This window comes from Bos indicus, chromosome 2 (genome assembly GCF_029378745.1).
Source record: "Bos indicus isolate NIAB-ARS_2022 breed Sahiwal x Tharparkar chromosome 2, NIAB-ARS_B.indTharparkar_mat_pri_1.0, whole genome shotgun sequence".
Lineage (NCBI taxonomy): Eukaryota > Metazoa > Chordata > Mammalia > Artiodactyla > Bovidae > Bos > Bos indicus.
The window spans coordinates 128,787,891-128,928,382 of NC_091761.1; the positions used below are offsets into that span (position 1 = coordinate 128,787,891).

Sequence of the window (140,492 nt, forward strand, 5' to 3'; positions counted from 1 at the left end):
ATCTTAGAAGCCCAGGCATAATTAGTAGGCTTGACGAGCCTCCAGATGGGAATTCAGCCAGAAGGTGAGAGAAAGAATGACATGGGGAGACCAAGCTTCGGTGAAAAAGGCCCGCACTTTATTTTCCAAACTAGTTTTTAATACCTTAAGTTGTGCATAAAGGATAATGGGGGAAGGTCAGTAGTCCTTGATCCTTACCAAAGCCAGGCTTTCAAACATATCATATGCAAAAGTTTAGGTGATTTACATCATCTTCTGGCCAGGGGGCCTGTTAACATTTTATGACCCTTTCTTCAGAAAACTTGTTTTTCTCTAAAGGTGATTATTCTAAAGTCAGGCACCACCCTCTGAAAGCATTAGATAAAGTTGCATTCCTATAGGGCAAAGGTGTGGTGGGCTATAACAAGAAAAGAATTAACTCAAGGGTCCAAGGTCACAAACATTAAAGCTACTACTTACATTCCTATACACCAATTATATTAATCAATACACTGCCAGGGACACAGTGGTAAGGGATATGGAAACTTAGCAGCAAACATTGGCCCAACAAGTGAAAAACCCTTCACCAATACAATTTCTAATCAATCTTCTAACTGCTCAAAGGAATCCATATTTAGACAGTTTAGAACATCTCATGCCTCTCACGGTTGGGAGGCTGTGAACAATCACATGTGGCCGGAAGAACCTGTTCAGGCTGGCTAGAGGACTTCCAAAGGAGTATATAGGTTGAAACACTCTTGTCACGCCCAGGAACTTTATTAACTGGAGCTGTAAGTTAACTTTTTCAGAGAGAGGTGGTGGGGGACAGCCACCCATAAAGTCAGAGGTGTAGGTGAGAGCACAAATCAGTAAAGTAGGCAGACTCTGGTTTTGGGGGTAGGTGCTCGAGAATTTCCAGGGGGACTCCTGAAGCTCGATCCCACCTTTGCGTATGCCGAGCCTCCTTGCTCATGACCTTTGCCATGGGTGGAGTTCCTCACACTGGCTCCCGGCAGACTGGGAGGCCTGGTGTGCTGTGATTCATGGGGTTGCAAAGAGTCGGACACGACTGAGCGACTGAACTGAACTGAACTGAATAGGCAAATTTAGCCTTGGAATATGGAATGAAGCAGGGCAAAGGCTAATAGAGTTTTGCCAAGAGAGTGCACTGGTTGTAGCAAACACCTTCTTCCAACAACACAAGAGAAGAATACACATAGACATCACCAGATGGTCAACACCGAAATCAGATTGATTATATTCTTTGCAGCCAAAGATGGAGAAGCTCTATACAGTCAGCAAAAACAAGACCGGGAGCTGACTGTGGCTCAGATCATGAACTCCTTATTGCCAAATTCAGACTTAAATTGAAGAGAGTGGGAAAAACCACTAGACCATTCAGGTATGACCTAAATCAAATCCCTTATGATTATACAGTGGAAGTGAGAAATAGATTTCAGGGACTATATCTGATAGAGTGCTTCATGAACTATGGACGGAGGTTCATGACATTGTACAAGAGACAGGGATCAAGACCATCCCCATGGAAAAGAAATGCAAAAAAGCAAAATAGCTATCTGGGAAGGCCTTACAAATAGCTGTGAAAAGAAGAGAAGCAAAAAGCAAAGGAGAAAAGGAAAGATAGAAGCATCTGAGTACAGAGTTCCAAAGAATAGCAAGGAGAGATAAGAAAGCCTTCCTCAGCGATCAATGCAAAGAAATAGAGGAAAACAACAGAATGGGAAAGACTAGAGATCTCTTCAAGAAAATTAGAGATACCAAGGGAACATTTCATGCAAAGATGGGCTCGATAAAGGACAAGAATAGTATGGACCTAACAGAAGCAGAAGATATTAAGAAGAGGTGGCAAGAATGCACAGAAGAACTGTACAAAAAAATTCTTCACGAGCCAGATAATCACGATGGTGTGATCACTCACCTAGAGCCAGACATCCTGGAATGTGAAGTCAAGTGGGCCTTAGAAAGCATCACTACGAACAAAGCTAGTGGAGGTGATGGAATTCCAGTTGAGCTATTTCAAATCCTGAAAGATGATACTGTGAATGTGCTGCACTCAATATGCCAGCAAATTTGGAAAACTCAGCAGTGGCCACAGGACTGGAAAAGGTCAGTTTTCATTCCAATCCCAAAGAAAGGCAATGCCAAAGAATGCTCAAACTACACCACAATTGCACTCCTCTCACACGCTAGTAAAGTAATGCTCAAAATTCTCCAAGCCAGGCTTCAGCAATACGTGAACCATGAACTTCAGATGTTCAAGCTGGTCTTAGAAAAGGCAGAGGAACCAGAGATCAAATTGCCAACATCCTCTGGATCAAGGAAAAAGCAAGAGAGTTCCAGAAAAACATCTATTTCTGCTTTATTGACTATGCCAAAGCCTTTGACTGTGTGGATCACAATCAACTGTGGAAAATTCTGAAAGAGATGGGAATACCAGACCACCTGACCTGCCTCTTGAGAAACCTATATGCAGGTCAGGAAGCGACAGTTAGAACTGGACATGGAACAACAGACTGGTTCCAAATAGGAAAAGGAGTTCGTCAAGGCTGTATATTGTCACCCTGTTTATTTAACTTCTATGCAGAGTACATCATGAGAAACGCTGGGCTGGAAGAAGCACAAGCTGGAATCAAGATTGCTGGGAGAAATATCAGTAACCTCAGATATACAGATGACACCACCCTTATGGCAAAAAGTGAAGAGGAACTCAAAAGCCTCTTGATGAAAGTGAAAGTGGAGAGTGAAAAAGTTGGCTTAAAGCTCAACATTCAGAAAACGAAGATCATGGCATCTGTTCATGGGAAATAGATGGGAAACAGTGGAAACAGTGTCAGACTTTATTTTTTTAGGCTCCAAAATCACTGCAGATGGTGAATGCAGCCATGATATTAAAAGATGCTTACTCCTTGGAAGGAAAGTTATGACCAACCTAGATAGCATATTCAAAAGCAGAGACATTACTTTGCCAATAAACATCTGTCTAGTCAAGGCTACGGTTTTTCCAGTAGTCATGTATGGATGTGAGAGTTGGACTGTTAAAAAAGCTGAGCACGGAAGAATTGATGCTTTTGAATTGTGGTGTTGGAGAAGACTCTTGAGACTCCCTTGGACTGCAAGGAGATCCAACCAGTCCTTCCTTAAGGAGATCAGTCCTGGGTGTTCATCGGAAGGACTGATGCTAAAGCTGAAACTCCAATACTTTGGCTACCTCATGCAAAGAGTTGACTCACTGGAAAAGACCCTGATGCTGGGAGGGATTGGGGTCAGGAGGAGAAGGGGATGACAGAGGATGAAATGGCTGGATGGCATCACCGACTCGATGGACGTGAGTTTGAGTGAACTCCAGGAGTTGGTGATGGACAAAGAGGCCTGGCGTGCTCTGATTCATGGGGTCGCAAAGAGTCGGACCCGACTAAGTGACTGAACTGAACTAATGTGACTCCTTAAACTTGGGACATGCCATTCTTTATTCATTGGTGGGTTCTTATCTCATTTTAGCCAAAAAAATGCCCAAGTGCCTGGCATAAATTGATAGTAAATATTTGTTTAATGAATAAAGCTAGAGTTTAAAAATCATTGAATTAAATGCACTTCCACATTTTCTTTCTCTCTCCTTTCACAATCACACCCTATTTCTGCTTTAAGTAAAGAAAAGAAAGAAAGAAAGTGGAGTTGCTCAGTCATGTCCAACTCTTTGCGACCCCATGGACTGTAGCCTATCAGGCTCCTCCGTCCATGGGAATTTCCAGGCAAGAGTGCTGGAGTGGATTGCCATTTCCTTCTCTAGGGGATCTTCCCGACCCAGGAATCAAACCCAGGTCTCCCACATTACAGGCAGATGTTTTACCATTTGAGCCACCAGGGAAGCCCCAGTAAATAGAGTTTATGGAGGGGGAGAGCAAGGGAGAAAGGGGACCCCAGATATCACTGAGAACTCATTGTTTAGATGAGGAAATGGGCCCAGGCAGTGGACAAGACCTGCCCAAGGGGACCCAAGAAGGTGGTGTCTAATGCAAGAAACCTAGGTTTCCCAGCTTCCAGGTTTTCCAGACTGTTACAATGCCTCTCACCTGCATCTGCAGATTTATGTTTTGGCTATGAGGCTAAGGAGGAATAAAGGTCATGGTGTCCTATTTTATATTCCCCAAGATGAGCTCTGTAGCATCAAAGACCATTACTCACACTGATCACTAGAAGACATGTACAAATGTTTTGTTGTTGTTTTGTTTAAGTGTCTGGGCTTGCTGTTGTGGACAATATTACAACATAACCTTGCAAAGGAAGTAACAGAAGATAAAATGGCTGTTCACTAAGCAACAGCCATTCTGTTTATCACTCCTAGAATGAGGAAGTGCTTGCTTCTGTCAACAGAGGCTTTGACAGGCTCTCTTGCACCTCCTGGGGTACAAGAGAGAAGCAGCATTTGAGAGACACAAGTTCTGCATCTGCAGACCTGGGTTCTGGTCCCACTGCTGATCCAAACTAGTTGTATGATCTTGGACAACTCCAATCCCCTCTCTGGGTCTCAGTTTCCTCTTCCATAAAATGGGAAGAAGAGAAAATAACAGGATGGTGTCAAAGATCTCCAGAATTCCTTCCAACTCCAACCTGAAGCAGTTCTCTCACTGATACGGAGGTACCAAGTGTGCAGTGGGGTGGTCATCAGACTTCGCACACCTCATGACCTCACTGCCTACCTGAACATGCACAGCATCTACCAGTTGTAGAATCTAGTGACCTTCTGGTCAGACAAGGTTCACAGAGGCACCACTTAGGCCTGAGGCTCTCAATTTTCTCACTCTGTTACTCTAAAAATATTCCTTTGATTCCGCCTGTGCATAGGTCTTGTTTTTCTAAGTAGATGTCAAGCTCTTTGAATAGCCTCAAAAGTCCCAAAGCAAGTTCAAGACATGTGCGGGTGTGTTAGTCGCTCAGTCGTGTTCGGCTCTTTGCGACCCCATGGACTGTACCCCACCAGTCTCCTCCATACATGGGATTTTCCAGGCAAGAATACTAAAGAGGGTTGCCATTTCCTGCTCCAGGAGACCTCCCCCACCCCAGAATCGAATCCCAGTCTCCCGCATTGCAGGCAGACTCTTTACCATCTGAGCCACCAGGGAAGGCCCTTCAATACATACTAGACAAATATTAGGCAAAATAGTCACACCTGTGGGATTGCAGAGTCGGACACGACTGAGCAACTGAACACACACATAGAAGAAAAAGTCAGGAGGCAGGAATACCACGTGGAAGAACATTGTCACAGCGCTGGCAGAGACGAGGGGCAGAAGGATGATGGGAGGAAGCATTATAAGGGCAGAGATGGGACGACCTGTTCTTCTTTCAGTGTCCACTTTCCTCCCACCTCTCCCCTGATAACGCTTTCTCCCATCTTCCTTCGGCTCCTTCATTTTTGCCAGGGCTGTGACAATGCTCTTCCTGCCTCATGACTTTCTCTTCCTAGTGTGTGTTCAGTCACTCAGTCATATCTGACTCTTTGCCATCCCAGGGACTCCAGCCATTTCCTCCTTCGGGGGATCTTCCCCACCCAGGGATCAAACCCGCATCTCTTGCATCTCCTGCATTGGCCTGCGAATTCTTTTTATACTACTACATCAGCTGGAAAGCCCTTTCTCTTCTATAATACAACTCAAAAAGTCCCTTATCCCTTTTTACTTAACCTATATACAGAGTACATCATGCAAAATGCCAGGCCAGATGAAGCACAAGCTGAAATCAAGATTGCCAGGAGAAATATCAATAACCTCAGATATGCAGATGACACCACCCTTACGGCAGAAAGCAAAGAGGAATTAAAGAGCCTCTTGATGAACGTGAAAGAGGAGAGTGAAAAAACTGGCTTAAAACTCAACATTCAAAAAACTAAGATCAAGGCATCGGGTCCCATCACTTCATGGCAAATAGATGGGGAAACAATAGAAACAGCAATACACTTTATTTTCTTGGGCTCCAAAATCACTGCGGACAGTGACTGCAGCCATAAAATTAAGATGCTTGCTCCTTGGAAGAAAAGCTATGAGAAACCTAGACAGCATATTAAAAACCAGAGACATTACTTTTCCAGTAGTCATGTATGGATTTGAGAGTTGGACCATAAAGAAGGCTGAGCACCAAAGAATTGATGTTTTCCAACTGTGGTGTTGGAAAAGACTCTTGAGAGTCCCTTGGACTGCAAGGAGACCCAACCACTCCATCCTAAAGGAGATCAGTCCTGGGTGTTCATCGGAAGGACTGACGTTGAAGCTGAAACTACAATACTTTGGCCACCTGATGCGAAGAACTGACTTATTGTAAAAGACCCTGATGCTGGGAAAGATTGAAGGCGGGAGAAGGGGACAACAGAGGAGATGGTTGGATGGCATCACCGACTCACTGGACATGAATCTGAGTAAGCTCTGGGAGTTGGTGATGGACAGGGAGGCCTGGAGTGCTGCAGTCCATGGGGTCACAAAGAGTCGGACACGACTGAGCGACTGAACGGCAACAACAAATAGCTCCCAACAGTAAGGTCAACGTGGACCACTCTCAGTTCTCTGCACACACCGTACCTTTAACACACACACCTCGCCCACGATTTCACCCGGCAGTGAATTCTCTTCTGAAGTGTTCAGTCAGTGGTCACTGAGAGCCATCAACGCCTCCCTGCCTCTTTATCCCCTTGAGCGCCAGAGCGGTGACAGGGACTGCCCGCCCACCGGGAGGAAAGACTCCCGGTAGCCAAGCAGCCCGGGTTTCCCCACCCCCTTTTCCCTTCCGAGCCAATCAGGAGCTATGGTGGGCGTGGCCGCTCGCCCCGCACCTGCGCGTTAAGAGGAGGGCGGCGAGGCACCGAGGCGGCTGTGCCTGCCGCATCCCGTGATGAGGTCGTGGGTGGTCGGCGCCCGGCTGCTGCTTTTGCTGCAGCTGGTGCTGGTGCTCGGAGCGGTGCGGCTCCCTCCCTGCACCGACCCTCGGCACTGCACCGACCCTCCGCGCTATACCCCGGACTGGCCTAGTCTGGACTCCCGGCCGCTGCCGGCCTGGTTCGATGAAGCCAAATTCGGGGTGTTCGTGCACTGGGGCGTGTTTTCGGTGCCCGCCTGGGGCAGCGAGTGGTTCTGGTGGCACTGGCAGGGCGAGAAGCTGCCACAGTACGAGAGCTTCATGAAAGAGAACTACCCGCCGGATTTCAGCTACGCCGACTTCGGGCCAAGGTTCACGGCGCGCTTCTTCAACCCCGACAGCTGGGCTGACCTCTTCAAGGCCGCTGGGGCCAAGTGAGTGACGCCGCCGCGGGAGCGGGCGAGGGCTGACCCTTGAGCGCCGGGAGGGCCTTAAGCTGGTGGGAATCGGGCGGGGTGGGGGCGGGGAGGAGGCGAGGAGATTTGCCGGATCACACAGGTGTCCCTGTGACCTCAGATGTCGGGGGTACTCTGTTTTGCCTCCCGAAGGATGCAGAATTGTATGTGTCACGCCAGATCTTAAGCTTGAGGATTAGAAGGAAATAAAGGTTTCAGGTTGGTGGTGGCCTTGGAAAGCCCTTGGTGGACTTGGAAAGACCTGAATATGGGGAGGATTGAGCTAAGTGATGCCTAAAGTCAGTCCCCTGCGGGTTAGCAAGACAATCAAGGTTCCAGGATTTTAACGAAAGGTCGGGAGTCTGATCCTAGTTCAACTGTGAACTTGAACAAGGCCTTTTACCTCCCTACCGCCTCCTTCCATGGCTGTACCCTGGAATTGTGTACTTCCTTTCAGCTTTAATATGTCCCAGAGGGAAGGAAGTTCTGATGCCCAGTGTATTTGGGCAACAATATAGACTCTGTGTCATCTGCTCTGCTCAATGCCTTGCATGTAGAGAGTGCTCATGAAATTGTTTTGAGCACTGTTGCAGCTTGCATGTGAATGGTTCAGAGAACTGAAAATGTAAAGCTTGGATGGGAGGAGGCAAGGACTCCCAAGTCTGTTGAAGGCTGGGGCCGGTCCTGAAGGAGTCATCCTTGAAGGCAGGATGTTGCAGGTATTAAGGCAAGGAATGGTGACCCTCAGCTTCAAGGATGAGCTTGGTGGCTGAGCGAGCAGTGGTTTGGATGAGAGTAAGAGAAGACTCAACACATGGACATCACCAGATGGTCAACACCGAAATCAGATTGATTATATTCTTTGCAGCCAAAGATGGAGAAGCTCTATACAGTCAGCAAAAACAAGACCGGGAGCTGACTGTGGCTCAGATCATGAACTCCTTATTGCCAAATTCAGACTTAAATTGAAGAGAGTGGGAAAAACCACTAGACCATTCAGGTATGACCTAAATCAAATCCCTTATGATTATACAGTGGAAGTGAGAAATAGATTTCAGGGACTAGATCTGATAGAGTGCTTCATGAACTATGGACGGAGGTTCATGACATTGTACAAGAGACAGGGATCAAGACCATCCCCATGGAAAAGAAATGCAAAAAAGCAAAATAGCTATCTGGGAAGGCCTTACAAATAGCTGTGAAAAGAAGAGAAGCAAAAAGCAAAGGAGAAAAGGAAAGATAGAAGCATCTGAGTACAGAGTTCCAAAGAATAGCAAGGAGAGATAAGAAAGCCTTCCTCAGCGATCAATGCAAAGAAATAGAGGAAAACAACAGAATGGGAAAGACTAGAGATCTCTTCAAGAAAATTAGAGATACCAAGGGAACATTTCATGCAAAGATGGGCTCGATAAAGGACAAGAATAGTATGGACCTAACAGAAGCAGAAGATATTAAGAAGAGGTGGCAAGAATGCACAGAAGAACTGTACAAAAAAATTCTTCACGAGCCAGATAATCACGATGGTGTGATCACTCACCTAGAGCCAGACATCCTGGAATGTGAAGTCAAGTGGGCCTTAGAAAGCATCACTACGAACAAAGCTAGTGGAGGTGATGGAATTCCAGTTGAGCTATTTCAAATCCTGAAAGATGATACTGTGAATGTGCTGCACTCAATATGCCAGCAAATTTGGAAAACTCAGCAGTGGCCACAGGACTGGAAAAGGTCAGTTTTCATTCCAATCCCAAAGAAAGGCAATGCCAAAGAATGCTCAAACTACACCACAATTGCACTCCTCTCACACGCTAGTAAAGTAATGCTCAAAATTCTCCAAGCCAGGCTTCAGCAATACGTGAACCATGAACTTCAGATGTTCAAGCTGGTCTTAGAAAAGGCAGAGGAACCAGAGATCAAATTGCCAACATCCTCTGGATCAAGGAAAAAGCAAGAGAGTTCCAGAAAAACATCTATTTCTGCTTTATTGACTATGCCAAAGCCTTTGACTGTGTGGATCACAATCAACTGTGGAAAATTCTGAAAGAGATGGGAATACCAGACCACCTGACCTGCCTCTTGAGAAACCTATATGCAGGTCAGGAAGCGACAGTTAGAACTGGACATGGAACAACAGACTGGTTCCAAATAGGAAAAGGAGTTCGTCAAGGCTGTATATTGTCACCCTGTTTATTTAACTTCTATGCAGAGTACATCATGAGAAACGCTGGGCTGGAAGAAGCACAAGCTGGAATCAAGATTGCTGGGAGAAATATCAATAACCTCAGATATGCAGATGACACCACCCTTATGGCAGAAAGAGAAGAAGTACTAAAAAGCCTCTTGATGAAAGTGAAAGAGGAGAGTGAAAAAGTTGGCTTAAAGCTCAACATTCAGAAAACGAAGATCATGGCATCCGGTCCCATCACTTCACAGGAAATAGATGGGGAAACAGTGGAAACAGTGTCAGACTTTATTTTTCTGGGCTCCAAAATCACTGCAGATGGTGACTGCAGCCATGATATTAAAAGACACTTACTCCTTGGAAGGAAAGTTATGACCAACCTAGGTAGCATATTCAAAAGCAGAGATATTACTTTGCCAATAAAGGTCCGTCTAGTCAAGGCTATGGTTTTTCCTGTGGTTATGTATGGATGTGAGAGTTGGACTGTGAAGAAAGCTGAGCACCGAAGAATTGATGCTTTTGAACTGTGGTGTTGGAGAAGACTCTTGAGAGTCTTGAGAGTCCCTTGGACTGCAAGGAGATGCAGCCCGTCCTTCCTAAAGGAGATCAGTCCTGGGTGTTCATCAGAAGGACTGATGCTGAAGCTGAAACTCCAATACTTGCGTCACCTTATGCGAAGAGTTGACTCACTGGAAAAGATCCTGATGCTGGGAGGGATTGGGGTCAGGAGGAGAAGGGGACGACAGAGGATGAGATCACTGGATGGCATCACTGACTCAATGGACATGAGTTTGAGTGAACTCCAAAAGTTGGTGATGGACAAGGAGGCCTGGTGTGCTGCGATTCTTGGGGTCACAAAGAGTCGGACACGACTGAGCTGAACTGAAGAATGAAGGCAGGTAGGTTTTCTAGCCTCTGGCTTAGGGCAGTCTTCCACCGTTGTCTTGTTTCAGATGACTTCCAGCTTTTAGTTTTTCTTGGACTTTAAGTCCTCATGTACTAAAGAGAAATTACAACTGATATTTAGTGTTGCAATTAAAGGCATGGGAATATCAGATCAGATCAGTCGCTCAGTTGTGTCTGACTCTTTGCAACCCCATGAATCGCAGCACACCAGGCCTCCCTGTCCATCACCAGCTTCTGGAGTTCACCCAGACTCACGTCCATCGAGTCAATGATGCCATCCAGCCATCTCATCCTCTGTCTTCTCCTTCTCCTCTTGCCCCCAATCCCTCCCAGCATCAGAGTCTTTTCCAATGAGTCAACTCTTCGCATGAGGTGGCCAAAGTACTGGAGTTTCAGCTTTAGCATCATTCCTTCCAAAGAAATCCCAGGGCTGATCTCCTTCAGAATGGACTGGTTGGATCTCCTTGCAGTCCAGGGACTCTCAAGAGTCTTCTCCAACACCACAGTTCAAAAGAATCAATTCTTTGGCACTCAGCCTTCTTCACAGTCCAACTCTCACATCCATACCTGACCACAGGAAAAACCATAGCCTTGACTAGACGAACCTTTGTTGGCCAAGTAATGTCTCTGCTTTTGAATATGCTGTCTAGGTTGGTCATAACTTTCCTTCCAAGGAGTAAGCGTTTTTTAATTTCATAGCTGCAATCACCATCTGCAGTGATTTTGGAGCCCAGAAAAATAAAGTCTGACACTGTTTCCACTGTTTCCCCATCTATTTCCCATGAAGTGATGGGACCGGATGCCATGATCTTCGTTTTCTGAATGTTGAGCTTTAAGCCAACTTTTTCACTCTCCACTTTCACTTTCATCAAGAGGCTTTTTAGTACTTCTTCTCTTTCTGCCATAAGGGTGGTGTCATCTGCATATCTGAGGTTATTGATATTTCTCCCGGCAGAGGAGGAGTTCACTGTCTTTCAGAAGCCTTAGAAATCCATAATTTTCAAATGAAGAAGTTAAAATCTGGGAGACAGTCCTTTGTCCAGGACAAGTGCCCTTACTGTGGACAAGATGACTGGCCCAGATAGAGGAAGGGAACTAATGTCCTAGACTCCAGATCCCATGACACTAAGATGAAGGTTCTTTCCAGCACACCAGGGGTCTGTAACCATGACCAGAGGGATGGGTCCTCTGCCGGTTTTTTTGTAAGTTTCTTGAGCAGGATTTTTACATTTTCAAAAACCTGTTTTTAAAAAGTAGAAGAAGAATATAGCACAGAGAGGACTGTGGTCCACAGAGCCTGAAATACTGTCTAGCCCTTAAAATCCTGAGCTCCCCACATCAGCCGGGGATTAAATTATCACGTTGGGCACCAACTGTTTTTCTGCCTTAAAAGTAAATGAAATGTTGAGTGATTTGGTTATTATTTCAACACTTGCCTTTTCTCCCCTTTTTCTTTTGCCTTTTGTCATCTCTGTAAATTGATATGGGCTTTATAAAGATCTTATTTTTCTGTCATCTGCTCTTTTTGTGGAGATTTCTTTCTCCTTTAGGGCAAAGGCTTGTTTTTTTTTTTTGTTTGTTTTTTAATGCTTAACATTAATACACAGAAGAGCTCAAGAACTGGAGAGCCAGTGCATACATATTTTCCCTTACCTATTCCTTTCTTCCTTCTTTCCTTCCTAGTCTCCTGTTTGTCTGGGAACTAAGGACTGTGGCTTCCTCAAATTTGCTTTCATTCCTGGAACAATACCCAAGGGGTGTTGTGACTGAAGCAATTCCCTGGATATCACTAATATAGTCACTCATACAAGTTCAGTTGACCCTTGAACAACACAGGTTTGAACTTCATGGGTCCACTTATATGCAAGTTTTTTCCAATAAATATATTGGAAAAATTTTGGGAGATTTGTTATAATTTGAAAAAACTCACAGAAATATCAAAAATTAAGAAAAGAGTATGTCACGAATGCATGAAATATATAGATACTAGTTTATTTTACCATTTTTGTGTGTCTGCTCAGTCACTCAGTCATGTCTGACTCTTTGTGACCCCATGGACTATAGCCCACCAGGCTCTTCTGTCTCTTAGGTCTCCTGCATTGGCAGGTGGGTTCTTTACCGATAGCGCCACCTGGGAAGCCCATATTAAATCATAAAATGCATTAAATTAATCACAGTACATACTGTAGCTCTGTCATAATTTTGTAGCCACCTCCTATTGGTGTCCTGTTGGTGAGCTCAACTGTCGTGTCCACTTAAAACACCAAGTGATGCTTATCTTCACATGAACACTCATCCCTCTGATAAATTACCTATCACAGTAAAAAGTATCTCTCATGTCCTCAAGTATCTTTCATCTTGTTTAGTGCAATATCATAAACCTTGAATAACACCATGACACCCATACAGAGCTCCCCAGTGATGCCAGAAGTGCTCCCAAGAAGCGGAGAAAATTAACATTACAAGAAAAAGTTGAATTGCTTGATATGTATTGTAGATTGAGGTCTGCAGCTGCAGTTGCCCACTGCCCTTCCAACATAAATGAATCCAGTGTAAAAAAAAAAAAAAAAAAGCTGTCATTGCAACTATGCCATAAGGTGTGAAAAACCGTGCACTTATTGCAAAATATCTTTTTATCTCTTATTGAAAATGCAGCTTTGATGTGCGTACTGGATTGCTATAAGAAAGGTATACATAAAGACACTAAAGTGATTCAAGAAAAAGTGAAGTCGTCACATGACAACATAAAAGGAGGGTGAAGGATCTAAAGCTGGAGAATTTAATGCCAACAAAGGATGGTTTGATAATTTTCTCGAGAGGTTTGGCTTTTTAAATGTCAAGATAACAGGGGAAGCAGTTACTACCAACCAGGAGATGAGTTCCCAGAGGCCATTGAGAAAATCATTGAGGAGAAAGGGTTTCTGTCTATCAGCTTTTGCTTTTTTTTCCCTTTTGTTTTTTGGTGGCCCCAGGTGGCATGCGAGATCTTAGTTGGCCAACCAGGGATCGAACCTGTGCCCCCTGCAGTAGAAGTGCAGAGTCTTAACCACTTTACCGCCAGGGAAACCCCTGAACAAGTTTTTAATACAGATTAAAGTGGGCCATCCAATGGAGGAGAAATGCCTCCAAGAACATTTATTAGTGAGGAAGAGAAGTAAGCACCAGGATTTAAGTCAGGAAGGGACTTCCTAACTCTACTGTTTGGTGCAAATGCGATCAGGTTTGTGATTAAGACTGTCCTTTTCTATAAACCTACTAATCAATGAGCCTTGAAGGGAAAAGATGACACAAACTGCCAGTCTTTTGGTTGTAAAACAAGTAGGCCTGGACAACGAAAACCCTTTTTCTGGATTGGTTCCATCAGTGCTTTGTCCCTGAAGTCAGGAAGTACCTTGCCAGTAAGAAACTGCCTTTTAAAGTTCTTTTAATATTGGACAATGCCCTGGCCACCCAGAACCCCAAGAGTTCAACAGCAAAGACATTGAAGTGGTCTACCCCAAACACAACATTTCTAATTCAACCTGTCGATCTAAGGGTCATAAGGATCTTTTCTTTTTGTATTGATTGATTGAGTGATTTGGTTGCATGGGGTCTTAGTCGTAGTGGATGGACTCTCCAGCTGTGGCATGCAGGCTTTGTTGCTCCAGGGCATGTGGGATCTTAGTTCCTTGACTAGGGATGGAACCTGCATCCCCTGCATTGCACAGCAGATGCTTAACCACTGGACCACCAGGGAAATCCCCATGGTGGACTTTAAGAATCTTTAAGGCTCATTACACATGGTACTTGATGGAAAGGGTTGTCAGCACAATGGAAGAGAACCCCGATATAGACAGCATTGTGAAAGTCTGGAAGGATTACACCATTGAAGATGCCATTGTTGTTATAGAAAGAACCATCAAGCCCAAAACAATAAAATTCCTGCCAGAGAAAACTGTGTCCAGATGTTGTGCATGTCTTCACAGGATTTACAACAGAGCCAAGTAAGGAGATCATGAAAGAGATATGGGGGGTGGGGGGAGAGAAGGAGGGGAGAGGTGCAGGGTTTCAAGATAGGGATCTTGGAAAAATTCAGGAGCTGGTGTCCTCACACTTGAGGAACTAACATAAGTCAGTTTGATGGAGATAAGTGCTTCTGAACAAGTGCCAGACAATGAGGAAGAAGACATAGAAGAAGCAGTGCCAGAAAACACATTGACATTAGACAGTCTGGCAGAAGGATTCTGATTATTCAGGACAGCTTTTGACTTCTTTTACCATATTGACCCTTCTATGACATGATATGAAACTAAAGCAAACCGTGGAAGGATTGGTATCGTATTTGTCATTGTTTTGTCATGAAGTCGTGTCCAGCTCTTTTGCAACCCCATGGACTGTAGCCCAAGCTTCTCTGTCCATGGAATTCTCCAGGCAAGAGTACTGGAGTGGGTTGCCATTTCCTTCTCCAGGGGATCTACCTGACCCAGAGATTGAACTTGCATCTCCTGCACTGGTAAGTGAGTTCTAACAGTCAGACAGAAATATATGAGATATTTCCATAACGTTACCCTGAATGCCCGCCTCTCCTGCCTCCTGTCCACCTCCTCCTCCTTTTCCACCTCTGCCACCCCTGAGATGGCAAGACCAACCCCTCCCCTTCCTCCTCAGGTACTCGTCGTGAACACCTTTATGGTAATCCACTTCCACTTAATGAACAGTAAATCCTTATGCCATACAGTTAATAAACCTATCTGTTGTGTAAGTGTATAAGTGTCTTCATGAGATCTGAGAACTGAATGGCAAGAACTGTATGAAACGTTTTGGGTCATCATCATTGCAGTCACTGCCTAAGTGTTCATCTGTAGACCATCACACGCAAGATTGGCATGGAAGTAAATAGCCAATCCTTACATAAGCAGAAAGTAAGCGATACTTCTTATAAAATTAATAATATCTTTCCTTACTTTTTTAAAACTTTGCTTTCAAATAATTATATTACCATACAGTATGGCATCTGGTCCCATCACTTCATGGGAAATAGATGGGGAAACAGTGGAAACAGTGTCAGACTATTTTTTTAGGCTCCAAAATCACTGCAGATGGTGACTGCAGCCATGAAATTAAAAGACGCTTACTCCTTGGAAGGAAAGTTATGACCAACCTAGATAGCATATTAAAAAGCAGAGACATTACTTTGCCAACAAAGGTCCGTCTAGTCAAGGCTATGGTTTTTCCTGTGGTCATGGATGGATGTGGGAGTTGGACTCTGAAGAAGGCTGAGTGCCGAAGAATTGATGCCTTTGAACTGTGGTGTTGGAGAAGACTCTTGAGAGTCCCTTGGACTGCAAGGAGATCCAACCAGTCCATTCTGAAGGAGATCAGCCCTGGGATTTCTTTGGAAGGAATGATGCTAAAGCTGAAACTCCAGTACTTTGGCCACCTCATGTGAAGAGTTGACTCACTGGAAAAGACTCTGATGCTGGGAGGGATTGGGGGCAGGAGGAGAAGGGGACGACAGAGGATGAGATGGCTGGATGGCATCACTGACTCGATGGACGTGAGTCTGGGTGAACTCCAGAAGTTGGTGATGGACAGGGAGGCCTGGCGTGCTGCGATTCATGGGGTTGCAAAGAGTCGGACACGACTGAGCAACTGCACTGAACTGATGCACCACCTTCCAGTCCCCTCTCATAATTAAATAACTATGTATCAGACTGTTAGGGAAATTAAAATGGAGGTACTCTTGTTCAGCCTTCAGAAGCAAGACAGCAGGCCTCTGACCGACTTCTAACCTTGCATGGACCCTGCCTGGATGACATGTCTGCCTGTAAGCATACCAGTTGTTACCAGCAAATCAGGCAGCACCTTAGATAAGAGAGGATCTTGGAATTTCCTGAGCCCCTGGAGGTCTGGAAAATCTTGTGATTCACAAGGTGAAACAGCATTGTAAAAGTTAAAGGAAAACCAGAGCTGTGTGCAAATTGATGATGATATCAGTTTGTGTCCTGGAGTTATAAGCAGGAGCCCCCAAATCTGCAATTTGAAGTCTCATGGTGGGGTAGACCCACTTGCCTGGGACCCTTTTCCCAACTGGGACTTCAGATTGCTGTTACTTGGGACTTTCCATCTCTGTTCAAGTCTGGATATAGGTTGGTGGCCCATTTTGGTGATATGCACACTGTTACTTCTGTTATTTCTGTTTCTTTTCTTTTAACGACTGTATGTTGTAATTAAGTTATCTATTAAATATTGAAATTGGTTATTATGTATGTAACCAGCTGTTTCTTTTGTTAACAAATCCTTCAAACCTAAAACAAAATTAAAACCTTCAGCAAAACTCAACGGATGTATGAGACAGGGTGCTCAGGGCTGGTGCACTGGGTTGACCCTGAGGGATGGGATGGGGAGGGAGGTGGGAGGGGGCTTCAGGATGGGGAACACATGTACACCCATGGCTGATTCAGGTCAATGTGTGGCAAAAACCACTATAATATTGCAAAGTAATTAGCCTCCAATTAAATTAAAAAAACAAACTCAACCTATCATCACATTCAAGTGACTTTTTAAAAAATGTAACAATGTTTCCAATCCCATATTTTGAATATGAGTATAATACCATATGCCATAAAAATGTTATAATGATTCATTCATCAGTTGTAAGCTAGGCTATCATGAAGCAATCATATTGATTGCGCTAGGCTACTACAAAGCAGTCATGTTGCTGTTTCTTCAGTATCAATGAATGAATCATTAGAACTACAAATAAATATGAATTGCTTTTTCACATTAGCTTTCCAGCTTTGATATTTAGTGTTAGGAATAACTATAATGTCTACAGTGTTTTGTATCATGTAAGACAGTATCGCTGTGGATACTGACAGGTGGTTCATCTTGTAAACAGACAATGTAAACTTATGGTATCAATAAATACAGTACATATGCCCAATCTCCAACTAACACATCTTAAAGCAACTGTACTCCAATAAAGTAAACAAATAAATGCAGTGCAGTACTATAATGTATTTTCTCTTCCTTATGATTTTCTTAAGAGCATGTTCTTTTCTCTAGCCTACATCATTGTACAAATACAGTATATTATACATATAGCATACAAAATGGGTGTTAATCGACCATTTATGTTATTGGTAAGCTTTCCAGTCAAGAGTAGGCTATTAGTAGTTTAGGGCGAAGTCAAGAGTTACACATGGATTTTCTTCTGCAACAGGGGTCAGCAGACACCTGCTAACCACCCCCTAACCACCATGTTGTTCAAGGGTCAACTGTACATTTCCTGTTGAGTTCCTGTAGTTGAGTTCCCTCAACCATTTTAAAAGCCTCAGGTGTGCCAGGTAAGTTGGTGCTCGTGGCCCACTGCCCACTTCCTTTGCTCACGTGGTTTCAATGTTCACAGGTATGTAGTCCTGACGACAAAGCATCACGAAGGCTACACAAACTGGCCAAGCCCTGTGTCTTGGAATTGGAACTCTAAGGATGTGGGGCCCCATCGTGATTTGGTTGGTGAGTTGGGAACAGCCATCCGGAAGAGGTGCGTGTCCATAGACAGTCACCCCATCTTCACTTTTGATCTAACCACCCAGTATCCCGTGCCTTCTCTTCTCTGCTGTGTTTTCTAAGTTTGCATTTAACCAGTACATGAGAGGGCGTCTGGCCCTGAATTGGCAGTGTTTGAACCTTGGCAGTTTTCATGTGACCCAAAGCATCAGAGAAGTGCACAGCCCTCTCTGGTTAGGTGAAGGATACGCAGCAGAGACCATGACGCTTCACTTGTGCTCTTCAAAGGATTCTTTCTGGGAAGCCTTCCAACCTAGGGCCTTTTCCAGTGTCTGGTGGAGGCCAGGGTTGTGTCTCATCTTTGTGTCCTCCTTAGCTGTCAACCCAGAGCTTTGTAGGATTCATGGAAGGTTTAGATGAGTGGTAAATCAGGAGAGAGCTGAAGAGGGCAGTTAAAGCAACAAAAAGGAAGGTAAGGCATCACTCGTGATTCTAGGTAGTATTTCTAATATCTGCCACTTAAGATGTAACTTTCCAAGGTCAAAGGGCTGGGAAGGGGCAGAAGTGGGATTTGAACCCAGGTGCTCTGATTTTGGACCCTACTGTTCTGAGTATATTTGCCTGTAAGGAGGAAAAGTGGTATTTGTGTCATGCCCACTCAGCTCTGTTGTGATTTGGCAAACTTGATGTCCTATTTAAGGGGTAGACCAGCTACTTATTTGTATAAATACAGTTTGATTGGAATACAGTTGTGTTCATTCACTTACGCATTGATTCTGGCTACTTTCAAGCTCTAATTGCAGAGTCAGAGTAGAGATAGCAAGGCCTACAAAGCCTCAGATATTATCCGGTCAAAAGCATTTGCTGACATATGTCACCTGTGAAACATTCAGTTCCCCAATACTGTGCTCTGCTAATAGTCCTGCTGTAAAAGTCTGAGACGTTGATTAGATCTGGACTCTAAGAGCCTTGATTTTCACCTTCTCTGCTTCTAGTCACTGAATCACATGATGAAATTCTTAACTTCAGTTCTTTCTGCTTTGTCTATGCCACTGCAAATGTTATCCTTCCTTCTTGTATTACAGCATTTCCAAAACACTCACTCTTCTTAATTCACAACAAGTTTTATTGTGTATGAAAATAGGTAAGTTTAACCATATTTTGTTTCAGGTATATTAAGAACTATTAGTAAATCTTATATGAAACAATAAATTAACTTCAACTGCACAGAAAATGGTACTAACGGTTCTTTCTGAGTGATGAGATTTTGGATATTCTTGGTATTTGTCTCCATTTTCCAGTATCTCTTCAATATCTATTATGATCAACAGAAAACATTTTTAATAGGACTATATGTTATTGAGATAATTGACTTAAAAGACAGAAAATGGTTTAAATAACGTTTTGGTGTTAAGATAATTTATGCATAAAGATAATTTGTTATCTGCTAAGTCGCTTCAGTTATGTCCAACTCTTTGTGACCCCATGGACTGTAGCCTGCTGGGCTCCTCTATCCATGGAATTCTCCAGGCAAGAGTACTAGAGTGGATTGCCATGTCCTCCTCCAGGGGATCTTCCTGACCCAGGGATGGAACCTGTCTCTCTTGTGTCTCCTGCGTTGGTAGATGAGTACTTTACCACTGGTGCCACCTGGGAAGCCCAATTTGTTATTTGTATCATCAAAAACAAAGGAAGCCAATCATTTTGCTTAAATGAATGATAAGAGATAATTTAAGGAACTGGCTGTAGGTCCTGACCCCTGTATGCCCTAATGGTAAATTTCACTGAGATGTGAAAATGCTGGCAACTGATTTTTCTTAAAATATTTTTTCTTTGCTTAATGACAGTTGCTGTCCTGTTTTTCTGTTTCAGGAACATACGCTATGGACTGTATCACTCACTTTTAGAATGGTTCCATCCTCTCTACCTACGTGATAAGAAAAATGGCTTTAAAACCCAGTACTTCGTCAATGCAAAAACAATGCCAGAGCTCTATGACCTTGTTAACAGGTACAAAACAAAAGTTGTTTTAGCCTTATGACTTTCATCAATGACATCTGAGCTGCTTATACTGTTGAGGGGAAAGGGGTAGGGGTGGGATATGAAAAAACTCTAGAAGACATCAAAATAGTAATGAGTAATCGTTGTGTTAAGACAAAGTATACTTTTTCTTTTTGCTTTTCAAAACTTCCATAGTATGGTCATGCTGATTTTATAAACTGAAACAGAACTGAGGATGGTAGTAAGTCAAACCTCAGTTAACTCCTTCCATACCACTTTCTTTGTCAGGAGCTTGGAGAAGGGCAGCATGGTCTAATGGACCCTACAGAGGGTTTGACATCTGGCAAATTTGTATTTGAATCCTGCCTCTTGTTACCCTCAAGCATTTTCTTGGCTGTGCCATGCAAGCTTGTGAAAAAGCTGGCTTAAAACTCAACATTCACAAAACTAAGATCATGTCATCTGTTCCCATCATTTCATGGCATATAGATGGGGAAAAAAATGAAAATAGTGACAGACTTTATTTTCTTGGGCTCCAAAATCACTGTGGGTGGTGACTGCAGCCATGAAATTAAAAGACATTTGCTCCTTGGAAGAAAAATTATGACACACCTAAACAGCATATTAAAAAGCAGAGACATTACTTTGCCAACAAAAGTCCATCTAGTCAAAGCTATGGTTTTTCCAGTAGTCATGTATGGATGTGAGAGTTGGACTGTAAAGAAGGCGTGCCACAAAGACAGAAATATAGATCAATGGAACAAAATAGAAAGCCCAGAGATAAATCCACGCACGTATGGACACCTTATCTTTGACAAAGGAGGCAAGAATATACAATGGATTAAAGACAATCTCTTTAACAAGTGGTGCTGGGAAAACTGGTCAACCACTTGTAAAAGAATGAAACTAGAACACTTTCTAACACCATACACAAAAATAAACTCAAAATGGATTAAAGATCTAAACATAAGACCAGAAACTATAAAACTCCTAGAGGAGAACATAGGCAAAACACTCTCTGACATACATCACAGCAGGATCCTCTATGACCCACCTCCCAGAATATCGGAAATAAAAGCAAAAATAAACAAATGGGACCTAATTAACCTTAAAAGCTTCTGCACGTCAAAGGAAACTCTCAGCAAGGTGAAAAGACAGCCTTCAGAATGGGAGAAAATAATAGCAAATGAAGCAACTGACAAACAACTAATCTCAAAAATATACAAGCAACTCCTCCAGCTCAACTCCAGAAAAATAAATGACCCAATCAAAAAATGGGCCAAAGAACTAAATAGACATTTCTCCAAAGAAGACATACAGATGGCTAACAAACACATGAAAAGATGCTCAACATCACTCATTATCAGAGAAATGCAAATCAAGACCACTATGAGGTACCATTTCACACCAGTCAGAATGGCTGCGATCCAAAAGTCTACAAATAATAAATGTTGGAGAGGGTGTGGAGGAAAGGGAACCCTCTTACACTGTTGGTGGGAATGCAAACTAGTACAGCCACTATGGAGAACAGTGTGGAGATTCCTTAAAAAACTGGAAATAGAACTGCCTTATGATCCAGCAATCCCACTGCTGGGCATACACACTGGGGAAACCAGAAGGGAAAGAGACACGTGTACCCCAATGTTCATCGCAGCACTGTTTATAATAGCCAGGACATGGAAGCAACCTAGATGCCCATCAGCAGATGAATGGATAAGAAAGCTGTGGTACATATACACAATGGAGTATTACTCAGCCATTAAAAAGAATACATTTGAATCAGTTCTAATGAGGTGGATGAAACTGGAGCCTATTATACAGAGTGAAGTAAGCCAGAAGGAAAAACACCAATACAGTATACTAACGCATATATATGGAATTTAGAAAGATGATAACAATAACCCTGTGTACGAGACAGCAAAAGAGACACCGATGTATAGATCAGTCTTATGGACTCTGTGGGAGAGGGAGAGGGTGGGAAGATTTGGGAGAATGGCATTGAAACATGTAAAATATCATGTATGGAACGAGATGCCAGTCCAGGTTCAATGCATGATACTGGATGCTTGGGGCTAGTGCACTGGGACGACCCAGAGGGATGGTATGGGGAGGGAGGAGGGAGGAGGGTTCAGGATGGGGAGCACATGTATACCTGTGATGGATTCATTTTGATATTTGGCAAAACTAATACAATTATGTAAAGTTTAAAAAAAAAAAAAAAAAAAAGGCGTGCCAAAGAATTGATGCCTTCAAATTGTGGTGCTGGACAAGACTCTTGAGAGTGCTTTGGACAGCAAGGAGATCAAACCAGTCAATCCTAAAGGAAATCAACCCTGAATATTCATTGGAAGGACAGATGCTGAAGCTCCAATACTTTGGCCACCTGCTGCAAAGAGATGACTCATTGGAAGACCCTGATGCTGGGAAAGATTGAGGGCAAAAGGAAAACGGGGCGACAGAGGGTGGGATGGTTGGATGGCATCACCAGCTCAATAGACATGAGTTTGAGCAAACTCCAGGAGACAGTGAAGGACAGGGAAGCCTGGTGTGCTGCAGTCCATGGAGTCGTAAAGAATCAGACATGACTTAGCCACTGAACAACATCAATGACCACAACAGCAGTGCAGCTGGTGGGATCTTAGTTCTCTGACCAGGGATCAAGGGATCAAACCCAGGCCTTCAGTAGTGAGAGCGCAGAGTCCTAACCACTGGGCCGCCAGGGAACTCCCTTAGAAGCCTTAAACAGGTTACTCATCTGAGCCTCAGATTGTCACTCTGTAAAGTGACAAGAATGCCTTCTAAGTAGGGCTCAGCATAACATATGAAGTTTCTATCACTATGCCTGGTACAGAATAATAGAGGCATTATTATTCTTAATTATCCTTAAAAATGATGACTTTTACTTTGGGGTTTGTCACTGGTCTTCACCATGTTTTATTCTGCGTTTGCCCTTCTTGCTCCTGGGGGCACTTAGGAGGATGGTGGACCTTTAAAGATTAAGAGGCAGCCGTCTGTGCTTGGACACTCACTGTAGACCAAAAGACGAAAAAACTTGCACCCAGATGACTGCTGCAAGGAAACAGGACGGTTGTTAAGAAACCAACCAGCAAAGCTTCAAGTCAGAAATCCAGTTCTTTTTTTCTTACTGAGTGTATAACCTCGAACAAACCCGTGATCTTTCTATAGCTCAGTTTCTTTACCTGTTTATACATCACAGGGTGTTGTGAAAATGAATGAAGTTAACGAGTATAAAGTGCCTACTACGATTTTTCCTATACAGTAAAACACACACCATCTGTGTTTCTCTCGCCTCTTAGGCAGCCTTTTTCCTGGACTCGACGTGCTGACCTAAGTGTTTACGGAGTACAGCACAGGATTCACTAACAGGCAGATTTACATATGGGTTCCAGCTCCTATTACTTACCAGCTTTGCACCTAAAACAAAGTTACTGAGCAATACATTCTTGGCTTTCTTAAGTGGGACTAATACTGCTTACCTTAGAGGTATAAATACATACACTCATAAGGCTCAGAGTAGTAATATGAGAAAGATGCAACTGTGGCTCAAGTGAATTCAATAGATTTTTATGATCAAAGCTCTGGGTAGTTGTCCCCCAAAATGCATTTGATGGAACAGTTCAAGCTCTTGCTGCTGCTGCTGCTGCTGCTAAGTCGCTTCAGTCGTGTCCGACTCTGTGCGACCCCATAGACGGCAGCCCACCAGGCTTCCCAGTCCCTGGGATTCTCCAGGCAAGAACACTGGAGTGGGTTGCCATTTCCTTCTCCGATGCATGAAAGTGAAAAGTGAAAGTGAAGTCGCTCAGTCATGTCCGACTCCTAGCGACCCCATGGACTGCAGCCCACCAGGCTCCTCCGTCCATGGGATTTTCCAGGCAAGAGTGCTGGAGTGGAGTGCCATTGCCTTCTCCGGTTCGAGCTCTTAACACATCTTAAAAGCAGAAACAATAATCCTGTAGTTCTGGAGCACCACTCTTTTCGTTGGGATCAGTTTCTGGAAGGAAACCAAATTGTATACACACTGAATAAAGCTTTACGTTTTAATCTAAGACATTTTAAAAAAAGATTGGGAAGAAATATACCAAAATGCTGTATATTAAATGGTGGTTGTGTTAGCTCACAGGTGTGTGTGTGGTCATTTTCATCCTTTAGTTTTCCACTTTCTCTGTACCATGGTACTTTCAAAATAGGAGGAAATTAATTTTTAAATATATGTGGCAAAGATAGGTCTGTCAGACTTGACTGTGACTGGATTCAGATGATAAACTTTGTTGTAATTGTGTGTCTCTTAGGTATAAACCTGACTTGATTTGGTCTGATGGAGAGTGGGAATGTCCTGACACTTACTGGAACTCTACAGATTTTCTTGCTTGGCTCTACAATGATAGCCCAGTTAAGGTATGTGATTATATGACTTCTCCCTTATTTATCTGTTATGATAAAACACAGTGTGAGGAGCCAAGATCTGGAGTAATAACCGTAATGACAACAGTGACAATAATAAATACTAATCTCAGGACTTCCCTGGGGTTCAGTGCTTAAGTCTGCCTTCACCTTCCAGTGCAAGGGATCAGCTTTGATCCCTGGTCAGACAGCTAAGATCCCACATGTCTTGGGCCTAAAAAGCCAACACATAAAACCAGAAACAATATTGTAACAAATTCAATAAGGACTTTAAGTGTAAGCAAATAAACAAATACCAGGATCGATATGGGTGCGGTAGGGACGAGGGAGCTTAATGGATGTGAAAGGTTTCTCCTTTCATTCTTTTTTGCCCCTTCCTTTTTCTTTCTTTAAGCTTTTTTTCCTTAAAGCTTTCTTTTCTCCTTTAATTCTTGATTTTTACAAGCTAGTTTTCAAGCTTCTTAAATTTAAGTCGTAGGATAGAAATAGTATAAAGAAGCCCCAGACCACCATTAGAGAAAATAAACTGTTAAGCAAACAGACATTGTAAATAAGAAAACCACCCAAAAAATTAATATATAAAACTTATTAAATGATAGGAATAAAATGTGAGAATCTATGACCTCAGCTACTCTATGTTGACTGTGTAGTTTAACTCATATAGGGAAATTTCTTTTCCCTGAGATCCAAATTCTAAGGAAGTTGGAAACTTCGCCTGCCTTGAGCTGTCCCTCAAAAGCAACCTACTACACTGCACAATAGCTGCCCGTTTATAGTTCACATTTCAAGACACGAAGTAGCAGAAGTCTCAATCTTCACCGTAGAAAATTTCAAAAATCTTACAGATTCTAGCTTTGTTGTGCATTTTAAAGAAAAATCTGTGCTCACTTCAGCAGCACATATACTAAAATTGGAACTATACAGAGAAGATTAGCATGGCCCCTTCGCAAGGATGACACGCAAATTCGTGAAGCGTTCCATATTTAAAAAAAAAAGAAAAATCTAAGACCAGTTTGAACTGAGCTATCTGGGTAGGTTCATAAACCTCTTAGGATGTCACTGGCTGCTACTGCTGCTAAGTCGCTTCAGTCGTGTCCGACTCTGTGTGACCCCATAGACGGCAGCCCACGTCCCTGGGATTCTCCAGGCAAGAACACTGGAATGGGTTGCCATTTCCTTCTCCAATGCATGAAAGTGAAAGTGAAGTCACTTAGTCGTGTCCGACTCTTAGCGACCCCATGGACTGCAGCCTACCAGGCTCCTCTGTCCATGGGATTTTCCAGGCAAGCGTACTGGAGTGGGTGTCACTGGCTAACTATTACTAAATTCAGAAAAGGGGAAGAAAGATCCTATGTGACAATTGGAAGCAAATTCACATTGGTGTTTTGGAACTTTCGGGCTGCGTGGGGACCTCTAGTGGCGAGGCCTGGTGGTTCTTCCCCGGTGGTTCCCCGGCTGGGGTGGCTTAGATGCGGATCCTCAGGTGGGACACTGCAGACCATATTCTACCCACTCTTGTCCTGCGTGCTTTCTCATGCGTTAGGAAAGAGGGTTGTCATGTACTCATATTAGGAAATGACTTTTAGGAGAAGCAGACCCTGATCCTTACCCCTCTGCTGTCTGTAATTCCCACTCCTGACCTCTCTGCAGGTCTTCTCTGGGAGGTCACACCTTCCCCACCACCCTGTCTAAAATCGCAGCATGCCTCCATCAACGCTGTCTTTCCTCATCTTATCTTTCTCTTAACCACTTACCTGGCCCAACATATTTCAGATACCACTTACCTCGTTGCTATCTGTCTCCCTCACTGAAGCATCACCTTTGTGAGGGCAAGAATTTGGGTCTATTCACTCCTACATCCCCAACTCCAGCAACAGTCCTTGGCCCAGTTAGACACAGAGTAAGTACTGGTGGAATGTAAACTAAATCTGGCTCCTGGAAATTTATATTCTTTCTGAAAGAAGCAAGAAACACTCCTGAACTGGTGTTTAGGTGAATTCTGTGACGCTGATGTGATGTCACATCATAATCGTCCATGTATATGTCTCCTCAGCTAGTCGCTGCTGGATCTCTGAGGGCAAGAGCTGTGACTTGTTTACTCTGGATACCCCAGTATGAGCCTCATAGTAGTATTAAATGTTGACATTAAGTTATTCTATGTAAAGATTTTTTGAAGTTCAGCAAAACCTTAAGGGAAGGAAAAGAATGTTTGATTACTGACTTTGCCTTACTTAGGTAAAGAAAGTCAGGGTTATATAGTGAAAAGCATCCTGGGCTGGATTCATAGTCCCAGCTTTCAGAAACTCTGCCTGGGAATGTGATCTCGGCAGGTCTCCTCTTCTACATTTCTCTTCCGATAGAGTAAGTGGTTTACTAGATAATCTAAACAGGCCCTTCCAGTTCTGACACTACATATTGCTAGACTGGGGTTAACTGCAAATAACGTTTGGAGTTGGATATTTCTTTGTTGTGAAGGGACAGTTCTCTGTGTTGTAAGATGTTTATGATTTTTTTTTTTTGCCCACACCATGCGACCATGCGGGATCTTAGTTCCCAGTCCTGGGATCAGACCCCCACCCACTAGCAGTGTAAGCAGGGATTCTTAACCGCTGGATGGCCAGGGGATTCCCTTGTAATGGGTTTAGAAGAATCCTTGGTCTCCGCCCACTAGGAGGCAGTGGCACCACCCCGAGTTGTGACCAAGAAACGTCTCTAGATTTTGCCCTTTGTCTCCTCCAGTTGAGAACCACTGTGCTCGACTGAGTCTGCTCCTTGCTTCCAAACAGGCACCTGACTTATCAAACTGAGTTAGATAGTTTTACCCCCGATGATCTCAGTGCTCCTTCCTCCTTTAGGATGAGGTCGTAGTGAATGACCGATGGGGTCAGAACTGCTCCTGTCATCATGGAGGATACTATAACTGTAAAGATAAATTCCAGCCAGAGACCTTGCCAGATCACAAGTGGGAGATGTGCACCTCCATAGACCAGCGGTCCTGGGGCTACCGTCGAGACATGGAGATGGCTGACATCACAAACGAATCCACGATCATTTCGGTAAGAGGTAGTTATTTGTTAACTGCAGTCCCAGGCTGCCTTCTGGCTAAGAGCGGTGGAAGCACTCTGGATAGACTTATGGGCCGGGAGAACCCGTTCGGGTTATTGAACATACTCATAACACTTGTCCTAAGGAGACAGGTCTAATTACTGAAGAGTTCTGTACAGAGGTGTTCTCCCCAGGATTATTTTCAGATTGACATTGGGCTGTTTCAATTCCTGGCAACCATAAAGGAACAATTCAGCAGATTTGGGGATTTTCCTTAACCATGAAAACGTTTCTGAATGTAATAGGGATTAATGCTTACAGGGTTGATGAAAAGACAAGTTATGCAGTATCACAACTATATAGAATTAACTGCACGAGAAAAAGACCAGAAGGAAACCTCAAAAGTTAATGGTGTGGTGTCTTTGGGGTACTCTAACAGAACCTCCTTTTTAAAATTTTCTGTATGTAGCCTTAATTTTTCTGGACTGCCTTGAAGTGCTACTGTGTGGGGTCACAGGAAACACACACACACACACACACGCATCCCACCCCAGAAATCTTAAAGACTATATCTCTTTACAGAATGTTTTCCTGAAGGGGCAACATACACATTTATATAGCTCAGGGTATCCTGAAATTCATCAGATCTCTTCCACACCTCCCTGCCCCACCGCCCCACCCCGAGTCTCCATAGCACCTGCTCTAAATCTCTCATCTCTAATCTCTGTATTCTCTCTGGCTGGCTCCACAGAATCCTTTCAAGGCCAAGTGCTTTGTTTTCAGCTCCCTGGCTGACACTCTGTGCCTCTGATATATGACACTTCCGTCTACATATGGCACTATGGCAGGTGCCAGCTCACGGGTAAGAGCCCATGATCACTCCCTGGAATCTGAGTTAATATATCTCTCAACTGTGTAGCAGAATTTTTCAATTTTCTCATGTAAGCCTATCCTGCTATGAAAATGACAAAAATATATTGTCTTTTCCAAAAGATAGAGGATATTCACAAAACACAGGGAGAACAGCCTAGATTCTTCTTCTTCCCTCCATCTGTGTGTTTTAAGCATTCAGCCAGGCTTGGCATTCAGAACTAGAATTTCCCTGTTTTCTGCTCCTGCCAGGAACTGGTTCAGACAGTAAGTTTGGGAGGCAACTATCTTCTCAACGTCGGACCAACCAAAGACGGACTGATCGTTCCCATCTTCCAAGAAAGGCTACTTGCTGTTGGGAAGTGGCTGAGCATCAATGGAGAGGCTATCTATGCCTCCAAACCATGGAGAGTACAATCTGAGAAGAACTCTGTATGGTGAGTCTAGTCTTCTGTTACAGGTGGGAACATCCTGAGCTGGCAACCCCTTGGGTCCACAGTGGTTACAAGCCAGGCCACGGACTCATCTGGAGGAAACACAAGAGCTGTTCTGTGATGTTAAATGTGCGCCCAGGTTTATGTTTTAGGCCCCAGGGTATCTTTGACTAGTGAGGGAGGTGGGTAGGCTTGGTGAAGAAAGGAGCTACGAAGTATCAATTTGCTCAACCCCTAAAAACAGTCATAGCTAATATTTGTACAGCACCCACATGTGGTAGACTCCATCCTAAATTCTTTCTCCTCATTTAGTGCCCTCAACAATCTCACTGGGTGGATAATGTCACCATCCCTAGGTTACAAGGAGAAAGCAGGTCCAGGGGAGTAATCATCCGCCCAGAGTTACGAAGCTACTAAGCGAAGAAGGCATGATTCACACTTGGCATTGTGGATCTAGTTATTTGATCTCAGGCTTCAGGAATTTTTTAAATTTTCAACTGCAAAATGGGGTGATGATACTTAACTTCCTGGAGTGTGAGGATTAAATAAACTAACCTATGTAAAGCACCCAGCAGAGTGCCAGGTACATACTAACTGCTCAGTGAAAGACCTCTGCAAATGTTATATCACAGAGCTGGGGGCTTTGCATCAGGAGAAACACGTTCATGGTTCTGTTTTGGATGAGTTTCTATTTAGTGATTTTTTTCACCCTCTGCTATAAGGATGGGCTTCCCTGGTGGCTCAGATGGTAAAGAATCTGCCCACATTGAGGGAGACCCAGGTTCAATCCCTGAGTTGGGAAGATCCCCAGGAGAAGGGAATGGCTACCCACTCAAGTATTCTTGCCTGAAGAATTCCATAGACAGAGGAGTCTGGCAGGCTACAGTGTATGCGGTCTCAAAGAGCTGCACACACCAAGTGACTAGCACTTTCACTTTCTCTAAGCATAGTGAAACCTCAGAACAACAGATTTGTCTTGGGAATTTCCCTGGCGGTCCAGAGGATAGAGCTAGACGCTTTCACTGCCATGGGCCTTGGTTTGATCCCTGATCGGGGAACTAAAGATCCCAAAAACCAAGTGGGATGACCAAAAATTTTAAATTTTAAAAAGGAATTAAAATTCATCTTCATTGCACATCTTGCCCATGTTATACCCTCAGACGTTTTCATATGGATTTAAAGATAAAGAAATATATGAATAATGAGGAAGATGGCTTCAGTATGTGTCACTAATATAAGAGTTAAAAAAAATGTTTTAGGAAAACTTAGAACCCCATACAGAGAAGAAAGGGAAGATACCACCCAGAAAGAGTCTTCCAGGGCTACATAATTCCCACAGAGCTTAACCGTGCTGCTGTGCTTAGTCGCTCAGTCACATCCGACTCTGCGACCCCATGAACTGTAGCCCGCCAGGCTCCTCTGTCCATGGGGTTCTCCAGACAAGAATTCTGGAGTGGGTTGCCATGCTCTCCTCCAGGGGATCTTCCCAGCCCAGGGATCGAACCCAGGCCTCCTGCACTGCAGGCACATTCTTTGCTGTCTCAGCCACCAGGGAAGCCCAAACCTAAATTGGTATCAAGTTACTTGCTCGTGGCAGTGACAGACTGAAGGTCTCGCAATTGGTGGGTAATTGACGGGGGAATGTATAAGGTCATGTGGCAGGATAATAAGCCGGGCATCTTTGACAACGACGTTTCTTTTTTCCCAGGTATACGTCTAAAGGATTAGCTGTTTATGCCATTTTACTGCACTGGCCAGAATATGGAATCTTAAGCCTTATATCCCCTATAGCTACTTCAACCACAAAGGTAAAGAGCCTCCATCAGTCCTGTTGGAGATGTAGCTCTTTGTAAAGGAATTGGCGAGCCTTCTCTGACCCTTCCTTCCTTCCCCAGATCTCTCCTGTTTCCCTTCTGGGCTGTCTTCCCCGCCCTGGCCCAGTGTAGTTGTTTGCCACCATATTCAGGCCATATTCTGTGCTCATCAATGCATTCGTGTTTTTCCCATTCCCTTTTGCTCTCTGCAGGTAACAATGCTGGGAATCCAAAAGGATCTGAAGTGGTCCCTAAATCCCTCAGGTAAAGGTCTCCTCGTGTTCCTGCCCCAGTTACCACCCGCTGCTCTTCCAACTGAGTTTGCTTGGACCATAAAGCTGACAGGAGTGAAGTGATCATTGGAGTTCAAGAAGAAAGGGACACCGCCGGCACTTTGATTTTCCTCTTATATCGCCATCATTATAATAAACGACTCTTCTCTACTCAGAAATCTCTTTTCCAACACATTTTAATAAATGGAACGGATTACATTACACTGATGTCTCACGGGATCAAAGATCTGAGATCCAGTGCTAGCATCTCTCTCTGATCAATAGAAGAGACTGAACAGTTAAGCTCACCCATTCCTACTATTGGGAATTATCTGCAATGGAAACTTCCTCCATCCTCTGTTTCATAACCTGACTGCTTACTCAGATGACTTCAAGAATAAGCCAAATCGTCCCATTGCCTATGGGAGGTGCTGAAAAGGATTTGGCAGACTCGACTATATGCTATTTATTTAGCATCGGCTGTCGCCAGCTACCCCCATCTGCCCCCAAGAGCAGGAGAGCCTCGAGGGGAAGGAAAATGCTTCCAAGGCTGCTAATAGTAAGCTTTTTAGAAGTTTGCAAAGCAAGCTAAGAGCTCTGACATTCAGTCTGTTTACAGGGATTCTATGAAGAAAATGAATGTGATTCTGCCTTGCTTTAATACAGTCAAATAAATAAATTTGTATGTCAAATCATTTTCTACTAAAAAGCACGTTGTAGCTTTCTTCTTCCAGTTTCTATATGGACTGCTTATAGCCTTATGTTTCTGTTTAAAAAGAAAAAAGAAAAGTAGAAGTTGAGTACCTGCCAAGTCTCCTTAATGCTGAGCAAGAAAGTAATCCCTTTGGTTCTTCTGTTCCTCACTTCTAGTCCCATTCTCTTGAGTTGGCCAGGTGGCATCAGTGGTAAAGAACCCACCTGCCAATGCAGGAGACGTAACAGACGCAGGTGTGACCCTTGGGTTGGGAAGATGCCCTGGAGAAGGGATTGGCTACCCACTCCAGTATTTTTGGACTTCCCTAGTGACTCAGATGGTAAAGAATCCGCCTACAGTGCGGGAGACCTGGGCTTGATCCCTGAGTTGCAAAGATCCTCTGAAGGAGAGCATGGCAACCCACTCCAGTATTCTTGTCTGAAGAATCCCATGGACAGAGGAGCCTGGCGGGCTATAGTCCATGGGGTCACAAAGAGTCAGACATGACGGAACAACTAAACGCAGCCCAGCACAGCACTTAACACGTGCATGCATCCACTCAGTCTCTCTAATTGTTAGAGATCTAATAAAGTTTTCTCCTTTTTATTTACAAGATGTATTTGGAAATCCTTAACCTACATTTACATAAAATTTGTTTTTCTCAAGCACATATGAAACATTTACAGATGTGAATACCAAAGAAGCAATGTCATAAGGATTATATCATATGTCTGTAACATAATTAAAGGACCATAAAAACTTGAAGGAAAAACTAATATGTTAAGAAATTTTAAAACACTTTTAAATACTTATTTATTATTGAAAGCACAAGAAAATTAGAAAGCACTTAGAATAATAATGGAAATGCTATGCATTGAAACTTGTGAAATGTAGCTTTTAAGAAAAATTGCTTTAGAGAGGGTTCCAGGAAGATGGCAAAGAGGAAGCACCAAGAATCTCTTCCCCCATCTAGAAAACAATTGTACTGGCAGAATCTGTCTGATGTAACTATTTTGAAACTCTGGAGGCTACTGAAGGCTTGCAACTTCCAGAAGAATACCTGGATGGTAAATTATGGTTAATTCTGGTCAGTTTCAGCTACCCATCCCTCATCCCTAATCATTGAGTACACAGCTGTGCATGTGTTCCTGGAACAACTTGCATATAGTCTATGAGTTCAAGGTGGGCAAAAGGACTCTGTTGTCCAAATGTCAGGGATTTGTGCTCTTTGGGTGGAGGGGGGTGCGATTTGTGCTCTTGAATGCTGCTTTTGATCACAGAGGTACAGGCGATAGGTGGACAAACCATTGTTGTGCCTTCCCCATTGTTGCAAACCCCTCCTCCAATAGCTGAAGTAACTTACAAGGGACTTAAAGGGCTGGTGCTCATTCCCCACCCCCAGTTTCATTTTTTCCCCCTTCTGGGAGCTAGACATTAAAGGTTAGGAAATCCAACAACTGCTTATATGGGAGATATTAGAAAGTGACCATGTCTGCCCGTGGAAAGAGTCAGAAAAGGCCTGAGAAGACCTTAAGTTTACACCTTTGACTTATCCTTGGCACAGAGACAACCTACAACAATCAAAAAGGGGGAAAAGGCAATGAACAAAAACAGTAACAACAACAACAAAATAGCAAACCAGGGGAAGGAGAAGAATCTGGATTTCCAGAGTTGCCACATTATTAGATTCAAATGTCCAGTTTTCAACAACAACAAAAATCACGAGACATACAAAGAAACATGAAGGTATGACCTATTCAAAAGAAAAAAAGTAAATCAACAGAAACTTGCTGGAAAAGACCTGATGGCAGATATACCAGACAAAGACTTAAAAAGAACTGTTTTTAAAATGCTCAAATCACTAAAGGAAAATGCAGAGAAAGTAAAGAAAACGAATATATCAATAAAAGGAACATGTAACAAAAATTCTGGAGCTGAAAAGTAAAATACTGAAATGAAAATTTCACTAAAGGAATTCAACGGCAGATTTGATCAGGCAGAAGAAAGAACAGCAATGGAACAGGGGAAATTATTGAGTCTGAGGAACAGAAACAAAAAAGATAGAAAAAAAATACCATCTATTTGGCCATGAATTAGTCTCAATAGATTTTTTAAATATATATTTTTCAGAGTATCTTCTATGACCATGACTAAATGAAGTTGTGAGGCTTCCCAGGTGGCTCAGTGATAAAGAATCTGTTGGCCAATGCAGGAGCCACAGGAGACTCGGGTTTGTTCCCTGGGAGGGGAAGATTCCCTGAAGGAGGAAATGGCAACCAACCCCAGTATTCTTGCCTGGAAAATTCCATGGACAGAGGAGCCTGGTGGGCCACAGTCCATAGGGTCGCAAAGAGTCGGACACGACTGAGTGACTAAGCATGCATGCAAATGAAGTTCAATATCAGTAACAGAAAAAACTGGAAAATTCACAAAATTGTGGAAATTAAACAATGTAACTCTATCAAAGAGATCACAAAGAAAATTAGAAAATACTTAGACATGAATGAAAACAAAAACAACATACCAAAACTTACAGGACCCAGAAAACGCAGTGCTGAGTAGGAAATTTATTGGTATAAACACATTGCGAAAAAGGAATAAGAAAGATTTCAAATCAACAACCTAACTGTAGAACAGAAGGAACTAGAAAAACAACAAACTAAAACCAGTTAGCAGAAAGAAGGAAACAAAGATTAGAGCAGAGATAAAAAATACAAAAACAATAGAGAAAATCAACAAAACCAAACATTGATTCTTTTTAAAGAAATCGAAATAATAAGCTTGTAGCCAAGTGTACTAAGAATTGGTGAAGACCCAAATTACTAAAATTAGAAATGAAAGTGGGGACATTACTACCAATTCCACAGAAGAATTATAAGAACTATGAACAACTGTATACCAGCAAATAGGATAACCTAGATGAATGTGGACAAATTCCTAGAACCACAAAATCTACCAAGACTAAATAACGAAGAAATAGAAAAATATGAATACCATATGAACCTTTACGTTGTAAACCAGGAGTGAGATGGGGTGCCAAGTATCACTGTTAATATTCAGTGTTGTTTGGGTTGGAAGGTCCTGATAGATGCAGTAAAACAAGTTAAGAAAAAAACAAAAAATGGAGATCTAAGAGTCAGAAAAAATGAAACCACACAATCATTGTTCTTGGATGATGTGATTGTTCACATAGAAAACTTCAAAGAATATATACAAATAAATCATTAGAATTAGGTAAATTCCCTGGTGATCCCTGGGAATTTAAATCCTAATCCTAAATTCTCTGGATTAGGACTTGTCGCTTTTACTCCGGGGACCCAGGTTCTACCCCTGATAGGGGAACTAAGATCCCACAAGCTGTGTTCAGTTCAGTTCAGTCGCTCAGTTGTGTCCAACTCTTTGCGAACTCGTGGACCGCAGCACACCAGGCCTCCCTGTCCATCACCAACTCCCGGAGTTTACTCAAACTCATATCCATTGAGTTGGTGATGGCATCCAACCATCTCATCCTCTGTCGTCCCCTTCTCCTCCCGCCTTCAATCTTTCCCAGCATTGGGGTCTTTTCCAATGAGTCAGTTCTTCGCATCAGGTGGCCAAATTACTGGAGTTTCAGCATCAGCATCAGTCCTTCCAATGAATATTCAGGACTGATTTCCTTTAGGATGGACTGGTTGGATCTCCTTGCAGTCCAAGGGACTCTCAAGAGTCTTCTCCAATACCACAGTTCAAAAGCATCAATTCTTCGCCACTCAGCTTTCTTTATAGTTCCACTCTCACATCCATACGTGACTACTGGATTTTTCCAGTTTGGGGTTTTCCATAGCTTTGACTAGACAGACCTCTGTTGGCAAAGTAACGTCTCTGCTTTTTAATATGCTGTCTAAGTTGGTCATAACTTTCCTTCCAAGGAGCAAGCATCTTTTAATTTCATGGCTGCAGTCACCATCTGCAGTGATTTTGGAGCCCAAAAAAATAGTCTCTCACTGTTTCCCATCTATTTTCCATGAAGTGGTGGGACCAGATGCCATGATTTTAGTTTTTTGAATGTTGAGTTTTAAGTCAACTTTTTCACTCTCTTCTTTCACTTTCATCAAGAGGCTCTTTATTTCTTCTTTACTTTCTGCCATAAGGGTGGTGTCATCTGCATGTCTGAGATTATTAATATTTCTCCCGGCAGTCTTGATTCCAGCTTGTGCTTCATCCAGCCCAGCATTTCTCATGATGTACTCTGCATAGAAGTTAAATAAGCAGGGTGACAATATACAGCTTTGATGTACCCCTTTCCTGATTTGGAACCAAGCTGTGGGATGTGGCCGAAAAAAAAGTTATTAGAATGAATAAGACACTTTAGTAGATCATTGGTTCCATCAGTAAAAAACAATTGCACATCTACAGTACAAAAACTAGAAAACAGTGAAAAATATCTGTTTACCTTAACAGATATAAAGTATTACCTAAAACAAAATTTACAAAAGTTGTGCAAGAGACTGAACAGCCGAAGCTCCAACTTTGGGCTCTTAAGTTTTCAACCACCATTTTCCCAGGAAGATGATGGAGGGGCAACAGGATGGCTCCAGGTGGCCTCTGGCACCTTTTGGACTCTTTGGCACCATGGTCTCCCTGACGGTATGGAAGGTCCCCAGTAAACCATGATGGGAGACTCTGAGAACAGATCCAATTCCTAGCAAAGTCACCGCCACAGGTGTGTCCTCGACTTGTAAATTTTCCAGTAGATACTGAACCTCTGGAATGCTTGGGGGAGCATGATTCCAGGATGATTCTAATGAAGATGAATAGATCCAAATTCTTAAAAATTTCATCCCAAAGAAGGGTTCCAACTCTGTCTTCAGGATTGCATGCAATGTGATGAGTAAATCCGAGATGTTGGACTTGATTCCAGGATCGTTCCAATGGAGACCAGAAGATCCAACTCCACACCAACTTGAGCTCCAGACTGTGTCTCCAACTCTAGATCACATCTCCCCCTCACCCCGCCATTTTTTTTTTTAATATGTTCTGGATCTTAATTGCAGCATGCAGGATCTCTTTTTTTTTTTTTTGCAGCATATGTGATCTTTACAGAATGTGGGATCTAGTTCCCTGGCCAAGAATCAAACCAGGCCCCCTGCATTGGGAACTTGGAGTCTTAGCCACTGGACTAAAGTCTGGAGTAAGTCCACGCTGTAGGACAGGATTCCAGATTTCAGAAATGGTTACAACAGAGATGAGTAGATCCAACTTCTTACAAAATAGAGATCTGAGGTGTGCTGTTTCCTTTCAGTGGAAGAGCTCAGGGGAGTGTCACAGGCCAGGATGGTTTGCTGTGCAGCCACATGGATGGACCCCCTTACAAAATAGAGGCTCAAGGTGTGTCCCCAACTCTTAAACCTTCCAGATTGTGTCAGATGTCCTTAATAAGACCACTATGGAGGATCTTTCTCAGTGGAAAGGAGTAAGTTGAACTCCTTGGGTCTGTCTTAAATTCAAACATCTCAAATAATTCAGTGCTGAGATGACCAGGCCAGGCCAGGACAGTTTGCAGCAAAGAATGAATTGAACCCCTTACAAGATTGTGGCCCAAGGCATGTCTGGAGGCCAGTTCCTTTGGGAGGCCAGTTCTTCCCATCTGCCATCTGGTCCTAAACTGACAAATTATTTTTTCACTGTGTTCATCTTAGAAAGCTGATAAAAGTGACTCCCATAGCCTGTTAATGGGCTGGGAATATTCTGATGGTAGGTAATCCTGCCATGGTGGCCACCAAGGGACATGTGGTGCAGCTGATCAAGGAACTAAGATCCCACATGCTGCACAACAAAAAATAATAAATAATTTATATACTTGGAAGCATACAATATTTTTCCTTTGGTATCTTATTTGTTTCACTTAGCATAATATTCACAAGATTTATCCATGTTGTAGCATGTATCAAAATTTTATTCCTTTTTAAGTTTAAATAATCTAGACTGTAAAGAATCCGTCTGCAATATGGGAGCCCTGGGTTAGGAAGATCCTCCAGAGGAGGGCATGGCAACTCAATCCAATATTCTTGCCTAGAAAATCTCCATGGAGGGAGGAGCCTGACAGGCTACAGTCCATGGGGTCGCAAAAAGTCATACACGACTGAGCAACTAAGCAGAGCAGAGAGAACATTCTATTGGGCTTCCCAGGTAGCTCAGTGGTAAAGAGCCCGCCTGCCAATGCTGGAGATGGAAGAGATGCAGCTTGATCCCTGGGTCGGGAAGATCCCCTGGAGGAGGGCATGGCAACCCACTCCAGTATTCTTGTCTGGAGAATCCCATGGACAGGGGAACCTGGCAGGCTACAGTCCACAGGGTCGCAAAGAGTCAGACCCGGCTGAAGCTACTTAGCACTCATTCAGCACACACAACGTTCTATTATACGTATATACCACATTTTCTTTATCCATCCATCAGGTTTTATCTGTTTATTCTTGGCTGCACTGGGTCTTCGTTGCTGTGTGCAGGCTTTCTCTGGTTGCAGCAAGTGGGGCCTGCTCTCTAGTTGCGGTGTGTGGACTTCTCATCGTGGTGGTTTCTCCTTTTGAGGAGCACAGGCTTCAGTGCTCATGCCTTCAGTAGTCGTGGCGCACTGGCTTACCCACCCGCAGCATTTGGAATCTTCCCAGACCGGGGAGAGAACCTGCATTGGCAGGTGGACTCTTAACCACTGGACCACCGTGGAGGTCCTATCCATCCATCAGTTGATGGACATTTGAATTGTTTACACCTTCACAATATTGTAAATAACTTTGCTAAGAACATTGATGAACAGGTTTTCTCTCTGAGTTCCTACTCTTCAATTCTCTTGGGTATATACCTAAGATTGGAATTACTGGATCATACGTTCATTTTATATTTTACTTTTGAGGAACTGCCAAACTGTCTCCCATAGAAGCTGCACCTTTTATAGTACATTGCCACTAGTCATGGCAATGAAGGTTCCAATTTCTCCACATCCCTGCCAACATTTATTATCTGTCCATTTTATGACAGCCATCCTAGTGGATGTAAGGATTCTTTTATTTTCAAGCTACTTTTAAAAGCTATAATAGTCTAGGGAACCCATTTCAACAAAGTTTTCAGATTTATTGTCCATAAACTTGTACATTACAGCATGCAATGTCTTTCACTCTGTCCTCTTGTTTTATTCATGCTTTTTGTTGTGTGACCAATGTGGTCACATAATGTTGTCAGTTTTATTGGTCTCAAAGAGCCAGTATTCTTTTCTTGTTTTTTTAATTGGATGATCCTCTCTCAACTGTAATATTTTTCCTACGTCATTCAAATTTCTACCTTCTATTTTGTCCTTCATTCTACTTAAGAGTTTTCCAGTTGTTCTTTTTCTACATCTTGAATAAAAATAAGATTCTTCCTCACTCACTTCCCACAAACACTCCTTCTAGAACCCTGGTTGAAATGAGGCTTTTTGAAATATGGCTTAATAGAACAAAATCCATAAGAGATTTGACAGTACAGCATGGTATTGCCTTGTGGCTTATGTACCATAAATAAGGAATCTATAGAAACTTCTATATATAAAACAGATGATAAGTACCTACTGTACAGCACAGGGAACTCAATACTCTGCAGTGACCTATATGGGAAAAGAATCTAAAAAAAGAGTTGGTAGATGTATCTATATTACTGATTCACTTTGCTGTATACCTGAAACTAACGCAGCATTGTAAATCAACTGTACGCCAACAAAATGTATAAAAGTTTAAAAAGTGATAAAAAATAAAATGGTTCCAACTGCTAGTGACCCTAGACAGATTCTCATACATTTGCTAGTATTACTCTTAGGGTAAATAGTTAATGCTAACCATGTACCTGGTATTATGTATTCCACAGTGAATAATAGCCAGTTAAAGTCTTTGATCCATTTTGAGTTAATTTCTGTATATGGCGTCAGGAAAGAAGTCAACTTCATTTTTTTGCATGTGGTTATCCAACCTTCTCAGCAAAATTTGTTGAAAAGACTCTTTCCCTATTGAATGGTTTTGGCATTCTTGTTGAAAATTTTCTATCATATACGCAAGGGCTAATTTCTGAGCTTTCTAACCCCTTCCATTGGTCTGTATGTCATTTATGCCAGTATTACATTGTTTGAATTAATACAGGAAGTTTTGAAATCAGGAATTGTGAGTCTTTCAACTTAGTTCTTTTAAAGAACGTGTTGGCTATTCTGGGTCCTTGAGATCCCTTACAAATTGTTGTTATTGTTGTTCAGTCTCTCAGTCATGTCTGACTCTTTGCAACCCCATGGACTACAACACGCCAGGCTTCCCTGTCCTTCACTGTCTCCCAGAGTTTGCTCAAACTTATTCTAATAAATCAATAATGCCATACAACCATCTCATCCTCTGTCATCCCCTCCTCCTTCTGCCCTCAATCTTTCCCAGCATCACAATCTTTTCCAATGAGTCGGGTCTTCCCATCAGATAGCCAAAATATTGGAGCTTCAGCTTCAGCATTAGTCCTTCCAATGAATATTCAGTGTTAATTTCCTTTAGTATTGACTGGTTTGATCTCCTTGCTGTCCAAGGAGATTAAGAATTGTAGGATTTTTTTTTTTTCTGTTTCTGCCAAAATCATCACTGGGATTTAAATAGGGTGAATCTGTGTTCACCTTTGGGTAGTATTAACACCATGACAATATTAAATCTAATTCATGAACACAGATATCTTTTCATTTATTTATGTCTTCTTCAATTTCAGCAATGGTTTGTAGTTTTCAGTGTACAGGTCTTGAAAGTCATATTTATTTTATGAAAGTCATATTTATTTTATGAAAGTCATTTATTTTATGAAAGTCATATTTATTTTATGAAAGTCATATTTATTTTATGAAAGTCATTTATTTTATGAAAGTCGTATTTATTTTATGAAAGTCATATTTATTTTATGACTTTCAAGACCTGTACACTGAAAACTACAAACCATTGCTGAAATTGAAGAAGACATAAATAAATGAAAAGATATCTGTTTTCATGAATTAGAAGATTTAATATTGTCATGGTGTTAATACTACCCAAAGGTGATACACGGATTCACCCTATTTAAATCCCAGTGATGATTTTGGCAGAAATAGAAAAAAAAAAAAAAATCCTACAATTCTTAATCTCCTTGGACAGCAAGGAGATCAAACCAGTCAATACTAAAGGAAATTAACACTGAATATTCATTGGAAGGACTAATCAAGTGGGCCTTAGAAAGCATCACTACGAACAAAGCTAGTGGAGGTGATGGAATTCCAGTTGAACTATTCCAAATCCTGAAAAATGATGCTGTGAAAGTGCTGCACTCAATATGCCAGCAAGTTGGAAAACTCAGTAGTGGCCACAGGACTGGAAAAGGGCAGTTTTCATTCCAATCCCAAAGAAAGGCAATTCCAAAGAATGCTCAAACTACCGCACAATTGCACTCATCTCACACGCTAGTAAAGTAATGCTCAAAATTCTCCAAGCCAGGCTTCAGCAATATGTGAACTGTGAACTTCCTGATGTTCAAGCTGGTTTTAGAAAAGGCAGAGGAACCAGAGATCAAATTGCCAACATCCGCTGGATCATAGAAAAAGCAAGAGAGTTCCCGAAAAACATCTATTTCTGCTTTATTGACTATGCCAAAGCCTTTGACTGTGTGGATCACAATCAACTGTGGAAAATTCTGAAAGAGATGGGAATACCAGACCACCTGATCTGCCTCTTGAGAAATTTGTATGCAGGTCAGGAAGCAACAATTAGAACTGGACATGGAACAACAGACTGGTTCCAAATAGGAAAAGGAGTTTGTCAAGGCTGTATATTGTCACCCTGTTTATTTAACTTATATGCAGAGTACATCATGAGAAACGCTGGACTGGAAGAAACACAAACTGGAATCAAGATTTCCAGGAGAAATATCAATAACCTCATATATGCAGATGACACCACCCTTATGGCAGAAAGTGAAGAGGAACTCAAAAGCCTCTTGATGAAAGTGAAAGAGGAGAGTGAAAAAGTTGGCTTAAAGCTCAACATTCAGAAAACGAAGATCATGGCATCCGGTCCCATCACTTCATGGGAAATAGATGGGGAAACAGTGGAAACAGTGTCAGACTTTATTTTTGGGGGCTCCAAAATCACTGCAGATGGTGACTGCAGCCATGAAATTAAAAGACGCTTACTCCTTGGAAGGAAAGTTATGATCAACCTAGATAGCATATTCAAAAGCAGAGACATTACTTTGCCAACAAAAGTTCGTCTAGTCAAGGCTATGGTTTTTCCAGTGGTCATGGATGGATGTGAGAGTTGGACTGTGAAGAAGGCTGAGCACCAAAGAATTGATGCTTTTGAACTGTGGTGTTGGAGAAGACTCTTGAGAGTCCCTTGGACTGCAAGGAGATCCAACCAGTCCATTCTGAAGGAGATCAGCCCTGGGATTTCTTTGGAAGGACTGATGCTAAAGCTGAAACTCCAGTACTTTGGCCACCTCATTCGAAGAGTTGATTCATTGGAAAAGACCCTGATGCTGGGAGGGATTGGGGGCAGGAGGAGAAGGGGACGACAGAGGATGAGATGGCCGGATGGCATCACTGACTCGATGGACGTGAGTCTCAGTGGACTCCCGGAGTTGGTGATGGACAGGGAGGCCTGGCGTGCTGCAATTCATGGGGTCGCAAAGAGTCGGACACGACTGAGCGACTGATCTGATCTGATCTGATCTGACTTTGGGGTCTCAGACAGTAAAGAATCTGCCTGCAATGCAGGAGACCTAGGTTTGATCCCTGGGTGGGGAAGATCCCCTGGAGAAGGGAATGACTACCCACTCCAGTATTCTTGACTGGAGAATTCCATGGATAGGGAAGCCTGGCAGGCTACAGTCCTTAGGGTTGAAAAGAGTCAGACAGGACTGAGTGACTAACACTTTTCACTCTCAGCCTCTAGCTGCAGGCTTGAGGATTCTGGCAGTTCTCTAACTGCTATGATGGAGGAAATTTGGGGGGCTGTGGAAGCATAACTAAACACTTATCATGCCTTGTTTTCTCCTTAGCTAAAATCTGAGTCCCTTGAAAACAAGGACAGTGCCTTCTCTGCCTCCCCCAAGAATGCCAGTCAGTGAGCGTTCTTACCCAGCCAGGAGCCTCAGTGCCTGTTTGCACAATGTGTATCTTCCTGCTTAAAATCCTTCCAATGCGTTGCTATTAAGATAGCTGTTATTAAGGAGTTAGCCAAAGCCCTGTGGTATAGTCCCTGCCAGTATCTCCCATCTGAGTAGGAAGACCTCTTCTTTCTGCCTGCTCTCTAGTCATTCTGGCCTTTTTTTCATCTTTCTAAAACAATGTTTTCAAACATTTCTAATTGCAGCGTACAGTAAGAAATGTATTTTACAGTGAAACCAAGTTTGTTTTGTAATGACAAACAGAGGCTCTGTAAAGCATTACTTAGCTTTCCTGCTTATACAAGGCACTCTGATATTTTGTTTCTTTTAAAAAGTACCGACTAAATTGATATTATTTTGAAAAACACCGCTCTTACGCATTCAATTTCTTTGCTTCGGGGCCTTTGCGTACACTGTGCTCTCTCTGAAAAGTTTTTCCTGTATCCTCTTTACCTGGGTAGAGTTTACTTATTCTTCAAGGTATGTAATCAAAGGATGCTTCTCTCTCCGGAGTCGACCGCCTGCATTTAAGTCCTTAAGACTGTGATGAATGAGTTAATACATGCAAATATCTCAGAACAGCGCATGGCAAAATAGTAATGCTTGGTCTCATTATTGCAGAAGGTGCGTGTGATTGTTCACATCTGTCTTTCCACACCTCCCAGATTACAAAAACTCATTAAGTCAGAGACTGTGGTGAATTTTTGTTCATCTTTATAGAGTCCTCACTTGCCCTTCGCACACAAAAAGCGCTCATAAATGAGGGCTAAGGAAACTGCCGAGAAGGAATAGAAACGTCGACAGGCTGGGGGCGGAGCCACCGCATGGCGTCACTACGGCGCTCCAGAGGCCCCGCCCCGTGGGCGGGGCTACGCCCACCTAGCCGTCAGTGTCACGTGGGACTCCGCTGAAGCGGCCGCATTGGAAGCTGGGCGGAGATGGCGACAGTGAAGAAGGTGCTCCCGCGGAGGCTGGTGGGCTTGGCGACCCTCCGGGCTGTAAGTGCCCCGTCACGTCCAGGGCCGGTCTTGAAGGCACCGTGAGGGTCAGGGTCTAGGACTTGGCCCCTAGCGGCTGCTCCCGTAGAGGCAGAGCCTAGGACTTCCCTGGTGGTTCAGCGGGTTAAGACTCCGCGCTGCCAGTGCGGGGTGCAAGGGTTTGATCCCTGGTGGGGCAACTGAGATCCCACGGGCAGTTCTGGGCAACCAAATGATTAAAAAAAAAAATCGATACCATTTCTCTGAGAGGCAAAGCCGGACAGCTCTTTAGGCCAGAGTTGGGAGGTCTTTGAAGTCTTGGACACCACTCTCTGACTCGCCCAGATGCCTTGAGAGGCATGGGAAACTGACCCTCAGAGAAGGGGAGCGACTCTCCCGGGTCGTGGAGACTTGGAACGCCATCCTAGGCGTCCTGCTTCCCTGGCTAGGGCTCTTCTTGCGGACCCTGGCATTTTTCTATCATAGGGCTTCAGACTTCTTGAAGTTCCTCCTTAATGAAAGTCATGAATACTCAAGAATACCCTGCCAGTTCGAGTGGAAAAAGCCAGGACATCCCCCTCTGTTGTTCTCCATTTCTAGTTCTTGTTGCGTTTGGGGACACTTGGTCCCAGCTAGATGAGCAGGACTTGGATCGCGTGTTGCTGGATGTGATTCCCCTGGAGTTGTACTTTGGGCTAGTTCGATCCTGATGTTCCGCCTTCTCTCCCATGCTCAGTGAGTGGAGGGAAAGTGTAGGAGGCCTAACTGGGTAAAGAGTTGAATACATTGTGTTGGTTAAAGCTCAAGCTGTGATGCCCCAGCGGTTCTGAAGCTACTTTTTAGGTTGAGTGACAAATCTCTAAATTCCAGTCATATTGACCTTTAACATGGAAAAAAAGAAAATCCTCAGGGTTGGTTTGGAGGTTCAGGAAAATGGAACTAAAGCATTTGACATTTTTCTAGCTCTTAGTAAGTGATAGGTCAGTTGTTGCTTTAGAGTTTAGAAGGAGTTAAAACTGTGTGCTGCTGCTACTGCTAAGTCACTTCAGTCGTGTCCGACTCTGTGTGACCCCATAGACGGCAGCCCACCAGGCTCCCCCGTCCCTGGGATTCTCCAGGCAAGAACACTGGAGTGGGTTGCCATTTCCTTCTCCAATGCATGAAAGTGAAAAGTGAAAGTGAAGTCACTCAGTCATGCCCGACCCTCAGCGACCCCATGGACTTCAGCCCACCAGGCTCCTCCGTCCATGGGATTTTCCAGGCAAGAGTACTGGAGTGGGGTGCCATTGCCTTCTCCGTAAAACTGTGTAGTGGTAAAAATTACATTGTCTTGGCAGTGGGGAAGTGGGTAGGGGGCTCTCAAAAAGCCACTTCAGTGTCTACTGGACCACCCTCCCCCGCCAGTTGCTCATTGCAAATAAATCCGTGAAGTCCAACTTGAAAAGTTAAGAAAATTAAATGAGATGGTGAATGTCAGTGTTTGAAAAAACTCCTCTTGCAATGAGATGGTAGTGGTAGGCATTCCATGGAGTTACTAGCATAGACTTGATATGAGAACCAGACAGTTAAGTGCAAACTTCCTCACTTCTAGCTGTGTGATTTGGGGTCCTTCTGAGGTCATTTCTTCCCCTGTGGAGTCGGGAGAGTAATACATGATAGTCCCTCATCGTATTGAAGCGACTTAGCAGCAGCAGCAGCATCATAGCATCATATAAGGACTAAAGGAAGTGCTGATGGCTGCAGCGCTGGCCTTTAGCCAGTGTTAGCTGTTGACATAGGTACCATAGCTCAGGAGGCTGTGGCTCAGGATTTGTGTGGTTAGAGGGGATTATTTCTATGCAGAACTGTACAAAGGGAATTAACTAGGTGTTTAACCCAGGCAACCCAGAGTAGCTCAAACTGTAAAGGATGTGCCTGCAATGCGGGAGACCTGGGTTTGGTCCCTGGGTTGGGAAGATCCCCTGAAGAGCAACCCATTCCGCTATTCTTGCCTGGAGAACTCCATGGACAGAGGAGCCTGGTGAGCTACAGTCCATGGGGTCACAAAGAGTCAGATACAGCTGAGCAATAGCACTTAACCCAGGCAAGAGAAAACGGGGGGGACCAGAGGGTGGCAGAGATAATGTGGCCTAGGGGTTAAGAGCGTGCATTCTAGATCCACACTGCTGGGTTCAGATATGGGCTCAGTAACTAGCTAACCATGTGACCTTGGGAAAATTACTTAATCTTCTTGAACTTCATATCTCTCATAGTAAAATGGGGACTTTAACAGTTCCTACCTAATAAGGTGTTGAGAGGATCGTATGGGTTAATATGTAAAAGGCTCTTTTATGTGCCTAAAAAATAGTAGATGCTTCATAAATGTGAATTGTTTTGTTAGTATATGAAGAGTTGTTATGAAGAAGTGTGTTATAGAATCAAGTTGATTCTGTTCTCATAAAAGGAACTTGAAACAATTCTTTCAACAACATTTACCAGTTATTTATTGAGTCCCTGTTAGGTCTCAGGGCCTCAGGGAAATATAACAATTAATAAAACAGAGTTCCTGCCTCTTGGAGCTTACATTCCAGTGGGATCCTTTTAGGGTAATGTACCAGCAGAAGCTGAACATCCCAACTGGAGGGAGATTCAGTTTGCAGGGACCTTCCAACCTAGCCTGTTGACTTCATGAAATTCAGTGGCTCATCACCTTAGCCTCTAGGAAGCTTTGTTGGCTAAAACCAAGGCCAGTTTGGGCAAGTTAAGTTCCGGCTGTTTGATAGCCAGGAATATTTCCTTCCTTAAGGGTTTTGGGAATGGGGATCCTTAGCAGATTGCTAGGGTCTTCCCTCATAGCTCAGTCAGTAAAGAATCTGCCTGCAATGCAGGAGACCTGGGTTCAATTCCTGGGTCAGGAAGATCCTCTAGAGAAGGAAATGGCAACCGACTCCAGTACTCTTGCCTGAAGAATCCCATGGACTGAGAAGCCAGGTGGGCTACAGTCCGTGGGGTCGCAAGAGTTTGGGCACAACTTAGCAACTAAGCCTCCACCACTAAGTAGATTGCCGGTACCCCTGCCCCTTGCCCTCCTGCAGTGTGTTCATCCAGATTAAATCTGGTGAAATGAAATTAATTTCAACAGTAATAAGTAGTACTAAGAACAATAGAGGAAAGGGAGAAAAAAGCCTTGTATTACTTGGTGGTGAGGAGGGGAAGATTTTCTATAGAAGACTATATATAGGGCAGACTTTATACAGAGGCGACTCCAGGCCGTTGTTTTAATATCTTCAAATGCTGAAGGTTTCATCTCCTCTCAGACTCACTCCCCTTGTCACCACCCACCCTGTAATCATAACAGAGCAGAGCCTCTTCCATCCCTGCCACCCCACATAGTCCAAGACGACTCCTCTCCACACTTGGCAGTTGTCCTCCTCTGGGGCAGCTGTGCCCCGGGTGTGTGTGCTAAGTCACTTCAGTCGTGGCCGACTCCGTGCGACCCTGTGGACTGTAGCTCACCAGGCTCCTCTGTCCACGGGATTCTCCAGGCAAGAGTACTGGAGTGGGCTGCCGTTTCCTTCTCCAGCAGATTTTCCTGACCCAGGGATCGAACCACGTCTTTTAGGTCTCCTGCATTGATTGGCAGGGTTCTTAACCACGGGAAGGGTTCAGTACCACCTGGGAAGGTTCAAGTTAAACTAGGCTTTAGGAGAAATCAGTTCTGTTTGGGGACTTCTAAGTTTGAGAAGTACAAATAGGTTTGTTTAAAGAACAGTCTAAATGCCCAGTTGCCAGGTGGTTGGAAATGAGTCTGGATTTCAGGGGAGTTGCAAATGGTCCATACTGCAAGCATGAATCTCTTACTCTGTTCTTAAGTGAAATGTTCTTTTTGTTCTTGATTCTAAAACAGAGCAAATATGGATTAAAGGGTGAGAAATACTGCTTCTAGTCTCAGTATTGAGGATGGATACATTCTTTCTGATTTGTCCCCATGGAGAACTGTGACACTCTCTTCCTGTTACTTTTTGTTCCCTCTTTTAAACCACAGGTCAGCACCTCATCTGTGGGTACGTTCCCAAAGCAAGTGAAAATTGTGGAAGTTGGTCCTCGAGACGGACTACAAAATGAAAAGGTAAACGTGGAAATCAACCAAAAGATATTTCACAGGTACTGAGCGCTCCATGTCACTGATGCCGAGCTGTGCCTGACTTTGGGCCCGTCTGGGAGGCCAGGCAGGCACCTGTGACAGTTCAGCCCCAAGTGTTGTGATCCTGGGTCCCTCTCAAGGGCCTGTGGGGCGGGGTGGATGGTGAGAGCTGCAGGAGTGAGGGGGAAAGGTGAGGGCGTGCCTCATCCAGCAGCGACACGTCAGGGGATTCGGCCAGAGGAAGTTATGAAGGTCACATGCCAAGATTTAGCTTGGGAATGTCCCTTACAACCCTGGTGTAAGAGCAGGACAGTTGCAAATAACCAACATGTTCAGTATGAGGAAAAGTAGATCAAATACATTAATGACTTCATAAAATGTAATACTGTGAAGCTGTTAATGATATAGGAGTATATTAAGTGATGTAAGCAGATTATACAATACTGTATATATAATTACATACGTATTTATATATTAATATACATTTAATCTTATATATAAACAAAAAAGTTTGTATATGTGTGGAAGCATCTTCCGAGAAAAGGATCTTAGAACAGTGCTGTGTGATAGAACTTTCTATGAAGATGGAAATGTTGTAGATTTGAGCTGTCCCATACAGTAGCCACTAGATACATGTGGCTGTTAAGCACTTGAATTGTGGCTTGTATGGCTGGGGAATTGAATTTTTAAAATGTAGTTTCAGTTAGTTTAAATTTAAATAACCACATATGGCTCATGTGTAATGTACTGGACTGCACAGATCTAAAAAGTTACCTACCAGGGTATTAAGAGTGTTATCTCTGGCAGGTGTTAGGGTGGTTTTCTTTTGTTTGGGGTGTGTTTTTCTGAAATAATCATGTGTTAATTATTTTTTAAATTAAAAAAAAAACCTTAAAATCTTAAAACATGCTTGCTGCTGCTGCTAAGTCGCTTCAGTCGTGTCCGACTCTGTGCAACCCCATAGACGGCAGCCCACCAGGCTCCCCCGTCCCTGGGATTCTCCAGGCAAGAACACTGGAGTGGGTTGCCATTTCCTTCTCCAATGCATGAAACTGAAAAGTGAACGTGAAGACACTCAGTCATGTCCGACTCTTAGCGACCCCATGGACTGCAGCCCACCAGGCTCCTCTGTCCGTGGGATTTTCCTGGCAAGAGTACTGGAGCATGCTTAGTCTACCTTTAATAATGAATGTTGGTTGTAAAAGACAGTTGTAAGGTCTCTGAGGGCAGGATCGTGTCTGTTCTGCTCACCACTGTATCTGTAGCTCCTAGCACATTCCTTGGAGCAGGGTGAGCCCTTCAATGGATTAAATTAAAACAGAGGGAGAGAAATTGGGGGTGGAAGAGGCTGGTGAGAAGGATTTGGGAGTTTTAGGATTTTGGACCCAATCTTGTAAGGACTAGGCAGCCAGGGGAAGCTTTTGAGCAGGAGGGTGAGATAATAGAGACTGTGTTTTAGAAGGATTCCTGTGTGGGATGAATTGGTAGAGGAAGATCATGGCGTAATAGACATGGGATGATAGTAGATTTGGAAATAGGAATCCACAGAGGCTGGTGAGCAGCCAGACAGGGTGTGGCGGGGGGAGAAAGAAGTAGTGGAGCATGTGAGGATGAGATCCTGTGCCACCTGAGACGGAAGGAGGAAGGTGTGGCCTGTTGGAGGCCATGTCTCATAGGATCCAGAGGGTTAGTCATCTCCGCCCTTTCAGGCCATGGCTCACTGGTCTCAATCTGTTTTTGATGGGGTCATAAAGTAACAGAGCTTTAGTTTAAAAGCCCGTATGACGGGCAAATACTGTTTCCATTGTAAGTATTAACTCCTTTTCAAGTGAGAAACTGCTTTCACTGCAAAATGCTCTCTGTGGAACTGGAAGACAAGCCTGTACTGCACCTATTGGCAGGATTACATGTGAATTCAGGTTAGTGTCTGACAGTGGAGACAGTGAAGCGGGTGCTGTAGAAAAAGCTTTGAACTGACTGCATTCTGAGACCATTTCGTGACTCACTTGGCCAGCCTGTCTTTTTCTGGTGTTTTCTCTTTGCATTACAGAATATTGTACCTACTCCAGTGAAAATCAAGCTAATAGACATGCTTTCCGAAGCAGGACTCCCTGTGGTAGAAGCCACCAGCTTCGTGTCTCCCAAATGGGTTCCACAGGTGAGCCCCGGCCTGCAGGCACATCTCAGATGCATTGGAAGTAAGTGGAGGTCAGGATGTAGGTTTCCAGGTCCTCACTTTTGTGAGCTCTCAGTGCTTCATAGTAACATGTACAGCAAAGGAGGGTGACTTGGGAGGAAGACTCGGTCTTGGCTGTGCCCTGCCTTGCCTGGTGAGGCCTTCCCCTCCCCAGGTTCAAGGTGATGTCTCTGGCTCTAGAAGCCTAGAATCTCTAGGCCTGTCTAGAGATGTGGCTTCTGTGTTTGTCGAAAGGGGAAGCTGGACAGCTCCTGCATCACAGAGACAGCCAAATGGGAAGAAAGATCCTGGTCCAGCTGAGTGTTAGGTGACAGGGAGCTGAGCCCAGGGTCGGACTCAGAGCACGTTCTCAACCAGTGGCTAGAAGTATCATTGCTGCTGGTGCGGCTCATGTAGAGTCGACAGTGTTAGCCACATGGAGAAACTGGGGTTCTCACCCATGCTAGGGAGCCTTCTGGCTCATCAGCCGTCAAACAAGTAGTGAAAGCCTTGGGGAGACTCAGCTCTGCAAAAGGCCTCTTTTCTCCAAGGGTCCTGGAGAACAGAGATTTTGTGCTAAAAAGGCTTTCTCTACCTGAGCTCTCTGCCGCCTTGGTGGTGAATTGGCAATGTCTCCTTTGGCTCCCAGATGGCTGACCATGCTGAAGTCTTGAAAGGCATCCAGAAATTTCCTGGCGTCAACTACCCAGTCCTGACCCCAAACTTCAAAGGCTTCCAGGCAGCGGTAAGAGACTCATTTTTGGTTGGGGAGTGCCCCTGAAAAGAGATGGATGGCATGGGCCCCTGTCTTGTCCCTGAGCCTCAGTCTCTGTCCCAGGATTCTGTCCGAACGACTTGTCTCCAGCGGTGGTGGGCATCGTCAGACAGACCCGGGGAGGGGGTCCTGGCCCCGCCACTCTCAGCTCTCTGATTTGACAAGCTGTTAAACCTCTTTGAGCCTCAGGTTCTGCCCATGAAATAAGGTTAATGGTAGTACCTACCATTGTGAGGATTTCAGAGGACAGGATGCACATAAATTGCTTAGTAAGAGCCTGGTAGAAGGTGAGTACTTAATAAATGTTCACTCCTGTTCCTGTCGCCCATCTCCTCTTGAGAGGTAAGCAAGCTGTCCACAAATTTAGAGGTAGTTGCTAGTATCTAACTTTTTTATCATTTCAGATGAGAATTTCTTTGGAGATGTTGATTCTGAATTTAGGCCACAAGGGACTTCCGGGGTGGTGCCGGCAGCAGCACTGTGGGTCCTTGGGGGAAGGCCAAGGCTTCTTTGTTTGGGGATATGATTCACTGTATTAATTTCCTACGGCTGCCATTACACGATACCAAACACTCGGTGAAAGGTGAAAGAGAACAGAAACGTTCTCTCTCCCAGTCAGCAGGCTGCAAGTCCGCACAGGGTGGCAGCAGGTTCCTTCGGAGGGCCCTGAGAGGGCGGCGTTCCCGCCTCTCGGCCGGTTTCCGGCGATGATTAGCAGTCCTCAGCGTTCCTCAGCCTGTGGGCGCATCACTTCAGGGTCCACCTCTACCTTTGCCGGCCTTTCCTCTATCTTCACACGAGCGCCTTCTTATTTCGGAGTGGAGACCAATGTGACCTCATCTTAACCCTATACATCTATCTACAGTGATCCTGCTATCAAACAGGGTCACATTCTGAGGTTCTGGGGGTTGTTGTTGTTGTTCAGTCACCCAGTCGTGTCCAACTCTTTGTGACCCCATGGACTGCAGCACATCAGGCCTCCCTGTCCCTCACCATCTCCTGAAGTTTGTCCAAGTTCATGTCCATTGCATCAGTGATGCCATCCAGCTGTCTCATCCTCTGACGCCCTGTTCTTCTGCCCTCAGTCTTTCCCAGCATCAGGGACTTTTCCAGTGAGTCTGCTGTTCGCATCAAATGACTAAAATCCTGGAGCTTCAGCTTCCACATCAGTCCTTCCAGTGACTATTAAGATTGACTAGTTTGATCTCCTTGCTGTCCAGGGGACTTGCAGGAGTCTCCTCCAGCACCACAGTTTGAAGGCATCAATTCTTTGGCGTTCTGCCTTCTTACAGTCCAGCTCTCACAACTGTACATGACCACTGGGAAGACCATAGCCTTGACTATACGGACCTCTGTTGGCAGAATAATGTCTCTGCTTTTGAACATACTGTCTAGGCCTGTCATGGCTTTCCTGCCAAGAAGCAATCATCTTCTGACTTAATGGCTGCAGTCACCATCTGCAGTGACTTTAGAGCCCAAGAAGAGGAAATCCGTCACTACTTCCACCTTTTCCCCTTCTATTTGCCATGCAGTCATGGGGCTGGATGCCATGATCTTATTTTTTTTAATTTAGTTTTAGGCCGGCTCTTTCACTCTCCTTCATGCTCATCAAAAGGCTCTTTAGTTCCTTTTCGCTTTCTGCCATTAGAGTGGTATCATCCGCAGATCTGAGGTTATTGGTGTTTCTCCCGCCTATCTTAAGACTTTAAGCATGACCTTCCTCACATGGGAGATGAGTTCAATTGTCCAGTGGTTAACACATTCTTTTAGTACTACCCTTTTTGGGAATTGGGTTGAGGATTGACCTTTTCCAGGATAGTACTGGGGGTAGGAGGGACACAGTTCAACTTATAGTAGTACTCATATGTCATAAAATTCACTCTGGGTGGGTATTCCATCAAGAGAAAATCGCTGAAAGGAATTCACCTGGCTGTTGGCAGGTTGCTGCCGGAGCCAAGGAAGTGGCCATCTTTGGAGCCGCCTCTGAACTCTTCACCAAGAAGAACATCAACTGCTCCATAGATGAGAGTTTGCAGCGGTTTGATGAAATCTTGAAGGCAGCTCGGGCAGCCGGTATCTCTGTGCGGGGGTGAGTCTGGCTACGCTGGTGCTGCCTCCTTTCCTCAGAGCATTCTGGAACAGGGCCAGCCTCTGACTCCAGCGACCTCCCTCACAGGCTCCTTATCCTGGGTGCAGGGAGCCAGAGCTCCACACCCAGACGTCTTTTCCCAAGTAAAACAGGGTCAGAAGAAATCCTGGCAAGTGCTTTCTCCAAACCTGATTTTTGGATCCTTTCACCCCACGAATCTAGCAGGACAGGGTCCTAAACAGGGCTTGTGGAGGTCAGCGTAACCCTGGCTCCACCACCAGCTCGTCACACGTCCCTGAGGAATCCCCTCGGCCTTTGAGGTGTCTCCAGCATCACATCTTTAATGGCAGCAGTGCCAGGTGTTGTCCACATATTATCTGAAGGTAGCCTCTCAGGCACCCAGCACGGAGGGCACTCTCCCCGCTTCCAGGTGATGAAACTGAGGCTCCAGAAGGATGAAGAGTCTGCTGTAAAGTCACAACCGACTGCAGCCAGAATACGCATCCGATCACATCGCCGCCTGGTTGAACGTCTGCCAGTGCTCGTCAACTGCAGACTTCAGCGGGTTTACAGCCCCTGCGCAGCTCAGCCCCTGCCGCTCTCTGCAGCTCACGTCTCCCCTCTGGCCCCGTCTCCTCTGCACACTGCATTCAGCCAGTGGAAACCTCTTTCCGTCTGTCACACGGGCCAGTTCTCTCCTGCCCCTGGGCCTTTGCATGTGCTTTCCGTAGACTCAGACCACCCTTCCTTCTACATCCTACTTGCCAGGGCTCACTCCTGCTCACCTTCAGATCCTCTCCTGGTGCCAGTTTCTCCAAGAAGCTTGCTTCTCTTCCCTCAGGTGGAGTTGGCGCCCCTTCTCTGGGCTCCCAGAGTCCCCTGGACATCCTCTGACATAGCACTTACCGCTTGTTACATTCTCCGCTGCCTCCCACCTCCCACTAGACTCTGTGTTCTGTGAAGGCAGAGCCCACATCTCCGTCGGTCCCTGGCATGTGCTGTCTCCCGTCTCTGGGCCTAGCACATAGTAGGTGCTCAGAAACCGATGGGCAGATGGATGGATGGGAAAGCAAGGACGTGTCAGGTCTGCCTGACTCCCAAGTCTGTGCTCTTTCCTCAGGATTTCTTTTAGCTTTTCCATGCTCAGCAGTGATTGGAGAGTAAGGAGAATGAAGATGGCAAAATACACTGAGTTGTTTGAGTCTGAAATTATTTATCCAGCAAACATTTATTCTGCCTCTTAATATGCAGCATCATTTGTTAGACTCTAAAAGATTTAATGGAGCCTCTGCCTCAGTGGGATGAGTGGGCTCAGAAAGCATCTAAACTCAAGATCCAGACTCCTCACCACAGCTCAACGAGCCCCCATGATCAGGATGGTGGCCGCCTCTCCAGCCCCCTGTTGTAGCCCTTTGCCCCTTGCTCCCCACACCTGTTTTTCTGTCCTTTGTTGTATGTTTTGAGCACACCTCCTCTTTCATCGGACTTCCCTGGTGGCTCAGTGGTGGAGAATCTGCCTGCCAGTGCAGGAGCTGCAGGTTCAATCTCTGGGTCAGGAAGATCCCCTGGAGAAGGAAATGACCACCCACTCCAGTATTCTTGCCTGGAGAATCCCAAGGACAGAGGAACCTGGCAGGCTACAGTCCATGGGGTCGCAAAGAGTCAGACATAACTGAGCGACTGAACAGCTCTTCCACCTTGGGGCCTCTGCACTGGTCCTTTGCCTGGAATGTGGCTGTCCCCGCCACCTCAGTCAAGTGTCACATCCTCACAAGATCTACCTGGGCCATCCTAGCTGCGGTTGGCCTCCGGTGCTCCTGCCACACTTCCCTTGTCTCTCCTTCACAGCACATCACTTTCTGAGATTACCTCCTTTCCCTACTAGATCTGATTTATCATCTGTCTCCCTAACTTGAAACCTTAAGCTCTGTGGCGGTGGGGACCTGCTTGGCCTTGCTCACTGCCCTTCTCCAGTGCCTGGCGCACTGTGGGCAGCTCAGTAAACCTCAGTCGAATAAATGAGTGTATGCGCCCCCTGGCAGCCCGCCAGTGCCACTGACCCCTCGGGCCTCAGGCCAGCCCAGCTTTCTTGTGCCCGCTTCAGTTTCATGTACCCTTCCTTGGTTCTTTCCTGAGGGGAGCCCCACCCGGGCCCACGTTCTGCTCTCCTCACCCCGTGCAGTCAGCTGGCTGCTCATAGAGCTCCTCCTCCTCCGTGGCTGGTCTCTGGTTGCCTCTCCTGAGACCTGGGCATCATTGGCCTCCTCACCCACAGGCCTGTTGGCTTCTTCCCTTCCCTGCGTGGCGCTGCACTGCCCACTCCTGGCGCTGAGCGGCACTGCCATCGTCTGGCTCACCAGCATGGAATTAGCCTTTGCCCCGGGCCCTCAGCCTCCTGCCCGGCCTCAGGTTTGGGTGGGGCTGACCAGGGCGATGTGTCAAACAGCCAACCTGCCCCAGCCCTGTTAGCCAGAGAGCCCAGGTGCACTGACACCATTCCTGTTTTCCCACAGGTACGTCTCCTGTGTGCTTGGATGTCCCTACGAAGGGAAGATCTCCCCGGCTAAAGTCGCTGAGGTCTGTGTGTGTGTGTGTCCGGCAGGGGAGGGCCGGGTTCACGAGGTTTGGCTTCCATGCCGGTCCCTGAGTGTGCAGGTTACTCTCGCCACCCTTTCCTGGTGGGTCACTGATTTCATTTGTTAACTCAGCTCCTTCCTTAAGACCCTGTGAGAGCACAGCCCTGCACTCACCCCAGTGGGGGGCCACTCCTAGCCTGGCAAGGAGTCTCTGAAGCCCCTGCCCTCTACCCCAGAGCAGAAGCCTCTGACTCAGTTCCCAGGCTGGTCAGTGAAAGGTGATGACTGAGGTGAGGATCCTCTGCAGAGGGCTCCCTTCTTGTGCTTGGGGAGACATCCTGGAATGCGAAGTCAAGTGGGCCTTAGAAAGCACTGCTACGAACAAAGCTAGTGGAGGTGATGGAATTCCAGTTGAGCTATTTCAAATCTTAAAAGATGATGCTGTGAAAGTGCTGCACTCAGTACGTCAGCAAATTTGGAAAACTCAGCAGTGGCCACAGGACAGGAAAAGGTCAATTTTCATTCCAATCCCAAAGAAAGGCAATGCCAAAGAATGTTCAAACTACTGCACAATTGCACTCATCTCACACACTAGCAAAGTAATGCTCAAAATTCTCCAAGCCAGGCTTCAACAGTACACAAACTGTGAACTTCCAGATGTTCAAGCTGGTTTTAGAAAAGGCAGAGGAACCAGAGATCAAATTGCCAACATCTGTTGGATCATTGAAAAAACAAGAGAGTTCCAGAAAAACATCTACTTCTGTTTTATTGACTATGCCAAAGCTTTGTGTAGATCACCACAAACTGTGGGAAATTCTTCAAGAGATGGGAATTCCAGACCACCTGACCTGCCTCCTGAGAAATCTGTATGCAGGTCAAGAAGCAACAGTTATAACTGGACATGGAACAACAGACTGGTTCCAAATTGGGAAAGGAGTACATCAAGGCTATATATTGACACCCTGCTTATTTAACTTATATGCAGAGTACCTCATGCGAAATGCTGGGCTGGATGAAGCACAAGCTGGAATCAAGATTTCCAGGAAAAATATTAATAACCTCAGATATGCAGATGATACCACCCTTATGGCAGAAAGCTAAGATGAACTAAAGAGCCTCTTGATGAAAGTGGAAGAGGAGAGTGAAAAAGTTGGCTTAAAACTCAACATTCAGAAAACTAAGATCATGGCATTCAGTCCCATCACTTCATGGCAAATAGATGGGGAAACAATGGAAACAGTGAGAGACTTTATTTTGGGGGCTCCAAAATCACTGCAGATGGTGACTGCAGCCATGAAATTAAAAGATGCTTGCTCCTTGGAAGAAAAGTTATGACCAACCTAGATGGCATATTAAGAAGCAGAGACATTACTTTGCCAATAAAAGTCCATCTAGTCAAAGCTATGGTTTTTCCAGTAGTCATGTATGGATGTGAGAGTTGAACTATAAAGAAAGCTGAGTGCCAAAAAATTGATGCTTTTGAACTGTGGTGTTGGAGAAGACTCTTCAGAGTCCCTTGGACTGCAAGGAGATCCAACTAGTCCATCCTAAAGGAAATCGGTCCTGAATATTCATTGGAAGGACTGATGTTGAAGCTGCAACTCCAGTACTTTGGCCACCTGATGTGAAGAACTGACTCAATGGAAAAGACCCTGCTGCTGGGAAAGACTGAAGGTGGGAGGAGAAGAAGATGACAGAGGATGAGATGGTTGGATGGCATCACCAACTTGATGGACATGAGTTTGAGCAAGCTCTGGGAGTTGGTGATGGACAGGGAAGCCTGGCATCTTGCAGTCCATGGTGTCACAAAGAGTCAGGACACGACTGAGCAATTGAACTGAGAAGAACACAGGGCAGGAAATGAGTTCGAGCAGCCCAAGAGCTTGTGTCATTTTGTCCTCAAAGCCACCCTGCAGGAAATTCCTTGGTTAGAACTCTATGCTCTCAATGCCATGGGCCCAGGGTTCGATCCCTGGTTGGGGAACTAAGATCCTGCATGTGGCACAGAGCGGCCAAAACAAAACAAACAGATCACCCTGCACTTCTGGAGTTCTTGTTATTCCAATTTACGGTTAAGGAAACTGACACTGACTGACTTGCATGCAGGTTGCATGTGGAGAAAGCAGGTCTCAGCCCATGTCTGTCTGCCTCCAGTGCCCTCCTGCTCTTCCTGCACGCCAGGTAGCAGCCAGAAACGAGTGGTGGCTAACAGGAGCCACTGCTTCCTGAGAGTGGCCGCTGCAGTCCAGACCTTAGCCTCCTATTCCCCCAGTCCTCCCCAAAGGCTCGTCCTCATTTTTCAGGAGCAGAGATTGAAGCTCAGGAAAGTGAGGTCCGCTGCCAAGGTTCCCCAGCCAGTGAGCAGCAGGACTGGGGCATTACTTCAGCATCATGTCACTCCGCCACCCGCCGCCTTTGCTGCATCCTCTCCCGCCCACTGGCTGCCACGGGCTCCTTGTCACCCTGCCTGCGTGGGCAGTGGAGGAGGGGCCCACCATTTCCTTCATCCCACAGACCACTGTTGAGTATCGAGTATCGTTTCCGTCCTTGGCCCTGCCACATCCTTCCTCCCCCTTCTCCCCAGAGCAGTGGAGGGCAGCATCTCATGGAGCAGATCCCGCTCTGGTTCTGCCATGATCTTAGCAGTTTATGGACGGGCTTCTGAATTTTTCATAGCCAGGTCCTTCTCTTAAAAATAGAGAACTAGCACTTCAGACCCCTGACTTCACACATCTGCTTACCAAGGATAGAGCCACGTGAAGGGAATCTGTTCTCCTGATTCCCGCCCCAGGTCTGACACCGTGGGTGAAGGTGGTAAGGGAAGGATCAGCTGGAGTCTGAGACCCTCGGAGGAAAGCCGCAGGGGTTAGAGCCCGGGGCCTGCACCGATGGCCAGCGCTGCTCCTCACGTCTGTCTCCCAGTGAGCAGAGTGAGGAATCAGTCCCACTCACAGAGTTAGTTGTAAGGAGTCTCTGGTCCAAGAGGAGCTTGGTGCCTCGGACATGGAGGTGTTCTGCGGAGGCCAAGGACCCCGGCTTGAGGAATCCGGGTCCTCCAAGAGCCTGCTTGTCTCCCCAGGTCACCAAGAAGCTGTACTCCATGGGCTGCTACGAGATCTCCCTGGGGGACACCATCGGCGTGGGCACCCCTGGGGCCATGAAGGACATGCTGTCTGCTGTCCTGCAGGAGGTGCCAGTGACAGCCCTGGCCGTCCACTGCCATGACACCTACGGCCAGGCCCTGGCCAACACCTTGACGGCCCTGCAGGTAATCAGGGCATGTCCTCGGATAGAGGCACACGTCCATTCTCCCACAGGGCAGGGCAGCAGGACAGCTGTGTTTCGTTTATTCTTTGAGCAAGCCTTCACTGTGTGCCCACACCTGTGTGCCAGGCCCCGGGCTGGCCACGGTGGACACAGACATGCCACCCTGCCCTGAAAGTGCCTGCATCTGTCTGTCAGGAAAGACAGTGGAGAGTTAGGTGACAATCCTAACGCACTGTGACAATGTCATGGGGACTGAGGATGGTCCCCATCCCAGCTGGGGGTGGGGGAGGGCAGAGAGGATTCGCCAGAGAAGGCCTCAGCGAGGCTTGAAGGACATGAAGCTGAGCAGTTGAAAAAGGGAAGCAGAAAGGTGACCAGGCAGCACTGCATTGTAAACAAGACTAAGGCGGGCTCAGGAGGACTGGGGTGCGCTGGCCCCACCACGGCATGCAGGGCTGTGAGTGCGAATGCGTGCACCAGTGAGGGGTGGGGGGGATCCTTTGATGCTCTTTGCCCAAAGACTGGACCAAGACCTCAGACTGAGTTTCTCTTGAGGTTAGCTTCTTGTGGGTTGGCCCAGAACAAGGGTCCAATGGCCCAAGAGTCCCTTAGAAAGTTCTGCGTGTCTGACCACAGGCTGCCTTGCTGCAGGAAGTCTAGTGTAGTGTTTAGGTTAGTAGAGCAACCCTGCGCCGTCTTTTTTTACCCATTTTTATCTCTCACGTTACCTCCTTGAGGCTCATGTCTTTAATCCAAATGATTCTATGACTTTCTGGGTCTTATTTTCTCAGAGTTGAGGCTTAAGGAGAGAGAAAATGAAACAGTCATCTCGGAAAGTGGGAGCAACTGATCGAGAGAAGTGGGATCAATCCAGAGAAGCGACCTTGGGGTCAGAGGCCTGACGTGGGGTGCAGGAGAGGGGGTGGTAAACGAGTACAGGAAAACAACGGGGGTCTGAAACCTCAGCAGTTGGGAGGAGTTACTTTAGGTGAGCCATCAGGAAGGGCGTCTCTGAGGAGGTGGCTTTTAGGCTGAGAAGGAGAAGTTGAGGAGCCAACCATGAAAGGAAGGAGGAAAGATTCCTGGCAGAGGAAACTGTAGTAAAAAAGACTCACACTGTTTTAGGAACCAAAAAGAGGAACAGTTTCTTTCAGTGGGATTTTCATAAACTGAAGGAATGAATAATTTGAGTGGAATTTCAGGCAGCCACTGAGAGGGAGTTGGTAGGCTCAGACCCCCCACAGTGACAGCCATATTCCACCATCCTTGTTTTCAGATGGGAGTGAGTGTCATGGACTCTTCCGTGGCAGGACTGGGAGGCTGTCCCTATGCACAGGGGGCGTCGGGAAACTTGGCCACCGAGGACCTGGTCTACATGCTGGCCGGCCTGGGCATTCACACGGTAAGCCCGCCTGCCCCCTGGTGGTGACGGCCCCGAGCTGACCGGAGCTCTGCCTGAAGCCGGAGCTGCTGGGTTTGTTCTGGGTTTTTGTGGTGGCGTTGGTGCAGTTAGGAGGAGAAGGGCGCCACGGGACTAAGGCTTTTCTGTCATATGATTTGAGATAACAGAGCGTGGTCGATGGGGGCTATGAGAAGGCCAGGCCCTTGGCGCGGGTTTGAGAGTTCCATCTGAGGCGGCACCAAGAGCCCTGGAAGGGGCAAGGCCATGGCCTGAAATGAGTCGGTTCTCTCTGGACCTTTGTTTTCTCCTCTGGAAAAAATGAGGGCAATAGAACTGCACGCCCTCCCCTCCCGCTCCCTGGGCTCTGCCAGAGTCAGTGAGGGCCCGCAGCGTGGGCTGGAAACACTATAGCATCTGTGCTTTGAGATCAGACAGACTGGGTTTAAAACCTAGTCCTGCCACTCAGGCTGTGTGACCTGACAGATGACTTCAGCACTTTGGGCCTTAAGAAATGGGAATAAATAATAGCACTTATCTCATAGGATAAGAAAGAAAATGTAGCCCAGAGCTAAGCAAATAGTACACAGCAGTAAATAGGAGCTTGTTGTTAATATAAAGAGGTTTCAGTGTGGCCTTTTTAGCTGGTGTTTCTACCCCTGCTGCTCTGCCTTCGTTACCCTGACTTCATACGCAGCGTTTCACCACTGTGGGCCCAGCCTGTGCTAGACCCTGGAGTACCGAACAGGACTACTGGCTCCCTTCTGGGGTGCGGCACCTCAAACCATGTCACACACTGAGGGCAGTCAGAGGGGAACCCCATGTGCCAGGAGGACACCACCTCACAGACAGCCGGCAGTTGTTTTAGGGGAACAAGAGCATGATTGTCTTCACCTTCACTTTCTCAGCAGCAGTTTTCTGTCCAGTCGGATGTTTCCCTGGGTGTTGAAGGCAGGTTGTGACTTAACGCATCCTCTGACTTGTTTCTCAAAGGGTGTGAACCTCCAGAAGCTCCTAGAAGCTGGGGCCTTCATCTGTCAAGCCCTGAACAGAAGAACCAACTCCAAAGTGGCTCAGGCTACCTGTAAACTGTGAGCCACTGGGTCCCTGAGCCCTGGGGACCGTGTGGGAATAGGGACAGCTGTGGATGAATCATGGATGGGCACGTGGAAATGGGAATGCAGTTAACCGGAGCAGGCACTTCACTGTCAGCTCTGCACGTGGGTCTCTCCTGGAAGGAAGGAGGTGGACAGGAGTTGCCTGGCTGCAGGCCCTCCCTGCCTGACCTGAGTATGAGTGAGAGGTTTGGGTAGCTGGAGGTCTCCTTCCACCTGGACCCAAAGGCCCAGGAGTTGAAAGCCTGAGGGCTCTTGGGAACCCAATTCTCTGGCCTGGGTTGATCCTCAAGTCTCATCTCTGGGTGAAACCTGCCAGCTGGCCACTCTCCACAACTTGCTGCTGTCATATTCTTGAGGGCCATCGCTCTGACTTTGTAGGGCAAAGGGGCCTGGAGGAATTTTTCCCTCAGCTGGCAGAGGGCACTTGGTGAAGGGGTGAGGGCTGAGCAGCTGTGGTGGCCACCTGCCAACTCCAGCACCTCTGCAAAACCTCCACTTTGAACATGATTGTTGAAAACAGATGACATAATTAAAGGTTTAATGACAACCATTCCAGTGTTCTCTTGTGCAGGTGTGTGTATACATGAGACGGAGCGGAAAGCATCTTTACATTTCCTCTGAGAGGAAAATGGAGGCTTCAGTTTATTAACCTCTGAGTTTTCTCTCTCCTCCTCCTCAGAATTGGGGAAATCGGTGGTAATGACTTACTCAGCACTGACCAGGGAACCCTGGAGAGGTTGTTTTTGAGGCTGTTGGCTCTGTGACCAGGACTGTTTGTGGCACAAGGTCCTCTGGGCCAGGGCAGGCGGAGCTCTAGGCGCCCTGGGGACCAGGGGACCAGTCAGCATCCCTGGTGGACTCCAGCAGGCCCAGGGCACTCCAGGCTGTGGGACGCCCATGTGCCTTTCTTCCTCTGCTCCGGTTTCCTCATTCAGTATGTGTGTATGTTAGTGGCTCTGCTGCTGCTGCTGCTGCTAAGTCACTTCAGTCGTGTCCGACTCTGTGCGACCTCAGAGATGGCAGCCCACCAGGCTCCCCCGCCCCTGGGATTCTCCAGGCAAGAACACTGGAGTGGGTTGCCATTTCCTTCTCCAATGCATATAAGTGAAAAGTGAAAGGGAAGTCGCTCAGTCGTGTCCAACTCTTAGCGACCCCATGGACTGCAGCCCACCAGGCTCCTCCATCCATGGGATTTTCCAGGCAAGAGTACTGGACTGGGATGCCATTGCCTTCTCCTAATGTTAGTGGCTCAGTCGTGTCCAGTCGTGTCCAACTCTGCAACCCCACGGACTGCAGGCCACCAGGTTCCTCTGTCCATCAAAGAATACTGGAGTGGGTTGCCATATCCTTTTCCAGGAGAGTCTTCCCGACCCAGGGATGGAAATGGGGTCTCCTGAATTGCAGGCAGATTCTTTACCATCTGAGCCACCAGGGAAGCTCCTCATTCAGTATGTCACACCTTTATACCCACCATTCCTTAGCCCTCCCTTTATTTTAGAGAAACAGAACACTATTTTCTAGCCTACTATGGTAGGCAAGGTACAAACCGTTCCGCGAGGTTGGGGGCCACGGTGTGCGTGAAGGCTGAGCGCAGTCGGCGCTGTAATTCGTGTTTTAGTCTCAGGGCTCCCTCCAGCCCTTTGGCGGGGTTTTTAAACTAGATTTTCCAGAACGGCAGCCTATGAGAGACCCCGACCCACTGTTTTCCATCGGCGCCGCCCCTCCTGCCTCTCCCTTAAAGGGAGCCATCTACTTCACGCCAGGCTTACTAACAAAAGGTGGGAAACCTGGGGCGAGCGTGGAGCTGCGGTCTTCCGCGCCGCGCCCGGCTGTGGCTCCCACTGCAGGATGGCTGCCGGGCACCGCCGACGAGCCGCATCTCCCGAGGCGCAGCGCCTGCTTCCAGGGATCGGGACGGGGGAGCACGCCAGGTCTCGAGGGCCCGGGTGCCGACCGCGCCTTCCTCCGCCCACCGCCCGGGCACCGGTCACTACCGTCCTCTGCGGACTGTGCCGCGCAAGCGTCCTGGAGCCGCGGCGCTCTTGGTCCACCCGGCTCCCCGTACTGCCGGCTCCCGACCGACACGTTTCTTGGGGGCGTGACGGGGGTCGGGTCCAGGGCGGAGCGTCGGCTCTTAAAGGGACCGGTCACGGAGCACGGGAGGCGGCGCCGTTCGAGACTGCGCGGGGCGCGTGGTGCGGAGCAGGTTTGGGAAGCTGGTGAGGGGTGGGGCCGAGCGGGTTTGCGAGGGGCCGGGTGGTCCGCTGGGAGCGAGGGGGGAGTCTCGGGGGTCCGGGCTGCGTTCTGGGCAGAGTTCCGCCTACGCGGGCTCGCGCCCGCGGCTCCTAGCTCTCGCTGCCTTGGCCGGGGCGGCTAGGATTCATTCATTCCCGGCCGGGGGCCTCCTAGTTCTGCCCCCATTCAGCCACCGCCCGAATCCCCGGCCTGAGACTCTAGGGCACTCGAGCGCCCAAGGCCCTGCGCCCCCTCCCTTCCATTTTACGGATGGGGAAGACTGAGGCGACAGCTGACCATAGATCACCCCCGCGTGTCGGAGGGAGAGCAACCTCATTGGCCTTCCTGCCTCCCTGGAGGCCCCCGCCACCATTTTCGGGGGGCTTGCACACTGCTGGGTGCTCGGTGGGGCGGGGGCGGGGGCGGCTTCAAAGCCTAGGGCAAAGTCCGGCGGGAACCAGTGGGGGCAGGGGGCGAACTGCTCGGGGAGGGGCGGGACTAGGTCCAGATTCTAAACCCGCCGTCACTGGCTATGTGACTTACGCGTTACTTAACCTCTCTGACCTTAGTATCCTTCTCTGTAAACTAGCAGTAATAACACCTGCCTCTTTAGGACGTTGGAGGAATTCAGGGAGATAATGCAAAAGTGCCCAATACAGAGCCTGGCACGTAGCGGGATGAGTTCAGTCTAGTGGGTTAGGAGCTGTATGAACCCAGAACAGGATTAAGGCTGCTTGGAGGAAGGCGGCTGCGGGCCAGGCGGCCCCAGTGAAAGGCCTCACTGTCTGGACTTCCTCCCCTGCCAATCCCCCCCCCACCCCGCCCACCGTCTCTGCCCGCAGTTTGTTCAGGGCGGCGGTGCACACCTGGCAGTGAAATCTGGGGCCAAAGCCACGTCTACACCACCGTGTTGAGTGCCGCCTACAATTAGGCGGGATTCTTACCGCCAGGCCAGGAGTGGCATCCGCACTGGCTAAACCAGCCTGACCGACCTGGGGGTGGGGCCCACTCCAGGACTACAGTGCTGCAACCCCAGAGCTGGGCTCAGCCGCCGGGCAGAGGACCTACCCTGAGGCCATCTGCTGTATTTCCTGCCTCTCCCAGTTGACCTTTGTGGGAGAGGGTGCTTGGGGGGGGGGAGGGGGGCGTTGGGCAGGGAAAGCTGCTTACCCCAGGAGGTGTTAGTCACTGAACCAAGGAGCCAGTTTGTACCCAGTGGTGGCAGAGGGACTGGGGAGGTCTGGGTCTGAGCAGACAGACCTCTTCCTGGGCTCTTGCGAGTCCACTGCTGCTACCTCGATTCCTTCTGTCCAGAATTGTCCCATCTCCAGACGCCTCAGGGGAGCAATGTGGAGACTCGGGTTCCACCTTCCCAACCCCCAGTTAGGGCTGGAAGTTATGGCGCCTGTGCGTCCATCTCCACCTGTACCACAGGACGGACCTTTAGAATCTCGTCTGACCCGTACACGACCACATACTCATACAGCTATAAACTCCCTGTTACAGAGACGGAAACTAGGGCCAGGAGAGAACTGGTCTCCGAGGCCTAAGGCCAGAAAGTGATGCTCTCTGACCTTGGACCAGGGCTGACTCCAGACCCACCCTATTAACTAGGACACACCAGTCTCGGACGCCAGTTTCCAGGTTGAAGGAGGCTCTGAGCAGACAGCATCGGCCACTTCTGAGTCTCTCTCCTGAGCCAGGCATAATGGCAGAGAAGGTGCTGGTAACAGGTGGGGCTGGCTACATTGGCAGCCACACCGTCCTGGAGCTGCTGGAGGCGGGCTATTCGCCCATGGTCATTGACAACTTTCATAACGCCATTCGTGGTAAGTGGGGCAATGGGAGGGGGCCTGGGGCTCCAGGGCGGATGGAAGGGAAACCCTGGTTTCTAAATCCACCTCCAAGGGGTGTATGCCTGGCCAGTCCCTTGGGAACCCAGCTCCCCATCGCCTCTGATTTTGATGGCCTCCGTGTGCCCAACCAGGAGGGGGCTCCATGCCTGAGAGCCTGCGGCGGGTTCAGGATCTGACAGGCCGCTCTGTGGAGTTTGAGGAGATGGACATCTTGGACCAGGCAGCTCTACAACGTCTCTTTAAGAAGGTGGGCGCTTGGCAGGAAGGCAAGCAGTGAGCATTTCCAAGGGCCGGGCCTGTAAGCCACATCTGATCCCAGCTTTGCCACCCTGCAGCACAGCTTCATGGCAGTCATCCACTTTGCGGGGCTCAAGGCTGTGGGTGAGTCAGTGCAGAAGCCCCTGGATTATTACAGAGTCAACCTGACAGGAACCATCCAGCTTCTGGAGGTGAGACCTGGGCCAGGGCCAGACCCCGGGAGGGCCCGGGGCCAGGCAGGCAGTACCAAACACGGTAGCAGAGTCCAAGCTGGCTCACACACTGGACACGTCTTCAGCTCTCAGCCACAGTCTCCCCTTCTGTAAACGGGAACTTACACCTCAGCCCCCTCCACGTGTGGGGCAGGCAGGGGCCACTGACACCTCTCCTCTGTGGGCAGATCATGAGGGCCCATGGGGTGAAGAACCTGGTGTTCAGCAGCTCGGCCACCGTGTACGGGAACCCCCAATACCTGCCCCTGGACGAGGCCCACCCCACAGGTGGCTGTACCAACCCCTATGGCAAGTCCAAGTTCTTCATCGAGGAAATGATCCGGGACCTGTGCCAGGCAGACAAGGTAAGGGCCCCTTTTGCCTCAGCCTGGGCCCCACTCTTGGGCCCCTCACAGCCTGCCCCCTGAGCCCGAGGATGGGGTCCTGAGCCACCCTCCCTGAGGCCAAAGCTGGGGCTCAGGAAGCAGTGGTGACTTCAGGCCTTTTGGGGAGGGCTGGATCCCCTGCTCCTTTCTAAGGACAGAGAACGAGCAAGGTGGGGAGGTGGGGGAGGCAGCTCTGGATTCAGGTGGGCCATACAGCTTGCACCCCAATCCCGTCTGCCTGACTTGCATCCCACAGGCCTGGAATGCAGTGCTGCTGCGGTATTTCAACCCCATAGGCGCCCATGCCTCAGGCTGTATCGGCGAGGATCCGCAGGGCATCCCCAATAACCTCATGCCCTACGTCTCCCAGGTAAGGGAGAAGGGAAAGGAAGTGGGTGGGCTCCAGGGGTGAGGGCCAGGGAAGGGCTAACCTGACCTCCACCCCAGGTGGCAATTGGGCGACGGGAGGTACTGAATGTCTTTGGCAACGACTATGACACGGAGGATGGCACAGGTGAGTCCAGGAGCCGGAGGAGCCATGAGGGAGGCTGAGGTGGGACAGAGACTGTAATGGACCCCTCCCTGCAACCACTTCCTCCTCTGCAGGCGTCCGGGATTACATCCACGTCGTGGATCTGGCCAAAGGCCACATCGCAGCCTTGAGGAAGCTGAAGGAGCAGTGTGGCTGCCGGGTAGGGGAGAAGGGAAAAGTGGGGGAGACGAGACAGAGGCCAGGACCGATGGGGCCCAGAGGGAAGTCCGTCCACCCCCACCACAATCTCTGCCCTCCTTTCCTGGGCAGATCTACAACCTGGGCACGGGCACAGGCTATTCGGTGCTACAGATGGTCCAGGCCATGGAGAAGGCCTCTGGGAAGAAGGTAGGCTGGCAGCCCACCCTGCCCCACCCCCAGCCCCTCACACTGACATACCTGATGGGCACCTGAGTCCCGCTGTCTACTCGAGCCTGCCTGAGGCCTTGACGCCTGAGAGCGAGACCCTGCTCCACGCCTCCATTTCTGGAGGGCTGGTCAGCAACTTGGTGGCTTATGCCAGGGCTGGTTCAGCTAGGCTACACCCGCCCCCTCTCCTGCAGATCCCGTACAAGGTGGTGGCCCGGCGTGAAGGCGATGTGGCTGCCTGTTATGCCAACCCCAGCCTAGCCCTCAAGGAGCTGGGCTGGTCAGCAGCCCTAGGGCTGGACAGGATGTGTGAGTGCTCGCCCTAATCCCCGACCCTGGGTGCTTACCTGACCGCCGGGAGAGACTCGGGGGCCAGGAAAGGGCTACTGGGGTCCGGGCTGGCCCATCCTGGGCTGCCCAAGACGCTGCGGGCCCTGCACTCAGTGTGGCCCCTGAGTACGGACCTCGTCCCGTTCCAGGTGAAGATCTATGGCGCTGGCAGAAGCAGAATCCTTCAGGCTTTGGCACGCAGGCCTGAGACCCTGGCCTCCCACGGACCAGAAAAGGGAGAGAAGCAACTGCCTGCTCTCTAGCCTCTGGCAGGAACCCGGGGGCCCCAGAGGCTCCGCTACCTCGGACCCCAGCTGGGTCCACTGAGCCCGCCAGGCACAAGGCCAAGGTCTCCACTGACCAGGTATTGGGTCTATGTGCCACAGGGGCCAGGAACCCATGCAGACCACCAAGGCTGAGCGGTGTCAGCAGAGCCTTAAGACACGCCGAAGCCCCTCCTCCCAGGCGCTAATTTATACTGCTATGAAGGAGCATCCCAAAGTATTTAAAATAAACAGTTTTCTTACACTGGAGCAGATACTTGCACGTGGTCACACTCTACCCCTTGGATAGAATCGCCCAGGCCTGAGAGTTGAAGCAGTTTCTTTAATTTTATCGGAATCCAGGACACGACCAGAAAAACACCCGAAACTACATGGAGACAGAAGACGAGACACAAGACTCCTCCCAGCTCCCCAGACCTAGCGTGGGGACAACGTGGGGTGAAGCGGCTGGGGCAGACCTTGAGCCCCAGTCCAGCCCGGCAGGCTCCAGGCCCGCAGGTGGCAGAGGGTAATGGGGAGGCAGGGCCCAGCCCCCACATCAGAACGGCTGAGGGGAGGCCCCCTCGAAAGACTTGGCCCCGTCACCCACACTCCTGCGCAGGGGCAGGGAGCCCACAGCGGCCAGGGGTTGGGTCATGGACACATTCATGATTGAGAAGCAGCTAAAGTGGAGGCAGGAGACACACGATTATCTGGGCAGAATCAGTTGGGGAGAGGTGGAAGGAGGTGGGGCCTGGGAGGGCCCCATGGGCCAAACCCTGAGGTCACCGGAGGGGGCCCAAAGCGGGGCTAGTGAGTGAGGTCCTGAGTGAGTGGGTCAGCGGCTGGGTCCCTTTCTCCCGCTGCCTACAGCCCCTCCAATACTGCTGCCCGGGGGGTGGCCCCCACCTCCAGGGAAATGGGATAAGAAAGCAGCCCAGCCCCTGCAGCAGACAGCCAGGGGTCTGAAGCCAGGAAGGAGGGCCTGGCCAGGCTTTGGCCTGTCTGCCCCAGAGGCCTGTGAGAAGAGGGGATGGGTCCAGGAGGGTGAGAAAGGGGCTCGACCGGCTCAGATCCAAGATGGTGCCACGCGTGCCAAGTCCCCCCGCCCCGTGAGCGGGGGGACTGTGCTGGGGGACAGCAACTCTGGTTAGACAGGAGGCAGCAGCTTCTCGAGAAACTCCTTCACAGCTGCCATCTCCTGGGGGTGAGGAGGACTATGAGATGCGCCTGGCCAGAGGGAGATGGGCAGGGAGAGGAAGGAGCCCCTGCACACTGACCTGGGGACAGGAGCTGTGCATGACCCCTGGGTACGTCTTGAACTGGACCCTGGCAGGTGTGACAACGGACCGCAGCTTCTCGGCTGTCAGGGCCCCAAACCGTACAGGAACCATGGGGTCCAGCTCCCCATGGCACTGAAGGATGGTCAGGTCCTTGGCACTGCCGTTGGCTGCCTGTGGGCCAGACAGGAGGGCAAAATCCGGGGCTTGGGCACGATCCCCTCCCCAGCCCCAAGGAGACAGAGGGCAGGAACAGGGTCGTGGAGACACTCACCTGGGGGAAGGCCCGATGCAGAGGTAGCCAACAGCTCAATGCCACGATGCCAGCTAGAGGGTGGGGGCAGGTGAGGGCTGTGTAGAGGGACAGAGCTCCACCCTGGAGAAAGAAGAGAATGAGGGGTCACGAAGGGCACAGCTCAGCACCCATCATTCACCCCTGCCCTCTCTCTCCCCTCACCTGTGAAAAGCCTCCCAGGACGATCCGATTGGCAGGGATCCCGTTCTTCATCTCATGCTCAATCAAGGCCTTGACTGGGGGGAGGGGCATAACCAGGTCGGGGGAAAGCTGCTGGAGGGACTCCAGGAAGGGAACCAGACAAGAGGTTCTGCCCAGCACTTTCCTGGGGGGCCAAGGGGGAGAGGGAAGATGCCGAGGAGGGGCTGGGGCCTTACTGTTCTCTGCTGCTTTCTTGATGCCAGCCTCATCTTCTGGTGCGTCTGGACTCAGCCCCATCAGGTCAAACCTGGAGTAGAGGAGTTGGCAGCCACTGGGAGACCTAGGCTGGCCCCGGGCAGCTCCCTTGGCTCCTGTTCCCCTCCCCAAGCTCACCAGGAGGGCATCACCATCTTCATGTTGAGTGTCACAGGGATCCGAGGCCTGCGGAGGGGCAGCAAGGAGGACCGTCACGTGCAGGAAGGATGAGGCAGCCACAGCAGACAGCCCGGGAGGGGGCAGGGCAGCCCCTGGGGAACCCTCCCAGCGGGCAGGGCCTGTGTTTAAGGTGTTGCCAGGCAACCTGCCACGTAGGGCTGAAAGCTGTGGTTGGGGCATCAGCAGTAGCGATGGAGAAGCAGAGCCCAGCACTCGGTGTGACAGGGTTCCAGCTCAGTGGGTAAGTACTTGGGGAAGGGGAGCAGGGGGATCCTGGTCCTAGGAGTCTCGGGTCTAGGAGGCCCTGGGTTGGGGGCTGGGGCTGGACCCCGTTCCTGGGGGGTTCCACAGGAATGAAGGCTGAAAAGGGCCTTTTGGACCGCTCTGGGCCCCAGGCCCCAGCATGCAGCTGGCAGCAGAGAAGAGGCCTGGGACCACAGGACCACCCCCCTTCCTTCACCCCTCCCATGCTGCGGTGACACTCACGCATGGGGACAGATGTACTTGACGTGAGGGAGCCGGATGGTGGAGAGGGCGTCAGCCCAGCTGTGCCTGTAGGAGGGAAGGGAGAAAAGGCACCGATGTGGAGAGGGAAGGAGGAGGGCGCGGGCCTCCCCAGAAACACCCCCTCCCCAGCTCACTCACCCTGTGTCTCCAAGTCCATGTAAAAAAATAACCTGGAAGAGTTGGAGATGGGGAAGAGGGCAGTCATCATCCTGCCATCGCTCTCACTCTGCCCTCCAACCTCTGGTCACCCCTCTGTCACCCCCAAGGATCTGGGAGGGGGGGCACTGAGGGAGCAGCCCCCTGTCTCGCGGGGCTACTCCCCTCTCATCACTGCCACCTCCATTCTCCCCACACCCACTCCAGCCAGTTCCCAGGCGGCCTGGGGGCTGCGTGGGGTAGGAGAGGACCCTTACCGCAGCTGTTTCCCGCTCAGCTCCAGACACAGTGGCAGCGTCGGTGAGCAGGGGCACAGACATGGTGTTACCACACATACACTGCAGGGCTCCACGGCTGGGGCCTGTGCAAATGCCGGGCAGTGGTCAAGGGCAAGGCCAGGCAGCAGAGAGCATCCTGACCCAGGAGCAGAAACACAAACCAGGGCCATGAGCCCCTCAAGCGCCCTAGATGCTAGCTCCTGGACACAAAGGAAAGGCAGGCAGAAAAGTCCTGGGGCCAAGCGGGGAGAAAGTGTGCCTTCATTCCAGGGCAGAACAGCAGAGGCAGCCACCCCGGCAGCCCTAGGTCTGGCCCCCCACACAGCCTGAGCTTGGGCTGGAGGTGGGCAGAGGCTGGGCTCAGGAGCCTTGGTGGGAGGGGAGCCAGGGTCTCCCTGCAGCCTTCTCCCCACCCGACAGCCCTCAGCAGGTGACTGCCTCCTCTCCCTACTCTACAGCCATCTCCCTTCTCTAGAGAGCCCTGGATCCCCTTCTCCCAGCCCTACTGGGAAATGAAGGGGAGAAAAATGCCAGGGAAGGAGGCTTCGGGCCCCTACCCTCAACCCCACACACGATTTTGTCCAACCCCCTCCCATCCAGTCCTCCTCAACCATCTGAGAGCCCCTGGGGCTGCCCGTGTCCCCAGGAGGCACACGAACTCTGATCCACCGCCCACCCGCTAAATGACGCCCTCCATGCCCCTCCTGAAAGAGGCTACCTGCTGCTGCCCACCACTCCCAAACAGGTCCCCCCCACCCAGCTCGACCACGCTCCGGGATTCCCAAACACACAAAAGAATGTCAAGCTGGCGGGCTCCTCCCCATCCTTAGCATCCTCCAAACTCCCGGGAAGCTTCTGCTACCGGAGCCTAAGTGCCTACCCTTCCCGCCTGTGTCCACCCCTCCCACCCTACCAAAGGGCTTCCACCTTCCCCCTCGGACCTCCGAGTGCCCCTCTTCACAGGAGGATCCCTCCTCACCTCTGACCCCGGGGTCCCTCTGCCCACACAGGAATTCATCTTTTGCCCCAAGCTGGGATTCCCTTCCTTCCCCCCAACTGAGCAACTTCCAGCCCTCACCCTAGGTCGTTCCTCTCAGAGTGGTGCCTTCCCCCCTCGCAACCCCCGCGACCTGGGGTCTTCCACCCCACTAAAAACTTCCACCCTGATTCAGAGTCTCCCACTCCCCACAGTGGGAACTTCTGTTCTGACCGAGGGTCGCCCGCCTCACAGTGACATTCTGTATCCTGATCCCGGACCCACTTCTGCCCACACAGGGGCGTTCCACTTTTGACCCTGGAGAACACCCCCACCCCGCCCCACAGTGGGATTCTCCAATTTCCGACCCTGAAGCCCCTCTCGGCATACCCAGACCCCACCTTCTTCCCCGTCTCTACCCCGAAACTCCCCAAGACCGGCCGGCGCCTCTTCGCACCTCACTCCCCACCCCCATCCCTCACAATTGCGGTTGCCCCTCCTCTCTCGCCAGGACCCTCGTGGTGAAGCCGAGGCCACCCCAGTGCCCTTCCCCCGCCTGCTGGCCCCGGACCAGGGTACCTCCACTCCCTGGGGGGTTTCAAGACCTCTCGGGCGATTTTCTCCTCTTTCTCCGGCACAGACACACACACTCTTCCCCTCCTCGGCCGCCCCCGCCGGAACTTCCGTTCGAGTCCCGGGAACCCTGCCATCGCGCTGCCGGAAGTAGCCTGGCCAGCGCTACGGATCCCGGAAGTGGGCGTCAGGGTTTCTTCGGATGAGGGCTGCCATGTTGGGTACGGTGGGACGACTCCCCGTGATTAGGCCACGGAGTTTCCTCAGGGTCTAGACGACGCACCCGTGATTCCCACTTGCTACCACCACCCATGCGTCGGTCTCCTGAAGGAAACCTTCCTGAAGGAGAGGCATTCTTCCTGAGGCTAGAGGCATTCTCAAGCGTTGTTTCCCGCCTTCCCATCCATTATGGTCTTGGGGTACGCACCACTGGTCCTATTCCAGGATCATGGAGTCATACACTCCAGCTGACAAGACCCTTTGAGACTGTCTGGTCTTCCGGTCTTACTTTTAAAGATAAGAAAACAGGCTCAGGGGAGGGAAGTAAACAGCAATCTCAGGATTACTCTAATGCTGCCTCTGCACCTGCTTCCTGAGCTATAAAACGGCGGTAATAACCACCCTGCTTGCTTCGCAGCTTTGCTAAGGCTCAAATGAGGTCGTGTGGAAATGCTTTATAGTGTAAAATCACAGTGTGAGGACTTAATGACTCTAAAAAGGACCCTGGGAAAAGAAGGAACACTGGCATCAGCAGTGTCCGGGGCAACTGGTGAGGAATCGGAAGTGTTATCTTAGCTCTGTCCTCGGCAAGCTATGGCATGCAGACGGTGCACAAAATACTACCGTCGGGAGGCTCCAGTTGTTAACAAAAAGGGTTTCAGTTAGGGACCGCTGCGGTCGCTCTTTGCTCCTTGTTGCACCGGTAAAATGCAACGGGACTCAGGGCCCACATAAAGGCTGGAAGGGGTGGGAAGCTGAGTTGAAGGACCACGTCCCTGACAGCCTGTGGACATCCGCACACAGGAAATGAGTCAGCCCTCAGCAGCTCAGGACTCACTTGCCCAGTGTAACCTATGCTGATTTGTCTTTGAACTGAAAGAAAATAGTATCTGAAAGCTCAGCAAAGCACTTTTTCCCAAGATGGGCTTTGGCTTTAAGCGCTCAGCAGGTCAGAGGTGGCCCTGAACAGGAAAACTTTTGGTCCAGAGGTCCACAGCAGACCAAGGACCCAGGACTGGAAGGGGAATGAGTGGATGAAGACAACACACCTGCCCCTCTCCCAGACTCCTGGCTGGGTCTGCTTGTGGAAAAATAAGCAATTCCTCCTGCACCCCAATCACTTCAGACACTGTGGCAACTGGAGCAAACTCTTCAAGTCAGTTCAGTTCAGTCTCTCAGTCGTGTCAGACTCTTTGCGACCCCATGAATCGCAGCACACCAGGCCTCCCTGTCCATCACCAACTCCTGGAGTTCACTCAGACTCAGTCCAACAAGTCAGTGATGCCATCCAGCCATCTCATCCTCTGTCGTCCCCTTCTCCTCCTGACCCCAATCCTTCCCAGCATCAGAGTCTTTTCCAATGAGTCAACTCTTTGCATGAGGTGGCCAAAGTACTGGAGTTTCAGCTTTAGCATCATTCCTTCCAAAAAAAATCCCAGGGCTGATCTCCTTTAGAATGGACTGGTTGGATCTCCTTGCAGTCCAAGGGACTCTCGAGAGTCTTCTCCAACACCACAGTTCAAAAGCATCAATTCTTCGGCGCTCAGCCTTCTTCACAGTCCAACTCCCACATCCATACATGATCACTGGAAAAACCATAGCCTTGACTCTCCAAAGGGAAGCTCAAATTCAGAGGCCTTGCCCCAGAGGCTACCTATGACCAGTGCTTTAATAAGTGGGATTAATGAAGGGCTAGTCTGCTCTAACGTTTCTATCTTTATTTTCCCCCATTCCAAATTAAACAGTCATTCTTTTTTATCTCCAAATGACCCAAGTGACATAGAAAGCCTGTGGCAGAGTGAGTACTATCCTTAGTGCATCAAGAATAATGTTTGCATTCTGGTTGATTTCAGACTGCATATTTAGAAATTCTGAGGATTGACAGGCGTGGTGGTGGCAGACTTTCCCCAGGACAGGCTGGAGAAACAGGCTAACAACTGTGTGGGCTGATTCAGAGGAATTGTCTCAAAAGGATCAAATTCAACACTAATTCCCATTATCAAGTGTTTCTATTTTCTGCAAGGGAGAAAATACCATTTCAAATCTCTTTTAAGATACTTAAGTCCAACTGGTGTACTGACTTTCAAAACTTAAGTCCAAAGTCTTGGGTCTACCTTCAGACTGTATCTGCTACTCACTGAATTTCCTCACTGTTTCTTCTGATGAACTCGAGAATCTGTTCTCCCTTATTTTTGTAAACTTCACCCCACAAGTTACTTCCTTACATGAGCAAGGAAATGTAAGGGTTTTAACCTCAGCTTCTTTACAAAATGTGGGTTAGTGGGTGTAGGAGTGTTTTTACCCTACTATACAGAATGCGGCCTGACCTTTCCTAGAGACACTAATCTAGTGTTGATACAATTGTGGCACTTATGATCTACCTAGTCCAAAATAACAAAGAGATTTCAAAATTTCATACAGTTCTCAACAAAGGCTTCATAATTACTACTAAGATCACAAACGAATATACAAACATTAAGTCTGGCAAGGATTTATTAGGAAGCTTATTAGTCACAGTGAATAAAAAGCCATGAACAGAAGAACTGAGATCTCCAAATTCTGCCATTGGGCTTACAACACTAGTTAAAAGCTGATAAACATTAAGGATGTCCCAAAGAGAAGCACATCAAAGTCCCAATCTTACCCTGACCAGGATACCCACACAGAAACAATGCTCTCCTCAGACTGCTTACCTGGGCAACAGGAAAAAAAGACCCTCCCAAGCTATTAAGCAACATCAGGAGATTTCTGCTCTTCAAGCTATAATACGGGACACTGGTGCATGACAGACAACTCCAAGCTGGGCAACTTGACAAGAATGTTGAAAGATGACAGGGAGAAGGAGCAAGCAAGGACAAGTATTTCTAGCTGGAGACCCTCCTGATGGTTAATACAAACACAATGCTTAGGCTTCAGAAAGTTTACTGCAGCCCAGGAATAGTTTCCATTTTAAAAACAAGTCACACAATAATCCTGCCACAAAGCAACAAGACACTTGGGATCCCATGGCCACATAAACTGGGAAGGCAGGCATTATCCACGGCCGCCAGGTACTGACCAGCCCAAGACCCAATTTCTAGGGGCCCTAGAGAACCACGATTGTTCCTTGGCACCCACACAACCCTTCCTGGGGGTGCGGTGTCTTCCATAGGCCAGGTTTTTGCAGCAAGCCCCAGAGACAAAGCTTGGTAGAGGCTGTGGCAGCCAACTCTCTTTGGAGCCCCATCTCTCTTTGTCCTTCCCAACAGGATGTCATACTTCTTCACCAACACAACACCTCTGTGGGAGTCGTGGCCAGCCCTTAGGAAATAAAGTGTGTCTGTGGGGTAACCTGATGGACCTTGTGGTCAGCTGGGTTGGCTGATGCTTCATAATTGCAGATGGTCACCTCATGTCGGCGAAGCTGCAAGAAAATTAAGAGGCTGGGTCAGCTGGCCACTTCCCAGACCATACACTGGAGTAGTCCTTATTCAGGTTCATTTCTAGACATCATCCTCTAATTTCATCCCCGTTCTGATGTTTTTTATCCTGAGAACTCTGCACTGTGTGCTCAGCTGCGTCTGACTCTTTGAGACCCTATGAACTGCATCATCCCACCAGGCTCCTCTGTCCATGGGATTTCCCAGGCAGAATACTGGAGTGGGTTGCCATTTCCTCCTCCAGGGGATCTTCCCGACTCAAGGACTGAACTCACGTCTCCTGAAGCTCCTACATTGGCAGGTGGATTCTTTACCACTGAGTCACCTGGGAAGCCCGTGAGAAGCCTGGATAAGATCAAATCACTGATTCACCCTGTAACTTAGAAGATTCATTTCTCCACTATAATGGAGGCACCATTAGAAGAAGAACGTGTCTATCTTGTTTATCGCCCTATCTCTGTTGCCTGGAACAAGAAAAGTTATTAACAATGTTAAATCAAGGAAAGAATTTTAAGGTGAAAAACCAAATTGATATCAACTGTTTTATTTCAACTCCCTTAAAATTCCTATAGCCTGTCAAATGAGATAGTTTACAGTGATGAAACCATGAAATATTATAGACTCAAAAAAATCAATGTCTCACTTGCTCTTTTTCCTTTCCTTCAAGCTCCTACTAACACAGCCTATAGCTACAAACACATATGTGCACATCATGGAAGGGCAAGAACATTTCCAACCCCATCTTACCTCAGTCCATTCTCCTCTCAGGCCAATATAAAAGACCTTTGTGGTATCGGCTCCAAAGTTTTTTGAAATATGAATTGAGAGATGATAGACATTTGAAAAACGAGAAATTCTAGAGGATGAAGGAGTAGAGAAAGAAGACAACAATTAGAGGTCAGTGAGCCTGCTCACCACCATGTTAAAAATGTCAATTCCAGCTCCATCTTGTGGTAAAACCCAGGCAAATGTCAGAGAATAATCTTGGGGTCTTACGTCTCATTCTTCTCCTCTGGACAAGCAATTAATACAGTGAACATTTACTGAAATCGGCCAGATCTGGTCCAAGGCAATAGGGACGAAAAATAATCAATACTGCCCCCACTGTGCGGTTACACAGGGATTTGAAAGCAAGCTCAAAAAAGAAATCAGTGAAGAGATATGTGGTCATATGTAACTTGGCTGCTGTAAGCCCACTATGCAAAGAGCAATTCTGAAAACATTTTTCCTAAGACCACCCTAGGAGCTCATTCAGATCTGTCAATTGATTCCAGGTTAACAAGTCTGTGGCTTGCACTGAAACTCTGCCAAAATTTGACCAAGCCTAGGATCAGGACTCTCCACCATTTTAACTTGTTTCTGATGCTAAGACAGCAGAAGACCAGCCAAAACCAAATCGCAAGCCCAGTAAGCACTAATGCACCGATGCTCCCTGCAAACAAGGGAGTACCTGCTATTCTCAGGAGAAGCCAGAGGGTGGAAAAGAGGCCCAGTGCTTACTTTGTAGCATACTCTAATTCCCCTGTAAGATCCCGGTTCAGACTAAAGGTCTGATCTGGCTCCCTGTCTGTATCATCAAAGGACATCTGTGGAATGTTCTTGTACCTGAGAAAGGAAAGGGGAGAAAAATCAAGAAATATGCATTATCACATTTTTCAGGTTCTCAAAACTTCCTACTGACTCCCCTCAGTTCTATCAAAAGGAGATAAAATTTTAGAAATGACATTTTACTGGCATTTATACACAAATATCTTTAACCCAGCAAGAAAAGAGCTGAGAACTGCAACACAAGCCAATAACATCTTTGAGTGGGTTAAGATCACATGAGAAGCAAAACACAAAGAGACAGCTCAAACTGGTCACAGGCAGCAAATGCATGGAGAAAATAAGCAACTCAGCACATTCGGACCAAGCTGAGGATGTTAAATAAAACAGCTTACTCATGGGGAAAAAAATACTTTGGCAGAAACATATTAAACACAGTTAAGAGATAAGATCAGGTAACCCAACATTCAGTCTTTCCTCTCTGTCCAAAATTATCCTATATACCGAGTCACCTTACAATTCTTAAAAAAAAAAAATACAACCAGGGGATTTCCATTCTGAAAAGGGTATAAAAGGCCATCAACTCACAAGGGGCTTTGGAAAGTCAAGTAAAACTGCTAATGAGGAAAAAAATTTTTTTTCAAAGACATATCTAAGGAAGACCAGTCTCCTCTGTAACTCACAAATTCTAAAAGACTGAGCCATACACCTCAATCTCTAGAGTGAACACACCCACATGGGATGGGTCTAGATATCAGCTACAGCAAAACGCATGCAATATAAGAAAGCAAATGTTTGCTTCAAAGTGTTTCTAAGAATGATGCACAGCATAGTACTACTACCAACAGTAAACATTTATAAGCAGCATTATGGGAGGCAGTGCTCTGAAGCCAGACTTCCCAAGTTTAAAGCCTGAGTCACTGACCAGCTGTGTAATTTTGGGCAAGTGATTTAACCTCTCTCTTAGTTCCTCATCTGTAAAATGGGATTAGTGATAGTGCATATCCCATACAGCTGACGTGGATGTTAAACTGAACCAGTTTTAAGAGACACGTTAAAAATTTCTACTACTGAAAATTTCAAACATACACAAAAATAGAGAGAAAAATATAATGAACCTTCATATACTTATTACTAAGTTTCAATAACCAACATTAAGCCAATTTTGCCTATCGCCCCCATTTTGTGTGCGCTTGATCCTTTTTTGAGGGGAGGAGTAAACTGTCAAATGATTGTTTTTTGGTGGGGCTTTTTTGTTATTGTTTTTTCCAACTTATTTATTTTTGGCTTCACTAAGTGGCACGTGGGAATCTTAGTTCCCTGACCAGGGATCAAACCCATGTCCCATGCAGTGGAAGTACCGATTCTTAACCACTGGACCACCAAGAAAATCCCTATGCTTGATATTTTAAAGCAATCCCAAACATATCATTTCACTCGTAAGTATTTTTGTATATATCTTTATAGAGTAAGGACTTCTTAAAAAACCTATGATCATTTCAGTTCAGTTCAGTCGCTCAGTTGTGTCCGACTCTTTGCGACCCCATGAATCGCAGCACACCAGGCCTCCCTGTCCATCACCAACTCCCGGAGTTCACTCAGACTCACGTCCATTGAGTCAGTGATGCCATCCAGCCATCTCATCCTCTGTCGTCCCCTTCTCCTCCTGACCCCAATCCCTCCCAGAATCAGAGTCTTTTCCAATGAGTCAACTCTTCGCATGAGATGGCCAAAGTACTGGAGTTTCAGCTTTAGCATCATTCCTACCAAAGAACACCCAGGACTGATCTCCTTTAGAATGGACTGGTTGGATCTCCTTGCAGTCCAAGGGACTCTCGAGAGTCTTCTCCAACACCACAGTTCAAAAGCATCAATTCTCTGGCGCTCAGCTTTCTTCACATCCAACTCTCACATCCATACATGACTACTGGAAAAACCACAGCCTTGACTAGACGGATCTTTTTTTGGCAAAGTAATGTCTCTGCTTTTTAATATGCTATCTAGGTCGGTCATAACTTTCCTTCCAGGAGTAAGCGTCTTTTAATTTCATGGCTGCAATCACCATCTGCAGTGATTACTATTTTACAATTAACAGTTTAACAATTAGCAATAATTCTTTAATATATCTAACAACTAGTCTGTGTTCAAATTTCACTGATTTAAGTCTGAATTTAACTTTTCTAGATGTGTCAATGACATGTCATAGTTGAACAGATGCTATGTATTTCTTTATCATTGGTTCACAAAATAATGGTGCATTTTATAATCAATGATATCTTAGATTTAATAAAGTACAAAGTGCTTAGAATGGAGGGCTATGTAAGTATTTGCACCTGGGGTGCAAGACTGGGGACATACTAGGGAATTCCCTGGTGGTCCAGTGGTTAGGATTCTGCGCTTTCACTGCCAAAGGCCTGGGTTCAATCCCAGATCTGGGAACTAAGATCCCATAAGCTGTGCGATGGAGCCCCCAAAATACCCCCCAACATACACCAGAAACAAAACTGGGCACATACTACCTTCCAGATTTCTTCTAAGCTCTTCATATGTTACAGCTCATTTCTCTCCACAATCTTAAGAGGTTCCAACTATTATTACCATTTTACATGTGAAAAAATGGAGATATAGAAAACTATACTGCCCAAAGACATGCAGCTAGCAAGTGGCACAGCCAGAATCTGAACTCCAGTTTATCCCAGAGCCCACTCTTAACCAGAATGCAGCACGGATGTCTAGTCTTGTCCAGCCAATCCATCTCCCAAGTAAATGAGTCTCAAAAAGCATCAACTCAAATCCACTTCATTTCCTTAAAATCATTAAATATGTGGGTTTGCTTTCCAATTCATGTTTCTAACATTCAAAAATAAGGTCCAGTTCTTAAATCTTTCACTTAAATTGATCGATTTTTCAGAAGAACTTCTTATGTAAAGTTCTTCTGATTTCTGTTTCTCCAGCACAAGTGGTGTCCCCCTTCTTCTAGAAAGGCTGCACTGAAATAAGGCAGCTTGTCAGAAAGGGAGTACTAGCTCTGGTATCAACTGATTCAGTGTTATAACGAGGTACATGTGTGTGTATACTTCATTTGCTCAGTCCTGTCCGACTCTTTGTGACACCATGGACTGTGTCCCACCAGGCTCCTCTGTCGATGGAATTTTCCAATCAAGAATCTGGAGTGGGTTGCCATTTGCTACTCTAGGGGGATCCTCCCAACCCAGGGATTAAATCAATGCGTCTGCTGCACTGGCAGGCAGATTCTTTACCACTATGCCACGTGGGAAGCTGCTACAAGAGTTATATTGAACTTTGCTAACTAAAGGCCACGCAAACTCAGCTGGAGTTATTCCATCTCAACAAAACACACAGAAAGATTGTAATTGTCTAAAACAGTAAGGGAAAACGTTGAGGCTAACCCCAAGAGTAGAGTCCTTAAAAATAATTTGAGATCTGCAGCTGGGTTATTAAGAAAATTGCAAAGTCATCAACAGCTGGCATTTAGAGGATGCTCTCTGAATGAATGGTGCCACAAGTACTTTGAAAAGAGACAAGCTGCTGGTCCAAAAGATACCTAATCTAAAAATGTCGTTAATTCAGAAAGAGATTAGTGTATTCTGATGCAGAACAAATATGACTTTTTTTTTAAGAGGAGGGGATATTTAACCCAGTAAAAAGAAAAAATTTTGCCAATCTGGAATAAAGCACTGTCAGAGACCAGAGAAAAAGGGACAGAAGCTTCTTGAGGGCCAAGACCCTTGCCACTTACAGTCTCATCTCAGAGGGGTGTGAGTCATCATCTTCTCCCATTATAATAATGCCTTTTAGCTTGACATTGCCTGTAAATCTGCCAGAATGCAAAAACAGAGGGTTGTCAACCTGGGTTAGAGTCTCTGCTGAGCTGCGTGACCCTGGGCAAGACCCTTCCCCTTTCTGGGCTTCAGTTTACTCCCCTGTCAGACTTGTACTAAATAATTTCTAAGATCCTGTCTGCCTCTGGCATTCTGCCGTTACCTTGACCTCTCAGTTATGTTTTAACAAATGTCTTTTTTTACACCAGGAAAAGTTTTGATCCTTTCCTACTCACACACCCACCTCAGTAACTTAGCCCATTTCTAGAAACAGATGTGTGCTCTCGATATAACTACTGAATGAATCCTGATAAAGCAACTGGGTTCAGCCTATTTAGCCTGAGGCAAGCACCAAGGAAATACTTACGGAATATTAAACAGAAGCTCTTCATCTGCATCACTTTCAACAAACTGGAGGGGAGAGGAGAAAGCAACAAATATTTGCTGAGCACCCACAATTTCAGGCATTTTCCACCCTGTTTTACAACTGGCATGCAATGCAAATAGTCAACCTCCCTCTGTTCTCCAGCACATACTAAATTCCAGGGCCGACTAGTCTCCTGAAATTGTGTGCAAAGATCTGTACCTCTGCGGTCAACAACTTTCAAATGGCTCTGCAACCCCACAATGTTACCATTATTACATTATTACATATTATTACATTATTACCATTATTACAATGTTACCATGCTCTAGATAGGATCACGTGCTTCATCTCCCAAAGACTGGTCTTTGGTCTTCATCAGGTGGTTAAGTTGATCAGGCAGCCATCGGGACCAGTGGTCAAACGATAAGGAACACGCCCTCGTGGACATGCTCCCTCACTAACCCCTCCCTAATCCCTGGAACTGCACGCTGGCCGTGTAAAAGCAAAGCGCCCCTTCCCGTCTCTGGTCCTCAGTTCCCCGACCTGCAAGATGGGGAGATTCAACCCTATTCCCCTCTCAAAGGGCTGGAAGGAGACGGGCATGGGAAAGCGCCTGGCAATCGGGCCGCGGTTATTTTTAACTTCAGGAACTAGGCTGACAGAGCAGCCGGGTGGCCTGAGGCCCCGCGCAGGTCTCTGCCTCGCCTCGGCCGCCCGCCCAGGCCCCCGAAGGCCCACCTTAGAACGGTCCGTCCGCTCCTCCCACGGCTTGAAGACGCCGCGGCCGCTGCCCTCGCGGCTCTCGTTGAGGCACTGCAGCCGCTCCAAGTCGATGCGTAGGTACAGGCCGTAGGCCAGGCCGCGCTGCTCGGGCGGCTCCTCCCGTTCTGCGGCGCAGTGGCAGCCGCCCCCGCCGTGGCTGTGACCGTGCGACATGGCGACACCACCGCCTGCGCGTCCCCTCGGCCCTGCAGCCGTCGCCGCCGCTCCCCGCGACTCGCTCTTTTCGCTCTGGCCGCCAAGCGCGCCGCTGCCGCCGCGTCGTAAAAGGCGCCCCTGAGCGGCGCATGCGCGTGGGAAGAAGAGGGCGGGGCTTGGAGAGGGCGGGGTTCGGAGAGGATGGACGTTCGCTTAAAGCGCTTCCCAGTTGAGTTCTGTCGCTCAGTCGTGTCCGACTCTTTGCGACCCCATGAGTTGCAGCACGCCAGGCCTCCCTGTCCATCACCAACTCCTGGAGTTCATTCAAACTCACGTCCATCGAGTCGGTGATGCCTTCCAGCCATCTCATCCTCTGTCGTCCCCTTCTCTTCCTGCCCCCAATCCCTCCCAGCATCAGAGTCTTTTCCAATGAGTCAACTCTTCTCATGAGGTGGCCAAAGTACTGGAGTTTCAGCTTCAGCATCATGCCTACCAAAGAAATCCCAGGGCTGATCTCCTTTAGAATGGACTGGTTGGATCTCCTTGCAATCCAAGGGACTCTCAAGAGTCTTCTCCAACACCACAGTTCAAAAGCATCGATTCTTCAGCGCTCAGCTTTCTTCACAGTCCAACTCTCACATCCATACATGACCACTGGAAAAACCATAGCCTTGACTAGACGGACCTTTGTTGGCAAAGTAACGTCCCTGCTTTTCAAGCCTGGGAAATTCACGTTGACTCTTTCAGTCCTGAAGATGGATGCTATTGCTCTCCCAGCTTCACAGATGTGGAAACTTGAGGGGGAAAAAAAAAGCAGAGAGATTATGCTGGTGTTCCGAGTAAATGGTGAGGTCGGGTTTCGAATCCTCCTCCTCCTCAGGCTACAATCTGTTCTCTTTTCGTTTTACCCACCAGCGTTTTTTGGAGGAGCTGGTGATAGCAGTGATAAGGCCCTGAAGAGTAGGGAACACAACCTTATCACTGCCTCACATGTGCAGGCTTAGGCGCTTAGAGCTCACAAACCTACATGATCACTTTCCTCACAGTGGGCTTCGTGTTGGAGACCACAGGCTTTATGGACAGCTGAATCTGAAACAAGTCCCGGGTCTGTTATTGACCTTGTTACAGCTGGAGTAAGTCACGGTCTGCATCCTGAGACTTCGTTCCTCGTCTGTAAAGTGGCATTAGTAATATCAATTTCATACGATCACAGTGAGCATTGAATGAAATACTGCACTTCAAGAAAGCGCAGTTGCTGACACATGGTAAGAATTCAGTAGTCAAGTCAAATCTTGGCTCAATCGAAGCTCTACCACTTACCAGTTGTGGGGCCTGGGCCAATTAATTTAACCTCTCTAAGTCTCAGTTTACCCTCTGTGAAGTAAAAGGATTGGACTAGATGACCTTTAAGTCCCCTCCTCATATGACATTTCAGAGCAGTTTTTTCAAACTGCTAGTTATGACCCATTAATGTCTTAAAATCTGTTTAGGAGGATTGTGACCAGCATTTAAAAAACTAAATTGAATAGAATTTAAAATTCAGAATGTATTACACATTTTAGCCTCAGTTTATAGAACTTTTGTTTCAGCTTCAGATTTGTATTCTCAGGTGCAAGTTAAAATGTTTTTCATCTTGTGAGTTTGTTACTGAACCCAGGTCCAGCTGATTGCTGCTCAGAAGTCATTATATAGGTTGGTGGAAAGGAAAGTTTGCTTTATTTTGGATGCCTGAAATGGAAGGCAGAGGGGTTTTACCAAATGCCTGTCCAAAGTCTGACTCCCCAGCTCCCCTGACACTTAAGGGGCCAGAGTTTTTCTAGACTGAGGGAGGGGGCTACATGCAGAAACAGTAGTCAGCCCTGACAGTCATCTTCAGATTGGTCATTGGTGGTCCAACCAGTATCATCTTGATAGTTTTAGGCACAGTTAATCTTCAGTTCTGAAGTCAGTTTGCATTTCTTGAGGCCAGTTCTTGGAATTATAGCCACTTATGTCATGGCATCGTGTAGTCAACTTCTTCCACCTGGTGGAGGCTTCAGTATCTGTAAGACAGATCACAGGATATGGCTCAGAATATTATCCGTAGCCCTTGAGAAGGAAGTAAAATGTCCTTGAATATGCTTCACGACTACACTATTACTATGTGGTCTCCTTTGACTGCTCTTTATTTCTGCGTTTTCTCACTTCTCTGATTAAACGTTTTCTTTGGCTAAAGTGTATTTCTACAGAAAAAAGCAGGCTGAGGACGTGGCAGGGGGCAAGGACTGTAGACCTGCTCTGTTTCAGGTTGAGATCAAGGGTGGGGAGCACTGTTTAGAGCTGGAGTAATTCTGGTTTTGGGGTAGGATGTGTGCTTATTCCTTGGTGGAGACAGGGAAAGATAGGATGCAGGGACAGTTAAGGGATACTGTGAATATCCCCTGCCCTTCACTTATGGCCTCAAAGTATCCAGATGAGACTGAGGGCAGCCACAAAATATCCATCTCCTCAAGTCCCATTCAGAAATATTTTGATGTCCTAGTTCAATTCTTTGTGAAGCAGGCAAGCTTGGTTCTGATTCAAATAGCTCAATGACATGACCTATTCCTGCTTTTACATTACAATTTCAGGGATCGGGCCCAGCATGTGCTAAACACTTAGCAAATACTTGTTTAATTGAATGATACACTCAGCAGTCCTTCTTTAGAAAGACTGTGTCCCACTTTGGGACTAACCCAGGCCTTACCCTGCCCTCTGCCCACTTTTGTCTTCTTTCCTGTCATTTACATCATTGTCACCCTTTACGATTTATCCTGTACCCTGTGCCATGCTAAGCACATTATGTAGTTTGTATGTGTGTGTGTCAAGTTGCTTCGCTCATGTCAGACACTTTGTGACTCCATGGACTGTAGCCCACCAGGCTCCTCCATCCATGGGGATTCTCCAGGCAAGCATACTGGAGTGGGTTGCCATGCCTTCCTTCAGGGGATCTTCCCAATCTAGGGATCAAACCCAGGTCTCTTCCATCTCCTGCCTTGGCTGCTGCTGCTGTTCAGTTGCTCAGTCGTGTCCAACTCTTTGCGACCCCATGAACTGCAGCACACCAGGCTTCCCTGTCCTTCACCATCTCCCTGAGTTTGTTCAAACTCATGTCCATTGATCGGTGATGCCATCCAACCATCTCATCCTCTGTTGTCCACTTCTCCTCCTGCCTTCAATCTTTCCCAGCATCAGGGTCTTTTCCAGTGAGTCAGCTCTTCGAATCAGGTGGCCAAAGTATGGGAGCCTCAGCATCAGTCCTTCCAGTGAATACTGGGTTCTTTACCACAAGCGCCCCCTGGGAAGCCCATGTAGTTCATGTGAAATGAAAGTCGGTCTGTTGTGTCCCACTCTGTGACCCCATGGACTCTACAGTTTATGGGATTCTCCAGGCCAGAATACTGGAGTAGGTAGCCTTTCCCTTCTCCAGGGGATCTTCCCAACCCAGGGATCGAACCCAGGTCTCCCACATTGCAGGCAGATTCTTTACAGGGTAGTTTATGTGGTTCATCTTAATCATTTGTCACATGATCTTTAAGAGATAGGGAGTATTGCCCAGTATTTTCTCCAGTTTGAAGGTGAGGAAAACTGAGGCTAAAAGAAGTGAATTAATTTGCCCAAGATCAGATAAGTCTGAGAAGAAACTAGGCTTTGAGCCTCCTTTGTTTTCCTGAAACAAAAAGGTATACATAAAGCAAACATGTTGTATCAATTAGCTTATACTGTGTAACAAATCACCCCAAAACCTAAAAGCTTTAAACAACAACATTTACTGTTTCTCATGGTTCTGCAGATCACCAGGGCAGTTGTTTTCTGGGCAAGTTGGCTGGGCTGATTAGTTTGGAATGGCCTCACTCACATGTCTTGTTGATACGAGCTGTTAGCGGAGGTGATGGCCAGGGGTCACCAGCAGGCTACCTGAGCTCACTCACATTGCTGCAGTTACTGAATTCCAGGAGCACAGGAGGGAAGGGCCAATTACACAAGCATTCGATAACCTCCGGCTTCTATCGTTTTTGTTAATGTTCCATCAGCCAAACCAAGATTTATTGGCCAAATCCAAATTCAAGAGTTGAGATATAGACTTTACCTTTTAATTGGAAGAACTGCAAAATATGGTGGCTTTCTCCCCTGCCCCCAGCGTACCCCTGTTCACCTTTTGTCATGTAACAAATCACCGCCAGATTTAATCTTAAGGCAACAATTGACCTTCATCTCACAATTGCTGCGAGCCAGGAACTTGGGAGTGGCTTTGCTTGGTGTGGGCAGGGGCGTCTGTCTCTTCTCTCATGAAACTCAAGTCTTCTGATGGCTTGACCGGGACTGGAGGATACACTTCCAAGATGGTGAACTTGCACGGCTGGCAAGTTGGTGCGGGCTGTTGGCACGAGACCCGAGTTCCTCCTGTGGACCACTCCATAGGACTGCTTGAGTGTCCTCTTGACATGGTGGCTGGCTTTCACCACAGCAAGTGATCCAAGAGAGGGAAAAATAGAAAATACAATATCTTTTATGACTTAACCTTAGAAATCGCATGTTGTTGACTCTGCAATATTCCATGGTTCCATACGTCAGCCATATTTCATGTGAGAGGAAACACCATAAGGCTGTGAATACCAAGAGGTAGAACCTATTAGAAGCCCTCTTGTAGGTGGCTACCATGCTACCGTGCGTCGGAAGTGACTCCTGAAAATGTCTTTAAACTTCCCTTACGTTTAATGGGTAGTTTGGATGAGGATGGAATCTCAAGATTTTGAAGGTGTTATTCTGTTTTCTCCCAGCTTTGAGAAATACAGTGTCATTCTTTGTGTGGATTTCCATTTCCTCCCTGGAAGCTTTTAAGATCTTCTCTTGGTCCCTAGTATTCTGAGATGTGATGCTGTGGCTCTTTCATCATTCACTGTGCTGGACACCTGATGGACCTTTTCAATTTAGAGACCCTACAGTAGAATGTGGGCATGCAGATGAGGACACCTGCACAGCTGTGCTCGAGCCCCCTTGCAGGGAAACATATTTAGGGTCTGAGAAGAGGGGTGGGGCTAGGGCCTTGCCTTTTCCCATTCCATGACCTTCTAGTGCAGAGCTCCAAAGGCTCAGAAATCTAAATGTGGCCCCCAGGTCATCGCGAAGGTATTTATTTGTCGAAGTAGCAGAATAGGCTGTATTTTTGGTTTGTTTGGCTATTTGGGGCCAGGCCATGAAGTCTGCGGGATCTTAGTTCCCCTACCAGGGATCAAACCCAGGCCCGCAGCAGTAAAAGCTTGGAGCCTTAACCAATGGACTGCCAGGGAATTCCCTAGGCTGTATTTTATTTAACAGCTCATTAGTTCCATTTATAACTTTTTTTGGGGAAGTCATATGGTCTTTATTAATTTGAAAAACTATAGGAAAATCTGCAGTCATCTATCAAAATTATACCCTACGAAGAATTTGAAAGGTATTTTAAAAAGATATGTTCACAGTCTGTCTAAATCAGATACAGAGCAGCATCTGTAGAAGCAAAAGCCAGACAATGAACACATGAGGGCAAATGATCGCATTGAAATCCACAGCCAGCACCTCAGACGCACTACTGTACTGGCTCCTCTACCCCATTGACTTTGAAGCTGTTCTGCTGCAAAGCTTCCTTATTTGTACTCTTGCCCCAGTCCTACAAATACTGGGTATGGCCTGTTGGGCAAGTCGCTTAGCTTCTCTAAATCTGTTATATAAGAAGAGTGCCTACCTTATAGTGTTTTACTATGAGGGCTTTATAAAATGATGTATGAGAAAGGTTCGAAACACCATCTGCTGGGTAGGAAGAGGTTAGATAGTGTTGATTACTTAGTGCTAACCAGACTGTCAGGCTCCCCAGGTGCCAGTGGTAAAGAATCTGCTTGCCAAAGCAAAAGGCAATTCAGAGCTAGGCTACCCTTCCAACAGCTGCTGCTGCTGCTGCTAAAGGTCACTTCAGTCGTGTCCGACTCTGTGCGACCCCATAGACGGCAGCTCACCAGGCTCCCCCGTCCCTGGGATTCTCCTGGTTTCCTCCAAATCCACCCCGCTTAGCAATTGCAATTTCCCATTGAACCAGGCGGTGGCGCTGAGCTGAAAGTCTGGTTGTGTGTGTGTGTGTGTGTGTGTGTATACACTCACGTGTGTGTGCTCGGTTGCTAAGTTGTGTCCGACTCTTTCTGACCGCATGGACTGTACCCTGCCAGGCTCCTCTGTCCATGGCATTTTCCAAGAAAGGATACTGGAGTGCGTTGCCATTTCCTCCTCCAGAAGATCTTCCTGACCTGGGGATGGTCTCCTGCATTGGCAGGAGGATTCTTTTACCACTGTGCGACGTGGGAAATCCTTCCATGTTGGGTACTTCCCCTAATTCATCATCAATCTCCTGGCTAACATGCTTTGAGCTCTTTTTATGTGCCAGGCCCTATTCTAGGCACTTGACATATTTTTATCTCATTAAATCATTATATGATAGCTCTATAAGGTTGGTGTATTGTCCTCATTTTTGGAGGAAAATATTGAGACACAGAGAGCTTACCTGGAAGAGTGGGATCCAAAGTTGGGTGGGCTTGTGGATTACCCAAGAGTCCAGGCTACTATGATTGCCTTTGGAGTTAGCAAATATTTCTGGTGCCCTGCATCAAGGTATATGGATGAATTGCACTTCCCTTGAGTTCTGGTGCAGCCAGTGAAATATGATGGAAATGATGGATGTATCCTCTGGACACAGCTTAGGGTCCAGTGCAGTATTCCGCACTTACTTGGAAAGGCCTCCCTAAGGGACACTGAGTAACAAACTTTTATTTTTTAATATTTACTTTTCTGCCTCAGATCTCAGTTTCAGCACATTGGACCTTCATTGTGTCATGCAAGATCTTTCATTGTGGTGCATGGACTCTCTAGTTGTGGTACCAGGCTTCAGTAGTTGCAGCGTATGGGCTTTGTTGCCCCAGGGCACATGGGATCTTAGTTCCTGGACCAGGGATCAAACCAGCGTCCTCTGCATTGCCAGGTGGATTCTTAAGCACCAGACCACCAGGGAAGTCCCCAAAGCTTAGTTGTTTTGAGTCACTGGGATTTTAGTTGTTACTGTACCATAGCCAAGCCCCAGGTTCCCCAAGCTCTTCTCTCTTTGCTTTGCAGTAGTTTAAGTGGCCTTGGTATTATCCGATCTTTAAGGCTGAAAGAATTCCCCTAGGACATCTTGGGTCTGGAGCTTTTTTTATAGGGCAAGCACTGCAACCACTTTCTCTATTTCTTCTATGGTAATTAGTCTGTTTAGATTTGCCATTTCTATAGGGGTCATTTTGATAAGTTCTATTTCTGGAGAATCATCCACTTCATATATAGGTTTTCTGAAGTATCGCAGAGTTGTGACGCAGGGTTTTAGAAACTGGGGGACTTTACACATGCATCTCGATTCCTGTCTTCTATTTAAAACCCCTAAGATGCGGCAACACTGGACCCGCCGTCTACCTGGAAACAATCAAGTGGAGCTGGTTAGTAGCTCATTTTCCTCCGTTCCCACCACTTCCGTCTTACACCAAATTCCTGGTATTTGTGATTCCTGAGATAACAAGAAATTAGGTAGTGGCTGCCTTTTTGGTGGTTGTTGCGGGCTATGGTTTAAGGGACCTGGAAGAGATAGGAGTCTAAAACAGAGAAGTTGAACTAATCTATCTGGGGCAGCAGGGGCTAAGATTTCAGTTATCAGGAAGGGCTGACTGACCTCAGAATAGTGCTTAGCTTGTGACCCTAAAGCTTTAATTCCTGTCAATTGGAAACAAAACTTTGCCTTTCATTCCACCTTTGGAGAGAATGAAGGACATTAAAACTTATTGAGCTCTACTTCTTTCATTTAATCCTTGTAAGAATTCCTGCGAGGTGTCATTATTCCCATTTCATAGATGAGGAAGCCGAGGCTCAGAGAGATTTCACAAAGCTAGAGTGGTGGAGCCAGGATTTAAACCTGAATCTGACTTACTCCAAAGTTCATGCGTTGTCCTCCCACTGTACTGCTGCTGCTAAGTCGCTTCAGTTGTGTCCGACTCTGTGCGACCCCAGAGACGGCAGCCCACCAGGCTCCCCGGTCCCTGGGATTCTCCAGGCAAGAACACTGGAGTGGGTTGCCATTTCCTTCTCCAATGCATGAATGTGAAAAGTGAAAGTGAAGTCGCTCAGTCGTGTCCGACTCTTAGCGACCCCATGGACTGCAGCCTACTGGGCTCCTCTGTCCATGGGATTTTCCAGGCAAGAGTACTGGAGTGGGGTGCCATTGCCTTCTTTGTCCCACTGTACTAGGCATTCCCAAACCAGGCTACTCATGCCAACTCATTGAGGGAGGCCTATGAAAAAGTACCTTTTTCCAGATCATACTTCTGACCAATTCAGATTTCTGTAGTGGGGCCCAAAAATCTGTATTTTAAACAATGATTTTGGGAATTCCCTGGCAGTCCAGTGGTTGGGACTCTGCACTTTTAACTGCTAAGGAGCTGGGTTCAATTCCTGGCTAGGGAACTGAGATCCTACAAGCTATGTGGTGCAGCCAGAAAAGAAAAACACAAACTATTTGTGTTGTTATTTCATCACTGTCTCCCCTACTAGATGCTGCTGCATGAAGGCAGGGCCGTGTCTGTCTGACACAGCAACAACATAAGAATTTGCTGTGAATATGCAAGTTCCCCAGCTCAGCCAAGAGTTTTTAAACTAAGTGCTCATTTGTATCTGAGTTGCCTTGCTTTGCTCACAGGGTTCTCCCCGCTGGGAGTCCCCCTTCCCCAGAACAGCTGTGCTACAATACAGACAGAAATTCATCCTTTACGGCCCAGCCCAGGGATTAAGATCTCTGCCTCCAGCCCAGGAACCAGACACTGTGACCGACTACCATTCTGACACAATAAGGGAGAACGGAAGAAAGACAACAGAATATGGGTATTGTTTTTTTTTTATTTAGACATGGAATTTTCCTTTCTTTTCATATAACTTATCTAATTAAAATATTCATCTTGGTAGTTACCACAAAAAAGTAACATAGAAAATCGTATTTACATTTTGGGACCAAAATACAAATGAAGAGCAAGATAATACCTTGCTCCTTTCCCTCCCACTTCCCAGAAAGAAAGAAAAAGCCCCAAAGAAACTGTTCATTACACCAAGGATCACAATGGGTTAATTTGCAATTTGGTGATTTGTGTGTAGTGTAGCACAGAAAAAAGGAATTGCACAAGTTTTCACAAATGAGACCAAAGGTTCAACATCAACCTGTGTCTGCTCTGCAGCCATTTCAACAATCCAGGAGAGGCGGTCGTTTGGAAACTCGGCTTCTCCTCTTCCCTCACCCTTCCCGCCAAGTCATACCCTGATGCAGACACTCTTAGAGGGAGCGGGAGGAAGATCTGGCTCTATGTAAACGGGTGATCCAAAGATGGGGAGTGATGCTGGGGTGTGTCTTTTATTCCCTCCCTGCTCAAAGACTCCTAATGAAGGAAATTAAATCACACACAACTGAATCAAATATGGAAAACTGGTTTCAGTGGCAGAGACTTCAACACACAGGTAAAGAGACAAATTCAAGGTGTGGACACTGAGAGGAAGCTGTCCCAGGTGCTCATGTGGTTTTAGAGAAGAGGCTTCCTAGTATCACATTTGGGGAGCGGGCTGGGGGACTGGTGGAATGGTAATACATATGATCAAGAGAAAGAATGCTTTTACCCAGTTCAAAAATACAGCAAATTAAAACACAGCAATACTTGCGTCCCTCAGGCACCTTGCACAGCAATGCACACTGAACAACGCAGCTTTTGCTGCACAGACTTCTTGCTGTGTTGCTCTGCAATCTTCAGAATTAGCCTGAGGTCTACAGGATGGTTAAAAACAGTGGGCTCCATACTGTGAGCTTTGAGTGACCTTGTCAAAGGGACTACCAACTGCCAAGCTCCATGGGCTGCCACACTAACCACACCCTCAATCTGCTTCTCAGATTTCTAAAGGATGGGCATCTCCAATTTATAGTATCTACTTCTACCAGGGTCATGACTAAGGGGGTTCCTACTAGGTCACTGCCCTTCAACAGCCAAGAACACTGATGCTGTCCTCCTAGTTCTAATCTTTCGTCCTATGTCAACTCCAAAGTGAGATTCTCCCTTCCAAACCTGTGGATGCCCCTGTGGCTCAAACCCTTTCCTTAAACTGGTCCTTTCCTACAAATTCTGGCTTAAAAACTCAAAGGTAGAGAGAGTTTCAAGCTGCAGAGTTCTCTACAAAACATAGCAAATTGTGCTCTTTCAATCACATGATCTTAAAGAAAGGCAAAAACAAAACCGATTTCCAACATAGCATTACTTTTTAAAACCATTCAGCGATTCACAGGGAGTAAGAGATTAAAGTGCTGGTTTTTAAGTTGCATTGGGGGCCTACAAAAAGCCCCTCCAGGTGTTTGTCTTCTGCCCCATGCCAGTGGGGAGAGGGAAAAGTCAGGGAGGAAAAGGAGCCCCAAGTTTTGAATTAGAAACTGGAAACTGTAAAAATACTGGGGTTCTGTGTCCTCAAGTTAAGCCTCAAAAGAAGTGGGACCTGGCAAAAAGAATGGTGGGGCGGGGGGAAGACTCTAGAACGTCCCTTAATAAATACTATGTGATGAGTAGGGAAGAGATGCACCTGTGCAGGACCGCAGCGTGACACTGAGACGGGTTCCCAGAGGGAGGGGGCCGCCCTGAACACGCCAGTCTCCAGGCCAGGCTCCCCTTCCAGCACAGGCAACCCGCAGCGCAGCGTGCCCCGCACAGGCTCCGGGGACACGCAGTCCTCTCTCCGGACCAGAGTCCGCTCAGGAGAGATGAACCGGGACAGGAGAAAGACTTCCACTAGGCTTCTAACAAAGAGCCCTGAAAATAAAAGGCTAAGTGTGTGGGAGAGGACCAAAACAGAACAGAACAGAAAAATTGGGGGCAGGGGGAGGTAATATAAATACAATCTGGGGGCAATATTTATTAATTAAAACTATGTCTTATAGTTTACAAAGAAGCTAATTAACAACAAAGGTACAATCGACCTTAAAATCCTCAGTGAGAGCGAAGCTTCACGTCTTCAGAACTCTGAAGTGCTCGCCAGGCAAGGAGGCAGCGGCTGCGGACACCGGCTCGGGCACACGCCCGCTGACGGCGCAGGACTCGGGGACCAAAAGCTTCCACGGAGTGAAAGGCTCTGGTCTCCTGTGGAAGTTCCATTCCCCAACCCCCACCGTCCTTGTATTCCTCCCCCCAGATTTCATTTCCAAGGTAAGTCCTCGATTTATCGTCGGGAGAACCTGTTCTTGAAAGCTTTAATCGTCTTGGCCATCATTGGGGCAATTTCTGTGAAGAGAGACAAGGCAGTTGTTTCAGATCCACAGCAGTTTGGACACCAGACACCAGTGGTTTAGGCAAACCCAAGGCCTGCTACTCTTGGCTCTACGCAGCCAGATGAACCGATGCAAGTAGCAGCCCAAAGCGAATGCTTTCCAAGCACCCGCCAGGGGCCCGGACAATCACTCCCTCTAAGTCTCTCGGGCTGGCCCCTGGCTAAGTGACAGAAATGGGCTTCAATCCCTGCCAGACTCTAAAGGCCATTCTGAGCCGCAATTTAACTCTGCTTCACCAACATCCAAACCAGCAAAAAGCACCCACTCTCATACCTGTCCTGTGCAGCAACAGGTCTGAGATGAGCTAAATGCAAATACCACCTAAGAAGGACTAGCCTGCTTCTAAATGGGTTAGCCTGAGCCCAGCCAAAGCTCCCACACTCCTGCGAGCTCTGAAGTCAATACAGAATAATGCTTAAGTCAGGACACCCCTGTAGAATACTTAGGATCGTCTATGGTAATAAAGTTAGTGAGACACAAACTAGATCCAACTAGATATAAAAAATAAATACTTGGAAGCTGGGGTTATAAAACTTCAACAAAATCATTCAGCTGTTAACTCCATGTTGCTGCCTAGAGAAGCAAGTTTACATTTAAGCTGAAAAAACAAAAACAAAAAAACAACAAGCAGAGCACCAGAATGAATATTCACTACACTCAAAATGTAAACGATGCACACAACACACATATGAAGGAGGCAGAGGAAGGAGGCGCTGATGTTTAGACCGGCCACGGGCAAGGCCTCACGCACGCCGCACCTAACACACACGGGCACTGCTGGTGCCGCGCTAATGACGTTAGAGGGGCGCAGACGCTCGTGGGAACTAGCTGAGGTATCTGAGCAGAGCCCCAAGGTACTTACTCTTCACGGCTGGTTTCCTAGGATCGTAGGAAACGGTGCTGCTGACCACTGGAGCTGGGTGGGCGCCACTGGTGCTCGGGCCGTCGTAGGCCGGCTCCTCGGGGCTGGCGTTAAAGCTGTTGCTGCTGCCGCTGCTGAAGGAAGCGCGGCTGCTTCCTGTGGGGTACGGCGCTGGCTTGATCCTGGAACACAGAGCAAAGGTGAAAGTCAAAAGCAGGAAAAACCGACCCTCGGCACCAACAGCCTGAAGTGGGCTGGCCTGCGGACTCGGTTCTGTGGCTATGAACAGTGGACCGGCTACCTAGATTTTGCTCATAGCTTGGAAGTGACATGGTAGTCTTTGGGATGAATGATAATCTTGACTAACGTTTCACTGTTTCGGTGTAAATCTGTATTTTGAAAATGCAAACATACTTAGATAACATAATCATTGCAGTAACATGTTTTCTGTTTAAGCAGAGAAAGGGAAAGCCTTAGGGAATGAGTCCCAGAGGCAGGCCCTGTTCTCCATGTAATCCTGACCTCTCTGAGGGGCAGGGGTCATTATCCGGGCCATAGTGCAGCCATGGAAGCTGTGGCTCAGGGAGCTAGGGCCCAGTGGGTCAAGGTCAGCCTTCAGAACCCATTCTGGCCTCAGGCTCCCCCCTCCCCTAGACAAAATGAATCGCTTCCTGCCCTAGGGCTCTCTCCCTGAGCAGGCAGAACCACAGAGGAGCAGAGGTCTTACCTGATTTTTTCAGGCACAGCTGCTCCTCCTGTTCCAAATTTCTCCTGCCTCCTTCGAACATCACGAGGTGGCTTGGCCACAGAGTTGACAAAGGCCATTTTTGCTTGTCGGCCTGTGGATAAATGGAGGTTAATACCTGCCTTCTTGAGCTGAGAGCTATTGTTAATAATCTATGCTGTTAAGAGACAAAGGCTTTTCAAGGGCCTCCCAAGGTAGTGGATCATCGACCAGCCCTGGAAAGCTCTCTGTAGGGCAGCACGGGCAGTGGCAGCACACACACCTTCCCTCCGCCCACTTGTGCAAACGCGAGCGCTAGGGGCGAGGTGAGCTGAGCCCGCCACAGCCGTGACAGGACCAGAGCCAGCGCTCACCCTTCTGCCAGTCCCGGCCCGCATCCCGGCCCGCAGTCTTACCTTTGGGCTTATTGGCGTGTGCAGACCGGATGTTCTTTGTGAGGACTCGCAGCCGCTGCTCTCGTGCATCCTGCAGCCGCAGGTACATCTCCCGCCATGACTCGTACTCTTCCGGCCTTTCATCCTTGAAGTCTCGGTGACAGTGAACTTTCCATAATTGATCCGTTTCTTCAATTAATACCTAAAATCAGAACCAGGATGTCATTTACATGCACGCACTCCTGCATGCCTCTTTTCCGTCCTCAATCACCCACGGTGGCCGGTTTCCTAACAATATTTTGGTCTGCACAGTAACAGTAGTAGTACTGTAAAACACCATAGTTCTAGGAAAAACCGAATCCCTGAATTAAAATATTAAGTGCAAGGCACTGCTAACTGCTGCTGGGGGCTGAGGGGCTAGGAGAGAAGACAACACCAAATTAGCTTCAGATCAGTCTTTTCCTGTGCAGGGAAGGAACTGAAGTCCAGTCCAAGCATTCCTCCAGCACCACACTGAACCGCCATGGCCAGGGGCCGCCTGAGGAGGAGATGCCACAGATCCTTTGAACCAGAGAGGGACAGCTCACGAAATCAAATGAGTGTCTCTGGCCTTAGGAGGACTGGGGGATAGATCTGTTTGCCTCTAGAAGACACTCAGTCAATCTTCCATATTGACACTCAGGTGTCTGGTGAACAAAGCTCAATCCCTGCCTTGGATCCCATGGGCTGTGCTTCTAGAATTTTCCCTTGACTTCTGAATCTAGGAAAGTGCAAGGGACGTGTGGGAAGTGGTCCACCTCTCCCCGCTCCCACCTTTTAATCCCACCTTGATTCTAGCCTAAGAGGCCTACTTAAGATGCTAGGGGCAGGGGCTAACACTGGTATTTAAAGGCCCATAGGCAAACCCAGAACAGCGCCCTGACTGCTGCCTGCCCATCACTGTGGCGAATCAGAGACAAACCTAGTTTTTCAGACACAAGCCAGCAAACTGCCCTCCTGCCACCCAAGCAGGACACTCACGTGATTGTACTCTTCTATTCGATACAACTGATCAGGTGTGCACCTCTCCAAAACAGGTTCAAGGACAGAATATGGGACGCCTCCCACTTCAAAGATCGCTGCAGAGGATCGAGAGTAAAAGGGACTGAGTAGCGGTCAAATCACCCAGTGACCCAACGTGCCAGGGAGCAGAAGAGAAGCACGTGACTTACAGTCGATGTTGTTTTTAAGCACCCGGATGCACTGCTCGTGCAAGGTCATCATTTTGGGGAGATAGGCACACTTGGAACCAGAATAGACCTGCATCTTAGAATTCATTCTTCTTCCGGTGAATCCAGCTTCTTCCTCTTCCTGGGGTGAGGAGAGTGCTGCAAGACAAGAAAAACAGAAATGTAAGTTATAAAAGGCACTAAGCTGGGCCTCCCTACTGGTCCAGTGGTTAAGACTCTGAGCTGCCAATGCAGGGGGCGCAGGTTCAACCCCTGGTGGGGGAACTAAGACCTCACAGGCCATGTGCTGCCATCAAAAGATTTTTTAAAAAATTTTAAAAAGGCACTGGCTCTTCAATGAAAACTCTCCTTCCACCCCATTCTTCAGCCTCTCAGTTCCCTTTCTGAGGCAACCAATGCCTCTGAGAAAGCAAAAGAATTAGACAGTTTCTTATGTCCTTCCAGAAAGTCTATGCAGAAACAAGCTAATATTTTATTCCTTTTAATCAATAACATACTATCATTTTGTCATTTACTGAATTTTAGAAATCACCTCAATACATAGATTTTTCCACTTAAAAAAAAAAAAAGTGGCACAGGATGCGATGGTGTGGATGAGCCATGATCCATCTGTGAGCCTCTTACTAAGGAACACCTGCTGCTTCTGCTGCTGCTGCTAAGTCGCTTCAGTCGTGTCCGACTCTGTGTGACCCCATAGACAAAGGAACACCTATGTAGTGTCTAATTCTTTTGCTATTAAAACTAACCTTAAAAAAAAAAAAACCAAAACCAGAAAAAACCTAGACCTTTTTTTAAGCTCCTGTGCAATGTACAGACCAGAAGGCTGCTAGTAATAGCAGCTGCTAAGATTTAATGAACACTTACTCTGTGTAAAAACCCAGAGCTCAGAGCTTTATGAGCATTATCACTTTCAATCTACCTCATAGGCAGACACCACTATTTCATCCATTTACAGAGTATGAAACTGAAGCCCAAGAAAATTAAGTTATTGCCCAAGATCATATAACTTGGAGTAGAGGCCAGACCTGGGATTCAAACCTAAGCCATAAAACTCTAGAACCTGCACTCTTAGAAAATGCACCATTCATGATGTCAGATCATAAATTTTTTAAATCACTTTTTCCTTAAAAAAAAAAAGACAAGCAAATTACCTTTTCGCTTTGGTTGGAAAGATGACATCAATTCAGGGGAAGGAAGTGGACGGTAATTGGCCTGGATCACAGGTAATGGGAGGTCAGGTAATACTGGCAACACATCGCTGGGGACCTGCAGAGAAGAGACCAGTGACTGGAGAGCCCCTTTCTACCAGCACAGCTCCTTCCCACAGTCGATGCCCAGCGGTGCTGACGTAGCAGTAACTTCACAGGCAGCCTGGAGGACAGGCAGCAGCCATGCCTGATACCACCTAAGTCAGGAGACACACAGATGGGCCCAGCGCGATGGAATGCCTCAGAAAAAGTTTTCTCGGGTTCTACCGACCCTGGTGGCCAGAGAGGCCAGGAGGAAATTATTTCAGACTGAAATTCAGCAAGTCACGGAAAAGCCAGCCAAGCAAATCAGCAGTGGGGTTGCAGGCCCAGGTGCTCTGGGTGGAAGGGGCCGCAGGGGTTACCTTTTTCAGCTTGGCTGAGTCGGCTCCAACTGGCGGAAGCTTCTCAGGCTTGTTTTCATTCACCTTAGGTAATTTGTGAACTGAGTCCAAGTTTTTACTAGTGCTTTTTGAATCATTTTTTTTAAGTCCCTTTTCTCCGGGAGTCGTGGTTGAAGTTTTCACAATCTTTTTCTTTTTCTTCCGGGGCTGGTCATAGCTGAGGTATGACTCAAAAGACATGGTGGGTTTCTCGAATTCATCATCCGAATCTGCCTCCTCACCTTTAGGGAAGGAAGCCACCGACTTTCTATCTGAATGCGAAAGTTTGACTTTCCCTTCTTGAGTCTTCAGGTTGTTAGAAACCTTCTCTTTTGCCTTGGGCAACAGGTCTCCTGCCCCCTTGCCCATGTCTGAGTTTTCTAGACTGTGCTTGTTTTTGTCTGATTTGGTTTTCTCGGAGTCTCTAGGTTTGGGCTTTTTAAGGTGGTTGTCTGAAGCCACCTCCAAGGCGGGTAAGACCTTCTTCTTGGCGCTGCCCTCCTTCTCCTTCTCTTTCCTGACACCAGAGGGCGGTTTCTCCTTTGTGCCGTCCCCAGAGGTCGGCCTCCGGTTTTCCTCTTTGGAGACGACCTTGTGTGACTTTTCTTTGATCAGAGAAGACTTCTCGTCTCCTCTGGCATCTGCCGGACGTTTTTCTTTATGGGAAGATCTGTGCTCCTTGCTCTGACTCGTGCTTTCTCTCCCCTGGGCTTCCCCCAGGTGTCGCTCTTGACTGACCCCCAGTCTGTCCTGAAAGGCGTTACTATGGCCTTTGCCAGGCTTCTGGTGGGGAACAAAGGGCTCATGGTCCTCCTCCAGGGGTCTGTAATGGTCCAAAGACATGTGATGAGGGCTGGTGGATGGTGGAGGGGACTGAACATGGCCGTAATCGGAAGACTCATGGTCTGAAGAGTAAACTGGAGAAGCTCTGTGGTACCTCTTTCTTTCATCTCTCCTCCCATGACTGTGAGATACTTTGTGAGGCCGCTCGAGCTCTGGGAGTTTTCTGTGCTTTTTCTGTCTATTATCAGGACTGCATGACTGGCTGCTGGAGGCTTTCCAGCTTTCTGGGTAGTCCCCCTCTATCTCTGCCTCCTCCCTCAGGGCATCCCTGGGGCGCTTCCGAGAACTGCTCTTCTCAAAGTTCTGTTCCTCAGGCTCTGTGGTTCTAAAACAAAAGGAAAAAACCGAGAAAAAGTTCAGGGTAATCCTTGATCACAGGACAAAGTCACAGAACCTGAACACAACAAAAGATGGAAGAGTTTACATAGTTAGAAACATGGGCTTGGGAAGAAGGTTCTGCTCAAAGATACTCAACTAGGTTTTAAAACTGGGAAAACTCAAATATTCCATAAATGGAACATGATGAGTTTAACTACAGGCTACAAAGAAGATCAAGTATCTTGTGTACGTGAAAAAAGCTTTTCAACACAGGGAAATATTGGATTTGTTACATTAAAAAGGGGCAGTAATTTATGTCAGTTTATTCACAACTGTATAAAAATGACTTTTAAGACCAGCTTAGAAAGAAACATTCCAAAATGTCAATAATGCTGATCTCTGGAGGGTACAATTTAGAAATTTTTATTCTTTCGAGTTCCCTGGTGGCCTAGTGGTGAGGATTCTGGGCTTTCACTACTGTGGCCCAAGGTTCAATCCCTGGTCAGGGAACTGAGATCCCATAAGCCATGAGGCAGTACCAAAAAGAGAAATTTATTCTTCTACTTTTTAAATATTTTATAATATTCTTTAATGATCATGGCTTATTTTTTATAATTGAGGCAGAATAAACATTTTAAATAAGAAGGCAGAGAAGGAATAAGAGAACTTTTCCTACCGTTCTACAGGAACCAGCTTCTTCCACTGGGCCACCAGGTCCCTGGCAAAGTTTCCGACGTGCTCGTGTTTTCGCAAGCTGTTTACCGTTTTCCCAACTCCAGTCTCCTACAAAGTTGACAAAGGAATCGTTAGAAGGTTGTGGAACTAGGCTCATAATTTTCTAAAGAAATAAAGCCTCCTGCGTTCCAACAAACCAATACTTCATCCAAAAACATACAAGTCTGAGTACAAAGTTAGTTTGTGTCAGTGAGCCAAACCTCTAACGACGCACAGTGGCAAAGCATACCAAATTGAGAAGAGGAAAACACTAAATTAGAACACCTCTGGAGGGACTGCCCTGCTAGTCCGGCGGTTAAGAATCAGCCTGCTGGTGCAAGGAGCACAGGCTCAATTCCTGGTCCCAAAGATTCCACATGCCTCGCGGTGACTCAGCCCATGTGTCACAACTCCTGAAGCCCACTCGCCCTAGAGTCTGTGCGCCACAACAAGAAAAGCCACTGCGATGAGAAGCCTGCTCGTGGCAACTAAAAACGCCTGTGCACAGCAATAAAAACCCAGAACGGCAAAAATACAGTAAAAAAAAAAAAAAAAAAAAAAATCAAGCCCATGGTTTATAAGACATAAAACACTTCTAGAACTTTAAAAATAATAACAAGAGTGATTATGGCAGGTGTCAGATCCTGACCTAAGAGTATTGCATCTGGTGTCTGAGTTAATACTTTTTTTTGGCCACACTGTGTGACTTGTGGAAACTTAATTCCCCAAACCAGGGATTGAACCCAGGCCCATGGCAGTGGAAGCACAAAGTTCTAACCACTGATCCACCAAGGAACTCCCTGAATTAATGCTTTAGAACGGTTTCATCACCCTAAAAGGAAACCCAGTTCCTCCCACCCCTGGTAATCACTAATCTACTTTCTGTCTGTGGATCTGCCTACTCTAGACATTTCATATCAATAAAACCACACAATATGTGACCTTGTGTCTGGTTTCCTTCACTTCTAGAGCCCATGGTCTTAACCTTACTGTATAATCTCTCCGATTGCAAAGGAGATGGATACAGTTGTATAATACATAAAATTACACAGCTCTTACCGCAAGAATGTCTACTGTAATGGGCAGGGCGGAGAGTTTCTTCAAATATTTCAATAGCTGCAGAGAGAAATTAAATACACATTAATTTTTATAAAATCATAATCATTCCCTGAACAAATATCAAAGAATAATATCTAATGGCAAAGTGCTTACCCTGTGTTATACAATATTAAGTCTGGTTATTATCCTATTTACAAGAGCGAAAACAGACTCAATCAAGTTAAGTTACTTGTCCCAGGATGCATGTAGGGCAAGATGCACTCAGCTCTGGGGCTTCAGACTCCGTGCTTTCAACCACTATGCAACACCAAAGGAAGACCTATCAGTTCTAATAAAAGTCATCAACAACTACCGCTCTGCCCCAGTTAGAATTTCTGAGAAAGGTGCCGAATGTAGGAAATTACTCATGGAGGAAAGTAAAAAGAAGAGGTCTCTACCGGAAAAGGGAATCACATTTCCAGAGAAAGTGTGTTTAACAGAATTGGGGTTTTTGTTTGTTTGCTTTTTGATGTTAAGTGGGAAGCCAAGACCAATTTCAAGTTGCTAGAATAGGCACTTTGCATTGCAAATGGTGAACGAAAATGTCTGGGTAGACTGGAGAAGCAATCTGGGTCTGGCCACATTTCTTTTCTATAGTATAGTCTCTTGAACTTGATCAAAATCAGGATAGCAGAGCTGTTAAGATAGAGTCTCAGTCAAAGACAGGCTTCAGTGTGCCCCTGCCACTTTCTTGTGGGGTGATCTTGTGCAAGTCACTAACCTCTCTGAGCCCCAGTTACTTCATCTGCAAAACAGAACTGAATCCTGTCTCTACTTCACAGGTTGTGAGGATTCAAACCATGTCTGTAGCCCTAGTGCCTGGAATGCTATACAAGCTCAGTAAGTGCTTATTAATCATTTCATTCATCAACTGACCATTCGTTAAACAGCTACCCATAATCTTCTACCAGATATTCTCAGCCAGTTCCTACTTGCTCCACTTCTAACCAAAGTTATGACTGCTATGCCATTCTCTAGGAAAGGTTTATGTATATACAAATAAATTTACATTCTGCTGCTGCTGCTGCTAAGTCACTTCAGTCGTGTCTGACTCTGTGCGACCCCAGAGACGGCAGCCCACCAGGCTCCCCCGTCCCTGGGATTCTCCAGGCAAGAACACCGGAGTGGGTTGCCATTTCCTTCTCCAATGCGTGACACTGAAAAGTGAAAGTGAAGTCCCTCAGTCGTGTCCGACTCTTAGCGACCCCATGGACGGCAGCCCACCAGGCTCCTCCGCCCATGGGATTTTCCAGGCAAGAGTACTGGAGTGGGGTGCCATTGCCTTCTCCAAATTTACATTCAAGGAGTGCCAAAAAGTACAGGTTGTTCAAAACAGATTAACTATGACTGCCTTTATATTTAAATGTCTGATAACAGGATCTGTTCTTTTTACATGTGTAGCCCAGGCTATACTTAGTATGCCATATTACTACCAGGTGGAGTAGCAAGTATGTTTTTCTGGTCATTCTACTTCAATAATTACTGAACACGGTCGCTAGGCAGAGCAACTGGATCACATGTGATCATCTTGTTTGACTGGGAACAACTGAGAAGCCAAGTAGTGTATCTATGGAAAACTATGCTCCACTTCCAATTCAATCACCACCATCATCCAACTCAGGACAGAGTATATGTGTGTTTCTTGTCACCCAAGTGATGGGTGCAAAGATTCCTGCCAAATCCTCTTCTTAAAAAAGAAAATTTAGACTATCTGAAAAGATAAAAAACAGATTGTCTCCTCTAACACCATTCTCTGGAAGGCATTTATATATTGAATACTATTTATTGTGCATTGGCTACTACGTTAAGCTCTTACACCTGTTAGCTCATTTCATTCTCGTTAACCAACTCTATAAAATGGATTTTATGTTCCCCATTTTACAAATACTGAAATTGAGCTCAGTGAGATTAAGGTAACTTGCCTAACAAGCAAGTCAGTCAAGTGTGTTTAACACAGCAGGCTCTGGGTTGGTAAAATGTTACAGAAAAACCCCTTTGGCCAACTTAATACTACAAAGCCACATAAAAAAACAACAGCAACAACAACAACAACAACAACAAAACACTGTCCTTAGAAGAGAGGAAATGAAAATGTTCCTCTTAGAACACGTGACACAAAGCAGAAGAGTCCCTCCTTAGTGTCACAATGTCAGACAGTTTAGAATCTGCAGAGGAAAAGTCACTACCAGGACCTCTATAAAGGCCACATATAAGATAGGGCTAGAAGTCACTGATGGTGTGTCATCTTGAAGCCTAGCGCTAACTTGAAGTGTAAATCCTGTCTTTCTGCTTCATTTTGGGTTAGAAGGGGCAACTTCAAAGCAGACAAAACTAAAACCCAGGAGATATTCAAACCAATTTAGCCATAGCCAAGAGAAACACGGCTTCAGAGCCTCTCTATTTTCAATGAGATTCAAAGAAGAACAAAGCACTAAAAAGGTAAAGCTCTTTTGGCATCCTCAAATCAGATCAGTTGCTCAGTCACGTCTGACTCTTTGCGACCCCATGAATCACAGCACGCCAGGCCTCCCTGTCCATCACCAACTCCCGGAGTTCACTCAGACTCACGTCCATTGAGTCAGTGATGCCATCCAGCCATCTCATCCTCTGTTGTCCCCTTCTCCTCTTGTCCCCAATCCCTCCCAGCATCAGAGTCTTTTTCAATGAGTCAACTCTTCGAATGAGGTGGCCAAAGTACTGGAGTTTCAGCTTTAGCATCATTCCTTCCAAAGAAATCCCATGGCTGATCTCCTTCAGAATGGACTGGTTGGATCTCCTTGCAGTCCAAGGGACTCTCAAGAGTCTTCTCCAACACCACAGTTCAAAAGCATCAATTCTTCAGTGCTCAGCCTTCTTCACAGTCCAACTCTCACATCCATACATGACCACTGGAAAAACCATAGCCTTGACGAGACGGACCTTTGTTGGCAAAGTAATGTCTTTGCTTTTGAATATGCTGTCTAGGTTGGTCATAACTTTCCTTCCAAGGAGTAAACGTCTTTTAATTTCATGGCTGCAATCACCATCTGCAGTGATTTTGGAGCCCCCAAAAATAAAGTCTGACACTGTTTCCCCATCTATTTCCCATGAAGTGATGGGACCGGATGCCATGATCTTCGTTTTCTGAATGTTGAGCTTTAAGCCAACTTTTTCACTCTCCACTTTCACTTTCATCAAGAGGCTTTTGAGTTCCTCTTCACTTTCTGCCATAAGGGTGGTGTCATCTGCATATCTGAGGTTATTGATATTTCTCCCAGCAATCTTAATTCCAGCTTGTTTCTTCCAGTTGAGCATTTCTCATGATGTACTCTGCATATAAGTTAAATAAACAGGGTGACAATATACAGCCTTGACGAACTCCTTTTCCTATTTGGAACCAGTCTGTTGTTCCATGTCCAGTTCTAACTGTTGCTTCCTGACCTGCATACAGGTTTCTCAAGAGGCAGATCAGGTGGTCTGGTATTCCCATCTCTTTCAGAATTTTCCACAGTTTATTGTGATCCACACAAAGGCTTTGGCATAGTCAATAAAGCAGAAATAGATGTTTTTCTGGAACTCTCTTGCTTTTTCCATGATCCAGCGGATGTTGGCATTTGATCTCTGGTTCCTCTGCCTTTTCTAAAACCAGCTTCAGGTAGGTGGAAACTTGCTGTTACCAAACTGAGGGACCAGTAGTAGTTTGCAAGAACTGTTAACAAGTCATTGAGAAATGGAAAACGTTTGCACAGTCCATGCTTAAGAATCTCAGTTGTCCTTTGCACACTACTGCATCCCAAAGAGCCAAAGATGTTCATAGTGTTGACCCCTTGTTCTCCACTTGCCTTCAAACTGTGTTCCTGGTAGTTTCCATGTTCAAACGATAACATGTGACAAGTAACTTGACCAGCCATGAAAACTGTTTCCACTTAAATAGTAGGAACCAAGTGACCCTGGTTTGCCTCATACATTTCCCCCCAAGTAAGCTAGATTATACATGGGCTTAAAGTGAAAACAGAGTTATAGTTAAACATCTGTATGTTTAACACTGGAAAATCCATGCACAGAGGTGTACGATCAACCCTTTGGCTAATAATGGTTTGAAATCAAGATTTAGTTTCAAATTTCAATACTGCTATATAATCATCTTGCAATTTCAAGAACAACCTGTGGGAGCTTGTTGGGTTAACAGAAGGTTGAGAAGGCCGGGGTGCCAGCTTGCAGTTTTCCCTCTGCATTAGCTCATTTGTGAATGCCAACTATTGTGCCCTTTGCAAAAATGATCTTCATAATGCAACGTCAGAAGTTTAGGGTGACTGTCTGTGCCCAGATACTCACAATCACTCCTAGCTGGAATAGGTTGAGAAGTCAAACAAACCTTTTTTTACTTTTAAATTTCATGCACATCAACAACTAGAAAAGCTACTTCAAAATTCAAGCTCTAGTGGGGAAATGGCTACATATACTACATGGTGCTTTTTTTTTTCTTTTTTTAAACCCAATGGAAGATGAAACTGGGGAGATAAGGGGATTTACATAATGTTGTTTTAAGGTTTTAAAGTCAGTAGCAAACCTACAGTGTCCGGGAAAACAAGCTAGTACTCAGAAATAATGACCATTGATTAGAAGCCCACAAAGGGTTATTGTAAAAAGAAACTTGTAAATATGCCTGTCCACTAGGTATTGAAGCCAGGATAGAAAATATAACACAAAACAAGTGAAAGCATTTCAGTTTTCACAGACTTAAAGCTCAAATGTCGTCCTGAAGTTGATCTTTGAGCTAGGTATGCATGAGAAGCAAGTGCTCTGATAATGAGATATAGCCTTTAGAAACAGAAAAAAACCTCACCTATGACAGAGAGCAAGGTGAAGAGAAAGGGATCCATCAAGAAAAACTGTAAAGAGTGGAGATTAACATCTACTGAGCACTTCCGCCTTTTAGTGCTGTCCTAGAAGAAGCAGGTGAGGAAACTGGCTTAGCAAGGAACACCCCCCCCCCACCCCCGCAATGTCCATGGCTAGCAAATAAATTAGAACTCAAATCTCCTCACCATTTTATCTCTAATGACTCCCTGGATTATTTCCTCTTTAAAAGGCACTCTGGGATTTACAGATCCAACTCTTAAGGACTGTACACAGCAGCTATAATGCTGACAGAAATGTCAAGCACCTTGAGTGTTTTTATCACTGTATTTCAATAATTAAAAAACCACTAACATCCACCGGACCCTCTCCCAGTCACTGAGAAGCTGAATGGAAGAAAAGTCGGAGGAAAAAAAAAAACCCAAAAAAACATGCATTTAACTTATGAAAACAGTTAAGGAGGGGGAACAAAACTCGCCGAGCACAATTAAAAATGGTTGCCCATCAATCGCAGCTGCCAGAAACGGTAGCCCTTACCTTTCCAGCAATGCCAGAAGAAAAATCTAGCTGCAACCTCTAACCCTGTTTCTCCCCTCCTCTTCCAATTACAACCTAAGTTTTTAGTTAGGGTGACATGAGGTTTATTTTTGCTTTGAAAGAGATTTACTGAGAAAGCAAAAAAAGAGTCCACGTTCTAATTATCAAGGCGGAAAGGAATTAAAAAACGTCTTAAGGACGCAGGGACCACACACCGAGCCTAGGTTCCATCAGGCGCATGCAGAGAACCCCCCCCCCCCCCGCCCCCCGCGCCGCTACCCTACCCTCTTCTCTCCAACAAACATCAAAAAGACGGGAAGAAATCAGGGGACGGATCGCGCAGGGCGAGTAGCTGAGCGGGCAGGAGTTAACTCCGGGCGGGGAGCTCTCCCGACAGGAAAACAGCTGGCCCGGGACGCCCGGGGGAGGACTCCGCGAGCCCCGCCGGCACGCGGCGTCCGCGCGGAGCGCGCCCCGGCCCCGCCGCAGCCCGCGGGCGCCCGGGGCCGGCAGAAGCCGAGGCCCCGGCCCGTCGAGGCCGGCCGCCCTGCGGGCCCCACCGCATGGGCAGCGGCCGGACGGCCACGAAGTTCCCCGCCGCAGGCCGCAGCCCGGCGGGGACCGCGCCGCGGGTCCGAGCCCACCACGGCCGCGCCCGGGCCCGCGACCGTTACCGGGCCGCGCCGCGCCCAACGCCCGCCCCACGCCGCACCCGCCCGGCCGCCAGCTCGCTCACCTTCTTCGGGTCTGCGTTCGTGGCCAGGCGCGCCTGCAGCTTCTCCACAACTTGCAGCGCCGACTCCGCCGCCATCGCTGTCACTGGCGCGGCCTCCTCGCCGGAACTGGGCTCGCGTCGCGTCCTCGGGCTGCGGCTCCGCCCTCCGTGCATCCCCGACGGAGACGGAAGCAAGACCGGTCCCTTCCGGGCCTCGGCGAAGTCGGGGGGCGGGGAGGGCGGGGTGCGTCGGGGCCGCCGCTCGGCCGCAGGCCCCGCCCCCGCGGCCGGGAACCCGGGTCCGCTGAGCGCACCCGGGCGGCCGAGCGCTCCAGAAGCCGGGGAGTCGCTTAGTCTCGGCGCGCCGGGTGCTCCGCACTGGTCGCCGCTGGGCAGCCCCGCTTCTGGTCCTCGGGGGCGCGGAGCCAAGGCCCGAAAAGACCACGCTCCGATGTCCAGCCGAGGCGGAATGTAGATCGCAGCGCCGGACCCTGGTTTTATAAATCCGGGCCGGTCCCTTGCGCTGTTAGCCACGCCCTAAATAACACCTGTGTGTGGTTCCTGAGTGGGTCTGCGGCTAATGAAATCAGCAGGGATTAACGCTAGTGACCACTCTTGATTGGGCGCACTGAAGCCCAGTGATTGCGTTTGCTTAATTTCACTCTCAGTACAACCCAATGAAACGAGTCATATTATCCCCATTTTACAGATGAGGAACCCGTAGCTCAGGGGGATGAAGTTAACTTGCCTGTGGTCACATAACAGCAAAGAAGTGATGCTGGAATTTGAATCTAAACAGTCAAGGTTCACGGTGAACGCACATCTCTGAATAGGTCGATTTGAGACCCAGAGAGTGAAAGGGATTCGTTAAGTCAAACAATTTAGCTACAAGCGGTAACAGCCCATGTCTCACTTTCACCCCAGAACGCTGCCTGGTACCCGAGTACCAAATAAATACTTCTTGAATGAACCAATGGCTGTTTCCTCTAAACCAGTAGGGCCTGAATCAGACCAGTCCAAGACACCATCCCTGAGAGTTCTTACCCTCATCCCAGAAGCACTAAATTTTACTATTAATAAACTATTATCATGGCTAGAAAGAGCTACTAAACAGTTGAAGGGGCTTCACTGGTAGTTAGCTGGTAAAGAATCTGCCTGCAATGCAGAAGACCCTGATTTGATTCCTGAGTCAGGAAGATCCCCTAGAGAAGCGATAGGCTACCCACTCCAGTATTCTGGCCTGGAGAATTCCACAGACAGAGGAACCTGGCAGGCTACAGTCCATGGGGTCGCAAAAGAGTTTGACACGACTGAGCAACTTTCACTTCAAACGGTTGAAAATTGGTTTAAAATACCAGCATTGATTACATCTTGTTTGATTAGATCAGATCGGATTACAGAGTAATCTGATCACCATCAGCAATTCCCCAATGTACCCAGCCTGACTCCTCACCCAACCTGGAAAAGCCTAGTAGCTCTCCGGGTCTCTGCTCCAGGAAAAGTAAAAGAAATGACACAAATTGTTTCTTCCAATGAGCTTTCATTCACTAAATTGAGAAGCCCTCCACCCCTCTGCTCCAGGCCCTTTTCTCTGCAACTAACCCTTTTGGGGCGTAAATTGTCAATTTATTCTTCTGTTTTGTCACTGGGCTGTTTATTTAGCACAAAATGCAGGTGACTGACCTGACCAACTTTATTTAAGCTGCACCGTGCAGCTTGAGGGAACTTAGATCCCCAACCTGGGGCTGAACCCAGCCTCATGGCAGTGAAAGTGCACAGCCTTAACCACTGGACCTCCAACAAAAGGGAATTCCTTGAGCTGTCCAACTTTAAATCTCTGTTGCCCAGCAGAATCCAATCCATATAGTCAGCAATGGATAAAAAATCCATGAAGATTAATACTCATTCGGTGCTCTAGAACTCAATCACAGGGTGTAAGGAAAAACACATCAAACTGGTGTAAGGAGCCTTGCATTCTAGTCCCAGGCCTAAAAGCTCCCTCTCCTGCACAGGAAATGCTTAATTTGTATTTACATTTTAGATGCATTCCGTTTTGAAAATGTAACATTGGTATAATGGATACATGGGCTCATTCCTGAAGCAGAATTGCTGACTAACTGACCTGGCATATACTTAGGGCACTGGAACAGGATCTACCCAGGGAGAGATCTCACCCCATCTATCTTAGCCGGAGGCAGGGCCACCTGCAAAGTAAAGAACTCTTACACTTGAATACTGGTCTACTTCTCAGATCAGTTAATTACGTTGTCATTCTGATTAAAAAGAGCGTTTTAACCTGTTTTAAATATGATACTCCATATATGTTCACTGGGGGGTTACCAACTCACCCTTGGTTTAAGGAACAGAGTGAGTTCCTTAAAGTCTGCCCTTGTTTTGTCCACCTTGGATCAGCAACACCTAGCATACAGGTGATGTCCCTGTAAATTGAGCTAACTACTATTCAACTTAAGGCCAGTCCAGAGTGTCATCTGAAAACCTGAGGGGGTTAGAGCACTCAGGTTAGATCCCTTTGAGAGAGAACGTAAAAGACCCATCTTGTAAAACAGCAACAAAACATGTTCTGAAGGCACATTTAAAGCTATATTGGGGGAGAAAAATGGGTATGGGGACTCTCATCTTCTGCTATGCGCATTTTTGACTTTTTGTAACAAATATGTTCTACTTTTCAACAAACACAATTTAAAGGTCTTTTAATTTTGGAAAAGAGCAACCTCAGGCTGGTTGGCAGTGGAGTCATTTTAAACACCGAAAGACAAGAGGAAAACGGAAAAATAACAAAAAATAAAAACCAACCAGTTTGTCTTCGACAGCAGAAAGGGGCTCTTGCCTTTCATGGAAAAAGGTCCAGTGGGATTCCCTGGGATGGACTTGCGTGCTGGGTGAGGAATCCTGGTGGACGGAGGGCTTTCCCTGGACCTCTTCTGGCCTGGGCTCTGCCGCTCCTCTGTCTTACCAAGTGGGCAGCATCTTAGGTTTGTGGGGTGGTGAGTGTAAAGGACACTGGGTGGGGCTCAGACAATCTGAGCTCCAATCCCCACCTCTACCAATGCTGGCCGTAGTCAAGTTACTTAAACTGGCTGAAATTGTTTCCTTATAGATTTTCTCATTAATATGTCATATTAAGTAACTGACATACAGAAGGTATTTTTTAAGCAGAAATTATTAGAGAAAAACCATGGCCTTGGTAAAGAGAATATTACGTTCTGCTGTAAAGGGAACATCAAACCCTCCCTCTTGGCAGTTTTGTTCTGCACAGCTGTAGCCACTGTTCTCTTCCTCAATGGGCTCATTTTTCTGAACTGACTACATTCACCTTTGTTTCACATCCTTCAGACATGTTCAGTTGGTGATTTTACTTAGGCATGGCATCTTTCTGAGTTTCACAGACTGGATTTGCCCTCCTCAAATGTGGTGATGCAAGTGAAGACCGCCAGCTCCAGGGAATGGTGTCTGAGATCCAAAGTCCACACCTTTCATAGACTTGCCTTGAAATCTGATTCAATTAAACTCTCTATTAACTAAGGCTATTAACTGAGGCCTTCTTGTCTAAGAGAGCAAGCTCAAGCATTCTATAATGCCCTTGAAGAGCAGTCCACTGAGAATCTGTATGTAATAGGAGGAAAAAAGCTACCATAAAAATTAAAAAAAAATTTTTAATTAAAAAGTAATAAGGATATACTTTGATACTCTTATACTATGAATTTATACAATCTGTATCCAGGTAGAAACCTAAACACCTTCCCTTAGCTCTTGTTCACATTTGTTACATCATCTATCACAATTTGAAACTGCCTTATTTAGTGGTTCATGTTTTTATAGTCTCTTCCCACTATGTAAGCTCCATGAGGCATCACTGTGGCTAAAGCTACTTAGAACATAGTACGCATTCAATATTGACTGAGTTGAATGAAAGATCTACTTCATGAATTTACTGTTTGGACTTAATGAGACTATGTGTGAACATACCTGGCAAAGTGCTATTAACCAACAATGTTTTCTTAACCCTCACCATTTTACTTTCATTCAATGCTTTCGAACTGTGTTGTTGGAGAAGACTCTTGAGAGTCCCTTGGACTGCAAGGAGATCAAACCAGTCAATCCTAAAGGCAATCAGTCTTGAACATTCATTGGAAAGACTGATGCTGAAGCTCCAATACTTTGGCCACATGATGTGAAGAACCAACTCACTGGAAAAGGTCCCGATGCTGGGAAAGATTGAAGGCAGGAGGAGAAGGGGATGACAGAGGATGAGATGGTTGGGTGGCATCACTGACTCAGTGGACATGAGTTTGAACAAACTCCAGAAGATAGTGCAGGATAGGGAAGCCTGGCATGCTGCAGTGTATGGGGCTGCAAAGACTCAGACACAACTGAGCAACTGAACAACAACAAATCCATTTTACAGATAAGGAAATTCATGCTTTGGAAACTTAAGGGACACCATGCCCTTAGCCCCAGAAACTGGGAGTGTGGGTGTGGTCTTTGCTGAAAATGCCCTTGGAAGGAAGTTGTAAGATCTGAGAATGCCCTTGGAAGGAAGTTGTTAGAAAAAGTGTGAGATAAATAAAGGCAGCTTGCCAGGAACACATAGGGCTGTACAATAAAGAGAAGGAAAAGAGAAGAGGGAGGGAGGAGAAGGAGAGATTGATTGGATTCAGTCTGGATCTATTAAATTTTCACCCCCACTATTAGCAAAGGTTTAGGAACCTTCTGAGTTTGGGTATCCACAGATTCTCAAAGGGGTCCATGTCTCCCTTATCTCTTTGAGAAAACAAACTAACCAACCACTGGGTTAAGTAGAGAAGAAAGCAGCACCACAGCCAAGGTGGGGAGAACTGCTGCTTGTTGAGTGCCTTCTAAGCGGCCCTGCTCTCTGCTACCTTCATGTGTCCTCTCTCCACTTTCCAACCATCTCAGGAGGCATTTTAAGGATGGAGAACCCAAGGCTCAGAGAGGCCAAGCAACTAGTTCAAACATAGTAAATGACAAACCCAAAACGTGGGCCAAGGTCTCCTCAGCTCGGAAGCTCATACTTACACGCCATGGCTGAACACCTGGTGCTGGTGACCTCTCCCTTCTCTGACGCACTGCTCACCTCTGGTGAGGCCTGCTTCCTCATCTGTTAACTGAGGAGGCCCGATGTATCAAAGCAATGATAACAACAACAGGGGTGGTAACATTACTCCCATTTCTTGGTGCTTACAATGTGCCAGATAGTATGCTAATCAATTTGCAATAACTATCAACTCTACCTAAAAACAATCTTGCAATATGGATATCATATCATCTCCATTTCACAGATAAGGAAACAGGATGTGTGACCTACCCAAAGTCAGAGAACCTGTAAGCAGCACAGCCAGCAATCAAAGCCAGGTTTGTCCAGCACCAAAGCTCAAGCCCTCTGACCTTAAGCTGCCTGCTTTCCCTTGCCAATGAGGCCACTTGGCAGGACACCACCCAAGCAACACACTTCATTCATTCATTCACTTCAGCATTGGTGTTGGAATGGACCCAGAAAGGGGGAAGACAGTACTAGATGAGTTTTGTGAGGAAGGCAGGGGGCAGATTATGGAGGGTTTTAGAGACCATGGTAAGGACTTCGTATTTTATTGTTGGGTAGGGGGATGGTAAAACCTATCAATTAATTATTTGAACACTATAGACAATATATCAAGAATTAAGGACTATAATTTATTTGATAGTCTGCTTTAAAACAAACTTAACAATCCCTTATGACAGCCATTTGATCAGAGACTTTAATCATCTTATATACGACAGTGCACACACACACGCACACACACCCACACACCTTTGTTTTTCTTCAAAGCACTTATCAAGACCTAATAGACAGTTGATCCTTAAACAACACTGGAAGGTTAGGGGTGCCAACATCCCTCAAAAATCTGTGTATAACCTTACAGTCAGCCCTCTGTATCCATGGCTCCCCATTTGTGAATTCAAACAGCCTTGCATGGCAAACAGGGCAGTGTAAGTATGGGAAAAGTCTGCCTGTAAGTGGACCCACGCAGGTCACACCCATGACGTTCAGGGCTCAACTCTATTTTATATAGTGTCTGCCTCTCCATCCCTAGAATATAAACCCCATGTTCGCTGTTTTATTCATCATCACCTACCACAGTGGCTGGCACACAGCCGGCAGTCAGTAGATATTTACTGCATGAACAAATAACAAAGGTATGTCATACGCCCCCTGCAGAGACAGTCTACGTTCGCTGTCTATGCTCGTTCATCTCCTCAATCAATATGAATGCTAGTTTCTATTCTCACCACTTTACTGAAAATAACTTTTCCAAGGTGATCAGTAAAATCCCAATTGCAACGCCTGAAGGTGTCTTCCCTGTGGCGGACCTCTCTGCTTTTTCTGACACTGGTGATTTCTCCCTTCTGGGCAACTCTGCTTGTTGGCTTCCTTGACACTTCCTCTCCTGATTAACTCCGAAGGTTTCTGACTGTTCCTTTTCTGTCTCGTTAATGGCTTCCTTTCCTACTTTTCCCAGGTTCAGTCCTGGGCCCACGACTATTACGGTACTACACTGTCTTTGGGCATTCATGGTTTCCATCACCAGCTATTGACTGGTGATTCCCAAATATAGTCCCAAACTTTAGACTGCCTGAATGGAGAGCAGGATCTATGTGGACAGACATCCCCCATGGCCCCACGGCTCAGCAGATTCAAGACGGAACTTGCCATCTTCGCCTCCTTTCCTCTGGTGAGCTAGGAGCTGCTGAGACCAAGATGACTGGGAACACTGATACCCCAGGACTTCCGCCTACTCCTTCCTAGAGGAGGGCAAAGATGGGTGTTTAGCCTGGGAGGAAATGCCGGGAAGCACCAACACCAAGACGGCTGCCCCGTAGCTGGTCTATTAGAGGCTCAGGCCCTCAGTCTCGAGGACTGCATGTGCCCATCGGCTCTGCTCTGAGCCCTCATCCTGGCTGTTTGTTGAGCATCTCCATCTAGGCGGCCCCAAGGGCATCTCAAATGCAAAATGTGCAAAACTGGCCTCATTGTCCTTCTTCCTCATCCTTTCCCACATCTACATCCAGTGCCATCACCAGTTTCCAGGAGAGAAACTGGAAAGTCCTTCCTGACTCTTCTTTTCTCTCCTGTCACATTTAATTAATCCTGGTGATTTTTATTCCCTAATATCTGTTGATTCCATCTACTCCTCTAAAATTCTATTGCCCTGAACCCTTCTGGGCTCCTAAAAGACATCTGTTCTCTCAGACTCTCTGAACACTTCTCTAACAATTGCCTAGACTCCTTTTATTTGTGGAAAGGGACATTTTTATGCAGAGCAAGGACCTAGCAAGAGTTTTCTTTTCATTGAGTTTCTTTGTACAGCTAACTTCTTTTTATGTCAAGTAATAATATTTTTAAATTTTGATATGAAGTTTCATTTCCTTCTAAATAAATTTACTTAAGTAAAAAAAAAAAAAGTGAATCTCTTTACATAAAAATTAACTGGGTATTTAGTAGTATCTACTTGGGCTTCCCACGTGGCTCAGTGGTAAAGAATCTGCCTGCAATGCAGGAGATACAGGAGACACAGTTTCAATCCCTGGGTCGAGAAGATTCCCTGGAGGAGGAAATGGCAACCCACTCCAGCATTCTTGCCTGGAGAATCCCAAGTACAGAGGAGCCTGGCGGGTTACAGTCCATAAGGTCAAAAACAGTTGGACATGACTGAGTGACTGAACACACACGGTAGTAAAAATCATGAAGGTAGTTTAAGAATGTCAGAAGTGGAGAAAACACTAGGATCCAAAACCCAACAGGGAACATATTAGCTGGAGCCATATGAAACTGATGGTATCTATTTTTGTTTTGACCTACAAAAATGACAATTTCATATGGCTCAGCCTACAAAGTCCTGGGAATTTCCTGGTAGTCCAGTGGTTAGGACTCCAGGCTTTCACTGCCAAGGGCATGCATTCAATCTCTAGTCAGGGAATTAAGATCCCACAAACCTCAGCACGGAGCTAAAAACAAACAAAAATAACCTTAGAAAGCGTTATGCTTTCTAGCCCCTGCCTATGTTCCAGCACAACCAACTGCTTGCCACTGTTCTGCACATAGCACGTCATCCATCAACTCTGTGCCTTTGCCCAAGCCAGTCCTTCCACCTGGACACCCCCACACTCTTAGGGCTCAGATGTCACCACCCTCGGGAACCTCCCTTGCCGTCTGCCCCCTGAAGCATGGGAGGCGCTCCCCCTCAGTGCTTCCCCGATGCAGTCAGCATGTGTCTGCACATTTGGGTCTGTCTCTCCAGCTAGTCTATGAACTCCTTTAGGGCAAGGACTCTTCTTAAATGAAACTCTGTAGCCTCTGCCTGGCACACAGTAGCCCCTCAGTTAATCTGCAACCAACCAAGTGAGTGAGTAAGCGGAGATCTATAAAGAAGGGAGGCCTAATTCTACCTAGAAGGCCAGAAGAAGCTTCAGAGAGGAATCATTTGACATAGACCTCCTTGAAGGATGAAAAGGAAGGAATTTACTAGGTGAGGAGTGAGTGCAAAGACACTGCAGGTAAGGCAATAGCAGGCATAAAGGGACTGGAGGTCTGAGAGAGTCCACAGTACTGGAGGAAATGCAAGGATGGCTCCAGCGGAGGGTGAAGGGAGGAGAGACGAGGGAACAGGCGGTACTCAGAGTGTATACACCCCCGCACCCAATTTTGGTCAAGGTATCCCAAACTGATAAACACATCCACCAGTTCTTCCCATGGCTGTTGTTTAAAGGGGTGTGAGGCTGGCGCATTTCTCTACCTTGAAGACAAAAAAGATCATCTGAGCACAGAAGCAGAACCAGCCGTGCAGAACTACCCTGTTCAAACCAGCGTGACCGCCCTGCAGCCCTCAAGGAACTCACTCTCTAGAAAAGCAGCTGTGTAACCAAGAATCAGAGAGACCGCCACCACAGAGACCAGACTGGACGGGCAAATCCACAGGAAGACCACTCCTGGGAACAGAGTTGCCCAAGACAGGCAGATTGATTCAGAGACATTAGATCCTCTACCACCAGATAAGACATCCCTTCACCTAGCAGGAAGGCAGACTAGTTATGGCAAACACAACAAAAACCAAATGGGAATCTTAGTATTGTTAGGAGAAATGAATGTTTTAAATATTTTCTCATTTAAAGGACAGCCTTTTTTATTACTGTCCCCACTTGACAGAAAAAGAAGCTGAGTTTTGGTGAGGCAATGAGAACCACTGGGACTGAAATCCAGGTCTCTGACTATGAAAACAATGCTTTTCCCACTTGAACACAAAAGAGGCTTCACTTCAAAACTGAAACCAGTGAAGAAGGGAGGGGAGGACCCTGTGACTCGGGGAAGAGGGTACGTTCAATTCCACATATTAACATGATGTGCACAGACTACCAAGTGAGCACTCAGACCTCAGGCTTATGGTCCTCAGCCTCCGGTCAGGATAATTCCTAAGAAGCTGGCTATCAGAGTTCCAATCTCTCCCCCTTTTAAGCTCCAGTACCTCCTTCAGCAAACATTCCCCTAATCACCTACAAGAATCACTGTTCCCTCAAGGCAAGTCTTTTTACTCGTTTCTAAGTTCCTCTTTTTACTTCCTGGTTTTAAAGGGGCAAAACACAGACAAATCTCTCTTGGTTTGTATTTGCACCAGATTGGGGGTGGTGTGCCTTGAATAAGTTGATAGCTAAATCAATACTACTTGTGCTTGGAACTGCAAAATAAAGAAACATCACACACTGGAAACAGGGCTTGATTCATTCAAACCCTTACTGAGTTCCTACTCTGTGTGTAGCAGGCAGTGTGCTTGGTGCTGGCCCCCTCAGGTGTGCTGCTGCTGCTGCTAAGTCGCTTCAGTCGTGTCCGACTTTGTGCGACCCCATAGATGGCAGCCCACCAGGCTCCCCCGTCCCTGGGATTCTCCAGGCAAGAACACTGGAGTGGGTTGCCATTTCCTTCTCCAATGCATGAAAGTGAAAAGTGAAAGTGAAGTCGCTCAGTCGTGTCTAACTCTTCGAGACCCCATGGACTGCAGCCCACCAGGCTCCTCCGGCCATGGGATGCAGACAGCCTCAAAGCTATAAGGAGTCCAGTCTAGTGGGTGCGATGTTATTCAAAAGAAAGATTCCATTCAGTTCAGTTCAGTTCAGTCGCTCAGTCGTGTCCAACTCTTTGCAACCCCATGAATTGCAGCACACCAGGCCTCCCTGTCCATCACCAACTCCTGGAGTTCACCCACACTCAGGTCCATCGAGTTGGTGATGCCATCCAGCCATCTCATCCTCTGTTGTCCCCTTCTCCTCCTGCCCCCAATCCCTCCCAGCATCAGGGTCTTTTCCAATGAGTCAACTCTTCGCACGAGGTGGCTAAAGTATTGGAGTTTTAGCCTCAGCATCAGTCCTTCCAATGAACACCCAGGACTGATCTCCTTTAGTATGGACTGGTTGGATCTCCTTGCAGTCCAAGGGACTCTCAAGAGTCTTCAGCACCACAGTTCAAAAGCATCAATTCTTTGGTGCTCAGCTTTCTTCACAGTCCAACTCTCATATCCATATATGATCACTGGAAAAACCATAGCCTTGACTAGACGGACCTTTGTTGGCAAAGTAATATCTCTGCTTTTTAATATGCTATCTAGGTTGGTCATAACTTTCTTTCCAAGGAGTAAGCATCTTTTAATTTCATGGCTGCAATCACCATCTGCAGTGATTTTGGAGCCCCCAAAAATAAAGATTCCATTAGGGAAGCCCTAAAACTATCAGTGACTACAGCCTGATCTGAAAACTTGAAACAAAAATTCTGAGAAAGAAAAAACTTCTATAGATACATAAAGAGATGTTCAACCTCAGTAGTAATCAGGGAAATGCAAATTAAAACCACAATGAAATACCATTTCAAACCCACCAGATCGAATTAGTACCTGATAGCAATACCCCCATGGACTGCAGTCCACCAGGCTTCTCTGTCCATGGGATTCTCCAGGCAAGGATCCCGGAGAGGGTTGCCATGCCCTCCTCCAGAGCAATACGAGGCCAGCAGACCTGAGGCTGCAGAACAGTACGCTTGGCCAGGTGCTGAGGAGCACAGGTGGAGCAGGCGTTTAGTAAATGTTTTGCTAATCCAAGAACAGAAAAGCTGGAGCAAAGATAGCAAAGCGGCAGCTCATGGGCTACATCTGGTCTGCTGCCATGCTTTGTTTACCCTCGTAGTGTTTACAAAATTGAGCTAATTGCCAAGAGTTAAAAATCAGAGATTTCATAACTTCTCTTGAAAACTGGTTAACAGCTAACCGTGCTTGGCCAGTCCAGCAGTAGCTGAACCCCATCTCCCACCGCATACCCTCACTCTCCCACCCTCCGGCAGGGGGGCTGCTGCACCCGCTTCCATCACTTCAAGCCCCGAAGCATGCTCCCCCTCAACTGAATATCAAAGGAGACACATGCCCAGGCAGAAGATCCAGCAACTGGTATTACCAACTCTGCAACGGGGCCAGGATCCACATCCAGAGACAATCTCCTCAGCAAGATATTTACATACCATTAATCTAAATCCTTGGTGGTTCAGACAGCAAAGAATCTTCCTGCAGTGCGGGAGACCCAGGTTTGATGCCTGGGTTGGGAGAATTCCATGGACAGAGGAGCCTGGCGAGCTACATCCAATGGGGTCGCAAAGAGTTGGAGATGACTGAGCGACTAAAATACAACACAACCCAAATCCTTACAACCCTATTAGAAACCAGAACTCAGAGAAGTTAAGAAATTTGCCCAAAGTGTGGCAAAGCTGGAATGGAAACTCAGGAATCTCTGATTTAGCTAGTATTGATTAAGCACACTTGCATACTTAAGCAATTTTAAGGGTCGTACATGAACTAATAATTCTCACTGCAACCCTATGAAATAGGAACAGTTATTATTTCCATTTTACTTATGAGAAAATGGAGGCACAGAAAGGCCATGGCTTGTCAAAGGCCACACAGGTAGTAAGAGGCAGAACAGGGGTTTGAACCTGGTCATTCATTGAAGAGCCTGAATCTCAGGGCAAGGCTGACAGGCCTCTGGAGCACCGTGAGAACAAACCCTCACGTCCCAGATCCTGGGCCTCACCAACGCACAGTTTAGGGCCTCCCTTTCGAGACAAACATTTAGTGCTGGCCTTTAAGAAGAAAATGGAATACCACATACCATCCTGTCAAGTATTACCCCCACTTACCAATATACCATGGAGCTCTTTCCAAATGAGCATGGTCTCCCATGTCTATGAACATGTCCTGGTTTGCTTCATTTATCTCCCTATAAGCATCAGTCTCCAGTTTTTCCTTACTTAAAAAAAAAAAAAAAAATTGATATAGCAAAGATCCTTGTCCACCTAAATTTGTGCATTCTGAGTAGAATTACCAGGTTAAGGTCATGCATGAATAAGGTTTTGACAGATATTGTCAAGTTGCCCTCCAGAGAGGCTCGATTAACGCACATTCCCAATACCATACTAGCACCTGTTCTCCACGGCCTTCCCTCCACTGGGTGTATTTCTTCTACTGCTCTCTGGGCACCATTCTCAAGCTGTCTTTCTTAAGCTGCTTCATTATTTTTATGAATCAGTTTATGAACCAGTGTGATTATAACTATTAAAAGAACATAACAAAATAATCTATGTCCAGCCAAAAAAGGGGAAGGGGTCAGGAAACATACCCAAATGATGGCAGTGACTGGATCTGTGTGGGCATGATTAAATTTTCCCAGTATTTTCCAAATGTTCTTAAATGAGTGTTACTTTGATAGTAAGGGAAAACTTCTCCCCTATTCTTTTACCATGCTCCACTCTAATTTCTTTATTTTTTTTAGGCCTAGATTATGTCTCTGGGGCAGCATGGAGGAAAGGAACTAAAGAGACATGCCAGCAGTCAGATTTTGTGGAAGAAGTGTGGTCTACCCCTCCCCGCAAGCTCAGGTGGACAGTGAAGGTGGGAAAGAAGAAAGTAGCTAGAATTCCTCAGGGCCTGAGGCAAGATGCGAGGAGATTAGGGAAGTCAGAAGGCCAGTAAAGGAGCAGACAGCTGTTTATAGAGGCTCGTTAGGTTTACAACGGGAGAAGGCAATGGCAACCCACTCCAGTCCTCTTGCCTGGAAAATCCCATGGACGGAAGAGCCTGGAAGGCTGCAGTCCATGGTGTCGCTGAGGGTCAGACACGACTGAGCGACTTCACTTTCACTTTCACGCACTGGAGAAGGAAATGGCAACCAACTCCAGTGTTCTTGCCTGGAGAATCCCGGGACAGGATAGCCTGATGGGCTGCTGTCTATGGGGTCACACAGTCAGACACAACTGAAGTGACTTAGCAGCAGCAGCAGGTTTACAAGGCCAGGGAAGTGAAAGTGAAGTGAAAGTGAAGTTGCTCAGTCGTGTCTGACTCTTTTCGATCCCGTGGACTATACAGTCCACGGAATTCTCCAGGCCAGAATACTGGAGTGGGTAGCCTTTCCCTTCTCCAGGGGATCTTCCCAACCCAGGGCTCAAACCCAGGTCTCCCACATTGCAGGCGGATTCTTTACCAGCTGAGCCACAAGGGAAGCCCTTCCTAAAGCTGCGCCTGCCAGTATTTCAGATTCCAGGAAACAGCCCCAGTATTCACCTAAGTTTTTCAAACCTGAAGTGAGGAGGCCATCCTAGATTCTCACGTGTCCATCCCAGCCACCAGATCTTATTGACTGTATCTTCCTAATCTCTCCAAATCCATTTACTTCTCACATCACGCTAGCTGCAGCTCTCACTGTCTCTCACCTGGATCGTTAAACTGTCAATACTACCACCTCTAAACCCAATCTCACTCATTTCCCGTCAAGTTGTCAATTCAAAGCATTTCCGACCCACTAGTATGATTTGGGGAGAACATTTTCACGGAGTGTGGCCTGTAGCCCTGATTCTTAGTCTGGGCTACACATTTAAATCACCCAGGGAATTTTTTTAGGTGATTTCAATGCACCAAGTGCCCACATCCTGAGATTCAGACTAAACTGGTTCAGGGTAGGGCCCTAAAAACTACGGATTTTTAGTTTTTAAAGCTCCCCCAGGGACTTCCTTGGCAGTTCAATGGTTAAGACTCCGAACTTCCACTGCAGGGCCAGGAGTCCAATCCCTGGTATGTGTGTGTGTGGGGGCGGGGGGATGGGGGGAGTGTGTGTGGAGGGGGAGTGGGGTGTGGAGGGTGGGAGCTTCCCCAATTGATTTTAATGTGCAGCCAGGGCTGAAACTTGCTGGCCTCCAGGTTCCCCTGTATGGTGTTGAGGAACTCCAAGTCATTCAATCTTCCAGCAAATACTGAGCATTTGCTATGTATTAGATGCCTCACTGGCACGGAGGCCGAGTGAAGAATAACATGTGCTCCTCATGAAACCTACGGTCTATCAGGGTCAATCTGGGGCACTTAGTATTCTAAGCCCTCGTTCTGCCTCCTCCCACCTCCCACTCTTTGTTCTAGTCATCTTGTCTGATTCGGGATTCCCCAAACTTGCCCTCTACAGCTTCAGGGCCTATGAATATGCCACTGTCTCAACCCAAAAATCTAGGCCCCAGCCTCCTGGCCTAGTTGAGACTCTGTTTGAGAACCACTTCCTCTGAAAAGCTTCTACCAAACCCCAGCCCCAGGTCTGCCCAGATTAGCAATGCACTCAGCTCTGTATCCACGGTCGCCATGGCCCATTTCATTCTCTGGCACCCTCACTAGACTGTGAGCTCCTTGACGCCAAGGTTAGTGACTACACTATCTCTGTATCCCCAGTGGAGGTGCTAATTAATTGTTTGGTCAATACATAAATGAGTGAACTTGAATGATGAGAGGAGGGTCTTTATAAGAGGTACCCACCTAAGACAAAGTTTGGTATGAACAAGGTATGAGCAGATAGGAGGCTACTTAGAGGAGGTTTACAGCTTCAGAGGCTTCCGCTTCAAGGAAGCCAGGCTCTGGATGAAAGTGAATGTGAAGTCGCTCAGCCGTGTCCGACTCTTTGTGACCCCATGGATTGTAGCCTACCAGGCTCCTCCCTCCATGGGATTCTCCAGGCAAGAGTACTGGAGTGGGTTGCCATTTCCAAGTTCAAAAATAGACAGCTTTGCAACCACCAGGGAGTCAGATAGATACATGACATAGTATCAAAATTGAGTACAAAAAAAAAAAAAGCCAGTGGTAGTTGACTTTTCCCTTACTTCTCTTGGAAGAAGTGGCCTGTGTGGACAATACAAAGGTTTAAGAGAGGATCTGTGTTCTAACCTGGCCCTTCCCTTGTTATGTGACTGTGGGTTAGGTCTACCCTCAGTATTTGTAGGGCCAGTAGCAGGAGTGCAAATGGAGGCCCACACTGGTTCGTTTAGTCACTAAGTCGTGTCCAACTCTGCGACCCCGTGGACTATAGCCCGCTAGGCTCCGCTGTCCATGGGCTTTTCCAGGCAAGAATACTGGAGCGGGTTGCCATTTCCTTCTCCAGGGGATCTCCCCAACCCATGTCTTCTGCGTCTCTTACACTGCAGATTCTTTACCACTGAGCCGCCTGGGAAGCCCAAATATCTAAACGTTATCAATTAAACTAATAGACCATTTAAATACAGTCTCTATTCTATTCTCCTATTTTGATAAATACATCTTCATAATGACCTAGAAGCCTAGGTTTGAATTTTGAATTCTCAAGTGTTCTTGGGAATACACTGGCACAAGAAGAACTGTTTCTCTTCCCACCAGTGGTGGGCAGAATAATTTCCCAAGATGTCCACAGCCTAATCTCTGGAGCCTATGAACAGGGTATCTTACATGACAAAGGGAATTAAGGCTGCTGATCACCAGACCTCCAGATAGGGAAATTATCCTGGTGGGCCTAATGTAATCCACAAGGATCCTTCCAAGTGAAAGAGAGAGAATCAGAGTCACAGAAGATGTGATGACGGAAGCGACAGGACTGCTGGCTTTGAAGACAGATGGAGCCGGCCACAAGCCAAGAAACATGGGTGGCCTCTGGAAGCTGGAAAAGGCAAGTAAGGGGATTCTGCTCTAAAGCCTGCAGAAAGGAGTACAGCTCTGCAGACACCTGGATTGTAGCTCAATGAGACCCATTTCCGGATTCTGGCCTCCAGAAATGTGAGAGGATACGTTTGTGACAACTTTTTACAGCAGCAACAGGAAACTACTCAACGGTCTAGGCGCTGCCGTGATCCAGGAGGCCTCACGTGCACCTGCGGGCCACACCAGTCACAAGTCCTAAGTGGCTGCCCCTTGGCCACTGCAACACACCAGTGTTCTCTGGAGGAGGGACCCAGGAAAGAGGCTCTAGAAGAGAGCTGGGGCCATTTAAGCAAGGAAGTGTGGGTTTTCTGTACTTGTGGTTGGCCTGGAAGCAGGTATGGGCTCTGGGATGAGAGTTCCTGGGTCGAGTGGGGAGGCCCACAGCTCCTAGAGGGGTCCAGTGAAGACCCTTTAAAGCACAGAGGCCCCGCAAGCAGTACTGTCTTGAGTCAACTGGCTTCCCCTCCCTGAGCCTCATCTGGAACATCAACCTTCAGATCATTACTGCGCACCTCTGTGCCAAGTGTTACACTTAGAGACAGTGGAATGGTAGATAAGGAGGTGGCTGGCACAGAACAATCCCTCGATAAGCTTTAATTTCCTTCCCTTTCTATTTAATCTCATCTGAAACAATAGCCTTGCAAACTGAAAATAAAAACCTGTTGCTTAAGTCCTTTGGTGGCTTCCATTTGCTCTTGAGAGGAGCCTGAAATCCTCTGCAAACCCTGCAAGTCCAACCTTGCCTTCCCACTCTGCCGCCTCTCTGCTCCACACACAAACCTTCTGCTTCCTCAGCTGCACCAAGGGCCTTCACTGCTCCTGGTCTTCCCCTGCTGTTCCTTCCGTCTGCAACACTCTGTCCTCCAAACATGCTCACCCCACTTTCACCAAGCTGACTCTTTCAGGGCTCGGTTTCAATGCTGTTCTCTTGAGTAAGCCCTGCCCTGTTCCCTAACTCCGCTAACCAGAGCAGGTTCTCTTCTCTCCCAACTCTAGGGAGCACCCTCTGCAGCACTTAACATGACGACCATCATATGACTATCTGTATTATCTTATTTTGGTTAAATATAAGATGAATCTATTTTCTTAATTTTTCATTTCATTTTCTTCAAGATAAAGTCCAAAATGCATTACTTTTTATTGTGGTAAAATGTACATAAAATTTACCATTGTAGCCATTTTTAAGTGTATGATTCAGTGGGATTAAGGACATTTGCCATACAACCAGTACTACTGTCCATCTCCAGAACTTTGGATTATCTAAAACCAAAACGCAATACCCATTAAACAATAACTCCTCATTTCCCCTCTCCCCAGCCCTTGGTGACTGCTCTTCTTTCTATCTCTATGAATTGACTATTCCAGGTACTTTATATAAGTGGAATCATACAATATTTGTCCTTCTGTGTCTGGCTTATTTCACTAAGCATAATGTCCTCACGCTTCCTTCACGTTGTTGTATGTGTCAGAACTTCCTGTTTAGGGCTGAATAATATTCCATCATATGGATGTACCACATCTTGGTTATCCATTCACCCACTGATGGACACTTGGAGCTGCCTCCACCTCTGGCTAGTGTGAATAATACTGCTTTGAACACTGGAGTATAAATATTAGTTGCCCTGCTTCCCATTCTTTTGTGTATATACCCAGAAATGGAATTTCTGGATCCAGTGGTGAAAAACTGAGAAGTGTTAGTTCCTCAGTCATGTCCAACTCTCTGCAACCCCATGGACTGCAGCCCGCCAGACTCCTCTGTCCATGGAATTCTCTAGGCAAGAATACTAGAGTGAGTTGCCATTTCTTTCTCCAGGGAATCTTTCCAACCCAGGGATCAAAGCCAGGTCTCTTGAATTGCAGGCAGATTCTTTACCATCTGAGCCACCAGGGAGGCCCAGATCAAGTGGTCACACTGTGTGGTACACACTGCTTTCCTCCATTCTTTCACACTCTCCCTGCCCTCTTCCTTACCACAGACTTTAGCACCATGAAGAGAGGAACTCTGTCTGTCTTACTCCTGGGACCAGCACAAGCTGGCGTTTCAATCGGTGTTTATTAAATGAATGAATGACTTGCAATTTAGGTGACTTGGGTGAAACAGACGGAAACGGAAGAAAAGCAACAGCAGTTCCTCAGGGGTCTGAGCTCCTAGAAGTCCCAAGGAGCGCGCCTACGGCTCTTTAGGTTTTCACACCTTTCTACAGGGCTCACCCTGACTATGGCTTTACACCTGAAGTTATTAGGTAGAAATATATGAATATATAAAACTACATCCAAGTGTCTGTGGTTCACTCACAGGGCCATGGGAGCACACTGGGAACTGCTGCTTTGAGTCAGAGGAGCAGGGTGAGAATCCAAGCTCCACGATCTCCTGGGGTTTACTCTTGAGCCTCTCTCCTCACCTGTAAAATGGGAATATTATGTGATTCACAGGAATGGGAGCATTACATTACTCATCAGGCAACTGCGAGGAGTATCTCAAGTGTGTAAAGGGCCTGGAACCGAAGAGGCGCTGCCAATGGAATGTTCCTTCTCCCTTCTCTCCTCGCAGTGTGTGCTCACCTGACAGGCATGATCGTCTGTTTTGGAAAGCCTTTATGGTTTTGATCACCATGGGGGCAATTTGTAGAACAAAGACCAAACGAAACATATTCTAGAGCACAGAGGAATTCATTATACTCCACACATTCTCCCCACAGAGGCTCAGTCCACTATTAGAGCTGACAGTCTCCTTACAATTCCCAGTTCTGAAAAGCTTAGGCACATTGACAAACACTGACCACAGGTGAAATGATGACGATGGGAATGCCTCGCAAAGACAGACAAACTATGTTGGGGTTTGCATGACACTGCCGTGTATATTATCTTTTTCAAGCCAGGCAGCAAACAGAAGGAGAGCTGAGGCTGAAAGGCGGGTCTAAGGTTCCACAGCCTGCATATGGCAGTAGAGTATAACACAAAGCATTCAGGAGATCTGAGTTCATATTCTGACTCTGCCATTCACTCATGCTGTGATTTTAGACAAGATAAAGTGAATCCCTGGTGGCTTAGAGGGTAAAGCATCCGCCTGCAATGAGGGAGACCCAGGTTCAATCCCTGAGTCGGGAAGATCCCCTGGAGAAGGAAATGGCAACCCTCTCCAGTACTCTTGCCTGGAAAATCCCATGGAGGGAGGAGCCTGGTGGGCTACAGTCCATGGGGTCGCAAAGAGTCAGACACGCCTGAGCAACTTCACTTTGACAAAGTGCATCAGGAGCTTTCCTGGTGGCTCAGCAGTAAAGAATCCGCTTGCCAAACAGGAGATGTGGGTTCAATCCCTGGGTTGGGGAAGACTCCTGGAGAAGGAAATGGCGACTCACTCCAATATTCTTGCCTGGGAAATCACAGGGACAGAGGAGGCTGGCGGACTAAAGTCCACGGGGTCACAAAGAGTCGGACGTGACTTAGCAACTAAACAACAACAAAGTGAATGAGACTCACATTACTTGATTTTTTAAAAAAATAAATAATGATTACTTGAGGCATATGACTTCTTGACACTTGTCCTCCAGAGTATGATATTTTGCCTTCTTACAGACAGGAAGGAAAAACTGAACACAGAGGGGAAAAGGCCAGCACCAAGTTCTGCTCAGAGTGTGCTTGGAAGACCAGCGGCCTCAGCATCACTGGCTGAATTGTTAGAAATGCAAATTCTTGACTCCATCAAGCAGCTACTAAATCAGCATCCCTGGGAGGCCCAGGAATACATTATTTAATAAACTCTCTAGGAGACTTGTAAACCCACTAAAGTGTGAGAAGCACTTTGCTACACACACTGAATAAACTGATTCATTCTATATCCTGGTTAACTCCCAAGTTTATATCAATTTCCCCCATTGATCCAACTGCTTATGTGACTTCTACATTTGGATGACTAAAAGACATCGAAAATGAAAATGTGTCTAAAACCAAACTCTTGATTTTTCTCTCTCTGAACCTGTTGCATCTGCAGTCTTTTCCCACTGGGAACAAACACAGCTACTGACCCAGCTCTTCAAGCCAAAAACCTAGATGGAATTCTTGATGCCGTTCTCTCTCAGGCCCCGTATCCGATCCAATCCATCAACAGATGCTGCCCATCCAATCTTCAAACACCCAGAATCCCATCCTGCCCACCATGGATGTCTTGACCACTGCCAACCTAGTCCCTGCCCTCTCATCCCAAGGGCCTCCACAGCCGTTCCGTGTTCTACGCTTGCTCTCCGCACAGCTAACACTGATGCTCATCTTTTTTTTTTTTTTGGCTGCATGGGGTCTTAGTTGCACAACACAAGATCTTTCACTGTGGCACATGGGCTTAGCTGCTCCACGGCATGTGGAATCTTAGTTCCCTGACCAGGGGTCGAACCCATGTCCCCTGCATTGCAAGGTGGACTCTTAGCAACTGGACCACTGGGGAAGTCCCCTGGTGACGTTAATCTTAATTGCTTGGTTTAGGTGGTGTTACTGGGATGTTCCTTTTTCTAGGCCTTCTCAGTAGAAAGAGCTAGAAAATACACGTGTTTAAACTAAGTCATGTATCCACACATATTTATCTCTGTTTTGAGCTCCAACCAATATTTCAAACTTCAAGCCAGCACCACAGGGATCATTCTAGCATTTAGTTCCCTTCTGCTTACTGGTAATTCTTCTGGTCACTTCTTTTTCAACACTGAGAAACTTGGTTCTCATTATCTACCATATATCACTTATTGTTCAATCCTAGAATAAATATCAAATAGTTTCAGAGCTGCTAATTCACACTTCTCTTCTTCCTCTCTCCCCCTCTCCCACCAACTAGTGCAACGCTGGTGTACAGAGCTTTGTGTCGTCAGCCTTACAGTTTACAGTCGGACGCTACTGGCCAAAGTTACTTACGTCAGATGTTTTCATCCTCTACCTCTCTGAATGTGCCAACTCTATTCCTCCCCAAACGTATTAACCTCAATCTAATCGTGAGATAACAGCAGACAGTCCCAAGGTGAGGGACACATTCTACATAGGAACCAATTAGTACTCTTCAAAAATATCCATGATTCTACACAGTAACCGATCAGTACTCTTCAAAAATATCAATGTCGAGAGAGACAAGGAAAGATTAACAACTCCCACAGACTAAGGACAGACAGCAACTAAATGCAACGTGGCGTCTGGACTGGATACTGGAATAGAAAGACTGGTGCAATCCAACTAATGTCTGCAGTCTACTTCTATCAGTATTAACTTCTAAGTTTGGAGATCATTGTGCTCTGGTTCCATAAGATGTTAGTATCAGGAGAACCTAGATGAAGGATCTATAGGCACTCTCCACTATTTAATTGAAAATTTTGAGATAATTGTAGATTCACATGCAGTTGTAAAAAATAATGTAGATCTCTTGTACTCTTCATCCAGTTTCTCCCAATAGTAATATTTTGCAAAATGATAGTACAACATAACAATCAGGATACTAATATTGATACAATCTACCCATCTTCTCCATTTTACTTGTATTCATTTGTGCGTCTGTGACATCTATTTTTTTGGAAGTCTAAAATCAATCCAAAATAAAAAAGATATTTTAAAAAAGGTTGATGAATTGGCACAATTGAGATTCCCCATCCCCACTTCCTCTGAGAAAGTGTCCACCACCACACCTGCTTCACCCATCTCTTTACTCGTAGCCCCTACAGGGATTTAAATATGTGAACCCTGGGGCATGTAATTTTTAGGGACCATTCCAACAAGAATCCTGTGTAATAGCATTATTGCTATTTTGCAAATAAAAAAACTGAAGCTCACAGAGGTTAATGCACATGTTCAACAGTACAAGGCAGGTCTGAATTTAAAGCCTTTTTATTTCATCTCTAACAGCTGTTATGGTTCAAGGGAAGTCAATCTAGGCTGAAGCCACTGGTCTTGACAATTATTCACTTCTAGGTTAGATGATGGAGAAGGCAATGGCACCCCACTCCAGTACTCTTGCCTGGAAAATCCCACGGACGGACAGAGGAGCCTGGTAGGCTGCAGTCCATGGGGTCGCTAAGAGTCAGACACGACTGAACGACTTCACTTTCACTTTTCACACTCATGCACTGGAGAAGGAAATGGCAACCCACTCCAGTGTTCTTGCCTGGAGAATCCCAGGGACGGGGGAGCCTAGTGGGCTGCCGTCTATGGGGTCGCACAGAGTCAGACACGACTGAAGCGACATAGCAGCAGCAGCAGGTTAGATGAAGGAGTTGTATTTGCACAAAAGATCTCAGACAGTCTAGACATCTTTTATATTTTATTCCTGGAGGCCCTCCTTGGACCTTATTTTGTCAAAACTTCCAAATTGACCCCAGCCTTCCACATATGCTGGAGAAGGGAAAGGCTACCCACTCCACTATTCTGGCCTGGAGAATTCCAAGGAATATACATTCCATGGGTTCGCAAAGAGTCGGACACGACTGAGCGACTTTCACTATCACTTTCCACATATGCTGTGGTCAGTGGCATATATTTTGAAAGACTGGACCTGGATACTGGATTAACATATCTCAAACTAAGCTCCGTGACCTGAATCACTTTTCAGAATCAATCAGTTAGTGATTGATTCTCACTGACTTCATTTGTTGCTGCCATCCTTGAAAACATGAGAAAAGTATAGCCTTGAAAATTATAGGCCAAAGGCTGTCAGTGCTACAGAGAACACGATATTCTGGAAAGATAAGAGATTTTTAAGATTTCCCCAAATTCAGACTTCCATATAATTGCCTCCAAAATATGATATAAGGTATAACTGGGGGGAAAAAGCCCCAAAACCCCTTAGATACCTACTGGTCACATAAATCCAGGACAATGGTGCTTTATAGAGCTATTAAATATGTCAACTTTTATCTGACCTTTCCCTTCTCTTTGGATGAGTAACTTTTCTCATGAATGAAAATGATGAAAACAGATGGCTTTTCCTCTCTGCTGCAGAGTACACAGCATTCCGCCCATATGGAGGGCACCTCACAGGGTGGGTGCAAGACCGCCGAATCTGACCTCCACTCTTTTTCCCCTTGGGTTTGTGTCACTGAAACCAACTTTCCTGAGAGCACATCATTTTCTCTTCACCTCCATCACCCCCACTGGCAAGTCATTTTCCTAACAGATACCTCCAAGGGTGTCCCAGGAAAACTACAAATTAAAATCTGCTACAGATTTTCACGTTTGCTTGCAAAGAGCTGCAATCCTGACTAAAATTCATAAACGCCAGACACCCTCAGCTATCCCTACTTGCCATCCCCTTTCCAATTGCCTCCTCAACTCAGGTCACGTCTTCTCACATCAGGAGTGTGGCTAAACACCCCTGGGGCTTCTGTGTCTGGCTAGTTTTGGCGCCCGGTGGTTTTGATGCCCCTGGCTGCTGGGACGAGCTTTGTAAACACAAAGGACGCTGATAAAAACTTGAGCATTTGGGTCATAATAACTTCACTTACATGATTTCCAGTTTTGATAATAACCAAGTTAGACAGGACTTATCTATTCCTATTATCAAGAAGACTAAATTCAGAGAAATTAAGAAATTCACCAAGGGCAGAAGGTGAGCAAAGCCAGGGGTGGGATTCCATTCTTGGTCTCTGTGGCTCCGGAGCCGGTGCCCTCCCCGTCACAGCCAGCGGATTCCCAGGCCTTCCTGTCATGCCCCAGACACTGCTCTTAGCTCCAGACGAAAATAACTCAACATCCTCCTTGCAGCATCCGTATCTCAGAGATCAATACTGCCTCGTCCAAAATGATTTTCCTCAGCCCTTTTCTTTGCCTGGTTCGCGCTGACATTTAAATCAAGTGAGTTTTTCTGTCATTACCAACACCCCTCCCTCCTCACTCGCATCGCGCCCCCACTCCGCCACCCCACACCTGACCCGACACAAGCAGTCACAGAACGGCCTGAGCAAACCTCTGGTGCACCAGCCATCGGTCTTCTAGCCTGCTGTATCCTCAAGTGTGGGATGGGTATACGGACACGATACTAAATAATATAGTAAATCACAAAGTGAGAAAGTTATTCCCTTTCCAATGCTTTTCCAGTCTCTGACTACAAGAGGAAGTTTCAAAGCAGAGATAGTTATCAGATGGTGGCAAAGGGCATGGACCCTGGAGCCAGCCTGCCTGCGTTCAATCCCTGCTGTGCTAGCTAATAGCCAGTTGACTTCTCTGTGCTTCTTCACCTGTGCTATACAGATTAGAGTACAAATGGGGTCGCTCCAAGGGTTAAGAGAGTTAATAACATATTACCTGCTCAGGGTAGGTGCTCAGGAGCAGACAATTATTATAGTTCTCCTTGCTTGCATGCTAAGTCGCTTCAGTCATGTCTGATGCTTTGCAACCCTATGGACTATAGCCCGCCAGGCTCCTCTGTCCACGGGATTCTCTAGGTAAGAATATTGGAGTGGGTTGCCATGCCCTCCTCCAGGGGACCTTTCCGACCCAGGGATCAAACCTGTCTCTTCCGTCTCCTGCGCTGGCAGGCAGCTTCTTTACCACTAGCACCACCTTGGAAGCCTAACAGTTCTCTTTCGCTCCTTTAACTACTGCTCTTTACTCTAGGAAGCCAAGAAACGCCTGGAGTAACAGGCAAATTTGGCCTTGGAATATGGAATGAAGTAGGGCAAAGACTAATAGAGTTTTGCCAAGAAAATGCACTGGTCATAACAAACACCCTCTTCCAGCAACACAAGAGAAGACTCTATACATGGACATCACCAGACGGTCAACACCGAAATCAGATTGATTATATTCTTTGCAGCCAAAGATGGAGAAACTCTATACAGTCAGCAAAAACAAGACCGGGAGCTGACTGTGGCTCAGACCATGAACTCCTTATTGCCAAATTCAGACTTAAATTGAAGAAAGTAGGGAAAACCACTAGACCATTCAGGTATGACCTAAATCAAATCCCTTATGATTATACAGTGGAAGTGAGAAATCGATTTAAGGGCCTAGATCTGATAGATAGAGTGCCTGATGAACTATGGAATGAGGTTCGTGACACTGTACAGGAGACAGGGATCAAGACCATCCCCATGGAAAACAAATGCAAAAAAGCAAAATGGCTGTCTGGGGAGGCCTTACAAATAGCTGTGAAAAGAAGGGAAGTGAAAAGCAAAGGAGAAAAGGAAAGATATAAACATCTGAATGCAGAGTTCCAAAGAATAGCAAGAAGAGATAAGAAAGCCTTCCTCAGCGATCAATGCATAGAAATAGAGGAAAACAACAGAATGGGAAAGACTAGAGATCTCTTCAAGAAAATCAGAGATACCAAAGGAACATTTCATGCAAAGATGGGCTCGATAAAGGACAGAAATGGTATGGACCTAACAGAAGCAGAAGATATTAAGAAGAGATGGCAAGAATACACAGAAGAACTGTACAAAAAAGATCTTCACGACCCAGATAATCACTATGGTGTGATCACTCACCTAGAGCCAGACATCCTGGAATGTGAAGTCAAGTGGGCCTTAGAAAGCATCACTACGAACAAAGCTAGTGGAGGTGATAGAATTCCAGTTAAGCTATTCCAAATCCTGAAAGATGATGCTGTGAATGTGCTGCACTCAATATGCCAGCAAATTTGGAAAACTCAGCAGTGGCCACAGGACTGGAAAAGGGCAGTTTTCATTCCAATCCCAAAGAAAGGCAATGCCAAAGAATGCTCAAACTACAGCACAATTGCACTCATCTCACACGCTAGTAAAGTAATGCTCAAAATTCTCCAAGCCAGGCTTCAGCAATATGTGAACCGTGAACTTCCTGATGTTCGAGCTGGTTTTAGAAAGGGCAGAGGAACCAGAGATCAAATTGCCAACATCTGCTGGATCATGGAAAAAGCAAGAGAGTTCCAGAAAAACATCTATTTCTGATTTATTGACTATGCCAAAGCCTTTGACTGTGTGGATCACAATCAACTGTGGAAAATTCTGAAAGAGATGGGAATACCAGACCACCTGATCTGCCTCTTGAGAAATCTGTATGCAGGTCCGGAAGCAACAGTTAGAACTGGACATGGAACAACAGACTGGTTCCAAATAGGAAAAGGAGTATGTCAAGGCTGTATATTATCACCGTGCTTGTTTAACTTATATGCAGAGTATATCATGAGAAACGCTGGACTGGAAGAAACACAAGCTGGAATCAAGATTGCCGGGAGAAATATCAATCACCTCAGATATGCAGATGACACCACCCTTATGGCAGAAAGTGAAGAGGAACTCAAAAGCCTCTTGATGAAAGTGAAAGTGGAGAGTGAAAAAGCTGGCTTAAAGCTCAACATTCAGAAAACGAAGATCATGGCATCCGGTCCCATCACTTCATGGGAAATAGATGGGGAAACAGTGGAAACAGTGTCAGACTTTATTTTTGGGGGCTCCAAAATCACTGCAGATGGTGACTGCAGCCATGAAATTAAAAGACGCTTACTCCTTGGAAGGAAAGTTATGACCAACATAGATAGCATATTCAAAAGCAGAGACATTACTTTGCCAACAAAGGTTCGTCTAGTCAAGGCTATGGTTTTCCCTGTGGTCATGGATGGATGTGAGAGTTGGACTGTGAAGAAGGCTGAGCGCCGAAGAATTGATGCTTTTGAACTGTGGTGTTGGAGAAGACTCTTGAGAGTCCCTTGGACTGCAAGGAGATCCAACCAGTCCATTCTGAAGGAGATCAGCCCTGGGATTTCTTTGGAAGGACTGATGGCTAAAGCTGAAACTCCAGCACTTTGGCCACCTCATGCGAAGAGTTGACTCATTGGAAAAGACTCTGATGCTGGGAGGGATTGGGGGCAAGAGGAGAAGGGGACAACAGAGGATGAGATGGCTGGATGGCATCACTGACTCGATGGGCGTGAGTCTGAGTGAACTCTGGGAGTTGGTGATGGACAGGGAGGCCTGGTGTGCTGCGATTCATAGGGTCGCAAAGAGTCAGACACGACTGAGCGACTGATCTGATCTGATTTACTCTTGAATAGTGCAAGCCTCAGGCCCAGGACCTTTAGTAGGCAACAGAATCTAAGCAGCTAGTGATACTGATGTTCCTTTTAAAATAGCAATCAGAGACATGGGCTTCCCAGGTGATGCTAGTGGTAAAGAACATGCCTGCCAGTCCGAGAGACATGGGTTCAATCCCTGGGTCAGGAAGATCCCCTGGAGAAGGGCATGGCAACCCATTCTAGTATTCTTTCCTGGAGAATCCCTTGGACAGAGGGGCCTAGCAGGCTACAGTCCATGGGGTCGCAAAGAGCTGGACACGACTGAAGCAACTTAGCATGCAAGCACGCACACAAAAAGAGGTATGGGAAGCCCTGGTGGCTCAGCAATAAAGAATCCGCCTGCAATGTAGGAAATGTGGTTCACCCACTGGGTCGGGAAGATTCTGGGTCTTCCCCTGGAGAAGGAAATGGCAACCCACTCCAGTATTCTTGACTGGGAAATCCCATGGACAGAGGAGCCTGGTAGGCTACAGTCCATGGGGTCACAAGAGTCAAACGCGACTTAGTAACTAAACAATAATAGATAAATTAACAACTGAGTCCACTTAAACATTAGGTAACTACCTCGATATGGCCAAAAAACCCCAAAACAAACAGTAAAAGCAGCGTCGGAACAAAGTTAAAGAAGTATATGCAAGTGTTCTCACGCACACAAAAAAAGACAGCTCTATGAGGTGATAGCTGTGCTAGTTAACTTGACTGTAGTAATAATGTCACAATTATACATTAATCAAATAATGACATTATATACTCTAAATACGTAGGCTTCCCTGGTTGCACAGTGGCAAAGAATCTGTTTGCCAAGCAGAAGATGCAGGTTCAATTCCTGGGTCAGGAAGGTCTCCTAGAGGAGGGAATGGCTATCCACTCCAGTACTCTTACCTGGGAAATCCCATGACAGAGGAGCCTGGGGGGCTACAGTCCATGGGGTTGCAGAGAGTCGGACCCAACTTAGTGACTACACGACAACGCTCCTCTGCTCTGCTGCTCAATCACTCAGTCCTGTCCGACTCTTCGTGACCTCATGGGCTGTAGCCCACCAGGCTGCTCTATCCATAGGATTTCCCAGGCAAGAATACTGGAGTGGGTAGCCATTCCCTACTCCATGGGATCTTCCCAACCCAGGGATGGAACCCAGGTCTCCCCCATTGCAGGTAGATTCTTTACCATCAGAGTCACCACTCAGCCCCAACACTCCTCGAAATAGATAAGATTTTATTTGTCAATTATAAGTCAATAAAGCTGAGGGAAACAAGCCATGGAAGTATATTGATGATTTCCTCACTTGTCTCCCCAACTAAACTCTGAGCTCCTAGGGGATAGAGACTGTCTTCATTGCTGTATCCCCAAGACCCCAATACACACTGCAAGCCCACAGTATACATTTGCTGAATGAATGAGTTACAGAGACATACAGAGGCCGGTCCAGTGGTTCTCAAAGAATGATTCTTGAGTCAGTAGCCTCAGTTATCACCTGGGAACTTAGAAACACAAATTTTCAGACACCACCCCAGATCTACTGAATCAGAAACTCTTGAGGATGGGGTCCTAGCAAACTGGTGTTACAGGAGATTCTTACAGTCTTACAGGCACACTTAGGTCTGATCACCTCTGATCTGTAGGACAAAGATACAGAGCAGGACTGGAAGACAGCCAAGACAGAATCCAGAGACCAAAAGCAGCGATGAGAGAGAGCTGCTCGCACGACAGACAGCACTCTGCAGCAGGACAGACCGGCAGGCTGAGATGCTGCCAAGGAGAGCAGAGTCTATCATGGAAAAGACAGTTCCTCGCCGATCTACCAAGTCTCAGGCCAGGTGACCCGGCAATCTGGGTTGGGCTTGGCTCTGCCTTTCACCAGCTGTGTGACCTTGAACGTGATCCATTAGCTCTCAACCTGTTTCTTCACTCACCAGTGCTTCGTTGAGAGGGCCCTGCCCTTCAGGAGCGTTGCCCTGTGTTTGGTGTGGGACTCTCCCAGGTGGCTCTTTCTCTCCTTCTCTAATGCCTAACACCTCTCCCCCGCCCACCGACCCTTACTCTCCTACCTCACTGAGGAAATAGAAGCTCAACCACAAGAGACCATCCACGGAGTTCCATCCCACATCCTACCACCTACCAACATCTACACCCGCACACTCAGCCTCCTGACTTACCAACCACGATTCTATCCAAACCGAACCCTTCCACTTTGTGCTAGAAGCAACCCCTCTCACGTATTCAAAGGTACTGCCACAGCATGTCCCCTCTCTCTCACATCAATTCCCCCACCCCCACTGGACTTTTCCAATCACCAGAATAGAAGTTATTTCACCCATCTTTGCTCCCCCTGACAGCAAAATGGTCTGCAAGCACTGTCTATACCAGCTGTCTCCGGTCACTCTGCTCAGGCTGTCACCTCTGCCATCCTTCCAGCACTGCTCTGGTCAAGGTCACTAGTGGCCTCCGCACTGAGAAATCCAGCGGTCTCAGTGCTCACCTGACTTGACCCCCATCAGCAGTGCTTTCGAGTTCATCATGCCTTCCCTGCACACTCTCTCTCCTGGCTTCCAGGGCACCAAGCTCGTCTGTTTTTCCTCCCACTTTAGGGGTCCCTCCTTCTGAATCTTCTTTGTCAATATCTCTTCTTTTTCCAGACCTCTTCCTACTGAAGTAATCCAAGGTTCAGTCCTGGACTGCCCTTCCATCACTCACTCTACTGTGATTTCATCCAGTCTCAAGACATTAAACATGGATATCTTGATGCTGAAGACCCCTCAACACACATTGGCAGCCAAGACTCCAGACTCTGGCTGCCTCTTCCACGTCTCCCCTTGGATGATTAGTGGACATCTTAAATACGTTTAAAATGGAATTCTTAGTTTCCAGTTGAACCGGCTCCAAACACAGCCTTCCCTGTTTAAATTCATAGCAACTCCATACTTTCTGCTGCTTGGGTCAGAAATTTTAATCGTTCTTGATTTTTCTCTCATATCCCTTCTCCATTCATTCAAAGAAGTCATGCTGGTTTGCCTTCAAAACCCATTATCTGACCATTTCTCCCCACCCTCAGCACTGTTGCCTCACTCAACATGATTGCCTGGATTACCACAATCCTTTCCAACAGGCTTTCCTGCTTCTACGCACGCCCTCGTATCCCAGGCTTAACACAGCAGAGCCAGCTATAAAATGGAAGTCAGCTCATGTGACGCCTCTGCTCTGACTCTGCAGAGTGATTCATTTCATTCGCAGAGAAGGCCAGCGGTCTACCAGGCCAGCAGCTCCCCCCGCCCCAACCTCTCTGACCTCAGCCCCTCCTCGCTCCCCCTCACTCTCCCTGGCTCAACCGGGCCATGGGCTCCATGTCCTTCTGGGGGAGGGCCTTTGCTCAAGCTGTTCCCTCTCTGGAAAGCTCTACCTCACAGACCCATTCGGCCAATCCTTACCTCCTTCAAGCCCTCTCAGGTCTCGCCGAGGCCCCACCCTGACCACCTTCCCCATCACCCTCACCCTCCACTACTTTTTCTTTTCTCCACCGTGCACATCGTTTTATAGCATATAAAGTGTATAATTTACTTGTGCATTATTACCCATCTCCTTCCAAAAAGTTAAAAGCTCTGCGAAGGCAGAAATCTTTGTTTTTGTTTGCTGATGTATCCTAAGAACTGTAAACAGTGTTGGGCAGAGTGGGCACTCAAAAAGTTTACAGAATAAGTGACTTAAGCAGGACACATTTCTTAAAGACAGTCACCTATCTATTTAGTATATTATTATAAAAGTAGCGGAGTTCCCTGGCGGTCCAGTGGTTAGGACTTGGCACTTTCCCTGCCATGGTCCTCGGTTCAATCCCTGGTCGGGGAACGAAAATCCCACAAGCCTCACAGAGCAGCCAAAAAAGAAAAAAAAAAAAGGACTAAAAATATATCAAGTAATAAATATATGAAACCTGTAAATTCAGTGACAGGTTCTTTTATGAGTTTTAAAGAAAATATCTGGTAACCAACAGTACTTCAGAAATTATTTAAAGTGGTTTACAAATTGAGATGGCAACCCACTCCAGTATTCTTGCCTGGAGAATCCAGTGGACAGAGGATCCTGGTGGGCTACAGTTCATGGGGTCGCAAAGAGTCGGACACGACTGAAGCGACTTAGCAGCAGTAGCAGCAGCAGCAGCAGTCCTATATATACACACAGGCAAATTCAAATCCTCTCATTCTGGAGAGCCTTCACACATAAGGGTCACATACTAGAACTTTCAAACCTGACTCTGCACACAAATCATCTCAGAAGCTTGCTATATTAAAACAAAACAAACAAAAAGCCTATATCCTACTCTAAACTCTTTAGGGTTGGGGCTGGAATTTATATTTTAAACAAATGTCTCATGTGATTCTCCTGTAACCAGTCCAGTATTGGACAAGGATTAAGGCTCAGATAACCTCTGAGGACTCTCCTAGCTCTGAAGTTCTGACTTTGTGATTGAAACACAGCTGACTACCCTGGAAAGCAGGGCTTTTCAAATTGCGGATTTACTGGGCTAAAACTAGCATCAGGAGAAAAAAGAATACAAATTAACAGAACAGACCATAAACTGAGAATGCGTTACCTGTAGTAAAGGTTATTGTTTCATGACATATTTTCCAGAGGTGAGTATACATGTAAGTAATAAGTGGTAATATTAAAATACTTTTGTGGTCAAAAAAACTCTGAAAGAGAACAATGAGTCTCAACTTTCAGTGTTGTAAGAGCGTGAACTTCTGAGCCCCAGCAAGTTCAAATCTCTGAGTGGAGTTCAGCAATCTGCATTTTTCATGGCCCTAGACCACACTTAACTGAGCTCTGTGAACGCAAAGCTACCTCCAGAAGCCATCTCATGCGGCGCTTTTCAGTACTGGGGGAGGGGGAAGAAGAGGGCTGGAATGCCCTTGGGAGGAGCAATTCCCATCCCTCCATGTTTCCGGTGGTGCTAAGGGATGGTCTGGAAAAGCACAGCTCCTACCACTGTACCGCAGTACTGGGGAGGAACCCTATTCTGTTATCTATAACATTAAGGAAGGACACTGGGTTTTTTTCTAAAAAGTGCAGCGAGGAGAAACATGCACTTTTGGTCCACTTCACAGAAAGGACGGTTACCTGTCTGGCTCCATGTCACGCTTCAGGTAGCTAAGCACTTGAGCACTTGCTGAATGCATGACGAGAGAGAGAAATGCTGAGCTGAGACAACAGGAAGCTGCGCCTGGCTGCTCTGCAAGCTGTTGTCATTCTCAAGGCCCACTTCTCTGAAAATAACCCCGAGTCTGAGCTTGCTCAGTGCCTTTACAGCGAATAACCACCATCCTCATCTCCTTCCCTTTCCCAGGAAAGAGAAAGAGAAAGGGCCCTTAAGTCGCAGAACAAAAGCTCTCACACTGAAGCCTACCACAGGCCACAGATATACATTCCATAAACATGTAATACTTACATCCTGGTAACAGCTCTGCGATCTGCATATACTCCCTTTAATTCTTGAAAATAACCCTGGAAGGTAGGTGTTGCCCTACTTTACACAAAACCTTAAGCCCAGAGAGGTTGGCTGACTTGCCTAAGGGCTCACCCTGGCAGTCGGGGGCAGTGTCGCTGGCTGGC

General features: G+C 46.8%; 6 protein-coding genes, 1 long non-coding RNA gene and 1 other non-coding gene across 13 annotated transcripts; 5 read left to right on the plus strand and 3 right to left on the minus strand.

Moving 5' to 3' along the window:
* Positions 1-6,823: 6,823 nt before the first annotated feature.
* On the plus strand, positions 6,824-31,427 carry FUCA1 (alpha-L-fucosidase 1). Its single transcript, XM_019981432.2, has 8 exons — positions 6,824-7,277; positions 17,774-17,908; positions 19,747-19,884; positions 24,186-24,291; positions 27,153-27,353; positions 28,465-28,649; positions 30,355-30,454; positions 30,673-31,427. The coding sequence occupies exons 1-8, from the start codon at positions 6,880-6,882 to the stop codon at positions 30,814-30,816; spliced, it is 1,407 nt and encodes a 468-aa protein (XP_019836991.2). The 5' UTR covers positions 6,824-6,879; the 3' UTR covers positions 30,817-31,427.
* Positions 25,178-25,284, plus strand: LOC139179350 (U6 spliceosomal RNA). The gene has a single exon (XR_011563726.1). It is a non-coding gene; the product is annotated as a U6 spliceosomal RNA (small nuclear RNA).
* Positions 31,428-43,454: 12,027 nt separating the features above from the next.
* HMGCL (3-hydroxy-3-methylglutaryl-CoA lyase) lies at positions 43,455-61,636 on the plus strand. Of its 3 annotated transcripts, XM_019981454.2 has the most exons (10): positions 43,570-43,584; positions 47,588-47,671; positions 49,516-49,605; positions 49,737-49,844; positions 50,512-50,607; positions 52,578-52,726; positions 55,240-55,303; positions 58,382-58,570; positions 59,846-59,971; positions 60,962-61,636. In XM_019981454.2, the coding sequence occupies exons 4-10, from the start codon at positions 49,776-49,778 to the stop codon at positions 61,061-61,063; spliced, it is 795 nt and encodes a 264-aa protein (XP_019837013.1). In that variant the 5' UTR covers positions 43,570-43,584; positions 47,588-47,671; positions 49,516-49,605; positions 49,737-49,775; the 3' UTR covers positions 61,064-61,636. The 3 variants fall into 3 exon arrangements, with proteins under 3 accessions (XP_019837003.1, XP_019837013.1, XP_070632824.1); XM_019981444.2 differs by lacking the exon at positions 49,516-49,605 and having other exon boundaries at positions 43,455-43,584; XM_070776723.1 differs by lacking the exons at positions 43,570-43,584; positions 47,588-47,671; positions 49,516-49,605 and adding an exon at positions 47,686-47,706.
* A 1,559-nt stretch (positions 61,637-63,195) lies between these two features.
* On the plus strand, positions 63,196-67,797 carry GALE (UDP-galactose-4-epimerase). 3 transcript variants are annotated; one of them, XM_019981499.2, is made up of 11 exons: positions 63,196-63,305; positions 64,936-65,150; positions 65,309-65,424; positions 65,513-65,626; positions 65,836-66,012; positions 66,290-66,403; positions 66,481-66,547; positions 66,640-66,725; positions 66,836-66,913; positions 67,129-67,243; positions 67,414-67,797. In XM_019981499.2, the coding sequence occupies exons 2-11, from the start codon at positions 65,030-65,032 to the stop codon at positions 67,470-67,472; spliced, it is 1,047 nt and encodes a 348-aa protein (XP_019837058.2). In that variant the 5' UTR covers positions 63,196-63,305; positions 64,936-65,029; the 3' UTR covers positions 67,473-67,797. The 3 variants fall into 3 exon arrangements, with proteins under 3 accessions (XP_019837058.2, XP_070632804.1, XP_070632814.1); XM_070776703.1 differs by having other exon boundaries at positions 63,197-63,281; XM_070776713.1 differs by having other exon boundaries at positions 63,203-63,292.
* A 53-nt stretch (positions 67,798-67,850) lies between these two features.
* On the minus strand, positions 67,851-72,327 carry LYPLA2 (lysophospholipase 2). 2 transcript variants are annotated; one of them, XM_070776733.1, is made up of 10 exons: positions 72,175-72,327; positions 70,599-70,702; positions 70,324-70,355; positions 70,165-70,230; positions 69,637-69,684; positions 69,480-69,550; positions 69,265-69,338; positions 69,082-69,183; positions 68,808-68,981; positions 67,851-68,728 (listed from the first exon to the last, which is right to left on the minus strand). In XM_070776733.1, exons 2-10 carry the CDS (start codon positions 70,674-70,676, stop codon positions 68,678-68,680), a joined length of 696 nt encoding a protein of 231 aa, XP_070632834.1. In that variant the 5' UTR covers positions 70,677-70,702; positions 72,175-72,327; the 3' UTR covers positions 67,851-68,677. The 2 variants fall into 2 exon arrangements, with proteins under 2 accessions (XP_070632834.1, XP_070632837.1); XM_070776736.1 differs by having other exon boundaries at positions 70,599-70,755; positions 72,175-72,282.
* Positions 72,328-74,862: 2,535 nt separating this feature from the next.
* Positions 74,863-82,610, minus strand: PITHD1 (PITH domain containing 1). The gene is made up of 6 exons (XM_019981513.2): positions 82,299-82,610; positions 81,561-81,604; positions 81,112-81,189; positions 77,307-77,411; positions 76,554-76,662; positions 74,863-75,790 (listed from the first exon to the last, which is right to left on the minus strand). The coding sequence occupies exons 1-6, from the start codon at positions 82,494-82,496 to the stop codon at positions 75,689-75,691; spliced, it is 636 nt and encodes a 211-aa protein (XP_019837072.1). The 5' UTR covers positions 82,497-82,610; the 3' UTR covers positions 74,863-75,688.
* An 8,806-nt stretch (positions 82,611-91,416) lies between these two features.
* Positions 91,417-108,001, minus strand: ELOA (elongin A). The gene is made up of 11 exons (XM_019981532.2): positions 107,814-108,001; positions 101,663-101,719; positions 100,566-100,672; positions 98,711-99,896; positions 98,250-98,364; positions 97,081-97,236; positions 96,890-96,987; positions 95,891-96,071; positions 95,478-95,589; positions 94,751-94,932; positions 91,417-93,841 (listed from the first exon to the last, which is right to left on the minus strand). Exons 1-11 carry the CDS (start codon positions 107,964-107,966, stop codon positions 93,780-93,782), a joined length of 2,409 nt encoding a protein of 802 aa, XP_019837091.2. The 5' UTR covers positions 107,967-108,001; the 3' UTR covers positions 91,417-93,779.
* LOC139178640 (uncharacterized) lies at positions 93,678-101,544 on the plus strand. Its single transcript, XR_011563052.1, has 2 exons — positions 93,678-93,766; positions 96,946-101,544. It is a non-coding gene; the product is annotated as an uncharacterized lncRNA (long non-coding RNA).
* Positions 108,002-140,492: the final 32,491 nt, after the last annotated feature.

What these genes read in the sequence shown, in the direction of transcription:
- FUCA1 (XM_019981432.2), top strand. Translation starts at nt 6,880, where the DNA reads ATGAGGTCGTGGGTGGTCGGCGCCCGGCTGCTGCTTTTGCTGCAGCTG. An exon ending in GGAACAGCCATCCGGAAGAG is followed by an intron (nt 17,909 to 19,746) that starts GTGCGTGTCCAT and finishes TTTCTGTTTCAG; the next exon opens with GAACATACGCTATGGACTGT. An exon ending in CTCTATGACCTTGTTAACAG is followed by an intron (nt 19,885 to 24,185) that starts GTACAAAACAAA and finishes TGTGTCTCTTAG; the next exon opens with GTATAAACCTGACTTGATTT.
- HMGCL (XM_019981444.2), top strand. Translation starts at nt 43,525, where the DNA reads ATGGCGACAGTGAAGAAGGTGCTCCCGCGGAGGCTGGTGGGCTTGGCG. An exon ending in GCCGGTATCTCTGTGCGGGG is followed by an intron (nt 52,727 to 55,239) that starts GTGAGTCTGGCT and finishes GTTTTCCCACAG; the next exon opens with GTACGTCTCCTGTGTGCTTG. An exon ending in ACACCTTGACGGCCCTGCAG is followed by an intron (nt 58,571 to 59,845) that starts GTAATCAGGGCA and finishes CCTTGTTTTCAG; the next exon opens with ATGGGAGTGAGTGTCATGGA.
- GALE (XM_019981499.2), top strand. Translation starts at nt 65,030, where the DNA reads ATGGCAGAGAAGGTGCTGGTAACAGGTGGGGCTGGCTACATTGGCAGC. An exon ending in TACAACGTCTCTTTAAGAAG is followed by an intron (nt 65,425 to 65,512) that starts GTGGGCGCTTGG and finishes GCCACCCTGCAG; the next exon opens with CACAGCTTCATGGCAGTCAT. An exon ending in AGGAGCAGTGTGGCTGCCGG is followed by an intron (nt 66,726 to 66,835) that starts GTAGGGGAGAAG and finishes TTTCCTGGGCAG; the next exon opens with ATCTACAACCTGGGCACGGG.
- LYPLA2 (XM_070776733.1), bottom strand. Translation starts at nt 70,676, where the DNA reads ATGTGTGGTAACACCATGTCTGTGCCCCTGCTCACCGACGCTGCCACT. An exon ending in CTGAGCGGGAAACAGCTGCG is followed by an intron (nt 70,356 to 70,598) that starts GTAAGGGTCCTC and finishes CAACTCTTCCAG; the next exon opens with GTTATTTTTTTACATGGACT. An exon ending in CATGGACTTGGAGACACAGG is followed by an intron (nt 70,231 to 70,323) that starts GTGAGTGAGCTG and finishes TCCCTCCTACAG; the next exon opens with GCACAGCTGGGCTGACGCCC.
- PITHD1 (XM_019981513.2), bottom strand. Translation starts at nt 82,496, where the DNA reads ATGTCGCACGGTCACAGCCACGGCGGGGGCGGCTGCCACTGCGCCGCA. An exon ending in GAGCTTCTGTTTAATATTCC is followed by an intron (nt 81,190 to 81,560) that starts GTAAGTATTTCC and finishes GCATTCTGGCAG; the next exon opens with ATTTACAGGCAATGTCAAGC. An exon ending in CACCCCTCTGAGATGAGACT is followed by an intron (nt 77,412 to 81,111) that starts GTAAGTGGCAAG and finishes TTCCTTTCTCAG; the next exon opens with GTACAAGAACATTCCACAGA.
- ELOA (XM_019981532.2), bottom strand. Translation starts at nt 107,966, where the DNA reads ATGCACGGAGGGCGGAGCCGCAGCCCGAGGACGCGACGCGAGCCCAGT. An exon ending in ACTCAGCCAAGCTGAAAAAG is followed by an intron (nt 98,365 to 98,710) that starts GTAACCCCTGCG and finishes TCTTCTCTGCAG; the next exon opens with GTCCCCAGCGATGTGTTGCC. An exon ending in GAATAGAAGAGTACAATCAC is followed by an intron (nt 96,072 to 96,889) that starts GTGAGTGTCCTG and finishes TTCTGATTTTAG; the next exon opens with GTATTAATTGAAGAAACGGA.